This window comes from Medicago truncatula, chromosome 5 (genome assembly GCF_003473485.1).
Source record: "Medicago truncatula cultivar Jemalong A17 chromosome 5, MtrunA17r5.0-ANR, whole genome shotgun sequence".
Taxonomy (NCBI): Eukaryota; Viridiplantae; Streptophyta; class Magnoliopsida; order Fabales; family Fabaceae; genus Medicago; species Medicago truncatula.
The window spans coordinates 8796371-8915630 of record NC_053046.1 but is presented as its reverse complement, the minus strand read 5'-3'; the positions used below and the strand labels follow the sequence as shown (position 1 = coordinate 8915630).

At 32.0% G+C, this 119260-nt stretch overlaps 12 protein-coding genes and 2 non-coding genes across 16 annotated transcripts; 4 read left to right on the top strand and 10 right to left on the bottom strand.

The window, feature by feature from the left end:
- Window positions 1–1993: 1993 nt before the first annotated feature.
- LOC11429413 (protein ALTERED PHOSPHATE STARVATION RESPONSE 1) lies at window positions 1994–7135 on the bottom strand. Its single transcript, XM_003612159.4, has 4 exons — window positions 5897–7135; window positions 5449–5654; window positions 4703–4926; window positions 1994–3222 (listed from the first exon to the last, which is right to left on the bottom strand). Exons 1-4 carry the CDS (start codon window positions 6627–6629, stop codon window positions 2436–2438), a joined length of 1950 nt encoding a protein of 649 aa, XP_003612207.1. The 5' UTR covers window positions 6630–7135; the 3' UTR covers window positions 1994–2435.
- Window positions 7136–11220: 4085 nt separating this feature from the next.
- LOC11419719 (L-ascorbate peroxidase 3) lies at window positions 11221–14221 on the top strand. The gene is made up of 9 exons (XM_003612157.4): window positions 11221–11428; window positions 11517–11641; window positions 11744–11793; window positions 12422–12487; window positions 12610–12658; window positions 12756–12838; window positions 13522–13601; window positions 13686–13788; window positions 13891–14221. Exons 1-9 carry the CDS (start codon window positions 11316–11318, stop codon window positions 14065–14067), a joined length of 846 nt encoding a protein of 281 aa, XP_003612205.2. The 5' UTR covers window positions 11221–11315; the 3' UTR covers window positions 14068–14221.
- A 418-nt stretch (window positions 14222–14639) lies between these two features.
- TRNAI-AAU (transfer RNA isoleucine (anticodon AAU)) lies at window positions 14640–14713 on the top strand. Its single transcript has one exon. It is a non-coding gene; the product is annotated as a tRNA-Ile (tRNA).
- A 57-nt stretch (window positions 14714–14770) lies between these two features.
- TRNAD-GUC (transfer RNA aspartic acid (anticodon GUC)) lies at window positions 14771–14842 on the bottom strand. Its single transcript has one exon. It is a non-coding gene; the product is annotated as a tRNA-Asp (tRNA).
- A 9694-nt stretch (window positions 14843–24536) lies between these two features.
- Window positions 24537–31591, bottom strand: LOC11421095 (histidine kinase 1). The gene is made up of 13 exons (XM_003612154.4): window positions 31245–31591; window positions 30868–31110; window positions 29448–30251; window positions 28643–28890; window positions 28188–28347; window positions 27941–28067; window positions 27579–27668; window positions 27225–27419; window positions 27053–27122; window positions 26655–26697; window positions 26287–26424; window positions 25141–26151; window positions 24537–24979 (listed from the first exon to the last, which is right to left on the bottom strand). Exons 1-13 carry the CDS (start codon window positions 31500–31502, stop codon window positions 24764–24766), a joined length of 3603 nt encoding a protein of 1200 aa, XP_003612202.2. The 5' UTR covers window positions 31503–31591; the 3' UTR covers window positions 24537–24763.
- A 7417-nt stretch (window positions 31592–39008) lies between these two features.
- Window positions 39009–44892, bottom strand: LOC11434922 (protein EARLY-RESPONSIVE TO DEHYDRATION 7, chloroplastic). Of its 2 annotated transcripts, none has more exons than XM_003612152.4 (5): window positions 44404–44891; window positions 43834–44330; window positions 42280–42446; window positions 40874–40958; window positions 39009–39538 (listed from the first exon to the last, which is right to left on the bottom strand). In XM_003612152.4, exons 1-5 carry the CDS (start codon window positions 44833–44835, stop codon window positions 39337–39339), a joined length of 1383 nt encoding a protein of 460 aa, XP_003612200.2. In that variant the 5' UTR covers window positions 44836–44891; the 3' UTR covers window positions 39009–39336. The 2 variants fall into 2 exon arrangements, with proteins under 2 accessions (XP_003612200.2, XP_024640319.1); XM_024784551.2 differs by lacking the exon at window positions 39009–39538 and adding an exon at window positions 39868–40004 and having other exon boundaries at window positions 44404–44892.
- A 1746-nt stretch (window positions 44893–46638) lies between these two features.
- On the bottom strand, window positions 46639–52700 carry LOC11434921 (26S proteasome non-ATPase regulatory subunit 4 homolog). Of its 2 annotated transcripts, none has more exons than XM_003612151.4 (10): window positions 52558–52700; window positions 52356–52469; window positions 51834–51939; window positions 50600–50714; window positions 50305–50514; window positions 49885–50182; window positions 48829–48952; window positions 47776–47879; window positions 47624–47692; window positions 46639–47027 (listed from the first exon to the last, which is right to left on the bottom strand). In XM_003612151.4, exons 1-10 carry the CDS (start codon window positions 52567–52569, stop codon window positions 46983–46985), a joined length of 1197 nt encoding a protein of 398 aa, XP_003612199.1. In that variant the 5' UTR covers window positions 52570–52700; the 3' UTR covers window positions 46639–46982. The 2 variants fall into 2 exon arrangements, with proteins under 2 accessions (XP_003612199.1, XP_024640362.1); XM_024784594.2 differs by having other exon boundaries at window positions 46641–47024; window positions 52558–52569.
- A 4161-nt stretch (window positions 52701–56861) lies between these two features.
- Window positions 56862–58254, top strand: LOC11433981 (F-box/kelch-repeat protein At3g23880). The gene has a single exon (XM_003612149.3). It carries the CDS (start codon window positions 56903–56905, stop codon window positions 58043–58045), a length of 1143 nt encoding a protein of 380 aa, XP_003612197.1. The 5' UTR covers window positions 56862–56902; the 3' UTR covers window positions 58046–58254.
- A 7815-nt stretch (window positions 58255–66069) lies between these two features.
- LOC11424123 (MLO-like protein 4) lies at window positions 66070–69819 on the bottom strand. Its single transcript, XM_003612147.4, has 15 exons — window positions 69538–69819; window positions 69386–69443; window positions 69057–69283; window positions 68594–68710; window positions 68419–68479; window positions 68198–68307; window positions 68030–68104; window positions 67848–67933; window positions 67599–67648; window positions 67410–67450; window positions 67137–67307; window positions 67004–67039; window positions 66862–66929; window positions 66674–66734; window positions 66070–66523 (listed from the first exon to the last, which is right to left on the bottom strand). The coding sequence occupies exons 1-15, from the start codon at window positions 69664–69666 to the stop codon at window positions 66176–66178; spliced, it is 1638 nt and encodes a 545-aa protein (XP_003612195.1). The 5' UTR covers window positions 69667–69819; the 3' UTR covers window positions 66070–66175.
- Window positions 69820–70961: 1142 nt separating this feature from the next.
- Window positions 70962–72556, bottom strand: LOC11429398 (thiosulfate sulfurtransferase 18). The gene is made up of 5 exons (XM_003612146.4): window positions 72209–72556; window positions 71784–71863; window positions 71602–71672; window positions 71464–71517; window positions 70962–71296 (listed from the first exon to the last, which is right to left on the bottom strand). Exons 1-5 carry the CDS (start codon window positions 72361–72363, stop codon window positions 71219–71221), a joined length of 438 nt encoding a protein of 145 aa, XP_003612194.1. The 5' UTR covers window positions 72364–72556; the 3' UTR covers window positions 70962–71218.
- A 1324-nt stretch (window positions 72557–73880) lies between these two features.
- LOC11430268 (protein NUCLEAR FUSION DEFECTIVE 4) lies at window positions 73881–77071 on the top strand. The gene is made up of 3 exons (XM_024785210.2): window positions 73881–74303; window positions 74995–75809; window positions 76254–77071. Exons 1-3 carry the CDS (start codon window positions 73974–73976, stop codon window positions 76720–76722), a joined length of 1614 nt encoding a protein of 537 aa, XP_024640978.1. The 5' UTR covers window positions 73881–73973; the 3' UTR covers window positions 76723–77071.
- A 7065-nt stretch (window positions 77072–84136) lies between these two features.
- LOC11428451 (thaumatin-like protein 1) lies at window positions 84137–85909 on the bottom strand. Its single transcript, XM_003612142.3, has 4 exons — window positions 85562–85909; window positions 85047–85442; window positions 84639–84909; window positions 84137–84540 (listed from the first exon to the last, which is right to left on the bottom strand). The coding sequence occupies exons 1-4, from the start codon at window positions 85827–85829 to the stop codon at window positions 84330–84332; spliced, it is 1146 nt and encodes a 381-aa protein (XP_003612190.2). The 5' UTR covers window positions 85830–85909; the 3' UTR covers window positions 84137–84329.
- Window positions 85910–96080: 10171 nt separating this feature from the next.
- Window positions 96081–98327, bottom strand: LOC11424121 (pathogenesis-related thaumatin-like protein 3.5). The gene is made up of 3 exons (XM_003612138.4): window positions 98088–98327; window positions 97181–97883; window positions 96081–96664 (listed from the first exon to the last, which is right to left on the bottom strand). The coding sequence occupies exons 1-3, from the start codon at window positions 98149–98151 to the stop codon at window positions 96529–96531; spliced, it is 903 nt and encodes a 300-aa protein (XP_003612186.1). The 5' UTR covers window positions 98152–98327; the 3' UTR covers window positions 96081–96528.
- A 4561-nt stretch (window positions 98328–102888) lies between these two features.
- Window positions 102889–106334, bottom strand: LOC11418744 (ferredoxin--NADP reductase, leaf isozyme, chloroplastic). Its single transcript, XM_003612137.4, has 9 exons — window positions 106058–106334; window positions 105630–105861; window positions 104993–105126; window positions 104644–104722; window positions 104234–104325; window positions 104041–104118; window positions 103704–103766; window positions 103368–103602; window positions 102889–103172 (listed from the first exon to the last, which is right to left on the bottom strand). The coding sequence occupies exons 1-9, from the start codon at window positions 106160–106162 to the stop codon at window positions 103105–103107; spliced, it is 1086 nt and encodes a 361-aa protein (XP_003612185.1). The 5' UTR covers window positions 106163–106334; the 3' UTR covers window positions 102889–103104.
- Window positions 106335–119260: the final 12926 nt, after the last annotated feature.

Genomic DNA, 119260 nt, shown 5'->3' with positions numbered 1-119260 from the left:
CACTGCAAACCAGCTAAACCCATTTCTACGAACCCGCTCCACCCGGTTTAACTGTGTAACCCGACCGACGCGGTTCGGGACAAGCGGTTTGGGCCGGTTTCAAAGATTCTTGTCCAACCCTAGCTTGCACGACTTTGTGTGGTAAGGAAGAGGAAAGGGATCATATGTTTTTTAATTGTGATCATTATGGGCGACTTTGGCTTTTGATTTCTCAGTGGCTTGGTATTGTTACAAATTTGAATGGTAACTTATACTCTCATGCTACCCAATTTTGTGCTCTTGGAGGTTTCTCAAAAAATTCTAGGACAGGTTTTACAGTTATTTGGATTTCAGTTTTATTCGTCATTTGGAAAGATAGAAACAGGAGAATTTTTCAGAATCACTTAGATCATCTTAAAGCTCTTCTTGAAAGGGTTAAACTTCAAACGGTTTAGTGGTTGAAAGCGAATTACATTTTGTTTGATTTTGACTATCCCTTTTGGAGGAATAATCATTTATTTTGTATTCAGACTGTGTTGTAATGTTTGTTTCTGTTTCTTTGGCTGATTATCGCCTCTCTCTATTGTAACTAACACTTCTCAGTTCTCTTAGGCATACCTTGTACTTGAGGGGCTATTTGTTTCTATAATATATTTTGCTTAGTTTCTTCAACAAAAAAAAACACTCTAGATAATTTGTAAAAATGTTCAATTACAGAATGTGCCGAATGTGATTTAGATGCATAATGTTGATTATAACTGATTTTGCCTATATAATTAAAACTTGAAATCATATAATTAAAACATAATTTTGTCAAACTTACAACAATCCAATAGTACACTAAAATTTGTAGTTTTTAACCCCCAAACATTAAATTTAGGCTTAAATATGCAATCTGTCTCTGTAATTTGGACGCGTTTTGGTTTTCGTCTTTGTAAAAAAAAATTAAAAACATCCCTGCAAATTTTTTTGTTTTAAAAAGGTCCCTGGCCCTACTTTTTTGCTGACATGGGATGGCTTTGGCCATGTGGCAGTCCACGTCATTAATTTTATTTTAAATCTGAAAATTATTTTTTTAAATTAAAAAATCATAAAAAAATTCCAATTTTTTTTTTGGAAATTAGTGTTTTTAAAATCTAGAAATAAATTTAAGAAAAATAAAATTGAAAATTATATAATCTCAAAATTTACAACTTTTGAAAATATAATTCAATTTTCAGAATTAAAAAAAAAATGAATTTTCAAAAATTTAATTTTCAATTTTTTATGATTTTTAAATTTAAAAAAAATGAATTTTCAGAATTTTGAAAAAAATTAATTAATTAAAAATTGAAAAGTTAATTTTCAGTTTTTTTTTTTATGATTTTTAATTTTATTTTCTGATTTTTTAATTTAAAAAATGAATTTTGAAAAAAAAATAAACAAAAATTAATTATGTGGCATGCCACGTGGCAAAGTTGCACAGTCAGCAACTGCCATATGGCCAAAACCATGCCACTTCAACTGAATAGTGGGGTCAGAGACCTTTTTAAAACAAAAATTAAAGGGATGTTTTTTTTTTTTTTTACAAGGACGAAAATAAAAACGCGTTCAAATTAGAGGGACGAATTGCATATTTAAGCCTTAAATTTACACTTAATTTCATTCTTCATTGTTTAGTTCGTTTATACATAAATGTGTTACATTAAATTTACACTTATTCTTTATTGTTTAGTTCGCTTAAGGCGCTTACAAAAACAATTAATTCAAAATTAATTTTTGGCATCACAAATTGTTCAACAAAACCAAACATAGTAAGCTAAACTCCAGAAATTTTCAGACAGAACAGCGTATGCACAAACAAAAAAACTCTGGTCAATCGTCCTTGTAACAAGTAAACGATCCTTTTAAGAAAAGTGTGAATGAGACGAGAAAAAGTGAAAAGTACTTCAATGTTTATCCACATATCAACTATATATGCAATTATATTCACAGTAATATAACCGAACCAAGTGAAAAATGCTGCAACGTTCCCTTGCCTAGCAAAGTTGGCAGCTTCTGCGTCCACCGCATGCATTTAGAAATAATGTTTTTTGCCGGTCAAACTGGTAGTTAAGAACCATACTACAGTGTTTCATGAAATGTATGACTGGAATAACAAAAGGAAAATATATTTCACTCTTCCATTCGCCTCCATTGCAGTTGGGTTGCAGGAGCATCAGGTATCAAGTTTCATGATATTACTAGGTGTAAATAAATAAATACAATCTATCCATGAAGCTCTGGCACGGACATGGACACAACACTCACACATGGACACCGGTAATCGTTTGAAAATGTGAAATATTTTAATGTAAACTACATGTGTGGGTGTTGAGTCATTGTCGGACATGACTTCAATCCAGTGCTACATTGCAATCTACCGATCATTACGCAAAAGGGTGATTGATCATCTATACAGATCCATGTCAATTTTCCTAAGGTAATATTCTCTTCACATCACGCTCCTGTTCGGCAACTTTGGCTTTGTTGTATACAGATTCAAAAGCCTCCATGCACACACTTGAAAACCCTACAATCCCTTGAAAAACTTGAGGACAGCCCATTTGCAAGTTATTCAGTGTCATTGACCTCGTAACACTCACCGCCTTTTCATGCTTGATCTTCTCTTCTTCAGCCTTTGCTCTGAAAGCTTCCACCTTAGCTCGCTTCTCCACGACAGGGTCCTTCGTTCTTCTCACAGAACCAGACCGTTCCGACATGGAGTACGGACCATACTTGCACTCCAAAGATCTAAGCTGAACCACCTTCTTCTCGAACTCCTTGAACGCATACTCCGACTTCTTCTTTTGTTTATGCTCCTCCGTCTGTTGAACTACAATCGCATGAATAACCGTCAACAAGCTTTTTATTCCTTCAGACGCTACTTTGTCTGGTATATGCTCAACGGCAAGGTGCCATTGTTCGCAGAGGGTGAATATCTTCGACTCCTCAGTTGTTCTACTAAGAGGGTTTCGGCTAAATTGGTAAAGGCTGAGCCTTAGCCAACCACTGAGAGATTCAATATAGTCCCTGTGGGCCTTGAAGAGGTTGCAGAAGGATTGGTGCCATTGCTGTACTTCAAGCTCCAGCTGAAGTGTTGATTGCCTATGAATTTCAGATGTAGGGTTATTTGATGGTATGGTGTTGAGGTATTCCAGTTGCTGAACTATGTGCTTCTGAACTTGATGACACTCATACATGCTTCTCCACATGCACATCAACCTGCCAACACAAGAAGCACAAAATGCTCACTCACTGAGACTAACTTTATAAAATAACAAAACAAATTTGGCTCCTCTAAAGTGAGAAAATAAAGAAAATATATTTTAACACATTCATGATTTGTTATGTATGTGCATGCAATATCAACTATCGGTTTATACATCAATGATTAATACTACTTAAATGAGCCGATCCTAAGAAAACAGTATTTTTTATTCATCCATGAATAATCCAGCAGGCAGAAATTGTGCTAGTGCAAGTCCCTTCCAATGTTTGGGCATCACGTGATGGTTTTTGTTTGTTTGTATGACTATGTGTTTGTAGAGTAGCTCTTTTGGCACGCCTTGTGCTATAGGAGCTGCTTTTGGTGGTTAATATATATCCCATTTTTTATTGTTCAAAAAAAAAGAAATTGTGCTAGTGCTACACATTCTGTTAAAAAATCTAAGTGACAATAATTTAATTCCGGAGAATCATTCAGTAAAATGGTCACTGAAGAATATAATTTTAAATCTTTGACACAGGTCAAATTACCTGTCCACAACAAGGTACCACTTTATCCAACCTGTCTCTAAATAGTGTATATATTGTACGAGTAAGTTCCCAAAGTAATGGAAAAAGTATTGCATGGTTTTATGAGCAGAAAACAGACAGAAAAGAACCATCATGCATGAACCTCGTAACATCCCATCTAGTGTTACACAAAATAATGCATCCATATAAAAGTGCATTGGGAGAATATATGGTACAAAGCAACAAGAAATCACCAAGAACAAGAAAAAGGGTTGGTTTAGAGCTTGATCTCACTTGTTCAAAAAACGAGATTCTGGTAGTACATATTGTACTAGTCAAGATAAGTCTATTCAGTATTTGTCTTCACCAAAAACAGGTGAGAAACACAATGAAATCCAGCAAAAAAACTATAAAGTAGTTAAAATTAAAACAATATTTTATACTGTTACTATGCTACGCATGTACTCTGAACCAGTTCTAGTACTTGATTCTTACTACTACTACACACAACAAACAGCTGTCACCACTCCCCTAGACAAGCAAAGCAATGACTCCAAAGGGATCACAACCACACAAAATGCAATCCATGCTTCAAGACAGATTCTTAGCATTTAACTGAGTCACAGTTTTCAATCACAACCGTCCAATCTCAAATTCACGGGTCATATTACACAATATCGAAATCAATTAAAGTTGATTTCGTTGTTGTGTAATATGTTAAGGCACAAGTTAACAAGACCTTTTAAGGCAAGATGGCTCTTGGGGGCTCACCAATCGCCAAGGTTAAGATAGGCTCCAAAAACGCTTATTGAGATGCTTACATATTATTTAGTTGTTAGTTTTTACTAATACTATAGTACTGAGAATCCCAAAAAATAAATACTATACTACTGTTTTCTTCTACTATGCAAAGTTATATTATGTATAAAACATTGAAAAATGCACTAGAGAAAAAGAGAAGACTAACCCTTTAACAAGCTCAATGAGTTGAGGGTAGAGCTCTATCTCCCTTAATTTAACGATTTCAGCCGATGTACTATCAATGGTTTGAGAAGCAACCATCATTTGTGATTCTAATTTCTCCACTTCTTTCTTTGCCTTTTCTGTCTTCACATAATCAGCCCTTCTCATCTCTAACTTCCTTACCAATTCCACCTTCTTCTCATGCTCCATCTTTATTGTTTTAGCATTCTTAAAACCAACAAAAAAATATCATCGAAGTTAAGCAATTATTAATGGAAATATCAAATCACCTAATGAATCTAATAACAAATGGGTGAAATTTCTTCTTTAATTATCAAATCAACCTTAGTTTGGAGACTTCAAAAAAATGAGGGCAAATAAAGTTACATGACTTCTAATAGAAAACCATAGTCATCACAGAATGTTGGTTGCATAGAACAAGATTCCTTCACTAGACCCACATCATGTTTATGCCCACAAAAGACAAAACCTTCTTCTTCAACCTTTATTTCTCTTTTTTCTTTTTGTTTTATTATAATTATATTATCCTCCAAGTAGGATTTGGTGCGGTAATTGTGTCGCACAATTTTAAATCTTAATTCTCAAATTAACAACTAAGGTCGTTTAAAACCGATTTGGTTTTTGAGTAATTTGAGTTGTTCGATCTCAGATTAACAGCCGGGCCGGGATTGCTTTTCGTTGAATGTGTACTTTTTCAAGGCATAGGGAAAGAAAAAAAGAGCTACTCACCTTGACCTCTTGGTACAATTTCTTCTCCCATGCATATAGCCTCTCCAAAGTAGAGCAATGTCCACCATTTCCAACACCATTATTAGCCCTGAAACTACCAACAGAAACCTCTTGAGACAGCTTGCCAAATCCATTCAGTTTAGGACTTGAAGAACCCCAAGCCCACATTGATGGACTCAAATTCCATCCATTTCCGTACATTTTACCTACCACCATCAAGTACAATTACATCACAACCTTCAAAATTCAAATACAAAAAAAAAAAAAAACACCAACTTGAATCTTAAACAACACAAATCAAATTACAATAAACAAAAAAGGAAATTTGACTCCTTCATTAACACTCAACAAAAAATTATTATAAAAAACAACCTAAAATTTCAAATCTGAAATAGGTTGATACTAAACAAAAACAGATCAAAATTTATGACATGCATGTAAAACTTACTTGTTTTACTATGATCAGAAAAACCAGAACTTGGAACTTGTAACAGATATGAAACATGAGAACCAGCATCAGCAGCTTTAAGAAAATAATCATCAAGCTCCTTAATAACTTCAACCAGATCTTTACTGTTTCTTGAAACCACCATTGCAAGTTCACTTCCTGACACCTTAGAATACCCCACCACCCCACTCGCCGGAGTAGCCATACTCGCCGCCGCCCCACCAGCCATCACAACCACCTCAGAGCCAGTGGTAGTAGCAGCTTCCCACTCTTCCTCCGTCGCCGACCGTGACGAAGGAGGTGGTGGAGGTTGCTGCATGAAAGGATCCCAAAAATCCCAACCAGATGAAATTACCGGCGGTGGAGGTGGTGGAGGTGGCGGCGGCGGCGGAAGAGCTGATGAATGTGAACCAGTCCCAGAAGTCCAAGTATAAGAACTCAAACTAGGACTCATCGGAGGTGGTGGTGGTGGCATTGGCGACGGAGCACGCGGCGGCGGTGGTGGAAGAATGGGTTGTGGCTCTGGCGGAAGATGGTGGTTAAGATGAGTGGTTTTTTCAGCGTTAGCAAAGTGAAACAAAGCTGAACCAGTTGAACGAAGAGAACGGATGTACATAACATGTGAAGCTGAAAAAGCATGTCTTGCTTCAACCAACTGTTTCATGTAACGTTTTCTTGATTTGCAATGTGACACTGTTTCTTCTCTGTCTACTCTTGAATAGCAACAACCCATTTTCTTTTTCTTCAACTAGATCAAAGAAAACACAATAAAAATGGTTTTTTTTTTTTTTTTTATGGTTTTGAACTCATGTTGAGATCAGAAGTGAAGATGGGTAGAGGGTAGTGTAGTGGTTTCTGCAAAAAGTGATTGTCTTGAACTTTGATTTTTGTTGGCAAGTGGAAAAGTTGATTTCTTTTTGTTTTATGGGTGTGGAAAAAAACAAGAACTTTAACTAGGACAGTTTAGTAACACTAGTGTAGTTGTCTGTTTTGTGGTTGAAAACTTGAATCTGAAACATCTTCATCAACAAGGCAATGTGGTTTTGTTTAAGGAAAGGTTATTATGGTTTGGGTTATGTCTGTGTAGTGGAGGTGCAGGGGAAGAATGGAGAAAGGAAATAGTGATAGGTGTTTTTTTAGGTACTAGTAGTACTTGTTTTTGAGACAAGGAGACATTGGGAAGAGAGCTTGTAATAAAAAAGGACTGTTTTTTATTTTTATTTTGGATATTTGATTTTATTTTCTGACCAAAATACCCCCCTTCTTATAGGGAAAGCATAATTTTTTTAGCGGCATCACGATAGTATACCAGAATCAAGGTGATCCATATTGATGATGGATTTCACTTGTGTGATATTATGGAAGGGATGTCACATAACATTGTTCAACCCCAATGCGACAGATGAATTTCTCATTTTTAAATAAAACAAAAATGCTTTGTGAAAGAGAGAAGAAAATAAAAAATTCTACGTGCTACATTGTGGTTGGGCAATAGTATGTGATATTTCCACCACAATGTCACACAAGTTGAATCCCACAATGATTTGGTAGAAACTATAAAGTGTAGTTTTTGAAAAATCACGATAGATCACCATAATTTTAATATATACATCGTAATATCAAAACATACACTTAGTCGATAGACAAAATGAAAATTATTGTCGAAACTCACACACATAATTTTAAGATTTTTAGTTGAAACTTCAACAAAAATATTCAACTTAACAATATCAATATTTGTGGGTTGAACCAAGTCTTACCAAGGAGAGATGGTGTAATTTTACTATGGATTTGGGGTCTTATAATAAGTAAAATTAATGAGTGAATGCTCTTTATAGAACGTGAAGGATCGTGCATAAGGAGAAGGTAAAGGCCACAGAACAAAGGTGGCAGTGCCAGATGGGATCCACGGACGGATGTTATGCATAAAGAACTTTAGATTAGAAAATTGCTGTGTTTAATTTTAGTGGTATGCACTATGGTATGGGAATTTGTTTCCAAAAACTTGTTTTCTACTAAACCAAAGGTATTTGCTTTTTCAAAATGCAAACTATGAAACTCATGGTGGTCACTAACTGAATTAAGAATTACTTACCTCTCACAAGTACTCTCTTGACTTTATTTATAAGCTAAATTATCTAACTTCACGTATCTTTAAGTAGATTTGAAAATAAGTTGGATCGAATTAAACTTTTTAAAGTATAAAATTTGGTAAAATAATTTTAAGGTTTAAGTATAATCTGTAGTTTGTTATAGACTTATTTTTTAAGTTTGAATATCACATTTTAAAAATCAAGTATGATTTGTTAGCTTACTTCATATGAAAATATTTAAATAAGTAATTTAACATGTGTTGAAATATACTAACGAACTAATATGTTGTTAATAAGATTAAGCTCTATTTTGATATTTGACATGACATTTTAAAAGAATTTTATATATGACATCATTTTTTCTTTCTGGTTTACAATAATGAATTTAAATATGCGAAAAGTCTGTGTAAACTGATACGTTTAAAATACTAAAAATGTTTTTTTTAAGGATTAAAATACTAAAAATGTTGGTAAGTTTATAATTTAATCAAAGTACAAAATTTAATATAATAGTATTATTAGTACATAATATATTATTCATTTTTACTTAAAAAGTTTCGCGCTCTTCTCAAGCATTTGCTTCGAACACTACTAAAAAAACAAAAATTAGTGAGGGAAATTTAGTGAGGGAAAATGTAAAATCCCTCTCTAATTCCGTCACTAAATTTTGCGACCAAGGAATTTGTGAGGAATTTCATTTTTTTCGTCACAAATTTTCCTCGCTAATTTTGCTTTTTCTAGTAGTGGAACGCTCTTTGTCCTCACTGCTCTTACTTTGAAGAAACCTTACTTCATTGCACATGATACTGCACAACCTCCACCAACCTCTGGCATGCTCTGGGCTTCAGCTTTGTTGAGTTTTTCTCTAACACAGATGCTTTGTGTTGGCTTAGGCAAGGACTCACCTCCCAATCTTCCAATATCTTCGCCGTAGGAGTGTGGTGGTCTTGGAGAAATCAAAATTCTAGCTGCTTCTCTAATATTTCTATCCCTACCTACCGTCTTGTCGTGGAAGCTCGCAACTTGTCTGCCACTCTTAAATCTCGCTTCTCTAACTCTTCAACCCCAACGATTGTAGATAAATGAGTTCAATGGAACTCTTTTAATCAATCTTTTATCATTCTTAATGTTGATGGCAATTGCTTAGGAAATTTCATCATAGTAGGATTTGGAGGTTTACTTCGCCACTAGACTAGGTGTTGGATTGCAGGTTTTTCAGGTTGCTTTGCAGACGTATTTGACATCCTCCTTGCTAAGCTTTGTGCCAATTACCGTGGGTTGGTACTTGCTAAGGAGATGAACTTTCAAGAGATTTTCTGCTACACATGTTCCCTCCATTGTTTTCAAATCCTTAAAGAGATTATATATAATTGCAGTCTTAGTTTACAGTCTAATATTAAGAAATTAGTTTACAATTTTAGTTTTATTAAAAAAGAAGTTTATAATTACCAAAATAGTCACCACTACGATAATAATCACATTCAATTTATGTTGGGACTATGCGCTTATCTTGGAAAATGGGAGAATTTGAGGGGTAGCTTTGGAACAATAACATTAAATAAAGTTGAATTTGACGACTTTTGTTTATTTTTTAGGCCACCAAATTTGGGTCTTTTTTTGCTTACAAAAACCGGAGTATTAATTTCTCAAATGTACCTCTAATTAACTCTATGTGCATCATTTTCAAGTCATAATATATCGGTTTATATTTCTGATAATGGTAAGTCCAAAAATGTTTGATAATAATATTAACTTACTAAAATCATTATTCTATTTCTTCTATTTATATATATTTTAATCTGTATGAAATGAACAAATGTAACATTTGTTGTGAAATGAAGGGAGGAGAATTAATTTTAACTTTCGTTGGCGATTTAGCACGTTCCATAATGGTATTTTTTTTCTTCTCTTTCATGGCGTATTATATATTATTTTCTTGTCCTAATTGAATTTATTTTATTGATCTACCACTAACCACATTAAAAGATTGATACTTCAGTTCTTTGTTTCAAGAATTAGAAAGAGGAGAAGAAGATGCCGAAGAACCCTAAAATTATATTGGTTTTAATATAAATTTTTGTGGAGTGATAAAGTGATTTTGTGGTTTGAGATAGAAACATTGTGGTTTGGAGTGATAAAGAATTTGCTTTGATATGCAATATGTTGTTCATATATAGAACAATTTTGATTTTATAATATTCAACTTAATGTTAACATAAAACCACAATATTACAGGTTTTATTTTGTTTACTCAATAACAAATGTTGTAACTTACAATATAATTTTTTGTCCTCGTGAGTATAACTCATTTGATTGGGACAATGCATAAAATATGCAAGGTACGAGATTCAAATTCTAACCACTACAAAAAAAAAAAAAAAAGTTGTAACTTACAATATCTTTAGTTGGTTTTTGAAACTGACTTTAAGCGCCTCCACATATTATGACTAGATATTCTATGTTGCCTTTGTAACCTTCTTTGATGGTCGTTTTTAATAGTTTTTTGTTGTTTTGGTTTTCCATTATATTTTATGCATTATAGATAATTCTATTTGAATGTAACAAAATAATAATAATTCTATTCAAGATGTGCCGGTACTAAATGTAAATATTAATTTTATATTTGAGCCTTGATATGCGATATTGTGAGAGTCTAGCTCATTCCGTTAGACGATATTGTAAGAGTCTAACTCATTCCATTAGATTGAACTTGTTGATCGTTTTTAACGGGTTTTATTGTATATATAAGTTAGAAATGTGAAGGTCATTTGGTGCATTTATCTATACCATTATGTAAATGAACTTGAAAGGTAACTTCTCTCAAAATAAAAATAAAAAAACTTGAAAGGTAACTATCCATTAATTAACTAACTCTTGGTCAGACTTTTTTCTGCACAAAATTATCATTAAACTAAATAAATGGTATAGATATTTTACAATAATATTTTACAACTATTGAGCTAACATCTCTTAGAAAAAAAATGAATTTAATTAAACTAAATAAATATTTTACAATAATATACAATAAAATACAAGAGAAAATGTGGATAAAAGGGCACATCCACTAGTATTATAATAATAATAATCTACTTTTCGTCTTGTTGCAGCAAAGCAAAGCAATGAAAAGAATGAAATATATCCTTTACTTGCATGCATGCATGTTAGCATAATCAACATCTTCTTCATTCTCTTCTTATAAATCAACCAATATTAACCAACCCCTTCATATAACCCTCTCTCTCTCTCTCTCTCTCTCTCTCCGTATACTTCTAGCTTCAATATAGATCTTGGTTGGTCTCTCAGAAATTAACCAAAGCCTTGCAAGTATGGCTAAATATGCAGTTGATGCAGAGTATGTTAAAGAAATCGAGGAGGTTCGTCGCGATCTTCGTTCTTTTATCACTAATAAAAAATGTGCTCCTCTCATGCTACGATTAGCGTACGTTTGTTACAATAATTTCAACTTTACAAACCTTTTACTATAAAACATATACATAAATTGTATAACATATAATATTGATTTATAGGTGGCATGATGCTGGTACATACGACGCAAAAACAAGAACAGGGGGTCCAAATGGTTCTATCAGGAATCAACAAGAGCTGAACCATGCTGCTAACAAGGGCTTGAAAACAGCCGTTGAATTATGTGGTCAGTAAGACAGTGATGACCTTAATTTTTGACTTAAATTAATAATCTCCAATTTTTTGCTTATTAATCGTTATCGTTATTATTTTTTGTTTTGTGAAACAGAGGAAGTGAAGGTTAAACACCCCAAAGTTTCATATGCGGACCTTTACCAGGTTATTTTATAACTTTTTTTTTTCTTTTCTGTAATAATTTATAATAAAGACATTAACATGTCGATTGGAGTCATGTTATGTACAAAAATGTTTCATGGACGTCGAGTTTTTCATACACTTGAACGTCTATAGAATCACATGCGAAAATATGATTAGTTTTTTTTGTCAAAGGTCTGACATGTAGTTAAATTAACCACAAATTTGATTATGAATTGAATTAATCCTTTATTGATCTGAATTAACCATATTTTTGCACATGATCAACCCAATTGTCACACATAAAAAAAAAGGGTGTTACATGTATGTATTATACTCCCTCCGTCCCAAATTGTATGACGTTTTGGGCATTTCACACACATATTAAGAAATATAATTAATATTGTGTAGGAAAGAGATATTATGAGTTGTTTTACAAAATTGTCCTCAATAAATGATATTGGAAAGATAAATGAAGGAATTGAAAGAAGAGAGCAATAAATAGTTAATAATATAATAGGAAAAATAATATTAATTTTTCATCGGTATTGTAAAGCGACATATAATTTGGGATGAATATTTTTTCTAAAGTGAGATACAATTTGGGACGGAGGAAGTATTATGTAAGAAGAAATATTTGTATGTATTTCAGCTAGCTGGGGTTGTGGCTGTAGAGGTCACTGGTGGTCCAACTATTCAGTTTGTTCCCGGAAGAAAGGTACATTCATCATTCAATGCAATACTAATCATGCTTTGTTTAATTAGCCTCATGATTTCAGTAACAATCTATCTTTATTATACTATTATAGTAGTAATATGAGGTGTTTTATTTTGAATTAGGATTCATTGGAATCTCCACAAGAAGGTCGCCTTCCAGATGCCAAACAAGGTAATTAAATCATGTTGTTCAATCTTGAAACTTAACTCAAAATTACTTAAACTAAGTATTTCATTTATCATATGAAAAACTATATATTATATTTCAGGCGCATCACATTTAAGAGAGATCTTTTATCGCATGGGTCTCACTGATAAAGACATTGTAGCTCTCTCTGGAGGCCACACTTTGGTACAAATTAATTACCAACCATAATTCAAACACTTCCTTTGTTTATTATATTTATGAGTAATGCTATATACCACGAAAACAACTTCTACTTGCCTTTTGTTCCTTAATTAGTTGTTCGCTTCATGATTTCTAGCTTTGTTTTTTATTTCTAGTAATTTTAAGTAAAATAAAAAGAATTTCTAGTGTTTTGCTTTAATTAAAAAATATGATATCTAGTATTTTATATGCTTTTACCAACAAAGCAATGATAATGGGTATTTAAATCTACATATATATGGAAGGTCCCCGTGAGCTTAACTCAGTTGATAATGACAGTGCATAATATATGTAAGGTCCGGGGTTCAAACCCAAAAACCATATTTTACATTTTAAATGTGAGTTTCAGCCACTAAATTACTTGACCAATTTTTTTATTTTATTTTTTTATATCGATTTAGATTTAAATACTCATCATCAAAGTCTTGTTGTTAAAAGCACATAAAATACTAAAAATTGTTTTTTTAATCACTTTTTGGTTAAAGCAAACAACTAGAAACCATTTTTATTTATTAAAACGAATAGAAGTATAAATAAACTATAAATCATGAAGAAATCGTGTCGTACCATAAATCATTTTCCTATATTTATTCATTTGATGAAGAATATATAAATTTAATTTAATATCGTTCATTTCAATTGATAAGGGTAAGGCACATAAAGATCGCTCTAACTTTGAAGGTCAATGGACTAGAGACCCTCTCAAGTTTGATAACTCTTATTTTGTGTAAGATGATTTGTTAATTTGTTTATTTAAAATAGTGTATTATGTATGAATATTTGATATTTAATACAATATTAACATAAACAGGGAACTAATGAAATTGGAATCAAACGATTTATTGAAGCTTCCCACAGATAAGGCTCTAGTTGATGATCCTGCGTTCCGCAAATATGTTGAACTCTATGCTAAGGTTTTGTCTTTACTATATATATTTTCTTTTGTTCTCTATTTTATTTTATACTATAGTATTATGTATTTTTGTGTGGCTAATAATGATTTTGAATTTTACTAGGATGAGAATGCATTTTTCAGAGATTATGCAACATCACACAAGAAACTCTCTGAATTAGGCTTCAATCCCAGTTGCAGTTATCGTTCCCAATTGGCTAAGGCAGCTTTAGGAATGGTTATTGCCTCAACTGTTGTGGTGCTGGGTTACTTACTTGAGCTGAACAAAAAAATCAATTGAAATATTATTACTACATTAAATTGTACTTTATTTGTTTCTCATAAAAAACATGCCATCATGTACTATATAAGTTGTGAAGCTCAGAAGCATATATATATATATATACTGCATGCTCACCCATTTCAAAATAAAATAAAATCATATACTGCTTAAATTTAATTTACATTTTATTGTTTAGTGTCTTTTGATCCACTTTTGGAATTGAGAATTGTTAAATAAAATACCCATAAGTGGTGTTGAATGATAAACCAAACCAATTTAAATTTAAAAATTGAAACAAATCACAAATTTAACAGTGTAAATATAAGTATAAGGTGACAATCCCCTGAAATAAACAGGGTTGATTGATGATTAAAAAGAAAGATAAATGATTGAAAATTAGAGAAATGCTAAGGACAAACTCTCAAACACACTCTTTCAACACGGGGATGATGTGTCAACATGTTATTGGAGTGTGTTGAAAGAGTGTGTTTGAGAGTTTGTCCTTAGCATTTCTCTTGAAAATTAATAAGTGGAAGTGGATGTATTCTATTTATTAAATAAATAATATTTTCCTCACACAATATTCAAATGGCCCATTAGCTCAGTTGGTTAGAGCGTCGTGCTAATAACGCGAAGGTCGCAGGTTCGAAACCTGCATGGGCCAGTTATAATAATTTTTTCATATTTTAATTTGAAAAATAAAATAAAAAAGGTTATAAAACGCCGTTGCCGGGGATCGAACCCGGGTCACCCGCGTGACAGGCGGGAATACTTACCACTATACTACAACGACTATTTGATGATTAAAAGTTGTTATTTATTCTTTTTGTAGAAGCTTAATTGTATGAAATGAGGTGAATAATTATTTGATATTAGCACGTAAAATCTCAAATTTCGTTGGCAATATCAATATGTCTGTATTATATTTCATTTCTTAGAAAATTCCAACATAAGTAAAAATTACGATTGTTTTTGAGGGGAAGTTAGTCCAATTGTTGAATCCAGTTTACTCAAATCCATATTACAAAGTCTTTTTAATTTTTCACATATACCTTTGGTTAATACAAAAATGGATCATGGTCAATATCTATATCTTAAGTCATAAAGAAATGAGCTAGTAAGTTGGAAAAAAATAAAATAGGGATTCTAAAAGTTTTGGATAACATTGAGTACAGTATATATGGACTTTGATAATATTGGCATTATATAAGATGAATTGATCATCATCCTAGTAACTATCGCAATAGGTATATAGGCTGAGAAAGAGAAATTACTGTTTAATGCAGTGAAACAGTTTATTCTATTTCATCAATTTGATATCCTACCTATATACTAAGGAGAGGAAATTAAGGCATCTCAATGCTTTCATAATCAAAATTCAACTTAGATGCTTATAGGACAAATAAGCTTTTCAAAAATGGGCAAATATTTATTGTAAAATAGACCACTCTACCTTTCTTTCTATATACATACACTTATTTATTATATTAGGCAATATGTAATTAAAATTTGTAATTATGATTATGAATACATAGAAAGATCTTCTTTTAGCAAAAGTCATATATATGCACAGACAAAGAACACTGCAGTTGTTTACCGGTACAAGCTTGTTCAGTCAACAAAACTGAACTATATTTAAGATTGCACATGTCAAGCTACAAGTATTCATGTTAATATATATATATGGTAAACAAAAAAATCTCTACATTTCAGGCTGTTTAATCTCTACACGAATTTTCTTCTTTCTATTTTCTTCCAAGTCATTTTGTGGGCTCCTCCTCACAACAGGTTCATTTTCATCATATATGAGATAAACTATTGTTTTCTTGACAATTAAATAGGTGCTATATTTGATACCACATTCTGCCACTCCTCATTGTGTGATTTATAACCAACATATTTTTTAGTCCATCTGATATTGTGTTATCTGGGGTTGATGTATAGACAATGCACATCATCGACTTCAAGTTTCTCCCTTCAACTTGAGGAACTTTAAAAGTTACACAAGGACCTTCACAACTGAAAGTTAACCAATTTGGATAATTATCACCGGGGTATCTAGATTCTGTAAATATGAAAACTGCATCAGTCTTTCATCTCATTTTTTTTTTTAAGCACGGCTAGCACAAGGTGCACTTAACCGGCAAAGGAGGAAAAAGAGTACAATAAGTACCTTATATAGGAGGACACCTAACACCAAATAACAACTCAATAAAAAAACCCCTAGTCCTAAGTAGCAGTAGGACAGCCAACAAAAACACGCTCCCTGAAAGAACAATCCCCAAAACTAGCGAAGGAAAAAAGTACTATCACAGACAAAACACCAACAGCGGCTCTCAACAAGTGCAAAACACAACACAAAACACACATCAGCTGCAGAAACCGAAGACAGCAGCAGACGCCCCAAAAAACCTCACCGCTAGCACCTCAAAACAGCCTCCGAAACCCACAGATGCAAAGCACAACACCACAGCCAACTGCCCCTATCTCGTAAGACAATCCATCGGATTCCAACTCCACTCATAAAAAAGGCAAGCCAGAATTTTTAACCAAGTTAAAACCCACTGCCAAGACAACACTTTTATATCCTCCACCAATTCTAAAACCTCAATAGCCTTATCTTTAAAAATCAAATCATTCCTAGCTTTCCAAATCAACCAAATGGTAGCATGCCAAACAAGTTTAAGGCCCCTAATGGCCTCTTCTTGTTTGATGAACCGGCATTCCAACAAGCCCAGTGTGTGAACAAATTGTTTGGCATTATAAACATAATATCAACCCAATGCATAAGCCGTAACCAAACACCCCTTGCAAGACTACAATGCAAAAAAAGATGCTTCGTCATCTCCCTCTCCCCAACGCGCCAAACACAATTCAAAGGAACCTCCGGTGGAAGAGCATTCCTTCTACTAAGATTGGTCCGAGTAGGAATCCTATCAAGCAACATCTTCCACGAGAACGCAATCACCTTAGAGGGCGCCGGACTTTTCCATAATTGATGGAACACTCTTCTATCCTCATCTCCCCAAGTATCCTCCAAAATAAACAACCCTTCCAACTTCTTATACATGGATTTTACCGTAAAAACTCCCTCGGCTTCCCCTTTCCACACCCAACTATCATTCTCATGATTCCACACGTGGCCCTCCAAATCCTCCAATAATGCGTTCAAGAGATGTTCCTCCCAAACAAAAAAATCTACGACGCCAAGTATGTAAAATGAACATAAATTTTAGGAAGATTGCAACATTTTTTCAATAAAATGAAGTACACATATTATAAGTTAAATGTATGTATTTAAGTATGTAAAAAATTTAATTATATGCATGCAAGGGAGAGAGGCAGTGTGTCAAACCTGTAAAATTTTCTCTTTCAGAGTATTAGTTAATTGGCAATTCATTCCCATTTGAATAAATAGAGACTTCAGGGAACTTTTTGAACCTGAAACATGCACTTGACTGCAGAATTGAATTAATGCAGAAGTTTTTATATTTGATACTTGTGATGTAGTAGCAGCTGATTCCAATTCCTTGGCATACAAGGCATCCAAAATGGTTGTCACATCTTGAGAAAATCGAAGTTTGGATCCACACTCCACTCAAAGACTTCGAAGACCTGGAAGGTGCTTTGATATTGATGCTAGTTTGTGGGAACTACTATATGGTACATCTAAAGAAACTAGAGATGACATAGTGGTAGATGTTTGAAATGGGGGCTGTTAATTATTTGTTGGTGACATCCAAGACCAAATGATAGATGGAAACACATCACGCGAAAATCCTTCATAGCCGCACAAAGAAATATATCCAATGCTTTTTGACCTTACTAATGAAAATGGTACTCTTTTTATTGCAGTGTTATTTGCAAGCAGAGTGGTTAAAGATTTCATCTGTTCTAAGTCCTCCTCCAACTTGTCAATCATTGAACACCCAGAAAGAATGAGAGATTTTAGAGATTTCAACTTGTATATACTTCTTGGAAGGCTCCGAAGGCTAATACAATCTTCCAAATTTATCAAAAGAACTTTATTCAGAAGTCCTATAGTATGCGAAATCTCTATCAACCTCGGACAATCTTTGAGTACTAGCTTTTCAAGATTAGGCAAGTTTAAAAAGTCTGGAGTTTGTGTCAGATGATGAGAGTGGCTAAGATTGAGAATTTTTAGCTTCTCCATCCTCTGCAAGAACATAAATTTGATAGAGAAAACTTAGGGGAGAAAAGTACCAAATAATGAAATAGTAATTCAATTTGAGGGGGTTAATTTAAATTTCATCTATGAATTTGAAAAGTGAAAACAACTCATGAAGAGCAAAAAAACTAAAATCAAAATTAATACCTGAATTTCTTTCCACAGAACTTTGACATTGCTATTTTCTAACTCGATAGATACCAAATTTTCTTGATAAAAGTCGGTAGGTATGCAGGTTAAAGGAAATGCATTCCAAGATAACAATCTCAGATTTTTGGAAAGAAATTCAAAGTTTCCATCAAGTTGTACGCCGGCAAGTTGAAGCAATCTGAGTCTCTTCATCTTCTTAAATGCTTTAGTACTAAAACGTTTTGCATCATCTATTGGCAACTTCAGAGCAAGACCCTCAACAACTTTTGTTCCCTGTCAAATATAATATGCAAACCTTAAAGATGCACAACACGTAAAAACAAGCTTGTGATGAAACCAATCATTTGTTACCAGAAGCACACAACGATTCACAACCAAACTAATTATCAAAGTTATTGTGATAAGTGATAATAAACAAAAAGAATTTTGAGTAAATCAATTTTATGGTACATGAAATTGTCTTTTCATGGATTTGAAGCACTGAATTATCCGAACTTAAAAATTTTATAGACTAAAACAATGATATACTCAAATGAATTTATACAAATGAGTTGTGAATGTTTGTTTTACTTCATTAAGCTTTAGATATTATAAGTAAAATGTAAATAAAGTCCTTATCAAGCACATCCTTGTTATACCACAACCTGCTACGCTCCTCAGGATCCTTTGGTGATTTCTCACGAATGATTTCTCTTCCCATATCTGTCAACAAATCATGCATTCCAAGCATATTCCTTTCATCCATGGTTACAAGGCTTCGTTCAACAAGAACACTTATTCCAATTTCAGGATAAAGTTCACACCCATTTAAAATATATGTATAACATCATTTCGGTCCATCCCAATAAAGAAACAAGCTATGTCAAGGAATATTTCTTTCGCAATATCATCATTTAGACCATCATAGCTTATTTTTAACTTCTCATGTACTTGATCATTGGGGATTTTTTTGAGTTTTTCCAATACACATTTCCACTCGGCTACCCCCCTTTCAAACAAATATGATCCAAGAACTTCTAGAGCTGGTGGCAATCCCCCAGAATACTCAACTACATTTCTGGACATTCCAACAAAATTTTCTCTAGGACTCGGTTGCTTGAACGCATGCCAACTAAAAAGAGAAACTAATTCAAAATTTTAGTAAAAAATAAAATAAGATTATAAACTCATTTAGTGTGGAAAAGGCAAAGAGTTTGTCACCAGTGCAAAATGGATCACTATTTTTTCTTTAAATTAAACATTGGTTTTCCTTTGTGTTCATGAATAAATCAACAATTTGCATGTTCTTTACCAAATTGTACACAATAAAACTAAATATACTGCTTAATAGTGCTTCTCCTTCTCCCTCAAACACACACTTCCACTTTTTGTTGTTGAGGTGGATTGATTTGGAGTTGGAAGTTGAACAAAATATCCAGATCATAGTTCACAACAATGCCTTGGTTCTGAATAATTTTGTTTCTTGATGCTTTTTTGGTATTTTTTAAATTAGGTTTTAATAAATAAATGCATGATGTGTTTCGTCCTTGCAATTAGGCGTCATTTAAAAATTAGTCCCTGTAATCGTTAATCCTGGCAATCCATTCCTATGCCATTTTACTAATTTGATGACGTGGCAGTGATTAAGTTGGTCAAAGAACGAAATTTTAAATGATTAAACAATGCAAGTGTAAATTGCCAGGATTAACGATTACAGGGACTAATTTTTAAATGACGCTTAATTGCAAGGACGAAACACATCATTAAGCCATAAATAAATTAGTTTGAATAAGTCTTTTTTTCTAGAAACATTGGTGTGAATGTATGTGTTGTTTCTATGACTGTGAGTGATTATTTATTTTTTTGAAGAAGGACTGTGAGTGTTTTATTGCCTAACAATATCAAAGAGTTCTAAAATAATTTTTTTATTGTCATTTTTTTTTCCATTTGAAAAAGAAAGAATGAAAGTGATGAGATTCATTGTGATTGGTGTTCAATGTCATGGAGGTTGAAGACGATGTGAAGAAAGAAAAAAAACAAAATAGTCGGGATAAGATTATGATAAAATTGGTGTTCGTATTTAATCTAATTTTGTCAAAACCTAATTTTCTTATGGCAAAGAAACTTTTGTCCTTTTTCATCCTAGATGCCACCATATTTTACCATATTTTAGAATTTGTGGTGATATTTAGGGTGGGAAGGGAAAATATTTTCCACCATCAGAAAATTAGATTTAAACAATTAGATCAAAAACGAACATTAATTTTATTTTAGTCTTTTCACACCATATCTATTTTCACTTTGTCTTAAAAAAAAACCTTCAAAAAAAAAAAAAACCTCACTCACCCATCATATTTTTCCACCACCCTTCTCTCTCCTTCATGCCTCCGCACATGGTGGCGGAGGGAGTGGGGGAGAGGCCATTGTCCCCCTATATTCTTAATAATTTTTTATATATTAAAATTAAACTATATTAGAATTTTTCATAAAATATATATTAGGCTATGGTTCCCTTACTATGTTATTAGATTAATTGACAACTAATATCATTAGTCTTATATGTTATATTATTTTAATTTATCTCATATGGTCATTTCCACAACATATTTTAAATGGAATGAAACACAATGATATAGCTTTGCGAAATAACAGACTATTTTAAAGTAAAAAAATGAGCAAATTAAAACCTAAAATAAAAATAGGGGATTAAAACATAATTTAGTCCTTAATAGTTACATAAGAATATTAGATTTAAAGCTTGAAAATACATTTGAAAATGGACTAAAAGGACAAAATTGAAATTAAAAAAAAAAAAAGATAAAGAACTAAATTGTTACTTGAAATTAAGTTAAGAGACTAAAAATGTAATTTTGCCTAAGTTTTATGGCTTAAATATGTAAATCGTCCCTGTAATTTGACCTGTTTTTGGTTTTCGTCCCTGTATATTTTTTTGTTCTAAAACAACCCCTGTAAGTTAATAACTTTTTGCTTTTTGTCCCTCTCGTCAAACTCTGTTACAAAAATGTCTTGCTGGCTAACGGTGAGTGACGTGGCAGGTGCTGATTTTGCCAAACACGCTTATGTGGACTGATAGATGATCCCTGACTATATTACAGGGACCAAAAACGAAAAGGTACAGAGGGAATTAAAAACACCTGAATAACAAAATATGAAATTTAGGTGGCCTTCCAGAAGATCCCTGACTATATTACAGGGACCAAAACCAGAAACAAAAAGTTACAGAAGGACGAAATTAAAAATCACGAAGTTAAAAATTTGAAATTAAAAACCCTTGTTGTTTCCATCTTTTTCCTCTCTCTTTGCCATATTCTTCTTCTTCTTCTTTTGTGCTTCTGAAATCACATGCCTGAAAACAATGTCTTCATCATCCATTATGTTTTTTTCTTCAATTGAATTTCACAGCTTCTTCATCGTATGGAACAAAATTAAAAATCACGAAGTTAAAAATCTCTGCCATCTTCTTCATCTTCTCTCTGTTGTATGGATTCCATTCCAACTTGTATTGATTTTGTTACGATAATATGGAACAAATATGGATGTACCAATTCATATACCCAATTCCTTCCTTGGTCACCCCACAAGAAAATTAGTAATAATAATAATAATAATAATAATAATAATAATAATAATAATAATAATAATAATAATAATAATAATGTAAAGTACAAGAATGATGTTTCCATTGTTCTTCTTATCCTTACAATTGTAATCTCACCCTTCTCATTTCTCATGTGCTTCAAACTTTGTCATAATTCCACTAACAAGAAAGCATACACAACGACAACAAAGAATGATAATTTGTTTGACATATGAAATTATGATGGAAAAATAACATATGATGACATTATTAAAGCAACACTTTGACATTAGATATTGCATCGTGACATAAGCATATGGAAGTGTATACAAGACTCAATTATCATGTGGCAAATTTGCGACCTTAAAGAAACTTCACAACTATGAAGCAGATGTGTCATCGTTTGATGCCAGTTTCAGAATTGAAGTGAGAATATTATAAAAAATAAAGCAGATAAATATTATTAAGCTTTATGGATTTTTGCTTGCACAAAAGAATCATGTTTTTAATCTATCAATACATGAAAAAAGAAAGTTTGTTCTCGATTTTGTATGAGGATTTAGAAGATGTGGAATTCAATTGCAGAAAAAGACTTAATTGATGATGAAGACATTGTTAGCAGGGCATGCAATTTCAATGGTGCAGAATAAGAAGAATATGGCAGAGAGAGATGAAGAAGATGGAAATAACAAGGGATTTTAATTTCAAATTTTGTAACTTCATGATTTTTAATTTCATCCTTCTGTAACTTTTCGTTTTTGATTTTGGTCCCTGTAATATAGTCAGGGATCTTCTGAAAGGCCACCTAAATTTCATATTTAGGTGTTTTTAATTCCTTCCCTCCGTACCTTTTTGTTTTTGGTTTTGGTCCCTGTAATATAGTCAGGGATCATCTGTCAGTCCACGTAAGCGTGTTTGGCCAAGTTAGCACCTGCCACATCACTCACCGTTAGTCAGCAAGGCGTTTTTGTAACAGAGTTTGACGGGGGGACGAAAAGCAAAAAGTTATTAACTTATGGGGGTTGTTTTAGAACAAAAAAAGATACAGGAACGAAAACCAAAAACACGCCAAATTACAGGGACGAATTACATATTTAAGTCATGTTTTATATAGTAAAAGTTGTTATTTAGTGTTTCAACTTCTTAAGTGCATAATTTTCAAAATAAAGTTTTAACTTTAAATTTCTAAATAAATTTTTCAAACATAAATAGTGTTAACATTAACACTAAAAATGAGAATGCATGATATTCCAAAAGAAAAAATTTGATAGTAAAAATGAAGGGATATAATAGAGGAAAAAGAAAGAAACAAAAATGTTGGTTCTCTTGTGCAAAGTCCAAAAAAACGAGGACCCTTCGTTACAAAAAGGTTTGTTTGATGGAATGAGAATAAGCTGATAAGAACAAGAAAAGAAAAGAAAAAGGAAGATTGGATTAAGTTGAAAGCTCTTTTACATGTAAATTGTATACCCCTGCCATTGTTATATATACAACAATAAAGTGAGTTTCAACCAAACTAGGAGGACATGGCCATGGGTGCAGTGCAGAGGTAAGAAGAAAGGGAGTTGTTGGGAATTAATCTGAACCATTGGATCTATCCTACGTGTTAATCTTGAGCTGTTTGTTTTTTTCTGTGACAAAAGAGCAGTTGGTCTTAGAGACTTAGACTATGTGATGTGATGTGATGTGAGCTATGAAGCTTTGATACCTTACACGATACTGATACGGGAAAATTTTCAAAATTCCCGATACGATACGGCCTCGATACGTTATTAAAAAATTAAATTTAAAATTAATAGTATAAGTGCACAATGTATAAACATAACTAAAAATGATGATAAACAAACATTCACATTAATGAAAATGATCAAAACAAGTGACAAATACATATTTTTTCCGCACAAATTAGATAGAATATAGCTAAACATCATTAGTACCATCCAAAGAGAACATCATAAGTACTGTAAAAAAAAGAACATTTTTGTCTAATGTTGACTACTTAACAGTTAACACTAATTTATATCGAAAACAAACAGCAGAAGAAACATAACATTAGAGAGAAGAGAAACATAGTAGAATTCAATTAGTGGTAATGGTTAGAAGAGAGAATAGCTATTGCTATGTGGTGACGAGAAACCCTATTTTTTTAGGTTAGAAGAGACAATATGATTTTGATAGCGCTGCCAGACTTGATAGGTGTCGGAGTATAACTAAGATGTGTCGGAGTACAAGTTAGTCGTATCCGACACGTATCGGTCATTTTTTTTCCTTCAAAAAATAAATATTAATTGTCCGATACTTCTCTGATACGCGTATCGGGACGTGCCCGACACGTATCAGATATGATACTTCACAATTTTTGGAGTATCGGGGCTTGAGAGGATGTGAGGAGAGGAGGCATGTGACTACCAAGTACTATCCATGACCTTGACTAGTAGTTGTAACTTGCAAAGTACAATTTATGAATAACAAACACACTTTCATGATCAAAATTCAACTTAGATGATTATATGACAAAGATTTATTACAAAAAAGGGACCATTATAATTTATACCTATCTATCTATCTATATACATTTATTTCTATTAGGTTTATAGTTATCGATATACAAAGAGTTATTCCTTCAACACAGGGTGGCAAAGGTTTTTTTTAACCAATAGATCTATCTAATCAAGCACACAGTGCTATCATATGCACACATAAATAACACTACATCCGTTTACTGATACTAGTGAGCTCAGTAAGAAAAATTGAACTATATTTCAGATTACAACTATGTGGTAAAACTCTAAACATTTCTAGTTTGTTGGTTTAGTGAGTGAGAGAATGGTTGAGACCATAAGCTTGAAGTCAATTGGCTTTGTTAAGTAAGCATCCATGCCAACCTTAAGGCATTTGGCTTCATCACAAGACATTGCATGGGCTGTTAGAGCAACAATTGGAATGTGTTTTCCTGTTCCTTCCTCTGATTTCCTTATTTCTTTTGTTGCCTCATATCCATCCATCTTTGGCATCTAATTTTCCACAAACACAGATAAAGCATTAGTATATATATATTTAACCTGATATTCACAAGTGCTTATGGCAGTACATAAGCTCAAATAAATCAATTCAAATCCTAAAGCTATTAAATTATGATGTCATCAATATATATTTTATTCTAGTTCATTCATACCTGACAATCCATTAGGATCAAATCATATTGATGGCATGTTAAAATCTCTGTCTGTGATCTTGTGTTTCTGTCCTTCTGGAGAGACTCTCTTCTACAATCTTCAGCACTTGCCATATAATTAAGAGCATCCACTGCTTGTTGTCCATCACCTACAGCAACAACAACAGCTCCCATTTTTTCAAGCATTATTGTTGCAACCCTTTGAATTACTGGTGTATCTTCTGCAAGCAAAATCCTTAACCCCTCAAGTGATTTCTTATCATTCACTTCTTTTCTTGTCCTTGTCACCCTATCATAACCTTGTGTTGCAAAGTTTGTTTCTTTAGCTTTCTTCTCTTCAGAGGAACAAGATTCTTCTTTCCTTGAATTATTTTCTTCCAAATGTTCATTTTCATTGGTTAACTTTACAATTGGTTTTTCACTAATTTCAGATATGTCAGAATCATCAGAGCTAGTAGCAGCATCAAAATGAGTAGAATCAATCTCAAGAAACTCATGCAAATCACCCTCTTTCATGTTTTTCTTTTGCAACTCATGATTTCTCTCTTTTATAACAGCTTCCAAAATATGAATCATTTTTGCTTTGTAAAGAGGTTTGTTAACCATTAATAAGTGTCCTTTCCGACGAAGCTCCGTCTTTATGGTATTTGATGTGTCATGATTCAGCATCCACACAAATTTCGCTCTTCCAAAATACTTGTGAAGGAAGTTAAGTTGTTCTTTCCATATATCTGTGCTTAAGTCAAGCAAACCAATGTCAACAACAATGACAAAAATTGGATTCCTCATGTCTTTGATGCTTAGTAGTTTAGACTTAAATCCTTCAAGATTTATTGGATAGTGTGCATCAAAGTTGTTACTGTTATGGATTGAACTTCTTGCATGAAAGAGTTCCCTCAAAATTTGTGTTAGTCCATTCCATTCAGATGCTTCCATTGTGCACACCCCTTTTTTGGTTAACCACTTTGATGTTATTATTCTACCCATGTTTCCTTGTAGTGCAAGCAATACCTGCATTCACACTTAGTATTTAATAACCAGTTTGCTATCCTTAAATTTCTCATGCTTTTAGTGAAATCTACATTTTTTAAGATGAATTATATGTTATGTTAAAGTGTTATTTGCCAAGAAGAGTGATATACTCACTACTAAGCCATTGTCTGTCAAATTTAAAGCATGTTGCTCTGTGACATCCACTGGTGCACTAAGAAGCAAACATAATCTCATCAATGTTCCTTGACCCTCCTTTTTGGTAACCTTGATTTCTCCACCCATCTTATTAACCTGCCATCAAACAATAATAATGAGATAAAAGGAACTTATATTTAAATAAGCAACTTCAAAAACATTAACACAATCATTCATTCCCCAATTTTAGATCTAATTTACCAAAGGAAATGTGAATTTTTTTATCTTGATCTTGTTCGTCTTTTTTTTCTTCAGAAAGTACACTAATAAATACTGATATTGTAGTTTACTTATTTTGAAACTTTAGACACTGAGATCTTACTCACCAAGTTCCTAACAATGCAAAGACCAAGACCAGTCCCTCCATGCCTGAAATATGTAAAGGATTCATAAATCAGTAAATTTTCAGCCCATAGGATTCAAAAATTTCTTAAACAATTAATTTTGAAAGTCAATGATAATCTTATATAATAATATCAAGATCATTTGTAAGAAAAAACAAACATTGAGGACGCTAAATTTCTACGGTCATTGCAGTCGGCTGATCTAAATCGTTGGATAAAGATCAGATGACTCACATCATGAATTTTACAAATCATAAACTCCAAAATTTCAATTGTATGATCTTCACAAAATACCGAGATTATTGACTATATAAAGTGACAAATAACTGCATCAAATTCATTTCTTATGTAGTCTATGTTAAAAAAATTAAATTGCTTACAGTCGAGTAGTTGATGGATCAGCTTGCTCAAAGCTTTCAAACACAGAATCCCATTTGCTTGGATCAATACCTATACCACAACATAGGAAACAAACAAATGTGATTTATTCATGGACTTATTTTTATTTTGACAAAAAGAAACAGTCCTCAATATAAATTTTAAGGTGCATACCACAGCCTGTGTCCTCAACTTCAAACCAAAGTATCACTTTGTTATCTCTCATAGATATTCTCTTTGCATGACTTGCATTTGGCTTCTCTTTGCTCTTATGTAAATTTCTTGATTTCTTCTGATCAAGATAAAAATTCGGACTATCGTTGCAAGAGTTTGGATATTCACACCATCCTCGTAGAATAACATGACCAGCTGTCATGCATTTACAATAGTTCAGAATTAGATTAGTCTCTTATAACACTCATTGTGATATTTTTCATATTTTGAGATTATAAACTTATTCATAACTTTTTCACTACCACTATTGTAACTACCAAGTAACTATACTAGAACATACACTTTTTAACTTACATGTAGTAAACTTAATTGAATTGTTGATCAAATTTGCAAATACTTGAACCACCCTGCCAGAGTCACCTCTAACTAATTTTGGCATATCATCTGCAAGAAAAATAGTTATTGGTTAAATTAAATGCATCAGAAACTTGCTAAAAAAATATCTAACACATTTCATTGAAATTAAAGTCTACGATGCAACCTATGTAGCACCGACACGACAGACAGAAGGAGTGTCCAGACAACACCAACACATTTGATTACATTTAATTAATTCATTTGTTCAAATTACAACTGGTATGGACATTTCAGTGTCGTGTCAAGTGTCCGTCTCAGTGTCAGTACTTCATAGGTTGCAACCAAATTGAGAATCATACCAGAAAGGTCTAAAACAGTCTCTACATTGTGATTAATGCACTGAACAGAAAACATATCTACAAGCCCTTCAAGTTCGCGTCCCAGATCGAATTCTGCATCTTCTAGTACAAGTTTTCCAGACTCCACCTATATAGTGTAAAATATTAGGAAGCTTTTTGTTAGAAAGAAAGTTTTTTATTATATGTGCAATTGGTTTTCAATTATATTTGTATAAAAAGCTTAGCTTATTAATGTAATATGCCATACCTTGCTCAGATCCAATATGTTGTTAAGAAGTCGGAGTAGAGCTGTTGAACATTTTCTTATTTGAGTAACTGTTGAATACTGTTCATTTGTGAGACAATCATCAGATATAAGAATGTCAAGCAATCCAATTACTGCTGCCATAGGTGTCCTTAGTTCATGACTGTAATATAAAACCAGGAAAAAAAAACAAACCATGAAGTACATTTTTTAACTAAAAATATAACAGAATTTGAACATTATAGGACATGACAGAGCTATAATATCTAATACATACAGTTAATATGCTCAAGAAACACAAGACATGAAAGTGACACGTAGAAACCGGTAACATTTTTTAAAAATAGAAGTAATTGAATGTAAACAAATGTGTCGGTGGCCGTGTTCTCTAAATTAAATACTTATTATATCATGAATTGTACTGAAAAAGTTTGCTGAAGTGAACTTAAAAAACAAACCTCATGTTTGCAAGGAATTGACTTTTATAGTTGCTTGATGCCTCTGCCTTCCTTCTTGCTTCAAGTTGACTTATCAGTTCTGCTCTCAGATTCATTTCCTTTGACACTCCATTTGTCAATATCAAAATGCAAACACATCCAATGACAAAAATGCATAAAGATGCAGATATCAGAATAACCAATGTCTTGAAAGATCTCTCATCCACCTGTCCCATGATATACTTTCTTGGTATGATGATTACGCCTACCTGCGCAAAGTTTACGTCATAACAAAATGATTGGTTACTTAAAACAGAAATTAAATAGAGGCAGAATTTTTTTCCTGCAACTTTATGCTTAATAGAATTATTTGAATAAAAAAAAGTGACCACCAGAGTTTAAAGAGTTCAATGAAGGTGCATTGTTGGTGTAAATTAGTTTTACACTGACATCCAATCACAATTTATCATGTTGCCACATAATCCAATTTTGTAAAACTAGTTTACACTAACAAAATGCTAGACTTTCATTAGATGTCAGAGCAAAACTAGTTTACACTAACAGCACATATAGCCTTTTCTCAATTTTAAAGCGCAATCTTTAATATTGTAAAAAATTGCGGTCAGATATGACTGATGTCTCGACAAGGCCATGGAGACATATTGTAAAAAAGTTGCAGTCATATATGACTGATGTCTCAACAAGGCCATGGCGACATAAAGAACCTTAATCATTGCAACCATAATCAAAGGTTGAGGATCTTATATAAAACCTTGGTTATCACCAAAGAATATGTTAAAAGCACGAGTCTCTTAATAATTATTACCAAAGGAAGTCTCTTCAAGTTTAGGTAGAACGAGTCGATGTAATATTGCTGATTCCCAAGCTTAGCATTCTCAACATGAACCTCATGAGTTGAATTAGGAAAATGATTTCCATAAGTTCTCTGCAGCCACTCGGCTCCAAGTCTTATTATTTCATCTTCACAATCCACCGCCATCTTAAGCTTTGGAGGCGGCTTAGTTGAATTTGTAAGCAAAGGTGCACTTGTAGAAGTTGCAAGTAAATAGCCTTGTTGAGAAGTCAAATACATGTGACCACTATGCATCTCAACTAACTCTCTCATTAACTGTCCAACACTATAAAATGCAGTCGTTACACCGACAACAGCCATAATACTTTTATTCGATGAATCCCAAACAGGTAATGCTGCTGAAAGCAAAGGTGAATCTGTAAATTTACTAACTGCTACATGCCATGTAGCTACACCATCAGGAACTTGTGAAAGTCCTGCTATGTTGATCAAATCTTCTGGTGCAATTTTCATTGCTTTTCCGATTTTTTCGCCTGTGACAGGATCAAGTGGTTCTCTATACCAAATTGCTGAGAAGTTTCCATGAAGTGTTTTATCATCCCAAGCTTGATGAGTTGAAATGGACTTGAGCATGTTTGAGGTTGTTGCAACCATGGAGTAATTAGAAAGATCTGAGTAGATGTAAAATGTGTTGTTATCTTTTAGATCTCTATGGAATGCTTGAACAAATCCATTCTTGTAATTGATTGTTATTGAGTTTAGTGCTTTTCTACTAGCAAATAGTGACCATGTTACTGCCCTCATTGCTTCATATAGCTGCCACAAATAAAAGCAGGACATGTATAACAAAAATTGGTTAGGATGATAAGTGCCATTATGATCTCAAATATAAGTGTATGTTTTGTTATACTTTACTCCTTGAATTTCATCAATTCAACCTAGCATGATTGAAAAATTTCATACTAAAAATTCACACACTTCATACATAATTTTATCTAACATATAATATATTAAATAATGAATATAAAGTTATATGCTTATAAATATGAAATTTAAATACATGACTTGACCACGAAGATAGTGCTATATTATTCAACAGTTTAATTTGTCTCTGAAATAGTAGAAATCAGACAATTTCAACACTAAAATTAATGAAATTTTAAAATAATTTCTGAAATAGAAAATTTCGATCGTGGTAGTCGTTTTGAGACAATTTGAATAACTAAATCGACCAATCTTATTAAAAAATAAAATAATAACGAAATCGACTAAATCAAAAGGACTAATGTAATTAAGGATTTCCAATATCATAGATGTTTAAAATTTAAAACAGACCAATTTAGCCATAACTGAATTAAGCATCATTCACTCAACTTCACATACTTAATGATAAAACAATAAGAACAGAATGAGTAATAAATGAAGAGTCAACCTCAACTTGCTCAGCTTGAGATGCAGGGTTGCTATAACGTCTGATAACATATTGAGACAACTTGACCTGAGCTGTTGTAATTTCAGAAGTAGAATTCAAAATATTCCACATCCTCAAAATCGGACGTTGCAGAAGTTCATAACGCAGACCATATGCCAAACTACTCAATGATTTTTTCGTATAAATCTTTGTGAAATGCCATGTTAATATGGTCAATAGCCCTATCAAGATGGCTAACATTACCTGCATAAAGCAAAATATTATTTTGATCATATCACCAAATCCATATTTATCTTTTATTAAAATAGATAAACTATATAGTAACTGAATTAAAATTTTAGAGGCTGTAACATAAATATATATAGAGTTTCACTAACCATGATTGCTAATCTAACCACAAAAACACTGTAGTAGGATGAAAGACAGTGACTACTAGCATATTGAAATTCTTCTTTCTCAACATCCCTATGGAAGATTCTTCTACCTCTTGGTGAGTTACTTTTCTTCCATGAATTGGCAAACCTGAATAGTCTATTGAACATGTACCTATACTTATTACTCATTGGAGGGCTTGAACTTGATGAACATAAAGAATTTTCAGAATCAGAACTTGTTTTGTCTATGTTTTTTGCCATAACTCATTGCTATATCTATGAGCTTATAAAGTAAGTGAACTCATTCCAATTTGTTTTTGTTTATGCCTCGTGTCAGACAGAGAGAAACCACTATGTTTTCAGTATTCTATATATATAGTGTGTGCTTATGCGATAAAGTTTTAAAAAGATAAGTTATTTAAATGGTTCTTAAGTATGAATAGTATTGGTGGCAATGTGAAAAACAACCAACATGGTGTGACACAAGTGACTGAATACTGATATCTGGACCCTTAACCATTTGGTCGAAAGTTGATTTATTCAATGCGTAAAGATAAGAATATACGTTGAGAGATGTTAACTAATTAAATAAATCTCGTACATTTTGTGGTATATATTAATTTTTGTATAGACAAATATTAATATGTTAGTAAATTAATGTGTTACATTAGTTTTGAGAGTTTAAACTTTGAACCTTCTTATCACTATTCTTTGATGTTTTTAGCTCGTCAACCGGGCTCATATTTGCGGTTGCATTTATAAGATATCTTAATTTTAACAAAATATATTAGTGATGAACAATATTTATTCTTTTTCTTGAGTGCTATTGCTTTGTCATTGTCCACTTCTTTGTGCAAGGGCAATGTAGCAAGAGGCTTGGTATTATTAAGTGGGGTGATTTATTCCACACCCAAATGCTTATCGCTTGAAAGGTATTTTTATACTCCTATATTAAAGTTTGAGTTTTACTGAATACATATAGTTAAAAGGAAAAATGGTACTACTAAAGTCTTGGAAAAATAAGGGTGAGATATAATTCCACACTTACATTATATATTTTATTTTATAGAAATAGTTTTTTCTGTAATGAAAAATTATTTTTTTATTCAAAAGTGCATATGGTATTTCATTTATGCTAACGATTTGTATAGATGTTTAGATATCAAAATCAATTTCCAGCAATGTCAACGACAAAAAAATTGGCCGGCGGCAATACTGAAGCACCATGATATATAATAGATAGATAGTTATTCCTTTGTTGAAAACTTTGTGAAACACCAAATCTTATAATTAGATTGAAAGCATGCATGTAGTCATCAAGAAAGTTTTATTAAAGAAAAAGAAAAAAAGAAAGAAAGACTTTCACCAGTCGTTGAATTTGCTTCATAATAGTACTCTAGTCTTGGAGAAGGAGAAGAACTATATTCAAAGAAGCAATGATTGTTCCTACCATTGGAGTTGGTAGGATATGAGACAAGGTGAGCCTTCGGAACCGGAAATCTTTTGCAGCAAAGTGTTTTGGTGGACATAAGCAAGATATAAATAAATATTATTTATAAATATTTTTTTTCTAAAATGATAACTTACAGTTAATTGGTATTATAAAAAAATTTATTTATTTTTTTGGAGTAAAATATATTTATTTATGTTAAAATACATCAAAATATAATACATACATATCTTTTGAGTCCTGATAGGTAGACATACATAGCTGGCAACACACCCTTATACACCTCCAGGTGGCATAGTAATTTTGAAATTTCAACACTTAATTGATGGCAGTTCTGTCAAAGCTCATGTAATCTTTGTAAAAGAAAAAAAGAAAACAGATCAAACATACAGTTCTCTCTTCCTCTCCCTTCACCTCTCGCCTCACCTTCACCGTCTGCCGTTCCTTCATCCTTCTCTCCGCCGTCCTCAACACCACTCTTCCCTCTCTCTCCTTCTCTCTTTCTCTCTCCGCCGTTACAATCTTTCTCTCGCCACTCTTTTTAGACGACGACGAGATTGTGGAAAAGGAAATACCATAAACAACAGCAGCAACAGAAGTGGTAATGGAGAAATTGTGAATGCAAATAGTTTTATGGGTTCCTGCAGCCAAGAACTACTTGCTAACGGCAGTGAATTACTCAAACGCACTCCTGAAGATATCATTATCATTATTATCAATTACAAATTATTCTATTAAGACTAACTCAATATCTTGTTTGGAAAAAAGTTTCTGTTTACAATTACATACAGAGAACAGAAAAGGTAAAATTTTCTACCAAAAACTAACATAAAAAAGAATTCCCTACATGTCCATTCCATGACAAGGCTTACAAACATAACATCTCAAATAATGCTAAAAACGAAGAGCGAACTTGTTGCAGGAACAATTACAAAAAGAATAAGAATGAGTTTCCTTTTTTCTTTAATAGCAAGAGTGAGTTTCCCATACGAAGATGTTGTGCTAGAAATGTACATTGAAGACATAGAAGATCTGAGGTAAGAACGGCAGTGGCGGGGTGGTGGTTGTTAGGGGGTTTGGATGAGAAAGTTGTTATAGGTGGAGAGATATACAGAGAAAAGAGGTTGGACTGCTTCACACCTTCTTTTTTCTTTCTAGATCTGATCATCTTTTTTTTTTTTTTTATATTATTTTTTAATAATTTTTTGCCATGTCAACGTGTGTATGGAGGTACACCCTTTAAAGGGTGTTTGTCTATCTTTTCCCTATCTTTTAAGGGAGAATATTGTCATTGAAGTGGCTCTTACAAAATAGGGTAATAGTGTTTTACCCCCTGTAATATAGGTCATTTCCGATTTTACCTCCTGTAAAATATATTTTTTGGATTTCGTCCTTGTAATTTTTGATTTTTGATTTTAGACCTTCATGAATTTTGACTGTACAAAATCGAAGATATGGCAGGGGGTAAACCGAAATTTGTTCAAATTAACATGGGGGTTAAACCAAAATTTTCTCAAATCACAAGAGGGTAAACCTAAATTTGCTCAAATTACAGGGGGTGAAATTTTCTATTAAGGTCCAAAACCAAAAAATCTTCAAATTACAAGGATGAAATTTAAAAAAACTATTTTACAGAAGGAAAATCGGACATGACTTATACTATAGGGGGTAAAGCACTATTAACCTTACAAAATATGAGTAATATTTACTTTAAGGTTTAAATATAATTGCAAGTAATGTATTTGGTTTTGATCTAAGTAAATTTTTTGTTTGGATGTATTCCTTGCAAATTAAAAAAACTACTTTTAGTCTCTGACGTTATATATATGTGACCCAATATAATCATGCATATGATCCAATAAACTGATGATAGAGGCTAAATGAAATATTTTTAAAATTTGCAACCCTGACAAAAAAAAAATCGTTATAATTTCAAGAATTAAAATCATATTTAAACTTTTATTTCTTGTATTCACCTCTCGAAGAGATGATCGATCATATATTTAATAATAAGAGTAAAGGGAAGTGTAAAACATCTCTCTATTAACTATATAACTTCTTATTAAGTTGTGGTAAAATAATCATATTTAGAACTTTTATTTCTTAATGAATACGTTATAATCTAATTCTGATCTCACAATATTTAGAAGCATGCTGTTGTTAAAGAAATCTTAGTTGATGAATGTGGATCTATTAGGCATGCACCAGGTCATTGACTTGGCTGAAATTAAACCTCTAGAACACAACTTTTGTGCTCCAACTCATTAATCCATATTAACCCATTTGGTGATATATTTATCCTCCTTGCTGAGCCTTTTGAAGACGAAATGAGCACTAATTAAGCTTGGGATTAAGACAATTTTAATTGTAAAAATAGTGGAGAAAAGATTGAACTACTGCTTGGTGCCAAAAATTGTCCACAATATTCTGTTTCAATTGCATGGCTAAAAGATGACCTAAAAAGAAACAATATAATATGCGTATTCTTGTTGTTAAAATACAAACAAGTAGTGCACTTACATAAACATTGTCCTAATAAACCCTTTTTTGTCCTTGTTTCTTCCCTCAAAGAGTACCGTGATTTTATTAAGGTATTCGTTAATTTGTCTCTTTCTCTTCCTTTTACAAAAGGGACAAGTTAAAATTCGAGTATATATTAACCACAAGTTTCAAAATTGGATGTCTTTTGTTTTTTTATTTAATCAAAATAAAAAGAAGAAAAATTACAAATATTAAAGGGATTAGGCAAAAACTTTTAGTAACAGTCAATGACACAAACAACATTTGTCTGGTTACAAATCTTACCAAAAAATTCAACGGATAAATCTTTGGTGAAGGAAAAAAGATGCAAAGTAAAACACTTGAAGAAACGATAATAAGGAAGTTATAATATATTTTGGTTAAATAAATCTGAAATTCAAGAATGATATATAGAATCCCACCACACAAAGTTCTTATTTCAGAGTCTAAGATAAGCAATCTTGTTTGCACAACGATTGCATTCTCTTAAGATATGAGAAATAATGAAACACATATTCTTAGTTAACTCCGCATAATTTAGCCACTTGTTTCTTAACCTCAAAGAAACAAAACCATAATTCTTTAAAGCAAAAGTAACCAATTGAGAATTTGTTTCAAACCAAAGAGAGATTCAACCATTTTTTTAAAGCTATCTCAATTGGATGCATAACCTCAATGAGCTTTGTATAAAAAACAGTAGATATGTTACAATCTACAACAACAACATTGTTATCTATGAAAATATCACCACAAACAGTTGGTACCGAGCAACCTTTTGTTGTGCCATCTATGTTGCATTTAACCCAAGAAACAATAGGGTGTCATATGACATCTTTAATCTAAGGAGAATGGATTAAAACATATAAAAGACCTTAAGAATCGCAAATTCATGGATAGTTGAAAAAGAGGCCCCTATATAGTGGTTGACATCAAGAGAAATATTGAAGATCACCGTATAAAAGGTTGATTTCCAAGAAACAAACTTGATATCAAACCTCTTTTTTATTTCTATCAAACCTAATCACATCAATCAAGTTGATAACAACACTAATAACAATAATATCTCAAACTAATGTATATGTGTTTCTTTTTTTTTCAGATGACTTTGTTAAGGATGTTCCTTTTCATATATTCTGACGATGGGAGTATCTATGAAAAATGAGACGTTTGTGAACTTTTTGCCTCACCAGCTAGATAGAAGATCACACTTAGGCTAACAAATGTTATGATGTACTAGTTGATAGAAGAAAAACATGCATGTGTGGACTTGACTGAGGTTTCATTACTTCTGAGATTAGGGACCATAGCTTTTACGGTGGGACAAGCAACCCACAAAACTGCGTCAAGCAAAGTAGTCAAACATGAGAAAGCGTGTTCTGACAATCAACATGTTTTTATATCATTAAGCTTCAGAAGTTGTTGACCTTCTACATAAGTTCAAAAGACCATAAATAACAATTAAGGTCTCCTAAATCCATAAATGTAGTGTTTGCAATGATTGGTTGCTCGTTTGTCTTCCATTCATGTGTAATATAAACTAGTGCTCAAGAATAGGTATTATTGTAACTAACTTCTTTTTCCTAGGGAAAAAAATCTCAATTTCTAAAAATCTCTTGTCGTTAACTATTGTTGGCCAAACACGCAGGCAGACATTAAGCAATAGGTAGATATGCAAATTCTTTGGGCACTAACAAAAGAGTGCATAAATTTGGAGCCCTTTCATATTTTCATAGAAAATTTAGTTCCATTCCACAGAGGCCGATACCTATTTTTTGGTCAAAAAGAATTCCTAAGGACCACCTAAGATATAAAAAGGGGCATAAATATTTCAAAAGTTTTGTTTTTTGGTAACAAGTATGTAGAAAAGTTTGGAAGTCGTCTTTAATGAAAGGGCATCAAGTGAAATCCATACCTTTTTTTATAAGAATCTCAAAATAGCAATCAAATCATTGAGAGATGTTCAATGAAGAGAATCAAGTGAAATCCATACCTTTATGTCTAATATATGTGCTAATTAATTGAACGGTACGTTTTCCTTTCCATTTAATTTATTCTAGATGATTTTGTAAAGCACAAGTTTCTGGGGGAATGTGTCTTATAAGAACATTGATATATTTGATATTATAGTGATCATGATTTTGCAAAAGTTACAATAATGTTTTGATTTTGTAAAGTACAATTTTCTATAGCACTCTTGATATAGAGTTCCTTACTCTTGTTTTCTGATGAAAATATAGGTATCACCAGTCACCACAATTTATCAAAAAATTAATCGACTCGATGACAAAATTCTACACAGCATTTTAGAGCAACTATTTATTATGGACATTGTTTAGGTTAAAGATTGATTTATCATCATAAGAGTGGAATGGTATGCGCACAAAAGTAGCATTTGATTCGCTACCAAAACTTGGATGACCATTGAAAAATTTGAGAACATATTTAAAATAAAACATCACCATCTTAAGATATGTTGGTTGGTGCTCCAATAATGCTTTACCTCCCCACGCTCTCCAAAGAGGAAAAAAAAGGTATGTAGCTTATGCAAGAACAGCTCATGATTCTATAAGCTACTACTACTTTCATCCTCTCTGAATTTACCTTTCAAAAATGTGATAGAAGATAGATGGAAATGTACAGTTCAATTAAATATAAATACACGATTGAAATATTGCTTTGTGAAATAGTCTTACACCAAAAGCAAATGTATTTTTCATCGATTGATTTGTAAGTCTCATCATATTTCATTTGATTTAATGATGAAACCTATTAATTCAAAGGTGGAAAGTAACTTATACAATGTACATGATACAAAATTTATCTCACTTGTGTACCATAAAACCGGTTTTGAAATTTAAGGCTAAAATAATATTAAAATTCATTTTTTTTATCATTTAATATAACAATAATGTAAGACTATTAGAAATAGAATACAAATTATTTTGATTCAGTATTTAACTATTTTAAGCCTCTCTTATGAACAAAGTGAGTTGAAAATTACAGTTTTTTATTTATTTTCTTTACATCCTTCATCATGCATTGGAGTAATTAGGATACTTACGTCTCACCTCGCTTAAACTTTCACTTTCCGCCATTATTTTTTAACATTATAAGGTGAAAAAGAATACAAGGTTAGGCTGTTGGCACAATCAGTCACTTTCGGTTTATACACTTAACGGTCTAACAATAGATATAATCATATGAATGGTGAAATGTCACATAGCTCTAATATTAATCTATTTGAGCCCCACTAAGCCAACTTCAAGAGAAGAAAATAGCATGTTTCTGTACCCAAAAAATGCCACTGAGCAAGATGTGAGCAGTGAGTGAAGCGGTAAAGCTTATTACAACTCGTATATTTGAACATTTCTAAATTTTATACAATAATTTAACGCCTTATGTGTCTTCTATCTCTCTTCCTATCACGTCACTAACATATCATATATTTTATTTATTTTTTCTCATGGTGTTATTGGAGTATTTGTGTGTCCATCAAACATTTCCCTATTACTTTCAGACCAGAAAATGTTAAAAGAATCGAATTGATGCAAGGTGAAAATAACATCATTTTGGATGTATCTAACTTAAAACTGGCGCAATTAAAACTTCCTCGTTCCACAGTGTAAGAAAGTGATATGTGATTATAAACGCACTTTAGGAACAACCACATCGTGGAGGATTAGAGACCAAAACCACAAGTGAAATTTATCAATTCCCATTATTCATCACTAAACATTACTAGTAGTGATAGTGATTTTCTTGCTACCTAAGCAATAAATAAAGGTGCCACAAACAGATAAGGCATACGGGCATGCAGAGCATGATTATATAAGATATACATACTTAGTGAGTGCAACGTACAAGTTACAACCAGACATTGCTGATCTTTACATGATAAATATGATCTTCTTTTAAAGATTATATAAGATTATATCCTGTTATAAAAATTAGAAGAAAGTCCAAATATTACACATGCACAGAAAAGTAAACCATAAAAACAACAGATCATGTTACTATGCTCCTCCTCTTCTTTCCTAAGAAAAAAGTGGTAATTTAAAGCTGAAAGCAACAGCTTCTGATGGCAGGATGGCCAAACCTAAACTAAATTACAAGAACTGCCATAAATTACTTGGACTTGGACTTGGACTTGCTAGACTTCAAATCAGAAGCTGCAGCTTTAGCAGCAGACTTGGCCAGGGTGGTAGGTTTAAAAACACTCTTAGGGTTAATAGCCTTCCTAATCTTAAATGCAGCCCATGCAGTGCCCAAAGCATGACCAGCAGCATTAAGCCCTTCATTTGTTGCGTGAGCAGCTTCTTCTCCGTATCTGTAGTATAACAAATTGCCAAATTCACTTCTGAACTTGTAGGGAAGTATAGTGAAATATAGCAAACTATGGAAAGAGGATTTCATTAGGGCTCACTTCCATGAACTGAATCATGGAAAAGATCCTTGTTCTTGAACCTTCATCTTAGGTTCACATCAAGTTACAATTATGTAATAATTAATAAAAAAAAAGGACTTTTTGAGAAATGTTTCAAAGACAATAAAATGAGTATTTAAAACTTCATGCTATCTTTTTTTTTTTTTGAAGGAAAACTTCATGCTATCTTTCAAAGCCTTAAAATTAAGGGTTAATAGTGTTTTACCTCCTGTAATATAAGTCATTTCCGATTTTCCCCCTTGTAAAATATTTTTTTTGGATTTCGTCCTTGTAATTTGAAGATTTTTTGGTTTTACACCTTCATGAAAAATTTTGACCCCTGCAATTTGAGGGAATTTCGGTTTACCCCCTGCAATTTGAGCAAATTTCAGTTACTCCCCTACCATATCATCGATTTTGTACAGTCAAAATTCATGAAGGTCCAAAACCAAAAAACTTCAAATTACAAGGATGGAATCCAAAAAGAAAATTTTACTGGGGGAAAACCAGAAATGGCCTATATTACAGGGGGGGTAAAGCACTATTAACCCTAAAAAATTAATGATTAAATTTTAAAATTTGTAATGAAATTAAAAAGAAATAAACTTTTACTAGAAGGATCTTTATGTTAAAGTAAATTAAAGTGTGAGCATATATTTACATTTCAAGTAACATAAAATGACCTATGAAAGCTTGTTTCACCTAAGATAAGAAGATTCATCCTAACATGGAATTTTGATATAAGAGAAAATAGGAGTGAAATTCAAACATCATTCGTGGAAGCTAAGTGTATTTTATTCTAATAACCTTTCACCTTTATGCAAGACCTATTCATTTTAATTTTTTTTTCCCTTGACAAAAGCCAAAACAAAATGAGACAAAGCATACACCTCTTTATTAAGTGTGTAATTTGTATGGCAATATCAGGATATTATATACTAGACCAGTGATTTCAAGATATACCCCATTCTTTAGTACCACATTCAGAATAATTTTTCAATTCCTATTTTAAGCAAGCAGATCCTGGATTCTGGGTATTTGAGGCTCCTTTTTACTAACCAGTGTGAAAATACAAGTGTGCAATAAGCCTCAACAATTTAATATAGCAGCAAGGGAGCATGAACTTTAAAATTTGAATTACTATTTACTAATTTAGGAAAGACAGAGCTTACTATCGTCGGGTTCAATCCCTAATCTAAACGCATTTTACGCTTTAGATAATGTATCAATTGATCTTACCTGTGGTCGACAAGTTCAGTTGTCACGGTGGATGACGTTGACATGACATTTTTTCCAGCTATTTCAACTGCATCAAACACTTTACCTGTTAACAAGAAAATCCAAAATTAATTAAACAGTATGTAAATTTTAAAATTCAAAATTTTCTAGGATAGATTTATCAAGTAAAATATTTAGATTGGTAAACAATAAAAGTAGTATCATCTTAATCATATCCAGCCGATGTTAAAAGTTCAAATATAAGATACCTTGTGCAAATGAATAAATGTCTAAAGATTGATTTTTGAAAAGGCCAACAAAATTCACATTAATTTATCAAGGAGGTTTGGTGCAATGCAACTGGTCTTGAATGACTAAATTTGACTCCTAAGTCCTAATCGCAAATCAGGTAATGATCTTATTATTACATAAGGAATGACTGAGCACGACTACAAATCATCTGGGTAAAAATCCAATACAATCATCCTTTGTTGATTCATATATCTAATGTCTAATGATATAAGCAATAAAATAAACAAACACAACTTTTGACCACAGTTAAAAACTTCTTCAAATGACACAACATACTATAATGAAAACAGATATGGGTAAAAGTCTGATTTGAAGAGCTGATATTATGACAATCAGGCCAAACAAATTGTGAAATTTAGGAAATCAATTTGACTTTTGATTAACTTTGATAGAAACTAGACCAGAAACTGAAAAGAATGAAATTTATTTAGAAAATTAATGGATAATTCATATGGGCTATATGAAAGTGTATGAAATTCATACAACATATTGTAATGAAATCCGATAACATTTTCAATTCTAAAGTGAAACCAATAAATGGATAATTCAGATGTTCACCTTAAAATATTTAGTTCCAATGAAAATAGTTTGTTATGGAAATTTACTATATCCACCTGTTATCAATACACTAAACATGCCAAATCCTTACTGGTGTGTGCCAAACCAAGTGCATTGGATTTCTATCACTTAGAAGAACATGTTATTGTACAATTATACAATAAAATCAATACTACATACAAGAGACACCAAAACAGGAATAAGCATATTAGTAAATAATGAAGCTACAATAGAAGATAGAAAACTCTGACTAGAAATATCACACCCTGAACACAGAAGTCCATCTGAAGCACCAAAAAGAGCAAAATGCTCTAAATTTCACAGAAGAAAATTATTAAAGGTAAAAGATCTATCATCCTTTTTTTCTCAATTAGTTAATAAAAGATCTTATTTTCATTTCTTTTCTTTGTCGGACAAAGATAGAGGGTCATCTACTTCTTCCTTTCTTAGTTGGAAGATATTTCATATTTGGCTACTGGTTACAACTAGGAACTCAAAAAACATTTCAGCATGTTAATAACCCACGTAAAATACAAGGAGTAATATCACTGACTTACTGAATCCATCCAACGATGCAAGCACAATTTCCCCCGGTAAAAGGCTGAAAAATTTCTTTCCAGCCTTCGAGTTTACCACTGAACTGGTAAAAAATCCGGACACTTTCACAACCCCAGAGAGCAATCCATTTGCAACTTTCTGTGTCATTTTAGTCACTCTCTTGACCCTATTTAAAAATCATATATACAAAAATATATCAGACAAAGGGGTTAAAGTCTCAAATGTTTAAATCGCTAAAACAGATCAAAGTCATCAAACACAAAAGGCAACTAAAACATCTTACACCCTAGCTAGAGCAATCATTAGCTAGACTTTACTTACCCCTCACCAAACTTCGGATTACCAGGGTCCTTTCCCTTACCGGGACCCTTTCTCCGGAACCAAAGAGTTAAGACAAAAAACAATGTGTAAAAACTTTTTTAAAAAAAGTATTAGCCTCTAACTCCTGGTCCAATAAACATTGAATACACAACATAATATCTCAGTTTACATTAGAGGGATGAAGTTTGTCTTTTAAAAAGAAAAAACAAAAACCCTGTAAACTACTTTTATGACAAAATTTTGTTAAATTTCCTCCACCTAACTTTTTATGACTATTGGACTTATAGATTCAAATGTTGAATAATGTGATATTAACAATGTTGAGATTCCACATCAACTAGAGATGTGTCTAATGTAGCCCTTATACACTTTGGCAACTCCCACCCTTTGAGCTAGCTCTTTGGTTTGATATATAACGACTAAATTCTATAATGGTATCAAAGTCCATTCTAGATCTAAATTGGAAAATTAATAATCTACTTCAGAAAATGGTATCAGATTATATGAATTTTTGTAAAATTAATAATCTACTTCAGAAAACATCCAATCTAGATTGATGAAATTCACAATTCATCAAAAATAATTACGCAGAGTTACTTTGTAAATACATACACCCGTAAGTGGATCCTCGCCCTAGCGGTAAGTCACCACAATCTTATTTTGTTTAATAACTTTCTGTAAAATATTGATTTAACAAGTCTAAGTATCAAATTAAAAGTTCTTATCAATAGATCAAGTGTCAAAAATTTCTTACAATTTAAGATTAGATGAATACTTTGTCAAACAGTTTCATTTGGACATACTAGTAAAAGAGTAAATATTTTTTTTAAATAAGTATAACAGTAAATACTGACTACAAGATTTATACATATGAATCCCTTATCTGAAATTTGACACATGTTATCATCTTAAAATCACAAAATTGGATTTTTTTAATTCATATCCTACAAATAAAGTTACAAAATCCGAACCCTAGGACCGACTAATCCGGGCAACCAATCCCACCGTCCATAGTGAATGCTTTGTATGGACTGACCCAACACAAGAATTGTTGGTACCTGGGAAATTTGAACCTGAGACCTAGAGAGGAACACACTCCTAGGTCTCAAGCCTTCACTACTATCCCAACTCTGGGGTTTAAATAATTTATTACTAATTTCTGAAATTTCACATATGCTAACATGATTGAGATTTATAGATTTGGGGACAGAAAGCAAAGCAGAACAATATACCTTCTGATCCGCTTCAAAGTTTCAGGACTAATCTGAGCATCACGTTCACCAGCTGCCATCCTTTTCTTCATAACCTGATTCCCCCATTGCAACCTATCCATAGTAACATCACCACACCACAAAATCCCCTTGATCACATGTCCAGACCCCGAAGCTATCATCCTCGCAGCAGTCCCACTATACTCCTCCACATTCGGTGCCAATGTAGTCCAATACGCCGCACATTGCCCCTCCATCATCTCCTTCTTCTTCTTCGATGACTCCAAATCCTTCGGCGATACCTCCTTCGCCAAATTTCCATCCAAAACCTCTCCCTTCTTCGCCTTCTCCGAAACCTTCTGCACAGAAAAATTACTACAGTTCTCCAAAATCACATCCAACTCCTTCAATAAATGTTCTTGTCCTTTCGACGCAATAGTCAATCCATAACTCAACAAATCTGATTCGGTTTTGCTGTTTTTACTCCGATCCGCTTCATCTTCGTCGGAATCATAACCCTGTATTATTAAACATAATAGTTAGTTATTATTAAGTTAATTTAGTTATGTTGTATTGTATCCTTTGTAATACCTTGGGAGCGGAGAAGGAGAAGAAGTAGTGAGAATCATCGACTTTAACAGCGGTTTCGTCTTTAGCAAGAGGCCATTGGATTTCATCGGCGATCCGAGCATAGACGGCGATGGAATTTTCACCTTGGCGGAGACGGACGACGGTGAAGTCACCGGAAGCAAGTTCAACGCTGTATTGTTGATCGATGAGGTTGAGAATGGCTCCGGGGATTTTGATAAGAATCTGTTCGGTAGTTTCCGGCGGTGCAGAAGGCGAAGTGGTGTTGACGCCGGCGGTGGTGGTGGTGTCAGGGAAGAGATTTTCAACGAGGTCGTCGAAATCGTGATCGATTGAAGGGTAGAGATTTGATTGGGAAGAAGGAGGAGCGGTTGGGATGGAAGAGATTACTTGAGGGTAGAGTGAATTTCGTTGATTAGGGTTTTGAGTAGCCATTGGAAGTATCAGTTACGTTACGGTGAATGGAAATCGAAATGGTGTAGTGTAAAATTGATTTTTCTTTTCGAAGAGGGAGGGAAGGGTAAGGACGAATTAAGAGATGACGCGTGGCAGGTGGGACAGGTTTTTGTTGGTTGTGACTTAATCTTTAAGATTCCCGCGTGAATTTCCGTAAGATATTTAATTTAGTTTAACTGTAAACTGTCACTGAAGTACTGGACAACGCGTCCAAAACGTGTTTGAGTCAAAGTCCCTATTTTTTTGACTCGTACGAAGAAGTATGTTCAAGTTGTGTGTCGACATTATCGTTTATGTGTTTCATAGTGCTTGTCCTTTACTCCCTCCGATCACATTTATAAGTAAAAATGTACTTTTTAGGTTCATTGAATACATAATGTATTTGGTCTATATATTGACCAAATACATTAAATATTGAATGAATCAAAAAAATGATTTTTTGCTTATAAATGTGACCGGAGGGAGTATCTCAACTAGAACTATTTCAATCATTTTCAATTCTTATATTTAAACCGTTAAACATTTAGTAAAGATGAGAGGGAAAATGAGTTTTTTTTTCTGGATAAAATGAGAGAGAAAAGGAGATATAAATTGAGATCATTTCACTTAGAGAGAATTTGTTCTCCTATGAATGACATAACCCCATTAATAGTCTATAGAGATGGAAGAAATAAAAAGGAGATGCTGGAGAAAATGAAAATAGAATGAACAAAAAATAAGGGAAAGATAAAACAGAGAAGAAAAAAAGTTAATGAAAGAGCATTATGAACATAGTTGTGTTTAATATCAGTATTAGGTTTTGCCTAACAAGCATAACCCAAATTTGTGGGACAGATTTTTTAGAAATCCTCTATCGTTTTTAATATATGCTTATAGAAAGCAACTGTAACGTCGATTTCTTAACCGAACTCAAACGCTCTTTAAGGTTAGGTGTCACCTTTTGATAAACTCCCAATAGATAGTGTTAAGGATTGATGAACATGACTCATTTGTAGCATTTTTTTTTCATTTTTTTTCCTTTGTCATTTAAAAAAAGAAAGTGTGGGTTGATATTGATTATAGATTTGTTTTGTGATTTTTCATACAAACAAAGGAGTATACCCCAACCCCCCAAAATTAAAGTTAAAGAGTCTTTTTTTAGAGGAAAAAACAAACATTTCTTTAGAGGAAAAAACAAACGTATATTAAATCAGCATTGCTACATCATAGTTGTTTGGATTGATTCGATCCCAAGTAACCACACTTTCTCTCCCATGTGTTTATTTGGGATTTAGATCCTCTTTCCTACAAGCATCTCTCCAACAATATAAATGTAAAGGAACGCAAAGAGAGAAAATAGGAAAAATTACAATTGTCACTTTTGCATAAATTTTTTGTTTCTAATTAACTATCGTTTTCAAAGTTCAATGTATCATTAAATGTGACTTTACCTATATTACCCTTATATATTTATTGCAGAGAGAGAAATGTATGAAATGAGAAGTATTAAATGATTAAGGTTATTATAGAAAAAAGATAATTTTTTGTATCAAAAGTAGTAAAAGTATTTGTTGTCATGATTTGTGTAAAAAGTCAAAATGAGACAATTAAAAAGGAACAGAGAGAGTAATTAAGATGGATATGATAGAAAAAAGATGTGGGATCCAAATCCATTTATTTGAGTATGTCTCGGTCATTCTGGCGTGTCAAAGTATCTGGCGTGTCAAAGTATCGAACCTAGGTCATCAAAGTTGAAGAAAAAAAATTTCAATCAAGTGATTGTAATGTAACTGGCACAGTATGTGTTGGTTATTGAACCAATAAAAACAAATTATTGTATTTAACAGATTATCGTAGATAACATGACATTTAAGTACATTCAAATAGCCAAGTCCTTTAGACCCCTCCTTCTCATAGAGCATTATATTGATCAACATCATTACTTATGATATCACAATCAAGAGCATTTTTAAGCTAAAAGTCCAAGCTCAATCGATAGGCATGCACTGGGTTCCGAGCAGATACGGAGGACAGTGATTGATTACATGAAAATAGTACCCCGATCGGAACGCCCATATCTAAAATGTTACCAGTACGTCTAAAAGGGAAACAGATAAAAATTACACAACCAAAGTGGTTTTAAAAGATTATTTCTTCTCCTCGTTTGATGGCTTGTCATCATTCTTCTGCTGCTGAAGAATAAACAATACGATCAGAAAACTGATAGCAGCACAGAAAATGGAAAAGAATATCATTAAGGAAGACAAAAGAACACTACAAAGTTGACAGCGCATTAGGCACAAAAGATGATATAGCAAATTTACACTAGCACATTAAAATCCGTTAGCAGCAAGAATTCAAGAACTGTTCATTATTATCCTTCGAACACTATATTAACCCTTAAAAAAATAGAAAATAAATATAACAGGCATCAGTAATAAGATTGGAATAATTATTAAATTTGTTAACAAAAACTTTCCTACTCAACATGATAATCAAGATGTGCCTTCTGATTATGTTTCCATATTCATAAAGGCAACTACTGTACTCAAAAGCCACTAAATGGCCAGGCAACATTAAAACTTCAAAAAGCATATTCAAGATTAGTAAGAATTGCCACACAAATCCAACTATTGCTGAATAAAACAAATATCATTTAAAAGAGGGGAGAGAGGGAAAGGAGTTTAATGTTATTGCAAATCAAGTAATCCAATTATTCTTCTGCAGAGATTTTCTGCAAAATTAATTTCAAATTCAATGTAGTATGTTATTCCATTGAAAGACTAACCTCAGATTGATTTGGAATGGATGCCAGCAAATCTTTGATGGAAGGGTCATTTATGTCAACCCCGGGAAGCTGCCAAAGGAATTAATTATTAGTGCAAAAAAGGACATCAATCTATGATGTTAAAAGAAGAAAACAGATAATCTATGACATACCGACGCAAGAATATCAGATACACGGGATTGATCTGCCAACAATCTAGTCACGTCTGACTGGCTTGCTTGATCCCCAGTACTATCCGCTACTGACAATTGGAGAGCTACAAACAATAAATGACCAGAAAACAACAAAAGTTAAAACAACCACCATGGCTTTCACTTCTCTATAGAAAATATAAGAAAATTAAGATTAATAGAACCCCACGTTCAGGTCATTTCTCAAAGCATTGAACGCTACCAATCTATAACCCCAATAATTAAAGCAAGTAGCTAGTTGAATAAATATGTGAATGTATAATTGGTTATTGTGTAGCACTGTAGCCTGTTGTACTGGATTTGTTTTCTGTTAGGGTCAGTTGCAGTTAGTTTTCCGTAGTAACTAACGGTTCATGATAGTTATTGTTAAGTGCTTTGAGAGCTAACAATATTTCTATTCCTGCACATTTAAGTACCGCGGTGCAGTCGTTACCACTCATCTAGTAATTTCCAATAACAAATTTCAGAATCTTCAAGTTACAATTTCTCTAAATTGTCTTCCCTCGGATTTTCTCTCTTCCTGACAAAGACTTACCCCCACTTTCTCACCATTATAGAATTCTACTAATGAAGGCCTATGAATTAAAAATTAGAATCATTAGTGAATACCAGAATAATAATAACTCTAGCTCATCAAAAAGAAAAACATGACGAAGAAAAAAACATCTCGGATTCATGTTGAAATATAAAAATGTTGATTTTTATTCAACTTCGTAACTAGTTCCATCATCAAACGAGATGACTGTAATCGAGGCACTTCTCATTGATGGAAAAGACTAGATGCAAACACCCACCCATCCATGTTCAAGAACTGTGAACCATTAAAAATTGGATACTTCAAAAAGGAGCTGTGTTTTGTTTCTATGTTGGACACATAAAACACCACATGGAACCTCAATGTCTAAAGGGACAATTGAATTGTGCTGCTTTGCAGTGTATATGTCTATGTAGTGTCTCGTGTCTGCGTACCCATGCTTCCTAGATAAAGAATACATAAAGAACACAAAATCTCACCTAGTGCCAGCTCAGGGTCATCTGTAGATGCTTCTGACATATCTGTATCTCTTACATCATGGCCAACCGCAGGGTCATCCATTGACATTGCAAGCGCCTGCTGCAGTAGGGCATTCTCATCATCCTGATTTCATTTGAAGGTCAGCTACTGTTTGGTGTCCATTTATGAAAACAATCAAACAAAACACGAGAACTAATCGAAGAAAAGCCTAGCATGAAGAAACAAATTTGTTTTCATGAAAAATAAATTTGATGTAGATCATATCAGGCGAGAAAGAGGCATTGATGACAGGATATGCACTTGCAAAAGCCAAATGTTAAAGCAACAGTTTCTAAGCTGACTGGACTACATATAAATCTAGATGTGTCTCAAAGATGGCAAAACTGAAAATAAGTAATAAGTGCCAACTACCAAGTGACTTATTAGAGCTAATGATGATAATATAAATAAAGCGGAAAAATATTGAAATGATGAAGCTTTAAAGGAGATGGAAATTGAACTGATGATGATATTCCATCTCAGATATTAAAACCATTGCATGGGAAAGTTACAATCAATTTTGTGCAAGTACAGAAGTATGAAAATAATAATTAAAAAGGACAGTAACGACAAGAGTTCAGTCCAGATTGTACCCAAAATTGGATCCTATAATATATATATTTCAAAAGTTTCAACTAAATCTTCACTGAAAGGAGGTGATCTACCAGGACACACTATTTTCGTTGGGAAATTTCAAGTTTTGTATGCCTTTGTAACTTACTCTAGAATTCAAAGAAAATCTAACAGTAGTCTTCCAAACTAATATATGATTTTAGATAATTATGTTTTGGTATTAAGTATGTTTTTGGTCAATGTAGAATACTCTCTTGTCAACTTTAGTCATTACAAAAAGTTTCATTGATGTTTAATCCCCAATTTGGTGTTTTCATGGACAAAAATGATGAGAATTTTCACAAAAATCACCAGATCGTTAGATAAACATCCACGAAAATTAGTGGGTCAAGCAAGGAGCAAAGAATGCAAAAGACATAGATATATACAACAAAGACACCAACCATCAAATCAGTTGTCTTATTCTCTGCTTCAGAAGTTGATGCACTGGCACCCTCGGTCATTGTCGCATCTTGTGAGCCTCCTTTCTCTTGTTTGGCAGCATCCTCCGCGGCCTTTTTTGCTGCAGCTTCCTGCCTGGCTCTTTCCTCTTCCATTGAAACTCTTAAGGCAAGAGCCAATTCAGGATCCAAGTTTGGATCCACACCAAAATCATATCCAGTTCCACCCCCAGCTGCAGCTGCCGCTGCAGCAGCGGCAAAACCGCTTCCACCTTCTCCATCGCCAGTGAAAATTGGTGTACTGTCACAGCACATCATCATCATATAAATATCATGATGGTAGATAAACCATTATTTTATTGAACATAAGAGATTAACAAGAGTTAAGAAAGAAAAAGTACAGACAAAAATGAACCCACAGACCTTATAAGTACATCAGACAGAGCATTTGGGCCAGCTGGAACATGAACGATATGGCTCGTATCATTATTGTTCACAGCTGCAACAAGTGCTTCCAGCTTCTCAGTCTTTGCTTCATCTTCTTCGCCAAAATTAACTACATCAAGCGCTACGCTATTCTTTTTCAACTTTCTCCCTATCATCTCCAACATTTTCTTTTCATGCTTGACATGACTACAAAACATTGATTGAGATAGTTCAGAATGAATAACTACAAATGAAACAGTTTAAAATTAGCATGAAATATTGTTAAGCATACCTTCCAGCAAAGACAATAATCCTTTGATGTTGCTTTTTATTTTGACGATGCTTAAGAGCCAATTGTGCCACCTGAATACCAGCAGCTAGGTTCATCTCACCGCCTATTTCTAGTCCTGAATCAGTAACAAGAAAAAATAAATTGTTTTTATAAACAGAATAGTACTATTTGCACAGTATGGCAATAACAAAATGCTGCAAACTTATCAGTTCTTTTTCATTGTTTTGGTAATGAGTTCATAAAAGTTCAACCTGACCAATAGATATGCCCTATAAAAAGTGTGATCTTATATAGCTGCTGCCAATATCCACAACAGTGTTGTTAAATAGCAGCTATAGCGGCACTATACCACTATAGCTTCAGCAGAATTTGGACAAAACGCTATTGTTCTGGGATATGCTATGTAGTGCAAAACGTTAACAAATAGCTGCTGTAGTGGCTCTATTTGATAAATTTTGTACATAGCATAATCTCAATGAGAAGGCGCAGAACAAACTTGAATTCAATTAACAAAACCAAACAAATTGTGATCAGTAATTTCAGCATAATCTCAATCCCTACTTCCTTTAAAATCTTTAGAAAGGACTCCAAAAAGAATGCATGTGCATCAGAATTAAGAATGATTGGCAGTTAGGTGCAATCTTCTCATAACAACTTTTAGGGTTTTGTTAATGTTTAAGGCCACATTTTTAGGCATAAAAAAACACATCTATTAATCTTGTTAATTATTTGAAGAAAAAAGCATTTAAAGGTTTTTGGATGTTCAAGATATTTAATGATAATACTTTTCATTTTAGTTTCTACTTTTATTCAACCTATCATTTAAGGGAGAGCGTTTACAAAAAATGCTAGACGAATAATAAAACCAAAATGTGAAATATAACCATTTCATAAGGCAGTTAGATTAAATTATCACTTATTCTTTCAAAATAAAAAATAAAAAAATTCAATTATTACTTGTGTGAAATACTCATGGCCCAAATTATAATAATAGGAAAATGCTTGTTTTTACTAAAGATAACTACAAGAAAATTCCATAAAGATTTTGAATGGTTGATTCCATCAATACCACCCTTCTTTTCCACAAAATAGTGGATTAAGCTCGTAGCCTTTTAAAGCCATCGACTTATTAATTATTGCATTCTGTTGCATAATGCTTCATAACAAATAGTATCTATCATAATAATAATAAATTCAGAACAGCAAGAACTTAAAAAAAATAAAAAATACATACCATGCATGCAAGCCAATATCTTGCCTAGATCACTAGTAGGCGTGACCAAAACACGAACACCCTTTCCTGCCATTATAAGAACTCCAACTGTATTTTCCGGATTCGACTGTATTATTCAAATCAAAGGAAAAATACATTCATCACACAAGTGAACTATTAAGCACAAACACAGACACCGGACACATCAATGACACAATTTGAGAAAAATGACACAGTTGAATATAATCACACATGTGTCTGTGTCAAACACACACCGACACATGTCAACACACCTTCGATCAAAAGTGTGGGTGCTGCACAGAATGTGAATGTGAACCCTATGCAATTATCATAACCTAATTAGATTTAAAAACCTATTCTAAAAACTACAAAATCAACAATTAAAACACTAAACCTAAATTTACCCCTCAATCCAGATTTTCTATATATCTAATTAATTTTCCATAAAAACAACAATAATGATTAAATAAAGGGCGAAAAAATATGCAATAGATATTAATATAATGTAAGATTTAGATTAACCTGAGTCTTAGCACCGCAAATGAGATTAACAGCATCAGCTTGAGCTTGAAATCGAGAAGGAGAATAATCTCCGTTACGCATCCATTCAGAATTGTCAATACAGATCATAGTCGCCTGTTGAAGAAAAGAATTCGGTAAAAAAACCTAGAAATATGCATGTTATGGTAAATTGAAATCGAGAGGGGGTGTAATCGGAAATTACCTCGAGCACCATGGTTGAAGATTTAGAAGCGAGCGTGTGATGATGATGATGAAGAAGAAGAAAGAGATGAAGAAAAACAAACTTGTTCAATAAGAAGAGGAGAAAGTGATGCTTAAGTGATGAATTTTTGGGCCTTTATTAAAATTTATTTAGACTATTATTTTTATCACCATATCTTATGCTTATATTTTTTTTTAAATACATTTTGTTCAGATTTTTTAAAATCTGAAACAAATTGTTACAATATTTAAATTTTAGAATCCGAAATATTCTTTGTCTAGATTTTTTTTTTTTTTGTTTAGGGATCTTTGTGTAGATTTTTAAAGAGACTCATAAATGATTTATATAAGGTTTAAACGCATTTTTGTCCCTTAAGTTTGTCATAGTTGCGATTTTAACTTCTATTAAAAAATTACTTTTTAGTCCTCTAACTTTACCTCATTTTGCTTTTAACCGGATCAAAGTTCACGTGGCCACTCACTTTAGTAAGATGGGCGTCACATTGATTATTTTTGAATTAAAAATAATAAAAAATGCCGAATAATCATTTATAAAATTAAATAAATGAAAAAAAAAAACAAAAAACTGAAAAATTCATCGTCATCTCATCCACCCTTTTAAAAAACCTCAGACACACAACCACCTCCTCGTATCCCTACTTCCAACAACCACCACCTCTATTTTAACTAATCAAAATCATCACCCACCAACTATAAATCCAGCAATTCGAATGGTTGTGTGATTTTTTTTACTACATTCAAACAATTCTTTAATATTGACACAGAACCACACAAAACAAATCGAAGAAGGAAAAAAAAAAGGATTTGCGTCTCGTTCGACTTTGACATCGTCGGTAGAGAGATGACGAAGCTCTTGTTGTGTGGCGGAGAGGTCTTGTTTGAGGGCGAGGTGAGTTGTGGCAAGACGTTGGTTGACATGGAGGGTTTGGTTTTCGCATTGGCGGGTGGTGATGCGGTCTTCGAGGGCAGTGGTTGAAGTGGAGGACGAGGAATGAGAAAGGCGTGGTTTGTCGCGGCGAGAGAGGGAAGAGTGTAGATTATGGTGGTGGTGATGTGTGCTTCCTGCCATTTGTAGTTTTACACGGACGGGGAAGAATGGATTAAAGGAGTGATGGTGGTAAAGGCTGGGTTATACAATGGTTATACATACGAGGAAGAAGGGTGATGGTGGTAAAGATTGGGTTTGCATAGAAAGATTTATTGAAGGTTAGAGAGAGACTGGGTTTGTTGTGTTTTTAATTTTTTTAATTTATTTTAATTATTTAATTTCATTCATAAATATGTGGCATTTTTTATTTTTAATTCAAAAATAATCCATGTGGCGTGGCCACGTGGTCTTTGACCAAGTCAAAATTAGAGTTAGGGGGCTGGAAAATGTTTTTTTTATTAAGGGACCAAAATATCGCAACTATGACAAACATAGAGGACCAAAAGCGTGTTTAAGCTTTTATATTATTCAATGACATAAATATAAATGACAAAAATATAAAATAAATGTAAATATAAACAAAATTAAAAAGACAAAATGATACAAATAAAATCTCATTTTATTAATATATATATATATATATATATATATATATAATGTTTTATTTTATTGTGTGTTTTATGTTATTGAATTATGTTGTTAAAATCAATATATTTATGGTCAGTTTATGAACCTGGCTTCTCTCTAGATCTTCATCATGTTGTCAAAACTCTCTCCTGAACTTTACGTTAAAGATGTTCATTTAAACTCTTAAAAATATTCCAAAAGATATGAACACATAGATATAAAATATACAAAAATATATAGGGTGCAAGTCAGGTTTTAGATTATATATTTCAAAACAGTTCAACACAGGTTTTTTGGGTGGTCCAAGATGCAATGAAACTTAAGCGTGCTTGGTTCACTTAATGTATAATACAGCAAATTAAAAAACTCTTGAAAATCTTTCGAAAGATATGAATACTAAGAGGTTTCTATAAGCTAGATCGTGTTTCCTTGGCAATATACCTATGTCAGTTGGAAAGGCAACATAATCTAACTCAAAACAATCCCCTTGAAACACCTTTCCTTTCATCATTATGTTGCAGATATGATTTCAAAGAGGTTCTTGTGAACTTGAACCAGTTGACCTGCCGATCGAAATGTCAATTGGCAAGCTAGTTGGATCAAGTACAAAATCACTTCTTTGAACACCTTCTTAGAAGATTCATCACTTCTGTTATTGTGTTGTTTGAAGTTGCTTGATTATTTTTGTACTTTTTTTTAAATAATTTTTTCCTATGTCATTCGCCATGAAAACACTTCAAAAATAAAACTTAAACATAGTCAGGTATTGTTCGAATTGTAGAATCCGAAAACATTTAGAGACTTTCGGATTGCATAATCCGAAACCTCCCAGGCTAAGTGGAACGTGGCGTTTCACCCAAGGTTTGGATGGTTTGTGGTGTGTTTAATGTATTTTTGGTCAGTTGGATCATGAAAAAGTTTCCTTTGATTGTAGTTACAATCTAGGACAGGTTATAAGCTATAAATAGTCCTGCATGCTTTAACAATTTCATTCATTCTTCGCTTCCTATATTTTCTTAGTCTTTCTTAAACTTTTTTTAGTTTTATGATTGTTTATGATGTCATGGTCACTGACCATTCATAGAATCCCTGCAATTGCTTTGCATTTTATATGGCGGTCAGCAGAGACCTTTAGTATCAAATACAACATAGATTCCATTGGTTTTGCTTTCTTCCGGATTCTAAAATATGAAAATCATAACTATCTGTTTCGGATTCTAAAATCTGAACATAAGGTATTTTGGAAGGAAAAAAAGAGCGCGTGAGAATAAGATAGGGTGGAAAAAGTAACAGTCATTTATTCAAGGTCTTTAGAAAATAATTGAGTAAACCATCAATTTGGTCCCTGTATTTGTAAGGGATTCTCAGATTAGTCCCCGACTCTATTAATATTTCAAAATAGTCCCTGTCTTTGTCAAAAGTTTTTCAATCAAATCTCTCCTCATGTGAAAAAAACATAGAATCATGGATTTAATTGAGAAACTTTTGACAATATTTCAAAATAGTCCCTGTCTTTGTCAATTACCCTGCTTGGGATAACAAAAAAATATAATGTAAATTTTTTATTTTTTTAATGACACCAACAACAATCTTTATTATAGAAAAAGTTATTGTATACGGGTGTACTTGGGATAAAAAAAAAGTAAGTATAAATACATTCATATAGTTTGTTACACTTTTTAAATGATAAAAGAAAAACTGGACATTTATGTATGTTACATTTTTATTTTAATATTTAAATTTACTCTTATCTATTTGTTACATGTGTTATTTGTATTGAAAATTGAGAGCATTTTTGGAAAGAAAAAAACCAACCCAAAAGAGCTGAAAGAGGTTGTTTTATTTATATATAATATAAATATAAATAGAAAAGTATTTAAATTATTATTTTTTTTGTTTTTGTTTTTGTTTTTTTTTTTGTGGTGGCTAGTTTCGAACCCCAAACCTTACATATTATTATGCATTGTCTATACCAACTGAACTTAGCTCACGAGGACATATGAAATTTGTTGCAATATGAAATTGTAAAATATCTATTATCTATACCTATAACTTTAATTAAAATATAATAATTTCAATCAAAATTTCATAAAAAAATATTATTCGTAATTCATAAGCATTAGCGCAATAAAAAGAGCAGACAAACATAATGCTATTCTTAGACAAACTACATAAACACTTAACACTAGTGAAAATTAAGACTTATTTGCTTTTTCCCCCACATTTTAAAATTGTGTAATTTTAGTCTTTCAAATTTAAAATGTGTGATTTTGACTCTTCAATTTAAATCGAAGACAAATATACGTTCTGCACTTTTTTTTTCTTCATTAACAATGGTTTTATCATATTGAATTTTTGTGATAAGATTTTTAACAAAGCAAATTATAAGACAAAAGAATATTGTTGTACTGTTTTTCACCCACTAGAATTTATCTCCACTAGGGGTTTTCTCTAACGAGGCTTTAACAAGACATAGACTAAGAGTTATAAATATCATAAGTAAATATCTAAAAATCTGTACACTTACTTTTTTTTGTAAAAAAAAAATTAACATTATTTTACTTAGCTGCTAAGTCACATCTTTTTATATTTATCCATTAAATTAAATACTCTTTTTTTTTTAAGGAGTCCATTAAATTAAATACTTAACACTTAAGGTATAAATTATACTTCTATATAAATAGAGATCTAAAATAATTGTATAATGTGAAATGCATAATATTCTCTTTTCTCTCTCGCTTAGTAAAAGGCCGCACATACGAACATTCTTATGGGTGGTGAAAATGTTAACAACACCGATTCGACTCTTCCCGTTGCTGAAACCACCGCCAACAAACCATTGCCATTCTTGCCAGAAGAACTCATCGTCATAATCCTCCTCAGGCTTCCGGTAAGATCACTCCTTCGATTCAAGTGTGTTTGCAAATCATGGAAAACCCTATTTTCAGATACACACTTCGCAAACAACCACTTTCTGATCTCAACCGTGTATCCGCAATTGGTCGCTTGTGAATCTGTTAGCGCTTATCGAACCTGGGAAATCAAAACTTATCCTATAGAGTCACTGTTAGAAAACTCATCAACCACTGTTATACCCGTTAGCAACACGGGACATCAGCGGTATACTATTTTAGGTTCATGCAATGGATTCTTGTGTCTTTATGATAACTATCAACGTTGTGTCAGGTTGTGGAATCCTTCCATCAACTTGAAATCTAAGAGCTCTCCAACAATTGACAGGTTTATATATTATGGTTTTGGCTATGATCAAGTTAATCACAAGTACAAGTTGCTTGCAGTTAAAGCTTTCTCGCGTATAACCGAGACTATGATATATACCTTTGGTGAAAATTCTTGTAAAAATGTTGAAGTTAAAGATTTTCCACGTTATCCTCCTAATCGTAAACACTTAGGGAAATTTGTGAGTGGCACTTTGAATTGGATAGTTGATGAAAGAGATGGTAGAGCCACAATTCTTTCCTTTGATATTGAGAAGGAGACTTATCGACAAGTGTTGCTTCCTCAACATGGTTATGCTGTCTACAGTCCTGGCCTGTATGTTTTGAGTAACTGCATTTGTGTTTGTACTTCTTTCCTTGACACTCGTTGGCAGCTGTGGATGATGAAAAAGTATGGAGTTGCCGAGTCATGGACAAAATTGATGTCCATCCCTCATGAAAACTTGTTAATTTCGAATATATCTTTGTGGCCTTGTGTTGAACCGTTATTCATATCAGAAAATGGCGTTGTTCTTCTCATGAACACATCATCTTCCCAACTTATTCTGTATAACTTAAATAGTCGTGGTTTGTATTTTCCTAGAATTCCTCCATCGTATCTAAATATCTACTATATCGAACCTAAATTGGATCTACATATCTACCATGAGAGTCTGCTATCGCCGCAATGCTAAATCATATTTGTATTGTTATTTTTCAGTAACATTAATGTTTAGATTGAAGTCACTGCTTAGAAGATATTTAATTAATCAAACGATTGTAGTGGTTTTTACTAATCAAAGGATTGTAATTAACTAACAATGTAAAATATCTTTACACTCTGTCCATATTGAATTAAAATTAAGTATTATATGTCACGTTTGATTGTTGTAACTTTGTGGCAGCCTTCCCACTCTTCATTGTTGTATGCATGCGTGGCACCCTCGTTCTTCCATGAGGAATGATACGAGGGAACAGTGGTTTGACTTGGGTGGTACGGTGACTTTTGTTAGAAAATAAAGTATAACTAGATATAGACCTACGCGTTGCGTGAACGCAAGTTTGTCATGTCCTAGCCAATTTCGACTCTTTTGGTATCATCTTCCTTTAAATCAACTTCCTTACTTGTTGGATGTGGTGAGATGGGCTCCTAGCTGGAAAAATGGAGAAAAATTTACTCTTGACATGGTAGAAAAAGATACAAAACCAGCAAATCTAAAACTAAAAATCTTCGGCCATTAAGAAGTTTCTACGGGAATAACTAAGACAATTGAAATGAAATTCCTTTTAATGGCTACATATTTTTTTTTTTACCAAATTGCATTATCATTGCTAGCTAACACTGGCGGAGCTATGTTGCCAACTCTGCAGGCAGTGCCCCCACTTCCATTTTGCTTTTCTCTATACCACATGTATATATGTGTGTTTCTTCCCATTAACGGTTCCTAGCTATTTTTTTGGCATAAAGTATTATAACTTTATAAAGTATAATAAAACAATATAAAAACATATATTTATCCATTAAAGCCATTAATTTGATAACCGGTGCTAGTCACACTCCAAAAAAAATAAGTTACACCTAAATTTATTTAAAATTTTACAATAATATCAAAATTGTCCTCTTCATGTAAATTTTTAAAAACCCATCTTTTATGATCATTCTGAACCCTTACCCCCTTCATCCACAAATCACCATAGATGTGCAACCAATATCTGAATCAACATCTTTGTTATTGATCTGTATTATATTCATAAAGGTTAGTGAATTTCATGAATTTCATTTTCGATGAGTTTCTATTTGTTTATTGTTTGTTTTGGTATGAGATATGCCTGTCAATTTGATTTTAAGTGAGAGGTTAGTGTAAATTAAGTTTATGTGTATGTATATAAAAGGGGTTAGTGTAGTTTACGTATGTAGGTTAATGTAAATTCAAGTTTACGTATGTTCAATTTAGGTTAGTGTAAATTCAGTTTACTTACGTTCAATCTAGGTTAATGTAAATTAAGTTTACTTATGTTCAATTTAGGTTAATGTAAATTTAGTTTACGTATGTATATAAGAGGTTAGTGTAAATTCAGTTTACTTACGTTCAATCTAGGTTACTGTAAATTAAGTTTACTTACGTTCAATCTAGGTTAATGTAAATTAAGTTTACTTACGTTCAATCTAGGTTAATGTAAATTAAGTTTGTAAATTCAGTTTACTTACGTTCAATCTAGGTTAATGTAAATTAAGTTTACTTATGTTCAATTTAGGTTAATTTAAATTAAGTTTACTTATGTTCAATTTACGTTAATGTAAATTTAGTTAATTTGAAATTTTTATTTTAGTTAAAGGGTATATTAGTCATTCTAGAGTGTAACTTGTTTTTTTTTTTTGTGTGACTAGCACCAGTCTAATTTGATTCACTAAAAAAAAAACATTCATTTCTCTATATTTTACTTTTAGAGAGAACACACAATAAAAATATGATATTTTTCTTTTTATTGGCGTTAACCCTCTAGGTTTTCAAAGTAAAAAAAAATGAACTCTGATAATTTGTTCAAAAATTGTTCCACCAAAGAATCAAACCCGAATTCTCTCGAACGATTCATCTTTTTGATGAAACTCATTTAACACTTGAGCTCAATTTCTTGATTTATTATATGTTTTCTTAGTTAATATAAAATTATACGTAATCCTTAAAAAAAAAAATCTGGCTAATGTATTTTTTGAAATGCTTACTATTTTCTTAATTTTGGGACGTCCGGTAAAAAGGTACAAAAAGAATAATAGTAACATTTTTTTATAATAATAATTTTAACATTTACATAATTCATTCTAAAAATAATTTAAAATTTATATGTAATATTGTCTCCACTACCCCAATTTCCTGCCTCCGCCACCGATTGCTAATGTGGTGGCATATATGCAATATATCAATTAGCTTAAGTTGTTCAAAATTTACTGCAACTGCAACATAAGATGTGATTTTACTAAGCTCTTCTTGATAAAGTGTGTAAAAAATGCTAATCACAATTCCAATACCAGAAATAATTAAGAACTTCCCTGAATTAAATATATATTTGTTCAAGTCAAATTGAACCATTACAACATGTCACGAAATCAAATAGATACTAATATACTATGATGGTAACTTAGAGGAAGTAAAAGAGGATTACCGGTGGGAAAAAGGTCACGTCCATTTTATTGAAAATTCAGCTTGGTTGCTTGTCCTTGCTACAAAGATGGTTTATGCTGACAGAGGTGAGAATGATTTATATACAATCTTTAGAGGTGAATTGATGAATGGTGATGAATGTAGCCCACAGCGAGTTTTGGCATAGTTTAGGCTCTAAACATAAACAACTTATTAAAATTCCATTCTAAGTGGTTCATCAACATAATTCATAAAAATACGTAATACAAGGAAAACAATTAAAAGATCCCCATCCCGTTACGTATCAGAGCGACCCTAAGACGACACGTGAGAGAGTCAACTCACTTCAACAACTAATCCTGATTATTTACATGTTACTTACGTAGAGGCAATATTCAAATAGAAGGGGTGAGATTTCACATTCTATAATAATAAGCATATAATTCTTTAAAAGAATTTAACAACACAAAACAACATATATTCATCATTAGTAAAACTAATTAACAATAATTTAAGTAAGAGAATTTATAAACATAAACAACAACAATTAAATAATGTTAATGCTTCAAAAAATTCCAACTATACATCATCAATTAACTTCAAATCATCATTAACAATGCTTCACATAATTCATCAATAACAACTCATTAATTATTTTGACAACTTGACAACACGACGACAACACCGACAACTCGACATCAACGACAATGCAACGACAACAACATCAACTTGACAATGCAACAACAACGACTCAACAAATGCAATATGCATGTGGTACCAATCAGGGCATCAAGCCCCCAACTTTAAGAGCGAATAAGGCTCACAGGGCATCAAACCCCCAACTTATAGAGCGAAAAAGGCTCACAGGGCGTCAAGCCCCCAACTTTAAATGAATGATTATACATTCCAGAACATCAAACCCTCAACTTAATATGAGTATGCATGGACTCAGCAACCAACAACTTAGACAACTTCAACAACTTAGACAACAACTTACAACTTTAACGACATTGACGACAACAGTGGCAACGACAACAACAACGACTTTGCAGCATAATATCATAATTCATCAATTATGAACAACATCATGTAACATCATATTCATCAACATGTACATTCTTGTAATAATTTATCAATCATGAACAACATCATATAACACCATTTTCATCAACATATACATTCATATAATAATTCATCAATCATGAACAACATCATATAACATCATATTCATCAACATATACATTCATATAATAATTCATCAATCATAGGTTAAATACTCTTAAACAACTTAATGAACCCCTAGTACTTCTAGTTTTGAGGTTTGGAATTATTCCATAAGTTTTGGATTAACTTAGAAACGGTTATGCTGAATTTTCATAAAATTTCACTAAGACCTCCTTGGAGTATTTTCATCATATCTCAAAATCATTTTCAAGTCAAACCAAAGCCACTGGAAAGCTAACACAATTATCTACAACTTTCATGTTTACACCAAAGGCCAATTCAAAACAGAAACGTGTGAAAAAGACGCAAGAACATGAAACAGGAGATGCTGTCATTGTGCAGCTCTCGGGAAAAACCCATTTATCATCCCAAAATTCCAATTTTTACTTCCCAATGCCCAAATTTGATTCCAAAACTTGTCTAACCATTTCTATACATGATAAGGCACTCAAAACCATATAAAACTTGACCAAAAACATTATTTTAGAAATTCACCAATTATCAACCTAATTCATCAGATTATCTACTCTTTCTACGATCAATTTTAGTTTCAAACCCTAATTCTACAACATCAAAACCTATTAACAACTATAAGGTTAAACCCTTTTTCAGGATTACATACTTATGATTAAAGAAGGTCAGTCCCACCCTTACCCTAGGTTAGATGATCGCAAGGTTCTACAGCTTTCTCTTCTCTGACTCTTCTCTTATCTTGGTTTCTCCCTTTTCTTCCAAAAACTGTTTTCACGTATTCTGTTTCTCTATTCCTAACCACTCTTTTTATAAACCTAATATATTCTCCCTTATTCCAAATCTGCCCCTCACATCTCAATATTCTATTTTAATATATATATATATATATATATATATATATATATATATATATATATATAATATTTCTATAACAAATAACAAATATGTCTCTATAACAAATATATTTCTATAACATATATATTTCTACACCAAATAAGAAATATATTTCTACACCAGATAACATATATTTCTACACCAAATAACATAATATTTCAACACCAAATAACATAATATATTATACTAATATATACCAACATATAACATAACAAAATATCACTCATCAAAATAAATCGACTAAATTATAAAAAGATATCTAAACTCAATTAAAATAAAAAATAAATAATAAAATAGGGTGTTAGTGTCACCTACTTGTTCACGACAGAAGCATCTACTGGTCCACCCTTTCAGTTGACGGGAGTAAGCCCTGGGCATCAGCTTCTTGAAACCAGTTCTGCTCATTGTTTGTTCAATACATTGCTTTGTGTACCACTAAATACTTGTTTGTCTTTTGGATTATTTGTGCAGTGAGATATTAGCAATAGTTGTTGCTATGTACTTATTATCTTTTGTGCTGAGTGTATAGTCAGCGTTTATCTTACTGCTTGAACTTAAGTGCAGTAAAAAATTAACAGTTGTTTACAATGATTGATTAGCTAATGCGTTGGTTTGTCATGAGGGTAATTGATTCAATAAGTCAATTTTAATTTGTTATTGCTGTATGTTACTCTTTTTGCTGGTTTATTCAGCAAAGTAAATCACAGGTCTGTTTTTTTGCTGCATTCAATCGACTTTTTGACCAACTATGCGCCTGTTTGGTATAGTGGTAGAAACTGTCTATGTGTGTTTTGGTTCTCTCAAATGCGAGTTTAACATGTTTTGTTTCCAATTATGCTTTCGTCGTAAACGTGAATTTTAGCCAAAACCGCGTGTCTGGTATAAGCTAACATTCCTAAAGAGAGATCAAATATATCAGTATAATATATTATAAGAATATTAAACCACCCAACCGTTAGATTGAAAGTTTATATACATTTCTTTAAGGAGTTGAAAGTTTATATGTTTTCTATAATTTATATGTAAGTGTATTGTTTTAGACTGTACTAAAACCTTAAATTCCACTCATACAGCACCCAAAGTCCAAACACATAACCCAATACCTATGATCCGGAAGCTTAGGATCCATGCAGGTCAGGTCCGTAACGCTTTTCAACGTTTATATGCGCTGATCGTAACTGCCTCTCAATTACTCTCTCAACAACTCTTTCATCCATTGTATAATTTTGTCCTTATACAACTCCTAACCCTTTAATCTATTCAAAAGACCTCGCAACTTGCTTCTACACTTGCAAGAAATAATCTATGTATGCCTTTCTCACTACTATTACTAATGATCAACATCACAATCAATTTGTTGGAAAAATTAAGTCTTTTTGCGTTACAATGAATGATGTGTTTGACAAAAGCATCACATAGTTCTTTTCGTTTTTGACAGGTTGATATTATTGTGGTTAAAGGATATCTAGATAAAAATTGATATTTGGCGCCTTACCCAAGATAAGGTTTGATCGGCATTAATTTGAATATGACTATATGAGCTCCCAAACAATGCTCAATGAAATTATTGTGGAGAGATCTACTATGATTAAAGTGATATTCAACAATGTAGCTAAGTTAATAATGAGATGCTAGGCAGTAGATTTGCTTTGATCTTGTAGTCGAAGAACAAATTGGGTCCGCGATGTTAATTTTCTTGTGTTTTTGCCTTGATGCTAATTTTACTAGCTGCTTTTGGTTAGTTATTGACTTCTTGTGTCTACAAAGACTACTGGCTGCTGCCTTTTGTAATAGGCTGCTGCATAATTACTCGCTGGTAGTTAGGGGTGTAAGTGGCCCGGATAAATCCATTGTACCCGACAAACCAACCCAACCCAACCCGTAAATCACCCGTTGTTTATTGGTTCGGGTCAAAACCAGATTGAAATTGTCAAGAACCAAACACAATAGGTACATGTGACAGATTTTACTTATGAACCCACCCACCTGAGGAGATTCGTTTCCTTACTGCCTAATGTAAGTAATATGTGTCTTAACAAAAACAAAAACCTCACACTTCGCAGGCTTCTCCTCCTCCTTCTTCGAACCACAATCATGTCATCCCACACCTTCTCCTTCACTGTGTCTATGCCGTCCACTCCTTCTATGCTGCTTCTGCTCTTTCACACACATTCTCCTTCATAATTTGTTGTTTGTTTTTTCTTGATTTGGCAAGTTTTTTGCTTTAGGATTTCAAGATATGCTATTTTTGTTACTTGATTTGTATTTATTCACTGTTTTTGTGCTTTGAGTTGGCTAGTTTGTTGCTTGATTTGGCTATTTCTTCACTGTTTTGTCTGAACAAATCAAGCCACTGACTTATTGTTTTGCTTACCATATTGTTGTTTCTGCAGGTAATTTAAAGTTGAGACAAATCAATGTAGTATAGGAAGTGCTCCTTTACAAGTAATTTATCCTCCACAAGGAGAAGGACATCAAGCTACAACACCATTCCAGAAAGATTTAAAAGCAAGCTACATGATGATAGTCCATAGTCACCACTATGTGCCTTGCTAAGTTTATTTCTAAGCAGCTAAAAAAACTTGATTTATATTCTAAGTGAAGAGATTATGTCTAAGTTGATTTCACGTTTCATGGTCGATTTCGTTTGAGTTATTATATATATATTTTTTTGTGTGTGATTAGTTTGGTTTGTACTTTAAGTCATTATCAAAGTGATAGAGGTAGAGGCATAGAGCTGTGTTTAATAATTGCAATTTTGTTCAGTTTTTATTTTAACAATTTTAAGTTGAACCGATCACCTGAACTAACCCGTAATTATCATCAAGTTTGTTTGATTCGGGTCTTCTGACAAAATTTATCAAGAACTAAACCAAACCAAACACTTTTCATTCGTTGCGATTTTTTTTCTCGTAAAAAAAAACGCAAACTGAACCGATCGTTACACCTCAATTGGTAGCAGGCTGCAAATTTGGTATTGAAGGACCAAACATATAACAAGGATGTTGTTGTCATATCTGGGAAGGGGATCCGCATACTCTGTTAAGATAAGTTAACAAGCTGCTACCACACACCAAATTTGGCTCCAGCAACATAAATCAGATTTTTGTTGATGCCACAGTTATTAGTAGCTCATCTTGTGCAGTGTTTGTTCTCAAGTGCAACTTTTTCTCCTATTAATTTTTTGACTTGGCTCATTGAAAGAAAAATACTCAATCGATGATCAAGTTGGTTTGAAATTCTAAATAATGTTCATTAACGGATAATGCTCTGGAATCCTTGATTGCAGCCTTCATTTAAACCCTTTTGCGTTTCGGATAATGTTGTTGTTTTCGTAGAAAAAATTGTATTCCAATTTAGCTCAATATGATGCAAATAATGGAATGCTTGATAGATTATCCTAGGATTTTAGGCAAACTTGAGTTGGAACTTGGATCTACATGTTTACCATGAGAGTCTGGTATCAACATAATGGCATCTGTGGAGTCTTTTAACCATGCAGCAATTAGTTTAATATAAACTATAAATAGTATGAGAGGAAGTCAGTTTTCCAATTCAATTCATCATGTTGTTCACAATACAAGCAACACTTTCTCAAGACAGTGGAGGGGGAGGCAAATCATGTTTTACATCATGATAATGGTCATGGTAATCTTCATCATAACTTGGAATTTTTGCATTGCTTTGAATCATTGACACATCATCAAAGTTAGAATGACAAATATCTTTTATTCCTGAGGAACTTCCTTCCTCAATCTCACTGATTAAGTCAGAGTGATTTGAATTGTCCATTCCATGCAGTAAAGACTCCAATGATGTTGTTGTTGATGTATTAAGGAGTTCATAAGAGGAACTTTGTTTCTCCTTCACTCTTCTCTGCCATTTAGATAATGATTTCCTTACACTCTCAGATATCACTGTTTTTTTGAATCTTGATCCCATCTGCATTTATATAACCATGATTCTGAGTGCAAAACTCACCTATTTAGCTTTTCTAGAGTAATCAATTCACTTTAAAGGGTAAAATAAGTAATTTCAACCGTCGATGAATAAAGTAGTTAATGTTCGAACATATTGATGAGGACACTTCACCTGTGTGACGATAACATACAGAGGAAAAGTTATGAAGCTGCACCAAACTTGCGAGACGACCCTGCAGCGATAAAATACGCGAAAAAACAGATTTTTTTTTATTATTATTATTATTTTTTTTTTTTGTGGAATTGTGTTTCAGGTCTTTTGTAGAAATAACACTAACAAAAACAAAAACAAATGTATACCCAAACGATAAGCGGATCGCAATGAATGTTCGGTTGTCCATGAAGCAAGAAGGATCATCAATTTCCCACTGTACTCAAAATAAGGACAATGATTATAGCATGAGTTTGGTAAAGTAACATGGATACAATACTAGTTTCTTACCAGGGACCATAAGAATGTTGACATTTCAAACGCATTCTGCAAGATATCAAAAGACGACGAAGAAATCGAAACAAGTGTATCAGAAAAGAAAGAAAGAAAAAAAAGTAAAATGGAAATCCAATATGTTGCTTACCAAGAAGGATATCAATTGTATTAATCTCAATAGAAGCCTTGGTTTTCCAAACCAAAAGAGTTCATCTCTTAAGTTAAACCGATGAGGCTTCATATACGGACTATGATCTATTACTTCAACAGCCAATTTTACCACGACTCGATGCAATTTAGTACCGATTATGAGGATCAACTAAAATGCAAGTGAGTACAAGAAAAATCATTAGTGAAGTGTAACTACTGGTAGAAGATGGCATGTAAAGAAGTCAGAGTATATATCGTCATTAGGACTTACAATTGCCGGGACAAAGGAAAGCCAAAAGTAAAAGTTGTTTCCTGAATGAAAATTATAAGTTTAGTTTTTTGAATGTTGAGTTCACCAAGTTAAAACAGATTATTTGCTCAAGTTGCTTTGCTTAAGACTCTATCTGAAGTTCTTACCAACATAATAATGAACTTAATTTAAAAACAAGCAGCAACTTACCATGAAAATTTAGAAAAATACAGCATATGGCATATATCCAGAGAAGCACACTGTCAAAAAAAATCAGATAAACTATCAAATTAATCAGAATATAAAGTAACGTGTAACGAAAAATAGCAAACTAAGACTGCATCGACTCGCCATTATTAAATTTAATTAGCAGTCCAATTAGTACTATAGTAACAAGTTTATTATGTCAATTAGATTATTAAAAAAGCCACCAAATTCATCTGAAGAAAGAAAATATACCTAACACCTACGATGTCACGGAATTCCTCGTCCATGCTTCGAAGCATGTAGTTGTGGAAATCGTATGTTAGAGGAAGGTCATGAGTCTATAAAACACCGGAAAAATAAACAATAAAAGGAAAAATGACTATCCATTTTTTATGTAAGTTACACTTATGTTGTGATAAAAGAATAATACTCACAGTAATGAAGCCTAAGCGCAATGCCATGTAATCAGTGCGACTGATGGAACTCCAGAATTGGCGACTGAAACATAGCTGCAGCATATTTTCATCAACCATATCAGTATTCTAATAACGATATGAAAATGTTGGAAAAGTTGACAAAGAAACTTTAAGGATGGGATGTACCAGCCAAACAAGAATTTTGTGATGACTCCAAGGATGAGATGCTTGGTGAAAAATGAATGTACTAAGCCGCTTCAGTCTTATGCTTGAAGTTGAAGTACTTTGTGAAGTATCTAAACTAAGACAATTTGATCAAAAAAGAATTATTATTATTCAATCACAAAATTAATGTACCGCAAAATAAACTAATTATTGATTCATTGCAGTTACAAGATTCTCAGAACCTTGTAAGCTTTGTATAGCCATAGTCTTTGCTTCATTTTCCCAAGTTCTCCAGCTATATATCTGAATAAACTCAAAAATAAGAAAGTTTGTGTGTATTTAACCATAGAAATTATTGGTCAAAATAACCATAGAAAATAGAATAGGAATGAAGCTTGATGTCATGACTATTTTAACCTTGATCATGGCTAGTGCAACAGCAACAAAGCTATAGGAAACATGAGTGATCCCAAGAACAAACACAAAGCGATGAAGCTGCTCAAGACTTTCATAAGAAGCAAATGATTCATGACCCTGTGAAACAAATGAGAGTTTTCAGTTCATTGTGAAACGTTATGAAGCACAGACACATATACAAACAACACCGCACATAGACACTAACATGTAGAAATTAGTTATACTTTTTAGAAACTAAGTGTGATCAAGTGGAACTAAATGTGTTAGTGTCATATCAGCGTTGAACACCAGATACGTCTTCAATCTGAAGTTTCAGTTTTAAATCCACTTTAGAATTGAACTATTGATCGGAACTGAATCACTTAGATAATATTATTTTGCTTGCATTACACTTTTCCAATTAAAATAAATAAATAAAATCCTAAATGTGATCTGGAAGGAATAGAAAAAGTGGAAAAACTACCTTAGGACAGAAATTATGCAGACCATCATTGTTCACTTGCTCTTTGAGAATTGTTTTATTTGAATATTCTAAATTGGACCACACATTATGTTTAACAATTCCAAAACTCTCTTTCAGTGCACATGGAAAAAATCTGCTGCTTAATACTGATGACTTGACACAAATCTTTGCCACAAAAATAATCCAATGGCCCATCAGCAATGACAGAAGTCCAAAAAGCATCAATTCTGCTTGAAATAGATATCAAAATCAGCTATTTTCCAATCTCTAATTTCCATTTATAATCAACTTTTTATAGTAATGTGACAATTACATTACATAGTCCTTACCTTCTTGCATTTTTTCCAAAGCGGAGAGAAGGGATTTTCTCTTAGTTCTACCCAACCACTGTGACATTAATTATTATTCAATGTATAAGAAACTCATGTATGAATGTGAGAAATTAGAAAGAAAGGATATACAAAGTAATGTATGTATGTACCTTAACCAATTTTTTCAATGTGCCATTAGACAAGAAACTAAGAGAAACCAAAAGAGTGATGACAGTTGCAACAGCCCAAGTAGGGGTCTCGGCTAAGGATCTACCTTCTTCTCTATTTTCTTCCACCATGTTTGATAAAAAACAACACACACTATGATGAAAATGTTTGATCAAAATTAGCTATGGTCTCATGAATTTAGAACATTGGGCATTAATGTGGTTGGTGGTGGATTTGCGTTGTGACAAAATGTTGAGACCGTGTCATAAGAGAATTAATAAATGGGCACATGTATGTGTTATGTTGTTGTCACGAACTAGTTGATTTTATTAACTGATTTTCCCAACTACTTGTCTCAGTTTAGGTTGAGTTGTCATTTTCAACTTGGATCTGTCGCATGACATGTCACTTATTCACTATTGGCTTGGCTTGGTTATTCAACATGGGCCTAACTCTCTTTTTTGTTTTAGAAGACATTTTCGTAAGTGTACGCAAGTTTGGTATTACGGTGAGTATCTAAAATTACAATGATTTACATGATTTTACAGAAGTTACAAAATGTAGCTTTTAAAAAATCATTGCGATTACCACTGTGACACCAAACATAAGTTTAGTTTATAAAATCTCAATCATGTGTAGAAAAGGAATCGAACACCATATTTTTTTATTTTTTTTCAAGTGCAAACACCATATTTATTAGATACAATCTCATTATTTTAACTTTTTTTTTCAAGTTAAGTTAATAACTACTACCTCCGTTCCTTTTTAATTATCACATTTTGACATTTTACACAAATCAAGACAATCAACAATTGATACTACTTTTGATGCAATAAACTATACTTTTACTATAATGACCTTATTCATTTAATATCTCATTTCATATATTTCTCTCTCCGCAATAAATAACTAAGGACAATATTGGTAAAACAACATTTAATGTTGCATTGAACTTCGAAAATGACAGTTAAATATGAACAAAAAATTTCTCAAAAAATGACACTTAAAAAGGAACGGAAGGAGTATAAACAATTTATTTTTATACATTGTGAAATATGTTGTCAACTTTTCGATATTTAAATAACATCCCTAAAATAAATGTAAAGCTCATCTATTGCTTTGGTATTGATTGAAGAAGAATTAGACACATTGACCCAATGTCAGAAATTAATCATATCGTACCTGTTTTTTTTTTAGACACGCAGGTTGTGTACAACTGTATAATTTAATCCAGTAGCTATATGATCAGTCGATTTGATTTCTAGCAGTATCAGAATACTATTGCTTGATACATGAAAGGATAAGTTTTTCGATAACTTGGAATAGCCATGATTTAATTATTTCAATACAATTAAAGTGATGATTTGGCAATTTCAACTAATGATGCACAATAACATATCTATTGGCTCTATCAGTACAAATAAACTGTGACATTAAACCATCTTTTATTCAAGTTGGACAAAATAATTAACTATAAGATCACTGGTGTGCATTCTTGGAATAGGTTATAAATAGCAACATGTTGCCCTCTTTTAAAACATGTATTTAATAAGTAAAATCTATAAACTCTCTTAAAGTTGTTACATTATTACAAATGTGGTATCTCATTCTCCATGATGAAACCATTTAAAAACAAAAAATGGATGATCATATCAATAAGAACTTATTATTGTTCTTCTTTGGCTACTGTTGTATCACTGGAAGCTTGTTACTAACCCATTCCATATAACCTCCTCCCATGTTGTGCACATTCTTAAAACCCTATCAATTCAATAAAGGAAGCACAATAAACCACTACATTACATAATTTGAATTTGAAACTTAATTATTAAAAGTAAGTATGAAACGAATGACTAAAATTTCATATATGAAAAAACTTTATTAAATGAGGGATGAAATTTGTTTCAATTTCTTGAAACATGACTTACATCAGCTAGAAGTTCAGAAGTTGCAGAAAAAGATCTCTTCCCACTTTGGCAACCCTGAAATTGTATATATTTTTTTTATTTGTAAGCAAAATAATTAGAAAATGTAAATAACCTACCAAAAAAATTGATGATAGTTACCACAACGAGACAATCTTCTTTGTCGCAAGATGATGAAACCTGCTTTACAAAATTCAGGTTCTTCACCCTGCCTGCTTTACAAAAATTTACCATGAAATTTGTAATAATCTTAACATTTTGGTAAATAAAGACATATTTATAATTATCTTATTATAAGTATGAGAGCTTGAAAAGTTTGTTACCCTTGGGTGTATCCAACAGGTATGGAATATTAATGATCTTAGTTGCATCTACATGCCCTTTCTCAAACTCTTCCACCGTCCTACAAATCACCAAAAGATTTAGATTTAGCTTTGAATTCAATATGTTTTTAGTCTTTAATTAACTAGAATTTTGTTTTAATCTATATGCCATTTTTTTATTATATAAAAACATGCAGTTTTTAATTCTTTATCCAAAGGGAAGAAAGACAAGAAAGTGTCTCATCTAATTTGACTAACTACGATATGATATATTTTGCTTAGAGGTGGTGGACCGTATCAAATCTTTATCTACGGGAAAGTTGTGATAAAGAGATCATTTTCTCGATTTGTTGATTCTTTTGTTTGTTTATATCAAACAAAAAAAATCAACAAATCTCAAAGAGACAAAAAAATTGTAGGTTTACCTAACATCAAGATAAATGTGACCGGTCTGGATGAGATTCTTGGCTGCGTGTACATCAATGGTGACAACCTTTGCTCCTGAGCTACACAAGACAAAAACAAGAAGAAGAAAAAACGCCAAACAACGAGGTAACAAGTTTGCTGAAACAGCAGCCATTGTTGTATATGGTTTGTAACTTGCAAGCTAGTTAATCTTAAATGCAAATGTTGAAAAATGAAAAATGAAAAGTGATTTTTACTAAAGCATTTAAGTTCAGTTGAAGTATATGAAAAACACAATAAATGTAAGTTTATTTATATGTAAGCAGCATGTTGGTTTGGTTTGAAATCTGGTGTCTCTGTTGCTTGGTTTATGACTCGAAAATGATCTCCTTAGAATATAAAAAGCATAATGAATAAAATGGCTAAATACTACTGGTAATGGTATTATGGTGTGCTGCTGTAGCTAGTTGTTTGAGAAGGACGTGCACGGTTTGTTGATTACGATTTTCCTACTAGTATTAGTTTGGCTATACTATAAGTATAATAAGTTAATAACATTTTAACAAATAGTAGGTTGACAGACATATCCTATGATATAACAGGATAAAAAAAAGATTGAATAGGTGTACTTGTGAGTTGAATTTTGGAGGGTTTTAGAAGGAAAGACTTTGGCGGGTTAAATCTATATTTTAATTTTATTTTGGTTTTGATTATTGTTTTTTCGCACCTTTTTTATTCTTTTAAAAAAAATGTAACAAATTGGTTATGTTTACTATTGTTATCCTTTTTTTTTCGTTCAATTTTGTTAAAAAGTATTTATGTGATTGCTTAAGATTGAGGTAATATGTTCAAAAAGTGTTTATGACATCAAACATAATTACTTACATGTGTTTTTTCTTCTTGTTTCCTAATTCACACTTAATTTTACAAATAAATATATTATCAATAACAACATTATAAATCAAGTAATCGATCAATTTCATTTCAAACCAAGACTGAATAATACACCTATAAATCATAATTTTTAGAGTGGTAAAACTCAACTTATCAACTTAGCATTAAACGACCATATGAACACTTTTTAATAGAGTTTAATGAAAAGAGAATAATGATGCAAATATTTTATGACGTAAAAGACTAATCATTAAAAAAAATAAAAATAAAAAAATAAAAAAATTAGATGACTAACTTGTTAAGTCATGAAATGTTTGCATCGGTTCTTAATCCAAACTAGAACACACTTTAACGTGTCAATACAGGCAACTTTGCATCTTGTTTGATTCTACGAGCGGAGTTGTTGATATGGTTAATAACGACATTTTAAATATTATATTTGCAAATAACGACCTATATTATTTTATACATCCAACTTTCATATAGACCCAAATAATTAAAACAATTTATATACAGTTCATTGATCTCTCTAAGGTTGCAACATGTGTTAAATATTTGAATTTGAAAATTGGCCTAAAAGAGAAAAAGTCCACTTGTGTTTGTTATGCACCACACAGAATTGCAAAACCATGTTCATTATCTGACTTGTTGCATTAATTAATTAATTTTAAGAGCAATCACGCCACCAATCACCATCAATTATCACTCCAAAAAAATATGCCTAAGTGGCATAAGATTTGTCATTGGTGATAGTAACACCACCATGTGTCAAATAATTCATAAAGAAAGGGAACATATAAATAGCAAGAGTATGTAACACCAAGCAAAGTCATATATGTTCTCTTAACCTTCAAATTGTTCATAGTAATTTATTTGTTCTAATTAATCACTATGTTGTTATTCTCTAATAATAATTTTGCAGCTGAAAAATGGCTAGGATTTGTGACAGCCATATGGGTTCAAGCAATATGTGGAAACAATTATACATTTGCAAACTATTCAGATGTGTTAAAGTCTCTAATGGCTCTAACTCAGATGCAGCTTAATGATCTCTCTGTTGCTAAAGATGTTGGCAAAGCTTTTGGTATTTTATCAGGTCTTGTTTCTGATCGTTGGCCAACTTCAGCTATTCTTATCATTGGTGCTATTATGGGATTCATTGGTTATGGAGCTCAATGGCTTGTTGTTAGCCAAAGAATAGCCCCTCTTCCTTATTGGCTGGTAAACATAACATTCTTGTGCATTCTTATAAAAAACTTACATTTTCAACCTGGCATTCACAAATATGTTGTGCATGACTAAATTGTTTTTTTTGAAAACTCGGTATCTGATCCAAGAATAGACTAATTCGAAGTGACCAATCCCACCACCCACTTGTTGGAGCCCAATTTAAAGCCAGAGCAAAGCTTGGTATACACTTTAATATTTTTCATGAACCAAAGATTATAATAGTTTAAAGAAACTATATACTAACATAGTACATACAAATTTAATCTATAATTTTAAGCCAAAAGTCTACGTGTAGTTCTTTTTTGTCTCAACTCTCCGGTTCCTAAGGAAAACGAACCCTGATAATTTTTAGGCTTGTTTGGATTTACTTATTTGATCTTATCTACTAGCATAAGAGCTGGTGAAACTGTTTTGGAGAGCTTAGGGAAATAACTTATGATTAGTCCATAAGCTGTATTCAATTTATTTTATAAGTTCTCCAAGATAGCTTATATGAAAGCAATTTCACGTAATTTTATCTTTTGTTATAGAAATATCTCTATACATAAGCACTTTATAATATCTTTTGTTATAGAAATGTTTAATTAAGTAGTATATAATATTTAGACAGGGTGTTGGATGAATACAACATTTCAAGAAGGAAAAAACCAATTTATTTTATTACTTTGGAACTATTTTGCAGATGTGTATATTCTTGTGTATGGGTGGAAACAGCAGCACATGGATGAACACAGCAGTACTTGTAACTTGCATGAGAAACTTTCCAAAAAATCGTGGTCCAATTTCCGGCATTCTAAAGGGTTATGTAGGACTCAGCACAGCAATCTTCACTGACATATGCACAGCTTTATTTTCCTCAGACCCATCGAAGTTTCTATTAATGCTCACAATTGTTCCTGCCATCATTTGTCTCATTGCTGCTATTTTCCTTCATGAAACTCCACCAGCTTCAACTTCCACAGAAGAAAATAAAGAGACGCAGTTCTTCAATGTGTTTAACTTGATTGCAGTTACAGTAGCTGTTTATCTCTTGGCATTTGATATCTCTGGACCTCATAAACATGTTATTTCATTGGTTTTCACAGTAGGACTTTTGATCCTATTAGCTATGCCACTTCTTGTTCCTTTATATTTGGTCGTATTCAAAACTAGGCCTAGTGTTGACAAAGAAAAAGAGGTTCATGAACCTTTGTTGGCACAAAAGGTTTCAGAAGAAAAGGAAGAGACACGCACCAAGGAAGAGGAAGTTGAGATTAAAAGAAAACCGGTGATAGGTGAAGAGCATACAATCATTGAAATGGTTAAAACTATTGATTTTTGGGTTTTGTTTGTATCATTTCTATGTGGTGTGGGAACAGGACTATGTGTGATGAATAACTTGGGACAAATGGGACAGGCACTTGGTTACCATGATGTTTCTTTGTTCATTTCATTCATAAGCATTTGGGGTTTCTTTGGACGCATTCTTTCTGGATCACTCTCTGAATACTACATCAGGTTTGCTCCCTAGTCACTGCTGTTTGTTCAATTCCCATATAAGAGTTGATAAAACTGAACCGAAATTATGTTAAAGGCTTTGTGCATGGATTCTATAGTTCTGAACCCAACTAAAACGACTTTTACAAAAAATTGAACTTTACTTTTTCAATTCAAACTGTATTGAATTGCTTTTATTAACATATAATTAGGACAGTTGAAAAAGAAAACAAGTTTTTATATTAGAACTGTTTAGAAAGAAGAAAAAAAAACCAAACTGTGACGGATAGTTCACTAATTGAACCGATCCAAATTGAACCTTCATGAACTCTCATTCACAGTTTTTTTCTTCTTCTATTCGGTTAAGTTCAATTTTTGGTTTTTTTAATAGTGCTAGGTGACCGCGTTTTAAAACCTTTTAGAAGCTCCAATTTACTGACCTTGAATGTTAATTTTATATGGCAGAAAATCAGGCATGCCAAGGTTAGTTTGGAATGCAGCATCTCAAATTCTGATGTTTTTTGGTTACATTGCATTGGCAATGGCCTTACCAGGGTCACTATACATTGGTTCAATCTTAGTAGGAATATGTTACGGAGTTCGTCTTACTATAACACCAGCAGCAGCTTCAGAACTATTTGGTCTCAAATACTATGGTTTATTATACAACATCCTCATTCTCAACCTTCCTATCGGTTCATTCATCTTTTCTGGTCTCATTGCCGGCTACCTTTATGATATTGAAGCCACCAGTGTGCCAGGAGGCGGAAACACTTGCAGTGGAGCACATTGTTTCATGCTTGTGTATGTGATTATGGCTTTCGCTTGTGTATTGGGGTGTGGATTAGACCTGTTTCTTGCATTTAGAACAAAGAATGTATATTCCAAGATACATACAGAGAGAAATCTTGTCAATTCTCAAGTTCAACACTGAGATGATGGTGTTTCTGGACTTTTTTTCGCATAGACTTAGGAATTTTTTTAGAAGAGTTTTATAGCTTAGTTAGAAGATGATTTCCAATGTGTGTTAATCAAAGGTCACGTGAATTTGAAAAAAGTTGTGTATGTATCGTTAATGTATATAAGAAGTAATACATGAGTTGTTTTTATGCTTGTTTGGCTCTATTGTGGGAAGCTCAAACTTGAGTTTGCAATGGCAAACGTAGTTTCACCATATATTTATGATGTTTGATTTTTATAATGAGGATCAATTTAATTTTCAGAATTGGAAATCAGGACTATGTGTTATCAATAAGATGGAACTAATGATTAGCACTTGGTTACCATGGTGTTTCTTTGTTCATTTCTTTGATTAGCATTTGGGATTTCTTTGGGCGCATTCTTTCTGGTCCGCTCTTCGAATACTACATCAGGTTTACTCACTAGTCACTACTGTTTCTTCAATTCTCATATATATGACTTCTTAATTAGTTATTATAATTATAGTTTTAAAAAATAAATAGATATGCGATTGCAACATGAGCTATGACTCAAAGTTTTTGATGTCTCTGCAATTGTAAGTTAGGCCGCATTTGCTGCATTTAGAATTGATTCTTTATAGACATGGTTATTTTCTTAAAAAGAAGGTATGCGATTACAGTACCTTCTTTTCCGCGATTACAGTTTAAGCCACATTAGCTGCATTTAAAATTGATTCTTTATAATAATTTTAAAAAAATAAAATAATAAGATATGTGATCACAATCGGAGCTTTGAGTCAATATTTTTATGTCTCTGTAACTGCAGCCACGTCAGTTTCATTTAACATTGATTCTTTGCAATTTATGTTACGGATGATTCATAGTTTACTGACAACTGGGTATGTCAATCTAGCTGGTTTTAAACTAGACTGTGGTATTTAAACACAAGTTGTCATTTGTAAACCCTTAGCTTCAATATGAGAACTGTGGTGTGGCCGCTCTATGGTCGGAGACGTAGGCACAATTGGTTGAATATGTGACCGAATATCGCATGTTCTCTGTTTGTGTTCTTTGTAATTGTTTTCTTTTGAACTGGGATGGCTATTCTACCAATTTATTGACCTTGAAATGTTAAATTTATATTGCAGAAAATCAGGCATGCCAAGACTAGTTTGGAATGCAGCTTCTCAAATTCTGATGTTTTTTGGTTACAATGCATTAGCTATGGCCTTATCATGATTCCTATACATTGGTTTGATGTTAGTTGGTATATGCTATGGAGTTCGTCTTACTATTTACACAATCAGCAGGTTCAGAACTATTTGGACTCAAATAACATGGTTCATTATAAAACATCCTCATTCTCAACCTTTCTATTGGTTCATTCCTCTTTTCTGATCTCATTGCTGGTTATCTTTATGATCTTGAAGCCACTAGTGTGCCACGAAGTGAAAATTCTTGCATCGGAGCACATTGTTTCATGCTTGTGTATTTGATTATGGCTTTTTCTTATGTCTTGGGGTGTGGATTGGACTTATTGCTCGTGTTCAGAACAAATAGTGTACTATATTCCAAGATACATACAGAGACACAGGTTCAACATTGAGATGATCATGTTACTTTTGAGTTTTTTTCTTCTTCTTTTGACATGGGAGCACGGAATTTTAGACTTTTAGGTGTGAAGATGATTTGTCAATAGTTGTTAATCACAGGTCACTCAAAGTCTCAAATATGAAATAAGTTGTCTATGTATTGTTTAATGTGTGTACATACAAAGTAATATAATGTTGTGCAGTAATAGATGAGTTGTTTTAGTGCTTGTTTGGTTCCTTGGTTGGAACCTCAAACTTGCGTTTGCAATGATCAAATGTGGTTAACTTTACCATATTTTTCTATGTTTGGTTTTTATAATGAGAAGCAATTTAGGTTTCAGAATTTGGATGTTTGTCTATGGCTACAAAAATGCTTGGAAATTGGAACTATACTAGCATGCCGTTGCAGCAAAGTTACTCCAGGCAGTCGGTCTTGGTGTGATACACGATTGTCGTGCTGGTGGCAGTGTAGGCCTATTGGAGCGTGATATTGGAGCGACGGTACAAAGGCACAAAGCACTGGACGGATAGAGCAACACATCTTGAAAACAATGGTGAGACAAGGATGTTAGAATAAATGTGGCGGTGCAACCGGCCACTTGTATGTACTTAACACTATTCTATTGTGTAACTTAGCCACAAGTAGATAATCATAGATTTCGACTAATTGTGCTTAAGTCTATATCAGAACGGCTTTATTAGTGTTTCGATTTGTAATAATAGATAAATATGATGCATAGTCAATGCTTTCCAGCACTCTTTTCTTTCTGATCCACATGGTCTATTCAACCAAGACAAGAGAAAGTAAGACATCTTTTTTTTGTTTTTTGAGAAAGTAAAAGCTCTTTTGTTGATAGATAATACTCTGTCCATACATGGTAGTGATCATAAAGTTCAATGAATATTATTATCTCAAGTATGATCAACAGAATGCAAAATTACATAAATCACTTTATGTAGATTTTGTAAAGGTGATAAAGTACTTGGAATTTGCTATTGTTATCAGGTACAATCTGAAAGAAAAAGTTCACTTATCCTGAAGATTCAAAAGTGCTTATAAATTGTACATGAGTAAACAAAGCAAGTCTACCAATGGAAGAACACAAGTGTCAAAGTTTTCAGGTATCCTATTGGCTCAGGTAAGTTAAAATTTAATCCAAATGGAAAATTTGAAGCTGACTTTTCTGGTGTACAGCAATGAAAAGTGCTTTGCGTTACAGTTAGAATATTTATGACATGATTTCAATTACTTAGACATTAAGGAAACAATTAGTACTATTAACTTACATTTATTACTTTGTTAAATTTTCTAGTTAATATCTGAAAACATATGATCTACTACTACATACATCGGTAATGTATTTGCGAGAAAGTGAGTGTTAAAGACAAGCATGTTACTGTACATGTTTGATTATGCATAATAACAATAACATGCTTAGTTCTACTTTAATCCATATTTTGCTATTTTTCTCATTTCTAATTATACTTGATAGACTATATCATTTTTTTTTTATAAATAATAGTACTAAAAGAAGAAATTAAAATTTATGACAATTAAAATAAGAGTTAAATAACTTGTTGGTCCTTAATTCCTTATAAGTATATCATTTTTGTAATGTTTTCAACAACCTGCCCACCCAACAAGTCCTATTTTACAATAGGCAAAAGAATTGACAATGGAAATCATATGAAAAAGGTCAACCTGCAAATGAGGACAAAGGTCGCGCATGGATCCAAAGTTATGCTTGTAAAATTGGTCATTGTGATGCCCTTGCGTTGAAGATGTTGAAATTAGGCCTAACTCGTCTTTTATAAAATCGGTTATCAATAGTTCTATTTATTCAATGTGAGACCAGTTGGGTTTATCAAGAGTTTTATCGGCTTGTAAGGTTACGCTCAGTGCTATTGGGCTTGATGCGAGTAAACAAATGATGGGTTGCCTAATTGATAGACTTTGATACGATGTTGAAATTGAGTCTAACTCATTCTTAAAAAACCTGTTTGTAAGGTGACGAGTGTCTCTCTTTATAAACTCTGATCAAGAGTAATATCAATATGATGGAGGACAGAGTTTTTTTTTTTCTTCAATAGAAAATGTAGGCAATGTTTAATGGCATAGAGTTGCCTTGACAAAGATCACATTTCTAACTGTATTGTGAGGAGTGACTCAAAAGTTTTTATTGGTCATGGACCGACGCGTCAATTTCACACATATTATTGAATTTAAAAATAATATAATGTAAAGTTATTATAATTATACAATATTATTTCGTAAAAATAATAATATTTGTAAAATTAAATTCTTAAGATGTATACAACTTATATGAAAATAATATTTCAGTGCAAAGTGGATCTTCATCCCCAACCAGGAACCAACGTAACATCATGTTGCGATGTGAATATATATGAGAAATGTACCTTTCTTTATCTTCACTCATAGTATACCCAGCCACTTTCAAGTTATTTTTTTATCACTTTCTCCTTTTCGTCATCTTTCTTTTGATTGCTATATTGAAAAGAATGGACGTGCCCTATCCTTTCTCAAGACATGTCGCTAAAGGGTTTGAAATATACTATACATGTTTCATAATTCATTCATACTAGCTGTATGTCTCTAATAATGATTTTAATGATCAATCAATATTTATCTTATTCTACAGCCAATTAAATCCTGATAGCACCCCTTTTTGTGGACGATAGAACGTAACCTTTCTCCCAAAGTTGCTTGCGTTATCCCAGTCCACATTTCTATTCTACACAAATATCTGCTAGATATCTTCCACTTTTTTTAAGGTATTAGTTATTTTGATTTTTGAACGTCAATTTTAAAATAGTTTTTGATTGTGCATTATGTTAGTTAAAATAATTTCTTGCGATGCATTGGTTAAGAAGGAGATGCTTGATAAGGAGCTAGCTGATGTCAAAGGTAAGCTCGCCACCACGTCCAACACCGATTACAGGATTCACTCTCAAAAATATATGATCTTCAACCTGAAACTCAATATCCTTTCTCTTCTTATCATGGTAACTCTTCTGCCTATTAAAATATTTTTTTAATATTGTCATATTAGTCTCCCAATATACTTACTTATTGTCATATTAGTCTCTGTAAATATTTACATATAACATATCAGTCTCTATATGAAAAGAGTTAATGTCAGCATTGATAGACTATTCTAACATTATGAACTATTTTGACTAATAAAATGTACAATCAAATATTATTTTGAAATTATGATATATTAAGGGTTTATTGTGCCAGCTCGTTAGACATAATCAAAATGACTATTTTCCCAACTTATAATTGAGTATAATAGTACTCTTGCTTCCTTGTTGTAGCTGTCAATATATTTATATAGACTCTCAACTAGGGATTTCAAATTGCATCCATAAACGAGGAACCCCGCAGGGACTGCCTCAATTGGGGATCTGTAAACAATGAATTTATTCTGATGGGGATTGTGAAGAAAGTCCTCCCGAAGATAGTGCGGAGATGAGATAGGTATCACGGTGGCATTTCATATGGGAAAGGTTAATCCTTTTCCATCATGGGAAAGTTGGATTCAATGATTAGATTAAGTAAAGAACATATTCTTAACATGCTCTCTCTACACTAGATTTGTCTTCACACTATCTTCCAATAATTTAAAAATTCTGAAAATTAATTTTCAAAAATTTAAAAAATCGAAAAAAAATTCAGATAATTTTTTTTTCAAAATTCTGTAATTCATTTATTGAATGTTAGAATTTTTTTTTGAAAAAATGAAAAGAAAAAATTCCATAATTTTATTTCAAAAACCTTATTTTCTTAGAAAAATAAAAAACTTCAATTTCAAAATATTTTTTTTAGGATTTTTATTTTATTTTTCAGAATCTCGTATTTTATTATGAAATTAAAAAATATATTCTTTTTAGAAAAATAAAAACTTATCTTAGTTTCCAAAATTTTATTTTTATTGAAATAAATTTATTTTTTTTCAAAAAAAAATTCTAACATTCAATAAATGAATTACAGAATTTAAAAAAAAATTATCTGATTTTTTTTATATTTTTTTAATTTCTGAAAATTAATTTTCAGAATTTTTAAATTGTTGGAAGATAGTGTGAAGAAAAATATAGTGTTGAGAGAACATGTTAAGAATATTGAATCCAACTTTCCCATGGTGGGAGAGGATTAACCTTTCCCATATGAACACACACACCAGGTATCACACCTCCAAAATTCGGGGACTTCGTGTTTGAGTAAACTCACCAAAGAAGAATATTACATATAGCGAACGTTTTTCACGCGAACTTATCACGAGCTGTTTACACACACACACATGAGTTGAATCTAATAACATGCACAATTCGTGATAGCTTCGCGATGCTACACATCGCGACAAATAGCAATGCTTTTCACTAAAATACATTTTATATTTGCATATATATATATATATATATATATATATATATATATATATATATATATATATATATATATATATATTATTTATCTTTTTATATTATTGGAGAAAAACTCAAATTCCACATCGGATAAATAAGACTCTTAATAAGAGTTTATATAGAGGAGGTCATTTTCACCTTATAAGCCGATTTTGTGAGGTTAAAATAGACCCCAAATTTCAATATACATAATATGTGTAGAAAATTTCTTTTACATGATATGTTTACAATGACTTAATATTGTATTTGTTTTATGGTTAAATACTTAATCGTTTTACAAACAATTTTTACAAACTAATTGATTAAAAATAATAGATATTTTGTTAATTTTTTTCGTGATGATGGGGTTTCTTAGGGACAATGGGAATTTGCAGGGTGGGGACGGGGAGGAAATTAAAAAACTCCATGGCGGAAAATGGTGACATAGAATTGATCGTTAGTAAGTCACAATACCATATTAGGAAAAACATTGTTACGTATTTGAATTACTCTTCCCCTTCTCTCTTGAAGCCTCACAAAAACTCTAGTTTCTTCATCTTCATCCACCAAAAAGGGGTGATATAGGGTCAATTTTTAACCCAAAATCACCCCTCTAACATGTTTTTTCTATTTCCTTTTTATTGAAGTAAGTGATTTTCATATCTATTTCGTTTTTGCTTTCGTGATTTCGCCGTCTTAGTGCGACGTTGTTTTGTTCGTCGTCTTTGTGGGAGTTGTTTGTCTTTCTTGTTTTGTTCGGGTATTTGTTCGGTTCAGATTGTCAGATCAGCTTCGGTCCAGTGCAGATCAAATCAATGACTTTAGAGTCATCAACGTTGCAGATCTGGAGACAATGGTATTCCGGAGACTTAAATATAGTCATATGTGTAGGCTTTAGTACTTTGCCGTTTTATGCTATTAACATGGATGATGTGAGTTTGTTCACAAATTCATCATTTTCGTTTTTAGCGAACTTTCATTGTATCAATGTACTCTATCAATTTGAATGAATATTATTTATTTTTGTAAAAAAAAAAAAAAAAACTTATTTGGATTAGGGTTACACCTGAATTTTTTTTTATGCAAACCAAGTCATTAAATAGTGCAAGCGTTCTCTCAAAAAGAATAGTGCAAGTGTCTTTTTTTTTATTATTGTAATAGTGCAAGTGTCTTGATGCTGCATAAATTAATGGTTTAAATTTTAAAACTATAATAATGCAAATAAAAATAAATAGAACATCACAATCGATTCTTTCTTCCATCTCACTCCCTAACAAAAAAGGTGATGGCCCTCAAAACCCACTAATCCCATTACCTATCAATTCAGTAGACCACTTGGTTGTTCACACTTAAAATCAAGAGAATGTGCTTCATTCCCCCACCATACCCCTCCATTTCTTATGGCTCATAATTGAAGAATTCATCACCACAAACCATAACAAAATTATACAACAATTTAATCATTGGATTGCTTATTACTTTAGACATAATTCAATTTAACTAACAATCAAAATTATCTTTTTCACTATACTAATTTTACCAACCGTATCTTTCTATTTCTATTTATATGCTTTCTAAAAGAAAGATAAGGATACAAATTACAACTAAACATAAAAAATAGTAAAAATGAAACCAACCACCACCAACAACAAAGAAACCATTGAAGTTATGCTTCTAGTAGAAGCTCCCGAAGCTATAGCCATATCAGCTAGATATGAAGCTGAAGCCATTTCTGATTGATTCGGGTCGGCTCCCGAAGCAGAACTATCCGTTTCATTCGGATTTTTAGTAGATGAATCGGCTGCTGACTTTAGACTACACAAAAATAACAAACCACAATAAGATTTATCATTGATTAATTTAAATTTAATAAAGTAAAGAAGTATACACTAAAATTATTTAATTTGAATTACCTTGGTGAAAAGGGACAAAATGTGATTGTATAATCAGCACCAGAACAAGTAAAAGTGCTAGTTTTATCATCATAAGCGTAACTATAAGCTTTAGGACACTCAGATTTGAACATTTGTGAATACACGGAAGGTTTACACGTGTCAGGGTTACTAAACGCGCCGTTACAACAATATTCCGGTTTCCCAAACGCGCCACAAGCACTATTACACGCACCACCGTCATCCACCCTCAACTCGGACGGACATTTCTTATTAAGATCGGAACTGCAACCTATATTGAAAAAAATCCAAGTCACACATTAAATATAGTTAAAGTCTAAACTCTAAAATGAGTTTAATAATAGATGTCTCTCACCTTACAATACGGTTTTGTAAGATGAATTAGGTCTAATATAAAAACCTAATTACCTGTAACGTCACACGGCCCTGTACCGCCACTCGTGGCAACTAACATCGGGAGATTGTAACCGTCTACAAGGCTTACATCGTAGAAGTCCATTGAGCCAGTTCCTAATGTGAATTCAGCTAATGTTGCCGGCGGTGAGGCTGTTGCACCGTTGCAAGCAATTTCTCCAGAGCCGCAATCTGCAGTTGAGCAAGTTCCGTGGCCGGAGTCATCGAATTGGCAGCCGGTTCTTCCCCAGAATCTACCTGACCATCCGGTTGGTGCTTGGAAGGTTCTGGAAGTTCCTTTTGCGAGCTCGAAACCAGTAGTTCCAAGTTCCGGTCTTCCATAAATTCCTGGCCATACTGTGTAATCACACTTGTTCATAAATGTAAATGTTGCCCCTGAAACTAAAACCCCTGCATTTGAAAAAGTAAAAGAAAAAACATAAACAGTTATTTAATTTTTTTTTGTGAATTCTAAAAGAAAGAAACATGACACTCAATTTTGTTGAATTAATGAAAGAATTGAAATTTACCTTTGAAAATGAGGAAGAGTATGACGCATAAGAAGGGCTGAGGATAATGTTGGTTATGTGATAATAGAGCCATATAGAATATTGGTGAAGACACTTGAAATGAAATAAGAATATTTGCTTTACCAAGTGTTTGTACTAATAGTATTATATAATAATTATATGATATAGTATAGTATATATTATCACTCTTTTTCTGAGGAGAGAAAGAGTGAAGAGGAGGAGGATTAGGAGGGAGTGGTGGGGGGAATCTGAATGGTAGAAGCTGCATCACTATTTATAGAATGGTTAAACAGAAGAGTAACAGTGAGAAAAAATAATCATGGACCTTTGGTCTATTGCTGGTTAGTGATAGTGGTGAGACAGAAAACAAAATGGTAGTGTCGGTCAAAATATCTTGTGCTAGGCAAAGATTTGTTGTTGTTGCAATGGGGTTATGTGGCTCAGTACTATTGGCTGACTTGATTTAAATATCTGGTGTCTTTAGAATTTGCAATACCTTAATGGAAATAATGAGTGTCTCTAGAATTTCATTATCTAATTTGATAATTCAATTGATTTACTACTTCTAAAAATTTTCAAAAGCTTCATTATCATTCGTCACCATAAATCCGTAATTGCATAAAACACACTTCTGTGATACCCAGTAACATGAAAACCGTTTTTCATTTGTCAATATAATATGATATGTTACTTCTAAAAAATCACACAAGATCAAATTTGACGTCACAAACATTAAACTTTCATGATGAAAGTCATATTATATTATGAAATTTAAATACAAATTCAGGTTAGCCTCAATCTGAAACACCAAAAGGCATCTTCAAAATAAAAAACTAATTTGGTATATGGGAAGGAATAGATATTTTGTGTTTTACGTGTTGCTTCTGCGATTTACATTTTACTTCTAAGTTTTGCGTTTTGCCTGATGAAATGTTTGGGAAAATGAAAGCGCCGAGTTGGGGTGTAAAAATGAAATGATGTTAGGTTGTAAAAAAAAAAGAAGTTAAATGACTGTTGGGCTCAAATCTGGTAAATGTTTAGGCCCTTTTTGCATTTATTGCTATATATATACCCCCTTTAAACAAAGTATTTCTATACACACCCCCTTCATACAAAAAAAAAAATTACGCCCCCTTAGGGCATGGGCCCTAGACCGCCGCACCCTCAACAAGAGTTAAAATCCAATAAATAGTTTAACTTGTGATTCTTAAGCCACCACTAAGAACAAAATTTTATTCGTTTAAGTAATTGATCCAACGTAAGTTGAGTATTGCAAAAGATTTGAGTATTATGCGCCTTTCAAATGAGTTTGATAGAAGAAAATCAATTGACTTGTAATATAGAACTAATTTCTTTCGAAAACATATGTGCCACAATTTGCAATGTTTGCTCGCTGATATCAGCTAGGTTAACAAAATGAATATCAAACCAATTAAAAATCAGATTTCAGATTCTACCGAAGAAGTCACACACAACCAAGAAAAATATGTTTATTGTTTCCTCCTGACTGCAACCTCCCAAATAAGGTAAAAAAACCATGGGGCAGAACATCGCAACATAAAATATTATCCTTTTGTTAAATTGTTAGGATTCGTAATAACAACACATTCAGAGGCACCGATTTATTCCATATTTAATTATTATAAATATCAAGAGTTGGTTGTTCAAATCAAGTAAGAACCTTATAAACATCTTTAACGTGTCCAACAACCGAGTTATGATACCAAACCCATTTATTTGGATACTCATTTTCAAAAACCGCTTATTCAAAACAACTTATTTATACAAAACAGCTTATTACGACCTCATTTTCAAAAATCGCTTATTCAAAACTACTTATTTATACAAAACAGCTTATTAGGCCCTCATTTTCAAAAAAACGCTTATTCAAAACAACTTATTTATGCAAAACAACTTATTACGACCTCTTTTTCAAAAACTGCTTATCCAAAACAGCTTATTTATCTAAAACTATTTTTGAAAATAAGTTGTTTTGAATAAGCGGTTTTTGAAAATGAGGTCGTAATAATCTGTTTTGTATAAATAAGCTGATTAGAATAAGCGATTTTTGAAAATGAGGTCGTATTAAGCTGTTTTGCATAAATAAGTTGTTTTAAATAAGCTGTTTTTGAAAATGAGGTCATATTAAGCTGTTTTCTATAAATAAGTTATTTTGAATAAGCAGTTTTTGAAAATGAGGTCGTAATAAGCTGTTTTGTATAAATAAGTTGTTTTGAATAAGCAGTTTTTGAAAATGAGGTCGTAATAAGCTGTTTTATATAAATAAGTTGTTTTGAATAAGCTGTTTTTGAAAATGAGGTCTTAATAAGCTATTTTGTATAAATAAGTTGTTTTGAATAGGCAGTTTTTGAAAGTGAGGTCGTAATAAGCTATTTTGTATAAATAAGTTGTTTTGAGTTGGCTGTTTTTGAAAATGAGGTCGTAATAAGCTGTTTTGTATAAACAAGTTGTTTTGAATAAGCAGTTTTTGAAAATGAGGTCTTAATAAGCTATTTTATATAAATAAGTTGTTTTGAATTGGCTGTTTTTGAAAATGAGGTCGTAATAAGCTGTTTTGTATAAATAAGTTGTTTTGAATAAACAGTTTTTGAAAATGAGGTCTTAATAAGCTATTTTATATAAATAAGTTGTTTTTAAAAAAGATTGTAATAATTTTAGTAATGTCTAAAATTGGAATTTTGAATTATTAAGAGGGCAAAATTGTCAATTTGTATGTTTAACCCCCAAAACCCCCCAATTTGGGGGAACTTTAAAATTTGACAAATGAAGCCCTTCAAAACCGCCCAAAACCTTTCCCTTGTTTTTTTAAAACTCGCAAACAAGGATTTTAACTCCATAAGCCTTTCCTTCCCTTCCCCTCCAAAATCCAACTCGCAAACAAAGCCTTAGTGAGCTAAAGAACACCAAGGAGTTTTAAGCAGGCGGTTTAAAGATAACTACTAATTTAATATAACATTTTGCCAATCCAATCAAAAGAAAATCGCCATCACAGTGATTGTAAAGGTTTTCGAGAGATCTACAACTGCAAATGTGGCTGCATCAGCCATAGCTTCTTCAAATTTTCACACATCAAGTGATTGTAATTGCATTGCAATAACAATCGCAATTTGAAACCTTACTAAACATAACCACCATTAATCCGAATAATCTAACCATTAACCCATTCACCAGCATTAGAAGCCAAAAACCCAACCAACGGAGCAACATCTTTAGTTTCACCTAGCCTCCCTAACAGGGCTAGCCCTAGGCATAGGCCGGGGGTGCGACGGCTAGGGCCCATGCCGGTTTATGATGGGGGTGCATATAGAAATATTTGGTGTTTGGAGAGGTGTATATAGCAAAGTTTACTGAAAGGCCCTAAAGATTGACATGATGAAAAGCTGGGCTGAAGCTTGTTAAAGATTTTGGCCCTTTTATCATGATTTGCTATATATACCTCATTTATCACAAAGATTTCTATATACACCTTCTCTATAAAAAAAAAATTGGTTGTTCTTACTAATGTGGCAAAAAAATTATTATAAAAAAAATTGGTGATATTTTTTTGTTCCCTTTGTTCCTAATGTGCCTCACTAATATTAAAAATATTTGTCATATTTATTATCCAAGAAATTGGGATAATTTTATAACAAAACAAATTATATTTTAGTTGAAAATGAGTATAGTAAAGAAATTAATTTTAATCTTGTCTTTCAAAGGTTTCAAAAATTTAAATTATATCATTATAGTAATGTCAACTTTCTTGAATTGATTAAAAGGATTGCAAAATTGAATTTGATAATACAAAATCATGTGAGACGCATTCATGATCATGAAATCGATGTGAGACGCATTTAGGATCACGTGGACCTATTGTTCTCAGGCGCTAAATTTTTTTTGGATCATGAAACCGATGTGAGATGCATTTAGGATCATGAGACGCATTTAGTAATGTCAACTTTTTTTGTGTTATTACTCTTAGGTGCTAAAACTTCAGTATATGTTGAAGGTGCTATTGTTATCTACTTCTACGGTATTTTATTTTGTTTTGGTATTATGAAGTATTTAATTTATTTTGCCTAAAAAAATATTTATCTCATAGTGAAAAGAGAAAAAAAAAAAACTAAATAAAGACCTAATAAAAACACAACAATGAGCTAAAAAAAATTATGATGTATTATGTAAGGTGCCTTTTTCTCGTATTTGCCTAAAGCCTGTAAAACTCTAGGAACGACCCTACTCCCTAACGGCGACTCATAAATAATCTTCTACATCTGCTCCTCCGTACTCCCTCCAAAAAACATCTCCAACTCAACTGCCGCCTTCGCCGCCGTATATGCTGCAAATCTCGGCCTCAACGCTGCAACCTGCGACGACGAAAATAGATAATCCTCCCACCACCGCCGCCCTTCAGTCTATCAGCTACCTCACGCGTGCATAAAAACGCACCATGCGTGTTCCCTCCAAAAACGCGGTCGAAGCTTTCTATTGAAGTGTTGGCGATGGACTGATAGGTGTCATCAATGACTCCGGTGCAGTTGATGCAGATATACAAATTAAAAATTAATTATTTTAATTTATTTATTTCAATTATAAATTTTTTATCTTTTAGTGTGACACGTAACATGTCATGATTGGTCCACGTGGCACACCATTAGTTTAGGTTTTTTTAACTAAGACTTAACAGAAGGACTAAAACTAAAAGTTTTACAAATTGCAGGGATCAATACCAAACAAAAAAAAATATGGGGACCGATGTCAAAATTGGATAAAAGTGCATAAACCAAACACACATTTAAGCCAACATTTTTTATAAGTCCCACTCCCACACGCCTGCACATATATAAATAATATTGATATCTATATTTAGTTACTAATGAGTTCTTCATAATCTTCAAAATTTAAATTAAATTTAGATTTACTTAAAAAGACACATAAACATTTTTTTAATCCACTCGCACACGCTCGCACGCACCCGCGTGCGCACTTACATAAATATGTTTTACTACCACTCAAATTTTTATGTAAATAATATGTTTTCATAGACCTTTATGGTAAGGAATAACATTTTATTTTTTGATAAAACGTCTTATGTATTTAAATATGGATTATAATATTTCTTTTAGAGGTAATACGGACTACAACTATTGCAAGTTGAATATGGCTAATATTATTGAAACATTGGTTAAGATCTAGTAGAACTAACTCAATATTAGCCGTAAAAAAAAACTTAATGCTTGTGTTGCTTAATTATTTTCAAATTTACAAATTTATATTATAGATGATATTTCAAACTACTTAATTATTATAGTCCTTCCATATAAGTAAGATCTACTAGAACTAACTCAGTAGGTATGATCATGGTTTTCCTTTACTCCTCTCTCTTGTTTCTTCTCCTAATTTATTTTGTTATTCATGGTTTTTCTTTAAAATTACTTGGATACAAATTTATGTGGCTTAGCGGTGAAACCGTTCGCATAGAGATAAATTTAGTTCATCATTTCACTAATCTGCTTATTCGTGCCAAGTTACAAGAATAAATTAGCTTCTTCATGGTAACTAATTAACTCTTCAACCACTAATCATAATAGAAACAATTATTAATACCATATCGTAATGGTATTGTCGTGCATGATTCGCTTTTATGTTCAGCTGCCACTTGAAGTTTCGTAGGTGATGAACAATGTGCAGAAACACAACCAAAGCTATGCCGTTAGGTTATCAATTCAGTTTTATTTTTCTTGTTGTTTGAAGTTATAGTACTTCGTAGACATAGTCAATTAAAAGGTACTACTATTATAGGTCCTTATAATGTTTAATTTTTTGCTACATGCATGTTTGATTTGCATGATTTTCAACATGGGAAGGCAAACTTTGACCATTGTAATACAATAAGGATTCATAAAGTAGTCAATAAATTAATCTCCGAAGTCAGTGGGTTGATGTGTCCAAAACGCCAAAACTGACGCGGTTAGATTGAGACATATGTGGATACACGATTGCGACGGGAGTAACCTAACACCATTATAGTGTAACCCTAACATAGCTATACAATTATTTTATTTTGGTCTTAATCTATAGTTTTTTTTTAGCGAAAATTGAGTCAAATATTCTGATTTGTAATTAAAAGATAAGTAAATTTTGACTTGATTAAGATCTGTTTCAGTTTTGTAATAGAAAATTAAAAAATTCAGTGAAGATCAAATTCAAATACACCACAAAAACAATTCAACTTTAAACCAATTTTCTTTGGTGTCATTGATTTATGTTTTTTTTTTTTTTTGGGGAGCTTGAGTTATGTTTTAAAGAATGAGAATAGAGTTTTCATATATAGCTGTCAAAACTCTTTTTTCTTCACCCCGACAATCTGTTCATGAAGGGGAAGTTTTTGGATATGAAGCTTGTTTGTGGATGATGAAGGTAAATGTCCAGAATGTTATTTTTTTGAGTTGGATGAAAAATTATTGTGTTGTAGATGATTTTTATTCTTCCTCATTTAATTTATTTTTCTTTTGAGGTTGGCCTTATTTTAGAATATTATAGAGTTATGTTTAGTCTACAAACTTTCATTTTGACTTATATAGGAGGAAACAGAACTTGTCTGAGGCCAAACAACACAAGCAAAGGTTTTAAACATTAAAATTTTATGTAAAAAGGGACATTTTTTTTATCTAATTATAAAATGTGGATTTTTGTTTATATTAGTGATCGGAGGGTGTATATAACACGAAAAATAAATTATAGACTGTAGGCATTTGCATGGGTTCAAATCTTGAACTCTATGACCTAAATTTAGGTATGTATTGATCATTCGTGATGGAGTTGGAGGTTTTGGCTCAAGTTTGGTTTATGGTGCATGGGGGTTTAGCTTGGTTTTGGAGATTTGATTTTATTGGTGTTGGTGGTAGCCCTCGATTGGGTCATGGTGTTTATGTTGAATGAGGCGTATAAATTTTCTTTTGGGTGTTCTGCCTATATACGGCGTCATTTGCTTTGTTGTTTCTATCTTGCTGGTCTTTGTTTGTCTTGTAGAGACTTGGTTATTAATAAAAAAAAAAAAATCCTATCAAAATAAAAAACAGCCGCATTCTAAATATTGTCTACGGTTGGACTAAAAGTACTTCCTCCACTCTAAAATATAAGAAAAAATTTGTCAAAGAAAGTTGATATATTTGATCCAAAATTTTAGGCCAAATACATTAACTTTCTTTGACCCATTTAAATCATATTATTAATCAATATTAAACAAAATTTGTGTTGAGTTCTTTTGATGATGCTTCTATTGATATCCTAACATATGAATAAAAATATAATATGATTTATACGAAACTTTACATTTTTTATTTATTTTTATCACATGTTTTATTTTTAAAAAAGTGTGAATTTTATAATAATATAATAATGAAGAGTAATAAATGCTTATTTTTTTTAAATATTTTACATGTATATAAGTTTTAGTATAATTTTTTTGTTAACGTATTTTATTTGTATCGTATCCTTAATACTAAAAAATTTAAGTATCCGCATATCGTACCCGCACTCCTATACTACATATGCAGGCTTCATTGTATATGTTTTATCATATCATTACGAGATGGGTAAGAAAAACAAGATATATGATATTATTTTAACATAAGACATGTGATAAAATAATCATTTATCATGCCCCTACTCAATTTTTTTCATGCGATTATACTTTATCTTTATCCAATACTATATGTATCTATTTATCTTATTTCTATCATATGCTAACAATGAAACGAGTTCTTATAGTGTTTTTTGACAGGGTAGGTTCTTAATAGTTTGCTTTTGTCGACATGTTTAGCTTCTTAAACATAGTTAAAAATTTAGATTTCAGAACTGTTTTCAACGTGTCTTGGTTGTTCGATCAGTTTATATGCCGTGTAAAGTACCATGTAGATAAGATTTCTTTCTTCTTTTTCCTTTTGTTGCATGCACCCTACTGAAAATGATAAAGATTTGAATCAGCATGCAGCTGAATCTATCAAAAGTTTGATGGCAAAAGTGATTTATGTCACCTAGATAAAAAATAATAATAATCTAATGACTACTAGCAGTATAAAAAAGTATATTAGTACATCTTCATTAAATTTGACAATAAGATTATTTGAAAGTCTTTCCATATTTGACTGGCGGTTGATCTCATGTACAATGTATGATCATATCTAAAATACCAATATTTTTTTTAATTGTCTGTTTTATTTTATTTTTTACTTTATCATTAACTGTGGGGTCTGGTCAGTATCCAAAGATAGGTATTTTATTTTGTGATTGATTTTGCAAAAATACAATATTATGTGCTGGAGAAGGAAAAAATATATATCAAGTTAAAAAAACTCAAGTGTATATAGACTTGAAGTGCTTGATTTATAAGATGGGGTCTTGTCAACGAGTGTTTTTGGGACATTTCACATATGCAATTAAATAGAGACTTTGACTATAGTAGGAGCTTCAATGTGTTACCACAAATATGTCTTTTGAGTCCGTTATGAGATTAATTCTCGAGTTGGCCGTAAGACATATGATTTCTTTATATACAAGGGTTGTGGATTCTCTTCCAAATAATTGATTGTAGAAATCGAACTCATGTGGATTCTCCTCAAAAAAAGTGTTGCCTTCACGTAGACATTTTAACATGGACAAAATATCTATTGTATTAATACATAAAAGTTTTAAAAATTAAAAAGGAAAAGCAGAAAGGGATGACCCTAAAAAGTTGGAATTAGATTCAGAACACTGTCAACAGATGAACAATTGGATAAGGTGGGGTTGATCATGCTCACAAGTTTAGGCAAAGTTGTGGGCTTCTTGTTTCTGAACTAGTTGAGGGACCAAGTTGGCATGGAAAATCCACCTTTTATATTAAGCTCATTATTTAACATGCTAAAACTTACAAATTGTAAACTATTTAGGGAGCTTTTGAAAAGTTTCAGAAAAAAAAGTTGACAATTTGCTTAATGATCTTATCCATTTATAGGCACTACCAAATTTTGATTAAACCTCTTTTGAGAAACTGCACAGTACGCCTAAGCCAAACGTGGAAGTGATTGTTTAAAAAGGGTTTAGATCGTCTGAAAAAGCAAAAAAATGTTAAGCTGGAACAAGAACTTTCCACAACATCACTCTAATGTGGCAAAAAAATAAATAAATAGCGATATATGATGATCAATGTTCTTACAGCTTGAATATAATAGTTTTTGTTTTGAATATGTAAGTGCATGTGCTGTCCATTATTATTATTATTTTGAAGAAAAGTGCATGTCCATTAGTTATAAGGTCATACTATTGATCCATATTATATTTTTGTATTTTTTTTTTTTTATAAATAGATCTCATTTATAACATAATCATACATAATTGAAGACTATGATACAATACTCTTTCTTCTCTCTTTCCCGCTTCATTTCTATTCATATTCTTATTTGTGTAAAGAATTAAAATGATAAAAACATATATTTGATATATTCACTAAAAAGTGAATTGGTAAATGTTTTTCATTTATGTTTAAGAGACATGCATATTCACAAGTGAGTTCAAGATTTTTTATTTTTTTGCTTGATTAATTATGTTTAGTAGTAAATTAAAGAGCTCAATTTATATAAAAGATGTGTTAAAATGTATTTGTGTGATTCACTTAATAGAGATGATTATACGAAACTCTTCCAAGGATTTAATTCCCGTAAAACATACTATTAAAATTATTAAAGAAATGAGTTAATTATAGTAAATAAGTCACATTATTTACTCAAACAATAAAGTACTTTTAGAGGAAATTTTCGAATCAGAAATATGAGAATGAAATCATTTGGCTATTTAATGAAGAAAAAAAAAATTGTCATAATTACTTCTACGTTGATGACATGAATATTATCATAACTCTTGAAGAGTTTCCAAAAGTGATTGCTAAAAGAGTAATAGATTGTTAAAAGAAAGAGTTTGAGAAGAAATACTAAGAAAGACAGGTTTATATGAGATTACAAATTAAGCATTTGAATAATCGATAAATTTATATGACAAAGATTTAATAAAGTATATGGTAAACTATAATGTTTGTATTTCATTTTAGACATTTATAGTTAAAGTTAACGGACAAAAACTTATTTGAATAATAATACAAAAATAAATGACCAAAACGTTGATTTTACGAGTTATAAAAACCAAAATAAAAACAAAAAATTAATCAACAGACCAATTTAGCCTTTAATTAAAGAATTTCTTCCCTTGTAGTAGAGTAGGTTCTCTTGGAACTTGTGGTGATTAAAATGAGAAAAGTACAATTCAACAAAATGACAAGTAATCGAAACAAACGATAAACAAATCAAATAGTAATTGAAAAAATAAATTAATATGACAGAGATATACAAGTTGATTGTTATTTTTACAATTATAGATGATGAAAGTGATATTTCAATTCTCAGAATCAATACAAAAGGGAGTGAAACGCACACGCATCTAGTTGGTTTCATTAGGAAGCAGTTGCAAGAAAATAACATGCATATCGAATCAAAATTGTACTCCTCCTTTATTTTAATAAAATCATGTTTATAATTACAATTGGAGAGCAAATTGATATATTTTATGAATTTCCTAAAATGCCTTAATTTGTCACTTCAGATAGAGGACAGCATATGAATGGTGTGAGACTTGTGAGCTGATGTAATTATGCTACCTGCCTAACTCTGTTCCTACTTGAACTTCCTATAATATAACTAATTAATTTTGCTAATTAAATTAAAAAAACTAATAAATTAATTTTTGGTTGTTCAAGTTGAGAAGTTGCAATCTTTGATACTCCATAAGATTATGATTGCATATGTCCAATATCAAGTTGCTAGTAAACCAAATTTTGCAGGATTCATATTGATTAAGCTGTTTTGTGACAGAAAATCACAGCCCACCAAATTCACCACCAGCCATGTTATGTGACATTAGAGCAACTAGTTAAGTTACCACAACCGTTCAACCACCAAAGCCATCAAAACAAAAGCAATAACAACGTTGTTGACTCTCTGATCCACATGTCGAACACCAGACACGTCAGTAGCCGGCAAAGGATATTTTCCATTCCCAGATTTGATTGAACTGCATTCACATTCAAACACAAATTTTCAAAATGTTGCACTCAAACTTCAACACAAAACAAAACTACACAAAAACTAACTCATACACGGAATGTTTTATTGATGGTACATCTGGCATGTCATAGTTCATAACATAAAAAATCTCGCATGGACGGTGCATATATAAATAAATAAACAAAGAAAAAATGCAACGTGACAACCATATCTAAGGTGATACCATACCATAACAGCCAACAGGTCCCCTACTTGACATTCAACTTTCTTTGTCTAAATAATTAAATTAAAAAAAGATCATATGAAAATTCAATAGCAATATTTCTATTTCAATACACAACTAAAATCGATGGTTTGAATCTTGTACTCTAACATATCAAATATCTCTACCATCTTTTACTAAAATATCTCAGCAATCTTTTCACCGGATATTCTAACAACCAATTACACTCATTTTGAAAAGAAAAGAAAATTTTGTTAAGTTATTGAAGCAAAGGTAAAACAGTAAAAAAGTAAAAATTACCTTGCGGAGGGTGTGGGGCAAAAAGTGATGGTATAATCAGCAGAAGCACAAGTGAAAGTGCTAGTTCCATCATCATAAGCGTAACTATAAGCGCGTGGACACGCACTCTTAAAAAACTGCGAGTAGGAACTTGGTTTACACGTATCCGGGGAACCATAAGCGCCACTGCAGCAATATTGCGGATCCCCAAACGCTTCACACGCGCTTTTACACGCCACGCTCTCTTCACCGCCGTTATTACTACTTATCACTTTCAACTCCATCGGACACGCCGCGTTTAAGTCGACGGAGCAACCCGTTGCCGTGCAGTTTCCGCCGCCGGTTTCACCGTGTGGTTCGATTAATATTGGGAGATTGTAACCGTCGACGAGACTAACGTCGAAGAAATCAAGTCCTCCGGAACCGTTGAGTGTGAATTCTGCTAATGTTGCCGGTGGTATAGCGTTTCTTCCGGCACATTCGATGGTGGAGGAATCACAGTCGCCGGTGATGCATGAGAATTTTCCAGTGGGGTCTTGGGAGCAGAGTGTTCGTCCCCATACACGGCCGGACCATGATGGTGGTACAGCGAGAGCATTGGACTCGCCTGGTTGGAGAACGAAGCCGGTGGTGGAGAACGGTTCTGTCCCGGCGCCGGATAAAATTCCCGGCCAAACTGTGTAACCGCAATTGTTCACAATTGTGAATGTTGTTGAATATGAACCTGTAATAATAACATGTTGAAAACAACATAAGAACTAAGAAAACAACTTAAGACACAAACTTTTATGTAAACATTAAAAACAACAAAAAACTAAACTGCATGTTTGGCATCAATGTTAGATTTTTTAGAATTACAATAGATTACATGATTCTGACATACTCATTGTAAATGAGAAATCAAAAATAACTTGGTGTGAAATGTTACCTATTACGAGTTGGTAGAGAATTAGGGCAACCAAAGTGATGACAAATTGAGTAGAAGAAGCCATAATTGGAAAAGTTGGTAACGAGGAAATTGAGAAGAGTGTGTAATTTGATGAAGGGTGAATTGATTTCCCTTATAAGAGGGTATTTGATTGAAAATTTAGTTTGATGAAGGAAGTGAATATATAGAGATTTGAAGCGGGACCATGTGGGTTTGTGGGTTCAAGGTCCATATAGCCCATAAGGAAGGCAGAGGTTTACGTGTCATGGGACCACATTAGCAATGCACATGCAAACATAAACCGCAATGTGAAAGGTCGGTTGATTGTCTGGTTTTTTATGTTATGATTATGTGTACGTTGTTATATAGATCGAAGGTCGAAAATATCAAGGTAAATCTTTTTCCTTAAAAAAAAAAGGTAAATTTTTTGTCAAAACAAATTATTAAGTGGATCTTTGAACTATTGTAAAAACAAAAGTAGATTTTGAGAGTTTTAAATATGTTCTAAATTATGGTGTAAAAGTAAAGATTCTAAATTATTTCCAAATTTAGGACCAAATTATAAATATTTTTAGGTTAAAGACTTACTTAAACATTCTTAAATTGTTGAGGAATCAAAAGAGTAATAAACTTTGGTACCCAAAAATAATAAAGAGTAATTAAACCTATTTAATATTATTGTTAATGTTTTTTTTTTATAGGGGTATTATTTTATTTTTATAAATAAGAATATTATAGTGCATATGACAATAATTAAATATTAAAGATGAATGAAGTATTTTTGGGAGGAATCAACTATAGTGCTGACAAGACCTGGGGTTTATAGAAGGAAGCTTGAATTAGACTTAAGAAAAAAAGGACGGCTACGAGTATACATAAAGGGAATATTTTAGGGAAAAAATAATGAGGAATAAAGTTGTGCATCTAAAGGAATTAGCATTTTTTTTTTTTTTTAAGTAACATTGAGGTCAAGGTGAGGTCTTTTTAAGATTGAGGGGGTCAAATACGAGGCTATTAATTCCATGTGATTGTTGTCCCTTATTGTACTGTTGCTTCAGGGTGCCATCAACTATATGATCACATGCCTCTCATGATCACATGTTTATGCCTTCAATTTTTGATAAATTATTATGCAAGATACAATTTTCAATGATCGATTCTTTTTTTAACCCTGCAAAATAGTTAGATGAGATGTATTTTATTGGCTACAATAGAAAGTTTGTTTCTTTTTTCAGAAATAGGACAGATCCTGTTTTTTCAATTTAAAACCTACACCCTTTAAGTTACTGATAAATATTTAAAGGCGCATAAACAAATTAGAAGTATTAGAATGGTAGATCCAATCTATGATGTAAGAAACATTGTAGGGTAAGTATGTGTTTGTTTAATAACTAGATCGCCGACCCGTGCTATCGCACGGGTCAATATGAGCTCAACAAATTAAAAATTTAGGAGTCCAACATCACATGAAAGACGATAAATTAAAACAATGTAAAATACTATAGCTATATTATCTAGGATAAGTATGGTTTATAATTTATGTTTTGCAATGATCATGCTTGTAGATAATGATAAACTAACCATATTTAAGAGTCACTTGGTGTTAAAAGAATTAGTATTAAATACAATGATGCCTTAAAGCATTAACTTGTTGAGTACGTATAAATCAAGGATCAATACATTACATGTTGAGTACGTATAATAACCTCATAAAATTATGGTGGATTTGGTAAAATTATAGTGCAGTGTGATTTTGTGAATTATGTTTGGTTGCTCATTGTGATACTGCCCAAATATACCTTGAAATCAAATATGCACAAAGTAATGTTTATATATTATCTTTTTTTCAAAACACCTTTTTTTTTTTATTTAAGAAAAATGCATTTGAAAGTTCGCATTCATGAGCAAAACATTTCCTCAAGTGTAAACCTATTGGAGCAAAGTGGTTTAACAAAATATCTCACTCATATGTGTAAAACTAAAGCCAAATCTATATTTCGCGCATATTTGTATAGATTAATTCCTTAAAACAATTTATACTCATTATAAGAGTTGATATCTTTTAACAAATATTTTTTCAAACATACTAAACAAAGAACGAACCCGAGACCAAACGATAAAGTGGTCTAAATATCTACAACTTATGTAGTGTTATGTCGGTAAATATGTGTATAACATTTATTATATACATGGTTAGTAACATGATACATTTTTTTAAACATAAAAATTTACTGTATTTCATTAATCAAAATATGTTCAATACAAATTAGTATATCAACTAAAATCTCGAAACAAACTATATATGACCGCTTATCCTGTTATGAAGTGTCATCCTAAATTCCAAAAATAATTATTACTATTATTTATTCAAAAATAAAGTTTGATTCGCAGCGGAGAATGTCAAATAAAAACCTTTCTATTAATATAAAAATTCTCCCACAAAATTTAGGATACCACATTAACTCATAACAAACATAATTCACATTTCACCACTTTCTTTGAATAAAGCTCGCCATCAACATATTCTACATTGAAATCATGAACCTGATTGAGGGCTATAAAAAAGACCAAGTGCTTCACCCACAAGCAAATCAAACATAGGTGAGAACCATTGCATTTTAGCTAACACAAAGGCTCTCAACTCATCTCTAATACATATATCAATATCCACTTTATTATCAAGAGAGAAGAAAGAAACATAATATTACACTTAACATGTCCCACCGATGGTTTATGCCATCCTCAAATAGTATTATATTGGTCTGATTCGGATTAGATAAAATACGATTTGTTTAACTGATTTTCATTCTTGCAGCTCACTAGACCGTTCAACAACCATAAACTGATCATCAACCAAATTATTCCAAATTTGATTGTTTCTGTATTTTCAAATACTCCACAAAACATAAGCAAATAAAGCAGCCTCTATATTTTTCAATTGTTGTAAAATTTGAAAAACAATACTTTAAGCGTCTTGGATTATGTTCACCACATCACTCACAAGTTGTGAAAGCCTTCATAATCTCCACACATTACAACTACTTGGGTGCTTGAAGAAAATATGTAAGCTATCCTCATCATTATTATTGCTCAAGACACAAATACAAGGACAATATGCGTAGGGAATTGTAAAAAAAAAAAAAAAAATATGCATAGGGAAACACATTTTGCAAACTCACCATAACATTCTGACCTGAATTTATTAATAAAACTCAAGTAACATCATTAATCTTATAACCTGAATTTGTAATTAAAGAGGAATTAAACTAATCAAATAAAAAATCATGTCGGTATCAATTATTTAGCTGGTAGGGAAGGGATGCAATGAAAAAACATACATGAATGTAATGAACTAGCATACATGATAGAAATTGAGGAAGTACTAGTAGTACGTAAGATTGCCAGGACAAAACAGAGATTCATAATGCAATTCCTGTTCATACCCAATAAAAAATTAAGCTGATTAATTAAATTATAAATGAAGCATTCCCAAGCTACAAGAAACCAAGTTTGTTGCACCGACCGACAAGAAATTACTCAAGTAGCTACTTCACAATTCAAATGTCCAGTGAATGAACGAAAGGTCAAACACCTGAACAAACAACCATTATATGGCTCTTGCAAAGTATACTCTCTATGTTGCTATGTACTTAATAGATTGTTTTTCCAAAAAAATATGTTTTGATTAATAAGCAAATTTTAAACATATACTCTTGTCTTTTAATAATTATAAAGTAATTGATAGAGAAAGAGTATAACTGATAAAAAAAATATTATATATAAAAAATCATGTTGAGAGATATCGACCTCTTAAATGTATCTCAATTTATTTAGTACTATGATGTTAAGAGTGGATCATCTATTTTTTTATCTCGATTCTCTGCCACTGCGTGTAGATATACATTGGTTTATTCAAATTGGTAAAAGAAAATAGTTAATGTAACTTAAAATATATATATATATATATATATATATATTTTGAAGAAATGTAACTTACAAATATAAAAAAATAGATAAATAAAATTATGTTTTCCGTAAGGAAAAGTGGTAGCGTCACTTGCCACATCTAAAACCTAAGGTATAAGACAAACTTGTAGTACCAAGGGCCAATCTCATATTTTGGATAACAAAACAGTATCAATAATATCTATCATATGTTCAATTATTTTGACAACTTGCATGACTTCATGCTCACAGATAGTACACAAGTCAAAAGTTGTTCATCTAATAAGTTACATGTTTGTATTCATATTTCATATCATGGTGATTCTGTCGCATATCTCATTCATTAAGGAGTTAATGAATTTGGTAGTCATGTGCAAGTAGCATTTTTCAGTCTTCAAGATATAAGCAAACAATCTAACATGGTAATGTAGAAGATACCCATACATTATGCAGTAGGACATACAAAACAAATTGAGGCCAAAACTTCAGCCAATTTTTGATGCAATTTTCAATCTAATTCCCTGCAAACAATCCTTGTCAAACTGACCAAATCAACTTCCCTACATCAAAAGGAACTAATGCAGTCCCTTGCGATTGCAATGGCTTATGCAACACGATTCTTTGAGAAGGAATGGTGAAGCAAAAGGTCTTCTCTGGTCCAAACTTTGGTCCGAGTTAGAGACACTGAGAATTTGTCCTAATCTGCCTCATCCTTAGTACTAATAGCATACTTAATCTCACCCCTGCTTCTAACCTGATAGCTCATGCATGAGTTTGGTCCTCATTTTCAGGCCATATCTCATCTAAAATCCGACTCGAAACATAAGCTACTGATTATTGAATATTCACAATCAAATTCAGGAAATTGATAAACTCGGTTTCATCTATATTGCATGATCCTCAAAATTATTTCTTGCAACGGTTCTACAAACAATATTGTTCACAAGCAAGGTATAATTTTTTGTCATACCAAAATTACAAGGGTTGTAATCTATCTACAGAATGCAGGACAATGATATAAAATATGCTGCTGCACAAAGTGGAACTTGTTATCGATGCAAGTGAAAATAAATCAATAGACTTCAACATTCCATTGCTCTGCCTTCTTCAGCGATCTCTTGTACTCAATCCAATCAATACCTACAACACATAACAAACACAACATGATGACTATAGTTTCTCTGATTCTTGAATAAAAAATTTGATAGACAGATGTTAGTATTTTTTCCTTCTTCAAGGTTTGAATTCAATCCTTCTAACCATTAGCTCAACAGTTGAGCTATCCAAACCCCCCTCTATGCTTCATGTAATAAATATTCAAAATGTTTTTCTTACCGTCTTTGGCAGCGAGTGAAACCATTATGTCATCAATTCCCTTTTCCATTCCTTTCAGTCCACACATGTAAACAAAAGTGTTGTCTTTCTTCAGTAATTCCCACAACTCTTCTGCATATTGAGCCATTCTGGTTTGAATGTACATTTTCTCTCCTTTGTCGTTTACTTGTTCTCTGCTCACAGCAAAGTCGAGCCTGAAGTTCTCAGGCGCTTTCTCCTTCATCTTTTCAAATTCCTGTACCATAAAATTAAAGTAGTATAAAGTATAAAACTTCCCATTCTACATAGCTTGTAGCCGAATTTCATGAATAGTGAGAAAAGTTTGATTCATCTCACCTCCTTATAAAGCAGTGAGCTGCTTGTGGGGACACCCAAGAAGAGCCATGCCAAACCATTGAACTACAAATTTCATATTTGCCAAAAGTCCAAAACTCAGTTAATAATCAAATATGGTTAGCACAAAAACATCTTTTATAATACTAAAAACTTTTAGTTTCTTGTGCAGAAATCATTTTACTTTGCTTATGCTTACTAGGTAAATAAAATTTGCCATGGTTTAAAAGATCTATAAACATAATGTAGTTGCAATAAAATACAGTGGCTATGGTTGTGAATTTTCTGGTAACATCGGTCACTCAGTTGTGATTTCCTTTGTTCCATATTCTTCTCTTACCTTGTAATCTTCATGCTTCTCGAAGAACATTTTCCATAAAAATGAACGGAATGGGGCAATTCCAGTACCAGTTCCCAACTGCACACATAATTTTAAAGATCAAAGGTGAAAATCAATAATCATGACAAAAGAAAGGGATCAAATAATAACTTTTTTTCTTTTCGATTTAGATGAGGATAAATAAGTAATGTACCATGATGACGGTGGCATTTGGATCTTTTGGCATAAGCATTTCTTTACCAACTGGACCAGTAATCTGTACTTCAGATCCAGGCCTCAAGTCGCCTGAATAAAGAGGATCACAGTGGTGATTGGTATAAAGGGATCATTAGTACTAACATATGATGAAGTTTTTATCACTTATATTTGTATTGTAAATTGTCAAAATAAATATAATAACTTAATACATAAACATGCATGTGCGTGTAGAAATACATATTTAACTCTCTTATTGTGAGTCTCCACATTAGGGAGGGAGAAGGAAAAACCTCAATTGATTAGAACATGGATGATCGATATATGTATGTACTAAACAAATTCTCTTTTAGAGTCCTCAAATGCAAATGCAAATGCAAATGCAAAAGTAAAAGCATTCATCCTTACACAAGAAGTTTGAGCAAACTCCCTTAACAACTTCTCCGGCATCATTTGTGTACACAAGACGTTTCACACATAGAGAAACCTGTATCAAGGAATCGTATCAGATAAGTTACTCGGCTACCCATACAAAAGACGTGTCAGCAACTTAGCATATACTTGTTTTGAGGGTGCTGCTCTCAAATTCATTTGACTGAACTTATAGATTCAAAAGTTTGAATTTTGTAACAGGGGTCAAAGGCATGAATTCTATAAAAAGCTTTATGAATGTACTTCAAACTATTTACTCACAATTCCCAGCTACAACATTGTACAGAAATAAAATGATTCATTCTCCAAATTAATAAAGACTCACAGTTTTGGAGTCTCCAAAATCACCAAGAGCACTGCTAGCAATTGAATACAATCTCAGCTTGTGAGGCTTTCCATTCTTGTCAATACCATCTGGAACTATCCCAATTGATTGTCCTTCTCTGTAAGGAACCTCTCCTGTAATAATACAATATTAGGCTTTTAAGCTAGAAATTAAATTCATATGTTGAAACCAATTCATGTTATGATTTCTAGATTGTGGTTTAAAAAAAAAAAGGTCTGCAACCACATTCCCTAACACAAATTTTAGGAAATGGACCGCGATTGAAGTTTGATCAAATCAAGTATTGTTGAGAATGACTCATATTCGCTAGCAAGTGGAAAAATGCTCGAGCTGATCAAGTGGAGCTGAATAGTATTTAAAAAAAGTTTTGTACTGTGTTACCCTAATTCAATGCATAATACTAGAAAACTACACCAGTCATTCTGGTGTCAGAGACAAAGTCACAATTGACCGAACTTTGTGATCAATTGTTGTGTCCTTGTGTTTTTATTTATCAAAATCCTTTAGAATCGGATTTTCTACTCTAACAAATTGCGATGCAACCGTAATTTAAGACCTTGTGATGAATAGTGAATGTAAAAGAAATAATAGAGAGGAAATGCATGAGAACACTCACCCTCAGTGCTGAAAACCATGTGCCAGGTTTCACCAGGTGCATCATCACCAGTGATCTTTGTGTTGAGAAGACACCTTCCAATGTATGGTGTCTTTGGTTTAAACTTGTTCACAACAATACCTTCTTCCTGTTTCTTTGATATCTTTTCAACCTTAACAGGAGCAGGTGCTTCTGTAGCAACTTCGGCTCTGACAGTTAACCTTCCACTTATGGAAACATTATTCAACGAAACCTGACAAACAAACATCACCTCATAATATTCTCAACACTTACACTTCAGATCGAAGATGTGTCCGGTGTAGGTGTCCGTCACTAACACGGCACACATACTTATAGTTACGTTGTAATTTCTTAAATTATAATCGATGTCAGTGTCAGTGTCTGGTTGGATCAATGCATGTATATGATTATGGAACAATGAAACGTACCTTTTTGAAGACAAGTCTATCTGGGGAAATAACAGATGTCCTGATCGGAAGAGAAGTGGAGTTGGAGTATGGAAAAGAGACGGCGGCTGTTACTGCAGCAGCCATGTTGTTATTGGAAGAATCAAGAAAATGTAGAGAGAGAGAGAGAGAGTAATGTTATTTAATTAAGTGATGATATGTATATGCAGATTTTGAGTGAACTATAGGGTAGTATGGTTTTTTTTTTCTTTTCTGGTTGGATCAAAGATATTATGATTGAGTGGATGAAATTTGTGAGCCAGAGAAGTGGTCGATATTATGTGAGGATAAGTCTATCTATATGTATGATTCTTAAAAAAAAAAAATACTGTGATGACCATTTTAGCCTAAGGGGTTTTGGTCACAATATGTCTAGATTATTTATCTGAGGTCATGAGGACATATGATTTAAGGTTAAGGGCAATGAATCCGTCAAAACATAACAGAATCTTCAACGTGGTTCTTTACTTAACAAGGACCCTATTGGAGGAAGAAAAAAATAGGTACCTACTAGATAACAGACAACTATATATGACTATCTCTCATCACTAATTAACGGGTCACACGATTAAAATGAGTAATAAAATATATAAAAGTTGGTCCCACCTTTCAAAAGAAGTAATATTGTTATTAGGGTTAATTATTAAAATTGACCCTCTAGTATATTCGAAATTTAAAAAATGACTATTGTAAAATAAAAACACATATTTTAGCCATGTAATTTGAGATTCTTATTATTTTTTACTCTATAATATAGTTAAAGTCCAAAAATCCTGTTTGGAGATTGAATTTTTTCATAATTTTTTCCATACATGTTTAGGACGTTAAAACATGACTTTACACAAAAAAAAAAAAAAAGATTTTTCAACCGAGGAAAAATTAATTATGAATTTTTAAAGCAACAAAAACTCAAAAAGCAAAATAATGAAAACACAAACCTAAAAATATCAAATTTTGAGCTAATTGCTTGCAGAGGCATCTATAGAAATACATAAAAAGGATATGCAAAATTTCGTAACATTTCAAAGATGTTTCGATTTTTTCTTTATTTTTAAACCAAAATGTGCAAAATGGCAATTTTGTTTCGAGTAAGCGTATTCTCATAAGTCAAATTCCATTCTCCAATTTTGTAGGCATGGTTAGAACATCATAAGAAACTTCACCATTAAATTTTCGAGTTCTTAAACAAGATACGGATTAATTCCTAATTATTTAAGAAATTCATAATTATGGTGAATAAAAATTCATAATAAATCCATCCTTAGTCGGATTTTTTTTTTGTGTAACGCCATGTTTTTACATCCTAAAGATGTCTGGTAAAAAATTCAATCTCTATATCACTTTTTTGGACCACACGTATATTATAGGGTCAAAAATAAGAAAAAAATCTCAAATTACAAAGTTAGAATATTTGTTTTTTATTTTACAGGGTTATTTTTCAGGTATCGCATATTTTACAGTGTCAATTTAAACAATTAACACGTGTATAATGATGCAAAGTTAAAGTTAGTGGGACATATTTAAATACTTTTAATTCGAGTGTATATTAGTATATTATCATTGGAGTCATTGGATCTTTAATATGTACTTTTATTAAAAAAAAACTATAAATAAATTATGTGTACACGTGTAGCCCATTAAAGAGTTTTTATTAGTTTACTACTATTGTGGATGCTCAAAGGGCAATGAAGGAAACAACATTATTATTTTTTATGGCATTTGGTTTCTAATTTTTCAACTTCATGATGAGAAATACTTATATGGAACAACATCAAATCAAAATCATTTAAACACATACTCATTAATATATCTATCATTTATTATTTTAAAAAGATATATTATTTCAATCTTTTCTCTTTCATACTTTTTCTTTTATGTATATGTGTCTAAGTGACTTATATTTATACTTCTGACCAAACAAATGTATCTTACTCACGACATTTTGGTCATTTTATAAGGCAATTATAAAAAGGGTCCTGCTAACCGGTGCCCCCGGGGCACAGGTTAAGCATACCATAAAATGGAATTATTATCATAAAAGGAAACTGTTTTTGATATTATTATAAATTAATTACACAATTTCAATGCATTAACTACTATATAATTTCATTTTTCATACCCTTAACCAATGCCCCGGGGACACCGGTTAGCATTTCCCTTATAAAAATTATAAATGTTTTGTGTATGTGGGTGTATACTACACCTTGAAACAAAGAGGAGAAGAGAGTAAAAGAAGATGATATGATGGATCTAATAGCTAGATAATATAGAGAAATGATATTTGTACAACAATTTAGTGATAATTTTTTGACAAGTTTTTCTCTCATATTCACATTATCATCTTATTCTCTCTCTTTCTTTTTCTCTCTCTATTGTTTTTAACCAATAGAGAGAGAAAAAAAGAAAATTGTCATACAAGTTGTACCAAATGGTTGTACAAATATCACTCCTCGATAATATAATAGGAAGAAAGATTATATAAAATTAAGAGGTGTCTATTTATACTATATATAAAGAAAATATCATATTTTGCCTATTTTGGATTGATTTTTTTTTTCTTTTTAAAATTAACCTCTTTTGGATAAGAATAAATTCAAATCTTAAAATAAAAGTGTAACAAACACGATATGAGTATATATATTCAATTTTTTCCTTATCATTTAAAAAGTGTAACAAACTAGATGAATATATCTACACTTACTTTTCCATTATCTCAATTATACCTTTAAACAACTTTTTCTATAATAAAGATTGTTGTTGGTGTCATTAAAAAAATTATATTAATTTTTTTTTTTGTTATATTATTGGTGTCATTGAAATAGATAATTATAGTTAGTTTGGTTTGTTATAACTTGAAAGCAACAAACAATTATATGTTTAGTTTTAATCAAATTCAAGATTTCATTGAAAAAACATCGTTCATAATTTTCAAATGCAATCTAATAAAAAGAGCGGAAAAACGGTCACATGAGTGCCCCACTTTTCGCTAATTTATCATAAAAATTATAGCAACTTTGTTATTGAAACACACCAAACCGGCAACAATATGTGTGAATTGTTGTTTTTTCTTTTTGTAATTTTTTTAATGTAAATGATGAATTTTGTAACACAAAATTTGAGTTGTTTCATTAACCAATTTTATAATTTCGTTAACCACAAAATGTATGTTTTTAACCCCCCTTTTATAGCATAATTTCATTAATCATTTTGACTATTTTCTTAACCACTAAAATGCAAAGCATTAACTACTTATTTTACTTAGATATATGTAGTTCAGTCATATTTTTAAGTTCATTCTCCTTAGGAAGCTCCTCTCGTTGCCTCTTCTTAGCCCTTGTGCTCTTTAGAGGTTGAGTAGTGACCTCTTGTCGAGACGTTCATTAATTGAGTTCACGGACATGCAGTGGCGGAGTCAACAATTTTATTGAGTTTGGGCAAAATTTTAACCGCAAATTCACATGGGACATAATATATAATTCATAAATTAAAATAAAAGAGGTTTGTCATTTTGTCGATAAAACTACAATTGGAAATAAGAGAGATGAAACATAACCTGTCAATAATATGCTAAATAAAATTAGGAGGTAAGAACCCTTTTCGAGACCTATTTGCGGTGAATGTTCGAATAATATCAATATCATCAACTGAATTGAATATCTCCCGCTTGATGTAATATATTATCAAGTCATTGAACCACACATCGTTGATCTTGTTGGTAACAATTCTTTCTCATTGCTTATAAGATTATTTTACTAGCTTATTAACGGGGTTTGATAACTAGTGGACTTCCAACTTTTGTTGATGTTGGTAATAGCTTTGGTGCACCCGCTATTGTTGAAGATCCACAAATTAGAAGTTTAAATCTGATTTATTATGACATGCTGTAGAAGTGATTGTAAGTTTTTTTAAGTATAAGGTGATTGTAAGGTGTAATTTGATATTATGTCATTTTGTCTAATAAGCTATTATGAATAGGACTCAAAAAAAGAATAGCACTCAAAAAAATTTACCAAAATTAAATGAGCAATGAAGTATATATAGATTTTGATTTCTGTGAGTATTGAATATTGGTTTTTGTGAATGATATAATAGTTCATAGTTAGAAAAAATTATTTTAGTTAAGTCACTTCAAGAATGTATTCTAAAAATTGATTATAGTAATCAATTTAAAATTCTAATGATATTGATTATAATATTTTATTATATTGATTAAACTAATTTTAGTGGTCATTTTATGAATTATTCATTTTTAGAATTTATAGTAAAATAGAAAATATAAAAAATAAAATAAAACAATGATAAGTTTTAGTGGCAACCACAGCAATAGGTACAGATCCATAGTGTTTTTAAAATGGTCTCTTTACAATTACCTACGTTTTGACCGTAGGTGAAGGTGGAAAATATTTGACAATGACAGACAGATTAAGCTACGGAAAATTTTCACATAGTGACGGATTTTGATTGTCACTATAAGTCAAATTTCTTGTAACAATAAAAAGAAAGTATAGGTTGAGCTGGGTGGTAAATCAACCCCTGCGGACATATACACCATATGACACTGAGTATTTTTATTTTTGCTTAAGATTTAGACGTAGTATAACACACTTAGTCATTATTGGACCTCACCATAAGCTCGTCCAAATCTACGTCGATCATGGCTTTTGCGGTTGCTAGGACTGGTTAACCAAGAAGGAGGAGACATCCTAAGTTTTCTTTCACATCAAATATCACCAGGTCTACCTAGAAACTGAACTTGTATACACGTATTAGTACATCTTCAACTACACCATATGTTTTGAAGTGCTTGAAAGGGTCTCTCAAATTATACATGCATATTATGTATGTGGGGTAACCTAAGAAAATCGGTAATTGTTAAATGCTGCTTGATGTTTATCAAATGATGACCGTGTCATTTTTGAGTAAAAACATATTGTAGCCTAGACCCAAGGTTTAAGGTTCAAACTTTTAAATTTTAATTACATACATATCTTACAATTATCCTCTACACGATTTTAAGTTTTGATATCATTGAATAATCGATTAACTATGAATGTTGTCAACCATGTCTCTCTTAATATAAATTACGGGAGGATCGTTCATCCATTCATCCTCTATTTGATTACACAATTTAGTCTTCATATATTCTTCGATCATTAGTAAGAGTTATGACATTTAAACTTCGGACTTTGTTAATTTACGCTACAGAGCAAAGGATCAATTTAGTTTATATTATTGTAACCAAAAAAAATTAGTTTATATTATAATATTACAATACTAGCGATTCACCAAAACAAACGTGTTGTCAAGACAATAATATTACAATACTAGCCATTCACTAAACTAATTAATAATATGCCACAAGATATTGTAATAAGTGAGAGTTAGTGCAAGTGTGGTGCAATGTTTACATTTGAGGGGATTCAACATGAGAAAAACATAACAATTTGAATATAAAATTATGAATTGAGGTGTTTCACTTAAACTCCCTCAACTCTATGTAGGTCTGCCGGTGAGTAAGAGGATTTCTTATCATTAGGCATCTAAGGTGTGATCAGATGTCTTATGTTATGAAAGTTTATATTGAAAAGATTGTGAATGTGGATGGTGACGATTACTGTGGTTATCGAGTTGTAGCTTAAAGTCTTGGTTGTGACAGTTACGGTAGTTATCTATCGGAGTAACAAAATCAAAATACTAAAAAAGCACTTCCGGATGTTATCTACCGGAAGAACAAAATAAAAAAAAATTAAAGTTAAAAATATGTAGTTATCTACCGGATGTACAAAATTTAAGTTTTAAAAATGAAACTCCAGTAGTTAACTACCAAATGTGTTTGTAAGGACAATTTTATAATTTTGGAGGGCCTAAAAAGAAACCTTGGATGAGTAAAATGGTTTGAGCCATATAGAAATGGAACATTCAAAATCGTGCTATTTGGTTGAGTTGCGATAAATTTCAAATTAATTTGTTTATTGTGACCACCAAAATATAGAGAAGATTCTTTCAAAAAATATAGAGAAGATTGGATTCTATTTAGGTATTTGTCCTTTCTTTATACAGGTAATATATTCAATATATGGTTGGTTAAAAGGATGTAATTCTATTTAGATATTTATTTTTTTAAAAAAAATATATGTATTTTTAACAATAGTTAAATGGATATTTATCATACCTGACCAAAAAAAAAAAAAGGATATTTATCATTATTTGCTAAGACGGCCCCTTCAAAAAATAGAATCATTATTTGCTAGACTAACTGCTAAAGTTAGTTAGTTAGTTACACGTCATTTTTTAATTATGTCTTACAAAAATAAAAAGATTAATTATGTCTTATGACACCACTTCAATCAATTTGTGCCACATCACTTTTTATATTTAATTATTTAAATAAATTTAAATTTTGAATTACTTTAACCTTATGGACAGGTACCTATTTTTTCTTTTTCTTTTTTGAAATAAAAAGACATGTTAATATGAAATAGAATAACTGTCCTTCAAAAAAAAAAGATAGAATAACGATAAGGTGTGGATTGAGGAAATCCCAACCATGGCTTTGTACCTATTTTTTCTTATAAATACTCAAGAATTCACCATCAATAAATTGGTATTATTCAAGGAAATATTTCAATCCACATTTTTTTTATAATTAAAAAAAGACTCTTGCTAGTCTCATCCCATATAATTCTAGTTACACCCAAATTTATTTAAAATTTTACAATAATACTAAAATTGTCTTGTTCATGTAAATTTCTAAAAACCCATCTTTCATGATCATTCTGAATTCTCACCCCCTTTCATCCACAAATTACCATAGATGTGCAACCAAGATTTGAATCAACATCTTTGCCATTGATCTGTAATCTATTCATAAATTTCATGAATTTTATTTTCTAAGAGTTTCTATTTGTTTATGGTTTTTTTTGGTATGAGATATGCATGTGTTAACCGCAATTTGATTTCACTTAGTGAGAAGTTAGTGTAAATTAAGTTTACGTATCTATATGAGAGGTTAGTGCAGGTTAATGTAAATTCAGTTTACTTATGTTCAATTTAGGTTAATGTAAATTAAGTTTACGTGTATATATAAGAGGTTAGTGTCAATTCAGTTTACTTATGTTCAATTTAGGTTAATGTAAATTAAGTTCACATATTTATATAAGAGGGTTAGTGTAATTTCAGTTTACAGAGAGGTTAGTGTAAATTTAGTTTACGTATGTTCAATCTACGTTAATGTAAATTTAATTTACGTATGTTTACTTTAGGTTAATGTAAATTAAGTTTACGTGTGTATATAAGATGTTAGTGTCAATTCAGTTTACTTATGTTCAATTTAGATTAATGTAAATTAAGTTTACGTATTTATATAAGAGGGTTAGTGTAATTTCAGTTTACAGAGAAGTTAGTGTAAATTTAGTTTACGTATGTTCAATCTACGTTAATGTAAATTCAATTTACGTATGTTTAATTTAGGTTAATGTAAATTAAGTTTACGTATGTATATAAGAGGTTAGTGTGAATTCAGTTTACTTATGTTCAATTTAGGTTAATGTAAATTAAGTTTACGTGTGTGTATGTGTGTATATATATATATATATATATATATATATATATATATATATATATATATATATATATATATATATATATATATATATATATAAGAGGGTTAGTGTAAATTTAGTTTACAAATGTACAATTAAAGAGGTTAATGTAAATTAAGTTTACGGATTAGCCAAGATAGTTGATTTCAGAGAGACTCTGTGCACGTAATATGTGAAATTAGGTTAATGTAAATTAAGTTTACGGATTAGCCAATATGTGAATTAGGTTTGGAAGTTTCAAAAACACTGTGTGTGTGTGTTTGGAAGGAGGAATATGTGAATTAGGTTTACGTGATGGATGAAAGGATTTTAGATTAATTTGAAATTTTTATTTTAGTTAAAGGGTATATTAGTTAATCTAGGGTGTAACTTGTATTTTTTGGAGTGCGAGTAGCATCTGCCTTAAAAAATATGTTAAAAAAGAGAAAGAAAAAACAGAAACATAGGTGCAAATACCAAAACAAACAAAATGACGACAACAACAACAAAAAAAAGTTAAATAAAACTAGAATGAGATCGATCATGCATATGATTAAGATCTTTACTTAAGGATTCCAAGAGCTGAGAATTTTAGATTACTTCCCAATGTTAATGAGCTTCTATCAATCACCAGGTTTATTGGTTCTTCCTAGCTTGAAGTGAGATTTGAAAGATGTGGGTTTCTTTTTTTATTTTTATTTTTATTTTTTATAGTTTCTTCCAATATATGTCCCTAATATGTCCCTAAAGATCTTTTATACAGGAAATTTAGTCCGTAAATTTAAATCCGCCACAAATATTTAGATTCATTTATTATTATTTTTATAAATATATTTCCTATCAATACTCTTTTTTTTTTTTTTAAGGATCTTTTTTTTTGAAGGATCCTATTAATACTATTTTAAAATATGAATATTAACATTGAATATATTTCTACGCAAAAAAGATTTTAGTAATAGCCACACATATCTAATACAAATTTATCAGTACAACAATACGTAATACGGTGTATGATCCTTTCTAGGAAAAACAGGAGTATAAATTTGTTTTTTATTGAAAAATGTTATTAACTTATTTTTTTTATTTGAACATCATTAAATTTTATACATCCATTTAATACCGTATTTTCTTTTTATCATTTTTTTATCACATCGTCAATATATCACGTCACTCTCTCTATTTCGTTTTCTCTTAAGGTGTCAATTGGATTTAGATGTCCAGTAAATATTCTCCTAATTTTTTTTTTTAAAAAAAAAAAAAATTGGTATCCGATCTAAGGACTGACTAATTTGATGGGATCAATCTCACCGTCCACTTGCGGGACCCCATTCTAAGCTATGGACTTACCCATCGAAATTGACACAAGAGACAATCGAACCTGAGACCTTGAGAGGAGCACACTCCAAGATCCGATGTCAACCACTAGGTCAACCTCAAATGGTTTTATTCTCCTAGTTATTAATTTAAAGATTTGGTATACCGATACACTCAAATTTTTTGAGTGTATCAAACTTCTACCGGTACTCTTAATTTATAAATCTATAAATTAACGATTATTTTATGAAATAAAGAGTTGCGTCTCGATTTTATATTTTAGAAAATATTATTTCATAAGAAAAAACATAATTTCATAGTTTATAAGAATCAAATTATTTTTTTAACTTTTTATCGTAATAAATAAATTTTATCTTGCATACCCGTAGATAAGATTTATATATGATAATTGCAAATGATAAAAAATAATTTATTTTTCAAAAAATAATTCATTTAATTATTAATTTAAAGATTTAGTTATTAATTTGAATGTACTATAGAATTTGTCAAAAATAATTTTATGGTACACTAAAAAATATAACCTCCTACAAATACTATATGGTACAATGTATAAGATGAATACGTAAAATTATTTTATGGGCAATCTAGTACAATTAAACTCAATTGAAGTTATAATATAAGTATTTTTTAAGGGGTTATGCATAAGTATTTTTTTTAGGGGTGGGGATTTTTCCGGGTCTAGTAGCAGGAGCTCGCACAATTAATTGTGAAGCAGTAGAGTGTCTGGGTTCGAATCGGGTGGGGTTATATATAAGTAGTAAATCGGATGGAATATATGTGAATATAATTGTATTAATATGTTTAGTTGTCGCATTATTTGTCAAAATTGCTAGAAAAAATATAATCGCACAATTGCTCATGCCATTAATTAGACTATTCTTCCTTCAAAAAAAAAAATTAATTAGACTATTCCGAAAAAAGTCTTTGCATCTCAAAAACAACACGCCTGAAAAAGAACAATTATATGCCGGTGTCTCATTTGTTTTATTTTTTGAAAGGGTATGCCGGTGTCTCATGATACGTTTAATATAGCCAAGCAAGGCTAGATATACTTTAGTCAAAAAAATTAAACAGATACCTCTTCAAGACAGAAGTATAACTAAGCAACTAACTGGGCTTCGGCACTCATTCATCATATATATATATAAAAAAAAGAAAAACAACGAACAATAAAATAATTTTCTTAAATATAAAAGTCGACACAACTTTTTATTTTATATTGATTTGGCCCTTAGGAGTGTGCTCCTCCTCGAGGTTTCAGGTTCGATTATCTCACTGATGTCAATTTAGGTTGACTAATTTAGCTTTTTTAAAATAAACTACCCGTGGTGATTATAAAAATGATCATTAAATTATAGATTTAAAAAATACCGATACATCTTGTTTTAGATCGGTCAGAAGGCCAATCCCGTGGTGACAGGTGGACAAAATGTCTACCGACCTAAGGTGCATATTCTGAAAGACCATACCAAACAATATCTCTTGCCCTGCTAGAACGCGCCCCCATGTATCAGGCACCGTACAATGTCCCTCACCGGACACAAATAAGGCGCCGCATCACAAAGAGACAATTATTTCTCACGGGCACTTATTTAAGGGTGACCTTGCAATGTATGATTCACTTTCCCACACTTTCTTACACACTTCTCTCATTTCTCATACTGATTTGATCGTCAGAGCGCTAACGTACTTGCAAATACCTTTCGTCCCACTATGAAATTGCTTTGCCACGGTACCGAAGCACCGTGCCGTTTCCGTCACCACCATCCATCCTTATCAGACAGATCAGACCTCGGTTTACAAGTGCATTCTAAAAATTTCCAATATTTTTTCATTAAAATGTAACAATGTACCATAGTTGTAAAATATTACCTCCACGATCTAAAATTTCTGATCCGTCCCCGAGGCAAGTTGAAGTTTTGAACCTGCCATCACTAACTAGAAATATGATCACAGATACAAATCTAACATATTATTTCTATTTCTACTTTTTTTTCCTTCATTGGTGAATGTGCATAAACCATTTAAACTTGTTGATGTGATCATATGAGCTTTGTTCCACTAATTGGCTCATTCCTCTCAACCTTAAAAGCAAAACGGCGATGGGAAATACTCATCTGTCTGGACATTGTTAATTAAAAATAAATAGTGTTTTTAGTTTGTTTCTTCATTTTAATTTTTTGCTGGACTCCTTTTGGCATTATGTGGCTCATGTTTCTAATAGCTTGATTAATAAATTCATTAACTGTTTAATTTGATTGCATTGTTGGTTGATTTTAGATTTTTGTATGCTCATTACAGATGTTTGAATGGTAATTTTCGTTTTTTTTTTTGTAGACTTTATAGTTTTATTTTTTTTAATTTTCTTAAATAATACTTATTTTATTTTTACAGTTTTAAATTTGTTCATGTATGAATAATTGTGGGTGTACATTATGAGCAAGGGGTGTGCTTCCATCCTCGATGATTGAATCATATAGGACTGGTCGTAGACCCCTTCTCCAACGAAGGGGAGTGTGCTTGCAAAGGACTTTGACGTCTAAGTAGGGTCGAGTACTAGCAGGTAGCAAATAGGTTGATCAGTAGATATAAGTGAGGTAAAAGCGGTGTTGTTATACGTGGTGGTGGTGGTGTGTGCGCGCGCGGGGGATATGCCCCTTATTTATAGCAGTGAATTCGGTGATAGGCTTCTCAATTGATTGTTATCTTATCTCCTTAGTTTAAGTCAAGTTGTTACGAGGTTAATCGTGATACCGGAGTAACCATCCACCCTGATAGGCAAGAACACTTATACAGTTTAAGTGAGTTCCCTGTACTTATGAATGATCCCATTTGGGGATATGCTCTGTGTAACAACACACATGCATAATTTTTCATTAGATTTCTTAACGAGCACAACATTGAAGAACCAACACCTTGCCTCAAAAATACAATTTTCTTGTAGGAGGTTTTTTCCAACTTTTTCTGCAGCCTCCCTTTTTGGGAGACTTCTTCTTACGGCGCTGAGCCACTGTTTTTGCATTAGGGTTGATTGCCATTTGGTACATGCTATATTGAGGTTAATTCCATGCATGGATGTTGCAGTCCAATCGAACATATCAATGTTTTATCTAAGGGAAATTCTACGGTGAAGTCGCTAAAATGACTTTTTTGGTAAAGTCATTAGAATGACCAATCATAATACATTTGTGTATTTAATGCATGCCACATCAAATTTTAGTGTGCATTGTACATTTGCTCATATGGTGTACCACTATATTTTTACTTATTGCAATTGTGTCCTTCGTTAAATCAAAATTAAACATCTTTTTTTAATTATTTTTTACCTTTTATTCTTAAAACTTACATACAAACTGGATAAGCACAGTAGTAGTAAATATTTTTCACGACCAATTCACGCATCTTCTCACCATCAAAATTCATTCAGCTTCATCAAAAGGCCCAACTTGCACATTCTTCATGTAAATTCCAGATTTCTTCCTCAAAATCACATTTTACTACTTACTTTGATCAATCACATGGAATGATTGAAAAATAATCACATTCTTCATGTAAATTCCAGATTTCTTCCTCGACAGATTTCTTCCAGGTTCGTTTTCTAACACTCGACAGAACAATCTGAATGAACGAATCTCCTTTTTTAATTAGGGTTTTTTGATTTTGGATTCTTTTATATGAATCTATTAGTGTTTAATTGGTTGATTGATTATGAAATTGGGATTTTGAGTAATATATTAGTGTTGTGAAACCATTGTTAGGGTTTTGATGTGTCCAAAATTTGGGATTTTGTGATTATGCAATTACGCAATTGGAGATTTTTTTTTGGTCCGAAATTGGTACTAATTTTGTGCGGCCGATCGAAAGTGAACTTAAATATATGCGTTTTGAGTTCCAAAAGACATTACTTTTCATAATTAGTGTTTTTTGATGAAGATAATAAAGACTCAATATAGATAGCAATAGAAATATAATTCTGTCTGCTTGATGCAAACTTCTGATTTTCTCCGTATAGACAATTAACTGCAATTCCTTGAGGCTACAGAAAAATTTATTCCTTTACTTTAGAACTTTGAATTGTACTATTGACCATACAAGTCATAGAAATAGTAATCATCTGTGGACCTTCATAAGATTTACAGGTACATGCTGCATTTTAATTTCAAGGCAGAGTAACGATCTGGTTCTGGTTCGAGTTTGACTCAAATTAAGAGCACTTACTATCTTTTTAATTTTAGCCCTTAACTTTTCCTAGTAGTATTGGTGAATTATA

Bases quoted from the DNA above. Each gene is read 5' to 3' on its own strand.
- LOC11429413 (XM_003612159.4), bottom strand. From the start codon at position 6,629: ATGGGTTGTTGCTATTCAAGAGTAGACAGAGAAGAAACAGTGTCACAT. The intron at 5,655-5,896 runs GTAAGTTTTACA...TGATGGTGGTAG, and splicing joins TTCTGATCATAGTAAAACAA to GTAAAATGTACGGAAATGGA. The intron at 4,927-5,448 runs GTGAGTAGCTCT...GTTGGTTTTAAG, and splicing joins AATTGTACCAAGAGGTCAAG to AATGCTAAAACAATAAAGAT.
- LOC11419719 (XM_003612157.4), top strand. From the start codon at position 11,316: ATGGCTAAATATGCAGTTGATGCAGAGTATGTTAAAGAAATCGAGGAG. The intron at 11,429-11,516 runs GTACGTTTGTTA...ATTGATTTATAG, and splicing joins CCTCTCATGCTACGATTAGC to GTGGCATGATGCTGGTACAT. The intron at 13,602-13,685 runs GTAAGATGATTT...TAACATAAACAG, and splicing joins TTTGATAACTCTTATTTTGT to GGAACTAATGAAATTGGAAT.
- LOC11421095 (XM_003612154.4), bottom strand. From the start codon at position 31,502: ATGGCAAAAAACATAGACAAAACAAGTTCTGATTCTGAAAATTCTTTA. The intron at 31,111-31,244 runs GTTAGTGAAACT...TGCTTTATGCAG, and splicing joins TGGTTAGATTAGCAATCATG to GTAATGTTAGCCATCTTGAT. The intron at 28,348-28,642 runs GTTTGTTTTTTA...TTTATATTACAG, and splicing joins CAATTCCTTGCAAACATGAG to TCATGAACTAAGGACACCTA.
- LOC11434922 (XM_003612152.4), bottom strand. From the start codon at position 44,835: ATGGCTACTCAAAACCCTAATCAACGAAATTCACTCTACCCTCAAGTA. The intron at 40,959-42,279 runs GTAAGTCAGTGA...TCTTGTTAACAG, and splicing joins TGCATCGTTGGATGGATTCA to GTAAAGTGTTTGATGCAGTT. The intron at 39,539-40,873 runs GTAAGATCAATT...GTTATACTACAG, and splicing joins ACTGAACTTGTCGACCACAG to ATACGGAGAAGAAGCTGCTC.
- LOC11434921 (XM_003612151.4), bottom strand. The intron at 51,940-52,355 runs GTTAATCTAAAT...TGAATAATACAG, and splicing joins TTTGCGGTGCTAAGACTCAG to TCGAATCCGGAAAATACAGT. The intron at 47,693-47,775 runs GTATGTCATAGA...TTCCTTTGGCAG, and splicing joins TATCTGATATTCTTGCGTCG to CTTCCCGGGGTTGACATAAA.
- LOC11433981 (XM_003612149.3), top strand. From the start codon at position 56,903: ATGGGTGGTGAAAATGTTAACAACACCGATTCGACTCTTCCCGTTGCT.
- LOC11424123 (XM_003612147.4), bottom strand. From the start codon at position 69,666: ATGGTGGAAGAAAATAGAGAAGAAGGTAGATCCTTAGCCGAGACCCCT. The intron at 67,934-68,029 runs GTGAGTATTATT...GGTGTTTTATAG, and splicing joins TGCGCTTAGGCTTCATTACT to ACTCATGACCTTCCTCTAAC. The intron at 66,930-67,003 runs GTAAGAAACTAG...TTTTGAGTACAG, and splicing joins CAACATTCTTATGGTCCCTG to TGGGAAATTGATGATCCTTC.
- LOC11429398 (XM_003612146.4), bottom strand. From the start codon at position 72,363: ATGGCTGCTGTTTCAGCAAACTTGTTACCTCGTTGTTTGGCGTTTTTT. The intron at 71,864-72,208 runs GTAAACCTACAA...GGTGATTTGTAG, and splicing joins CACATTTATCTTGATGTTAG to GACGGTGGAAGAGTTTGAGA. The intron at 71,673-71,783 runs GTAACAAACTTT...TTTGTAAAGCAG, and splicing joins CCTGTTGGATACACCCAAGG to GCAGGGTGAAGAACCTGAAT.
- LOC11430268 (XM_024785210.2), top strand. From the start codon at position 73,974: ATGTTGTTATTCTCTAATAATAATTTTGCAGCTGAAAAATGGCTAGGA. The intron at 74,304-74,994 runs GTAAACATAACA...ACTATTTTGCAG, and splicing joins CCCCTCTTCCTTATTGGCTG to ATGTGTATATTCTTGTGTAT. The intron at 75,810-76,253 runs GTTTGCTCCCTA...TTTATATGGCAG, and splicing joins CTCTCTGAATACTACATCAG to AAAATCAGGCATGCCAAGGT.
- LOC11428451 (XM_003612142.3), bottom strand. From the start codon at position 85,829: ATGCAGCTTCTACCATTCAGATTCCCCCCACCACTCCCTCCTAATCCT. The intron at 85,443-85,561 runs GTAAATTTCAAT...TTTCAAATGCAG, and splicing joins ACTCTTCCTCATTTTCAAAG to GGGTTTTAGTTTCAGGGGCA. The intron at 84,910-85,046 runs GTAATTAGGTTT...TTTTCAATATAG, and splicing joins AGGGCCGTGTGACGTTACAG to GTTGCAGTTCCGATCTTAAT.
- LOC11424121 (XM_003612138.4), bottom strand. From the start codon at position 98,151: ATGGCTTCTTCTACTCAATTTGTCATCACTTTGGTTGCCCTAATTCTC. The intron at 97,884-98,087 runs GTAACATTTCAC...TTATTATTACAG, and splicing joins TCTCTACCAACTCGTAATAG to GTTCATATTCAACAACATTC. The intron at 96,665-97,180 runs GTAATTTTTACT...ATGTGAATGCAG, and splicing joins TGCCCCACACCCTCCGCAAG to TTCAATCAAATCTGGGAATG.
- LOC11418744 (XM_003612137.4), bottom strand. From the start codon at position 106,162: ATGGCTGCTGCAGTAACAGCCGCCGTCTCTTTTCCATACTCCAACTCC. The intron at 103,603-103,703 runs GTGAGATGAATC...TTTATGGTACAG, and splicing joins GCTCACTGCTTTATAAGGAG to GAATTTGAAAAGATGAAGGA. The intron at 103,173-103,367 runs GTAAGAAAAACA...TATGTGTTGTAG, and splicing joins TTCACTCGCTGCCAAAGACG to GTATTGATTGGATTGAGTAC.